This window comes from Acipenser ruthenus, chromosome 5 (assembly GCF_902713425.1).
Source record: "Acipenser ruthenus chromosome 5, fAciRut3.2 maternal haplotype, whole genome shotgun sequence".
Taxonomy (NCBI): domain Eukaryota; kingdom Metazoa; phylum Chordata; class Actinopteri; order Acipenseriformes; family Acipenseridae; genus Acipenser; species Acipenser ruthenus.
Genome location: NC_081193.1, coordinates 29,229,973 through 29,356,503, shown reverse-complemented (window position 1 = coordinate 29,356,503; position 126,531 = coordinate 29,229,973). Strand labels below are relative to the sequence as shown.

The 126,531-nt window shown below is 37.9% G+C and overlaps 2 protein-coding genes across 2 annotated transcripts in view; both read right to left on the bottom strand.

Moving 5' to 3' along the window:
• Positions 1 to 13,835: 13,835 nt before the first annotated feature.
• On the bottom strand, positions 13,836 to 104,105 carry LOC117402494 (collagen alpha-1(XXI) chain-like). Its single transcript, XM_059023966.1, has 29 exons — positions 103,867 to 104,105; positions 93,613 to 93,749; positions 92,056 to 92,616; positions 81,542 to 81,707; positions 81,119 to 81,344; positions 72,238 to 72,411; positions 71,282 to 71,359; positions 69,516 to 69,599; positions 67,392 to 67,454; positions 61,346 to 61,399; positions 61,207 to 61,260; positions 58,920 to 58,973; positions 52,337 to 52,390; positions 51,506 to 51,559; positions 49,034 to 49,087; positions 47,176 to 47,229; positions 34,771 to 34,815; positions 34,340 to 34,393; positions 33,576 to 33,629; positions 31,790 to 31,843; positions 30,654 to 30,725; positions 26,701 to 26,736; positions 25,968 to 26,012; positions 25,562 to 25,594; positions 20,524 to 20,670; positions 19,426 to 19,480; positions 18,569 to 18,760; positions 18,089 to 18,166; positions 13,836 to 17,064 (listed from the first exon to the last, which is right to left on the bottom strand). The coding sequence occupies exons 2-29, from the start codon at positions 93,710 to 93,712 to the stop codon at positions 16,877 to 16,879; spliced, it is 2,883 nt and encodes a 960-aa protein (XP_058879949.1). The 5' UTR covers positions 93,713 to 93,749; positions 103,867 to 104,105; the 3' UTR covers positions 13,836 to 16,876.
• Positions 104,106 to 125,937: 21,832 nt separating this feature from the next.
• LOC117402285 (collagen alpha-1(IX) chain-like) overlaps positions 125,938 to 126,531 on the bottom strand; it is a 21,043-nt gene continuing 20,449 nt past the window's right edge. The window contains exon 27 of the mRNA XM_034003280.3: positions 125,938 to 126,531. This exon is cut by the window's right edge and continues 176 nt beyond it. Within this exon, the coding sequence (XP_033859171.3) occupies positions 126,493 to 126,531 (39 nt within the window). The 3' untranslated portion in view covers positions 125,938 to 126,492.

Here is a 126,531-nt window from a genome sequence, read left to right as displayed (position 1 = left end):
TACATATATATATATATATATATATATATATATATATATATATATATATATATATATATATATATATAGTAACAGAGGATAAAGGAATAAATCCGATTAGGTCAAGTTAGAGGTCATATGCTATTTTTGGCTTGCGACAAGATAAGTAAAATAAAGCTGTTCAAGTCTTTGACCTCGAAATTCTATATTCAAATTATATTTCTGAATGACAAATGTTGTATTTCAATGAGCCTTCTCACTGATAGAATATCTTTTATATTTCCTACCAACTTGGTGTGACACGATGGCTTTAATTGACACTCAGACAGCACTGAATTATGTATGTGCTGCTGCACATTTAATAATAATAAATAAAAGGTTTAAACAAACACAAAACACTTGTACAAACAAAACGGCACAGTGGCCAAAATAAACAGACAAACAGACATGGAATAAAACAAACAAGTATCATGCTGATGTATACCCAGCACGCATAGCATATTGCTTATTTCTCTCAGTTTCTTTCTCTACTCACACCTCCCATTCTGCCTCTGAACACACAAACCTCGATCAGCCAAAGCTGCAGGTTTATATACATGTGACCGTCTCCAAATTAGTAAATCAATCAGTCTGGAGACGGTCACATTCTGCACGAGTTTTAGCATGGATGGAGAATTTTAACCCCACCCATGCTGTAAAATAATGTGTAAAAACACAATGCCTTATTCACTAAACCATACAGTAAAACAATAATAATAATACAAAATACACACAGGGGCGGGGGGTGTACCCCGTCACACTTGGCTAGATGTAGTTTTGCTTTTATGTTATTATCCTTATGTGAAGAATAGAGTTTATTCGCAAAGACTCCTGCCTTCTGTACCACTGGGCAATGTACTACACCCTTGTTCTCCCAAACAGTGCAGGTGTTAAAATAATCAGCCCTTGTAAGGTTGGGTGTGGGTGTACCTGAAATGTAAAATTCACCTGTTATATATTTTTTTATTTTAGGTTCCAGAGGGTCATCACATTTTACAGTATTTAAAAAATGTGGGTCCACCCATACAGTCCCTCTAGGGGACTAACCCTTTTACAATATCTGTGTCCTTCAATAGGATGAGGTCAAAAGGGGGCCATCATGATTAAACATTCTTAGGTGAGCTTCAAACAGAAATACCCATGTGTGAACTAATTTTGCAAGGTTCAGATATATTTAACACAAATTACTTGTCAAAAGTGTGCGTGCAAAGGCTCTACATGAGAATGTTGTGCTTAAGCATACATAACATACACCTGAATGATAACTATAGACCCATATCTTGGAGGTGGTTTGTATTGCTGGGAGACGGATCATTTGTTACCCATTTCACCCCACTCAGTTTACTAAATATGGAGTTGTCAGTGCTTCAAATAATTGTTTTGAGCAAGTCGTCTCAAAAGTGCAGTAATACCTCAAATGTATCACAATTACTACCTAATGGCAGTCAAAGTAGTAGAACAAAAACATATTGCTCATTAAAAAACATCTTTGTTAAAACCCATATACAATAACACATTTTCTTTCACCTTTCATAATATGCGTAAATGTTATTTCAATGTTTAAACTTAACCTTGGAAAGATAACTAAATTAACATTAAAAAGAGGTGGCTAGAGGAAAATAGGTCCTGTCATCATTTTAAAAGTTTTTCATTGTATATCTGCAGTGCATTTTTGCAGTTTACATGATTTCATAATGCTTGCATTATGCTTTACTACACTTTGCTATGCTTTTAGCACAGTATAACACATCACATTTTATAGGGGCAGCATATCAGTGAAAAAATATTAAGAACATTGTTAGTAGAAGACATAAAAATACTACCTGCATATTATGTTACCCTAATGTGAATATTTTGGATTGAGTTATTATTATTATTATTATTATTATTATTATTATTATTATTATTATTATTATTATTATTATTATTATTATTATTCGATTTATTTTAAAACAACTTATTAAATGTACTTTTCTTAAATACAGTCGATGATGTTGTCCCCATCTGTTCATTACATTTCCTGTAGCTAATTTCCGGAATATATATATATATATATATATATATATATATATATATATATATATATATATATATAAGCGCTTTGTGATGGTGGTCCACTATGAAAGATGCTATATAAAAATAAAGACATTATTATTATATTATTATTATATAAATGGTGCCAGGTCTAAAAAATGATGTAATGGCAAGACCAACAATTGCATGTCTACATTTCGTTGGAGCTCATGCTTCTTAGCTTGTCAGTATAGTTTGATTTTTCAGCTAAAATAAACTTGTTTAATACTTTAAAATGTCTCAGTAGCAAATTATTAGAATGCGTATATTGCTGGTTTCACAGACCCCAATTAGCAGTAATCTTGGGGACGCTAAAGTCACATTAGTTATGGTACGGTACAGGACTCCATAATAAGTGCCAGGGGCTCTGAAAACAGTTAACAGAGTGTTTACGCTATGGATGTTATGCTTTGCTAGACTAAAGGGACAGGTTGGTCAAGAATAAAAAATACCCTTGGTAAACTTTGCTTGAAAATACCCTTGGTAAACTTTGCTTGAAAATACCCTTGGTAAACTTTGCTCCCTTTGCTTGAACAAAAGTTATTGTATTTCTTGCTCTTATTGTATTACTTGTATTGTAACACTTGAAATGTATTTGCTTACGATTGTAAGTCGCCCTGGATAAGGGTGTCTTCTAAGAAATAAATAATAATAACTATTCAGCACACACCTCTTCTCAGCTTCAAAGCGTCTTTTTAATTACAAAACCTCACCATGCAAACATCTTGAATGCCAATTCTTCATTTGTGACTAGTTTAAAGTATAGTAATGTTAAATAAAATATATAAATTATTATTATTATTATTATTATTATTATTATTATTATTATTATTATTATTATGTACAATATGCCAAATTGTACTGATGGAGACAAGGGGACCTTTTAGGATATTTATATAGAGTAAATGTTAACTTCTCTGTATCTAGAGAAAACAAAAGAAAATATGAAAAAGTTAAAAAAAAAATGAAAACTGTATGCTCCATTAACTATTAAAACCTTTGATATACACTGTTTCCTATGAGGTCCTTCATAAAGAGTAAATGCATGAATACTCCACTGAGGAGCCAACACTGATGAGAAAGTACAAACTTTCACAAAGGATGTTCTTGGCTAGGCAAGAATGAGAGACAATGTTGCAGCAGGGGGTAGACTTGAATATAATCTCAGAATGTATTGAATTTATGAAATTACTAATTCAGCAATTTAGTGAAGCTAGGCATTCCCTCTAGGTTTTACAAAAACTCATACTAGTGTTCCACTTGAATAGGTACGGTTTGCTTTTTACCAAGTGGAAACACTGGATACACTGAAAAGGCCACAGTGCCATCTAGTAGTGAGTTGATGGTATAACTACTGCTATGTAATTATATTCTGAGTGCTGTTTTTCGTAACACACAATGTGAAGATGACATGTTTTTATATGCAGCTATACCAAATTGCAAAACAGTAAATTCACAGGACCATAGCACCATCTAGTAGTTGATTGTATAACTTATCCTGATTTAATGTATGGAGCTAGTTCTTTATAAGCATGTGTTCATTCTCAGCTTTGTGGTTATTTCTTACACAACACAATTGTTAACAATAATAATAATAATAATAATAATAATAATAATAATAATAATAATAATAATAATAATAATAATAATAATAATAATAATAATAATATTACATAGTTTCCCTGAGCAAAAACAGACCATTAAGGTGTTATCTCAGCCTCCTATACTACATGTAGTAGCAGGGACTTGGATCCCAGAGTGGCATATTGACAAGCAATTTTTTTTACAAGGAGGGTGAAAGCATGTCCTTCTACTACCTTTGGAATGTACGAAATCTGGACTGTCATTCCAAGTGTAGAGAAGGCTTAACTTTAGAGGAATATAATAAACAGACAGGGAAACAGAAGGCCTTATATTTTTGTGGGTCACAGTAGCGTTAAACCTTTTGATAGCTATTTTAGACCCGCATGTCAGATTATATAAGAAAGAGTCAAGGAGTTAAACAACTATTGTCTTACACCCTGTTCACTTTATTAACATTAACACTGTGGTATTGTGTTGAACATCTTTTGGGTCTACACGTGTTATTGTTGTTATTTACATTTGTATTACGCATATGCAAATATTTCAAATACAATGCTAAAGATAAACTCCTGGTACCTGTCCTGTAGGGTTTGAGCTGCAGTACATTAAATTATTAGGTGTCATGCAGTATCGTTCTCCTCCAATGACAAGGTGTCAGTATTTAAATTACAGGTTATTTTCTATTGCAGTGAGCAGGGAAAATCTTGATTCCTGCAGTCTTTTGAAAACAAGTCAGTGTTATTTCAAGTTGCATTTTGAAAGCTAGAATTTTATTTCTGGGATGTAAACCAAAATTGCACCAAGGAATTGCTTGTTTTAAGGCAAGGTAAAATTGTTTATAATTGAAAAATAATCTGTGTACAACACTATGAAGGTTAACCTATTGATACTGGACCTTTAAGCATTTTTTATAACATACCCCCCCCCCCCCCCCCAGTGGCCATATTATTTTAAGTTTGATACTACAGTAGTCTCCGGCTAAGACAACACCCCTAGGGAAGCAAGCAAAGTGTTCTCTAAGATGGAGTTAGCCACCAGACACAATATTATTATTTATTATTATTTATTTCTTAGCAGACACCCTTATCCAGGGCGACTTACAATCGTAAGCAAATACATTTCAAGTGTTACAAGTAATACAATAAGAGCAAGAAATACAATAACTTTTGTTCAAGCAAAGTACAAGTGTGACAAAACACAATTCAATAATACAGCAGATAATAGTGATAGTTACATCAGGATATGATTAAATAGTGATAGTTACATCAGGATATGATTAAATACAAAATACTACAGGTTAAACACTTGGCAGATTACATTCTGAAGTACAGGATTAAATGCAGTAAAATAGGGGGCAGATAAGAGCAAAATAAAGCACATTTAAATGAAGGGTGATAGTGTCCCAGGATACAAACAGAGGAGTTCTACAGGTGCTATTTGAAGAGGTGAGTCTTAAGGAGGCGCCGGAATGTGGTCAGGGACTGGGCAGTCCTGACATCTGTAGGAAGGTCATTCCACCACTGTGGAGCAAGGGTGGAGAAGGAGCGGGCTCTGGAGGCAGGGGAGCGTAGCGGAGGTAGACCCAGTCTTCTAGTTCAGGCGGAGCGGAGAGGTCGAGTGGGGGTGTAGGGAGAGATGAGGGTCTGGAGGTAGCTGGGTGCAGTCTGGTCAAGGCATCTGTAGGCTAGTACAAGAGTCTTGAACTGGATGCGAGCGGTGATCGGGAGCCAGTGGAGTGAGCGGAGTAGTGGAGTAGCGTGGGCAAAGCGAGGCAGAGAGAACACCAGGCGGGCAACAGAGTTCTGGATGAGCTGGAGTAGACGGTGGCGGACGCAGGGAGGCCAGCCAGGAGGGAGTTGCAGTAGTCTAGGCGGGAGAGTACCAGGGCCTGGACCAGGAGCTGGGTAGCGTAGTTGGTGAGGAAGGGTTGGATTCTTCGGCTGTTGCTCAGGAAGAATCAGCAAGTGCGTGCCAGAGTGGAGATGTGCTGGGAATAAGAGAGGCAGGCGTCCAGGGTGACTCCGAGGTTCTTAGCGGAGGAAGAGGGAGAGAGTGTGGTAGATTCCAGAGGAACAGAGATAGAGAGATCAGAGGAGGGGGAGGAGGAGGTCAGATTTAGAGAGGTTGAGTTTGAGGTGATGCGAGTGCATCCAGGAGGAAATAGCAGACAGACAGGTAGAGATACGGGAGGAGATGGTGGAGTCAGAGGTGGAGAAGGAGAGGAAAATCTGAGCATTATCAGCATAGAAATGGTATGAGAAACCATAGGATGTGATGAGGGGGCCCAGGGAACGGGTGTAGAGAGAGAACAGGAGAGGACCCAAGACTGACCCTTGGGGGACTCCAGTTAAGAAAGGGTGAGGTGTGGAGGTTGCTCCACGCCAGGTTACCTGGTAAGTGCGGTTGGAGAGGTAGGAGGAGAACCAGGCCAGACCAGTGCCAGAGATCCCCAGGTCAGCGAGAGATGATAGTAGAATAGAGTGATCAACAGTGTCAAAGGCAGCAGAGAGGTCGAGGAGAATTAGGACAGAGGAGAGAGAGGCAGCTCGGGCACACTTTATTATTATTATTATTATTTATTTCTTAGCAGACGCCCTTATCCAGGGCGACTTACAATTGCTACAAGATATCACATTATACATTATTTCACATTATACAGTTATCACATTATTTTTACATACAATTGCCCATTTATACAGTTGGGTTTTTACTGGAGCAATCTAGGTAAAGTACCTTGCTCAAGGGTACAACAGCAGTGTCCCCCACTGGGGATTGAACCCACAACCCTCCGGTCAAGAGTCCAAAGCCCTAACCACTACTCCACACTGCTGCGTCACTTAAGTGAGTTGGTGACAGACAGGAGGGTGGTTTCTGTGGAGTGAGCAGAGCGGAAGCCAGATTGGAGAGGGTCAAGCAGAGAGTGGTTGGACAGGAAAGCAAAGAGCTGGCTGTGTACAGTCCGGTCGAGGGTTTTGGAGAGGAAGAGTAGGAGGGAGACAGGACAGTAGCTCTGGAGGGAGGTGGGGTCGAGGGTAGGTTTTTTGAGGAGGGGAGTGATAGAGGCTTTTTTGAAGGCAGAGGGAAAGATACCAGAAAGTAGAGAGGTGTTGAAGAGGGAGGAGATGAAGGGGAGTAGAGCAGGAGCAGCAGCTTGAAAGAGGTGAGTGGGGAGGGGGTCCAAGGCACACGTGGTGGGTTTGTGACCCTGGAGCAGGGAAAAGAGGTCAGAGTCTGAGAGGGGCAAGAAGGTGGAGAAGGAGGGCGAGTTAGTAGGGGGTGTAGTGGGTGTAGGGGTTGGAGCAGGAGGGGATGCGGGGGAGGGAGAGGTGTTAAAGAGTTTGCGGATATCTGAGATTTTAGAAGAGAAGAAGGAGGCAAAGTCATCAGGGGAGATAGAGGAGGGAGGAGGAGGGGGGGAGGGTTTAGGAGGGAGGAGAAGGTAGAGAATAGTTTGCGTGGGTTGTTAGTGGAGGCTTTGATTACAGATTGGAAATAAGTACATTTAGCAGAGGAGAGAGTAGAGGAGAAGGAGGAGAGGAGAGTGCGGTAAAGGTCTAGGGCAGCAGGGAGTTTGGTTCTCTTCCATTTCTTTTCAGCAGATCGCAGTGTGATTCTTGCTGAGCGGAGCGCAGAGGATAGCCAGGGTTGGGGAGGGGAGGGGCGAGCAGGTCGGGAAGTGAGGGGACAGAGGGAGTCGAGGGAGGAGGTGAGTGAGGAGAAGAGGGTGGAGGTAGCAGAGTCTACAGAGAGTTGTGAAAAGGAGTCGATAGGAGGGAGGTGAGAGAGAACAGTGGAGGCAAGGACAGAGGGGGAGAGAGATCGGAAGTTACGGCGAGAGGTGACAGTGGGGGTAGGAGGAGCAGGGAGAGGGGGAAGAAACAGAAAAAGAGATGAAATAGTGATCAAAGAGGTCCAGGGGGGTGACAGAGAGGGTGGAGGGGCAGCAGGCCCTGGAGAAGGTGAGGTCCAGTTGACGGCCAGCTTTGTGGGTAGGAGGGGACGGAGAGAGACAGAAGTCGAAGGAGTGAAGGAGATGGAGGAATCCAGCAGAGTGGCTGGGGTTGGAGAGATGGATGTTGAAGTCACCCAACAGGACAGTCGGGGTAGACAGAGAGGGGAGGGAGGAGAGTAGATAGTCGAGTTCATCCAGAAAGTGAGTGAGAGGCCCAGGGGGGCGGTACAGAACAATGAGCAGGAGTTGACAGGGAGAGGTTAGTTGGACTGCATGAAATTCAAAGGTATTGACAGAGAGTGAGGAGAGATCGGAGGGGACAGAAAAGAGTAAGGAGGGAGAGAGGAGAAGACCCGTCCCACCTCCCCGTCCAGTGAGACGCGGGGTATGGGACAGGACGTAGAGAGAGGACAGGGCAGCAGGAGTAACAGTGTTATCAGGGGACAGCCAGGTTTCAGTGAGAGCAAGGAAATCGAGCGAGAGGTGGGAGGCAAAGGCAGAGATGAAATCAGCTTTGTTAGCAGAAGAGTGACAGTTCCAGAGTGCACCAGAGAGTGTGCGGGAGGAGGGGAGAGGCAGAGAAATTAGGTTAGAGGGATTGGAGGAGCAGCAGCGGAGGGAGGGCAGAGGACGAGGATGGGACGACAGAACAGGGATGTGAGAGGCAGTCATAGCAGGACAATATGAATCAATAAATAAATAAATATATATTACTTGTCATGACGCACGTGCATCAACATATGAAATGAACCGAATAAGTAAGAGAAAAGCAATAGGCAACTGTATGTTAATAAACTATGATAATAAAGTAACAGACAAACTAACGTTAATTTATTTATTTATTTATTTATTGCATTTATATAGCGTTTTTATACAAAAGTATCGCTAAGCGTTTTGAATTTAAATCAAGCCTAAAACTTTACAATGCATTAGTAAGACCTCATCTAGAATATTGTGTTCAGTTCTGGTCACCTCGTTACAAAAAGGATATTGCTGCTGTAGAAAGAGTGCAAAGAAGAGTGACCAGAATTATCCCGGGTTTAAAAGGAATGTCATATGCAGACAGGCTAAAATAATTGAATCTATTCAGTCTTGAACAAAGAAGACTACGCAGTGATCTGATTCAAGCATTCAAAATTCTAAAAGGTATTGACAATGTCGACTCAAGGGACTTTTTCGACCTAAAAAAAGAAACAAGGACCAGGGTTCACAAATGGAGATTAGATAAAGCGGCATTCAGAACAGAAAATAGGAACCTGGAACCAACTCCCCAGTAATGTTGTTGAAGCTGACACCCTGGGATCCTTCCAGAAGCTGCTTGATGAGATATCTGGGATCAATAAGCTACGAACAACCAAACGAGCAAGATGGGCCAAATGGCCTCCTCTTGTTTGTAAACATTCTTGTGTTCTTAATACATTAAGCATGTCACACATACAACTGCCACAGTCAGACCATATTAATAACAGATTTAAATAACAGTATACACATAATAATACAAAAGCAGCAATTTTAAATTTACATTAAAACCCACCAAGATAAGAAAGCCATTTTATAAAAGTGCGTTTTTAGTCTTGACTTGAAAACTGTAACGGTCCCAGCTTCCCTGACAAAAGAAGGCAGAGTATTCCACAATTTTAGAGTGCTACAAGAAAAAGCCCTACCTCCTGTGTTGCTTTTGTTGACCCTAGGAATAACCAGCAGCCCTGCATCTTGTGATCTCAGAGTGTGGTTTTGAAGATACAGGGTCAGTAACTCCTGCAAATAACTAGATGCTAATCCATTCAGGGCCTTGTAAGTTTACAGCAAAATCTTAAAATCAATTCTATACTGCACAGGGAGCCAGTGTAAAGAGGCCAAAACAGGGCTAATATGTTCACTTTTCCTGGTTTAAGTCAGAATTCTAACAGTGGTATTCTAAACGAGCTGCAAGCGGGATTCCACACATTTTGGGACACCAGAAAAAAGTTCATTACAATAATCAATTCTACATGCAACAAAGGCATGCATTAGTCTCTCGGCATCAAATACAGAAATAAGTGGTCTAAGTTTGGCTATATTTCTCAAATGGTAAAAATATACTTTAGTAACTTCCCTTTAGTAATAAACGTACTGTCAAACTAAATTAACACAGTACCCCTAAACATGTTAAAAAATGTAGCAGCAATATACAAGACATGCACATTATTTAACAGAATGGTGAAGCAACTCAATACAGCGGCCATTTTGAAAAGAGCTTTGAAACAGACTTTAAAGTTATAAGTGTAAAATGCTGTCATGATGTTAACAATGAAAAGAAAAATTACAAGTATGTTATTTAAACAGTTGTGGCACTAACTACTGGGAGGAAGTCACACTTTTGTGGAGCTCCTCATTTAGTATGTAAAAACCACAAAAAACTTTCTGATTTTCAAATATTTTTATGTCTTTCTTTTTCTATGTTATAAAAAAACACCTTTATATTTTACTTTTGTTCTCTCCCTGCACTTGCCCTGTTTACAAGTGCAGGGGGAACTTTTATTTATGTATTTCACCTTTAAAAAAAAAAAACCTATTTTTGTTTTAAACTTTGATTTGTTTGTGTTTGCGTGTGCCCCTGCACTTTTGCAGTGTAGGTGGTTTTGTCTTGGGTTGTGTGTACCCACATCACTGGTGATTTTTGCAGTGCAGGGGTGTGTCTGTCTTTTTGTTTGTTTATAAAATAAATACATAAATAAAAATATATATATATAATAAAATAAAAACAAAATCATGAGTGGACAAGCTCCACAGCCCTTACAAACCCTGACATGACCATGTTTCACATTGGTACACTGAATGTAAATGAATGTAAGGACCATTTTCTCAGGGCCCAGGTAACCTACTACCTGAAAAAAAGAGGTTACTCTGTGTAAGCACTCCAGAGGCCAAAGCCAACTGGCTACTGGAGTTGGGGGGGAAAGTGTCTTTGAGCCACCTTACTGAAACATTTTGTGGGGTGGCGATGCTCTTCTCCCGTTCCTTTCTTCCCACGGTACTCGATGTGATCTACATCACGCCAGGCTGTGTTTTACACCACCGGTTCCAGGATGGAGATAGTATCGTTCACCTATTGAACTTGTACGCTCTGTCCTTGGGTCTGGGGAGTCCAGTTCTTTCGCCAGATGTTGACCTCCATGAGTACCATCAGCGCCAAGCAGTTTGTGGTCCTCAGGGGTAATTTCAACTGCACTCTGGAGGCCGCAAACAGGGTGGGGCAAGAATCCTACCCGCTCTCATCAGCAGCTCTGAAGGAGCTGACCGCTCAGCAGGGGGCAGGTGTCTCAGCCCTGGATCAACAGGTTCTACATCTTGCGGAACCACGTGTGTTGCGTTCACTCCTCCAACATCAAGCCAACATTGTTCATGGACCACAACCTGGTGGCTGTGACGTGCTTAGCACGCCACTGCCTACTGGCACTTTAACAATGGCTTGTTGGAGGACAAGCACTTTACACAGTCATTCCAGACTTCTGGACAATCTGGCACGGCAGATGATCTTGCTTCCCCACTTGGTGCCAGTGGTGGGACGTGGGGAAGACGCAGATCAAGATCTTCTGTCAGGATTTCACATGGGGCGCGAGCAGGCGGAGGGATTCACAGATTGAGCAGCTGGAAATGGAGCTGCTCAAGCTGGAGAGCAGCCTTTGCGCTAGGAGACCAACTCATGCAGAGTGCGTACGATGAGAAGAGCACCTTGTTGGACCTACAGCTCCAGCGGTCCCAAGGGGTGTTTTTGCGCTTGCAGGTCCAGTTCCTTTGGGAGATGGAGAAAAAGAAGGGAGAACAGAAGAACATCACCTGTCTTCTGGCAGAGGATGGCTCCCTTCTGACAGATCTGGAGGGCATGAACAAGAGGGCTAGGGTCTTCTACTCTGCTCTTTTCTCTCCAGATCCCTTCGAAGGGAGCCATCCTCTGCCAGAAGACAGGTGATGTTCTTCTGGTCTCCCTTGTGTGCAGGGTTCTTTGGGGTGGGCTTCTCATGGTCAGTTGGGGTGTCAGGGACAAGTTCGAAGGCCACCTGTGGTGGGATCCCAGACATCTCCTTGACCCCTTTCCCTGTATGTAACGATGCTCCACACTCTCCATTTCCTCGCTCTCTTCTCCTGCCGAGACACCACATGGTGGGAGCCCCTTCTGACACATAGGGGGAAAGCAATTACATCAACATTCTTTAGGAGGGGAAAACAGCTCTGTTGGTGCTTCCAGTAAAACAATTCCTTTTTCGGTTTGTGATCTATTCTGTCAATGATGACCCATACAAATGTATACCCACTGTTGCAAATATTAGCAACAACGTGTCTATTTAGCTTGCAGAGAAAGTGTCAGAAAGAGAGGATGGGAAATGTAGAGTGGACAAAGGACAACATTTGGAAGAATGGAATAAACAGATTGTGAAAACATGATTGTGGATCACTGCAACTTTAATGTATAAATTGATGTCCCAAGAAAATTTCCAGAAAATTTAAGGTCTGGTTTATAATAGCCTTGAAAACTAAACAGGACTAATAATCCCAGTGGGTTTGCAATGTCAGCAACTGTAATTTACTTACCACATTGCATTAGAGTGTGTGCAAATCACATCTCAGAACAGACCACCAATCTATTTTACAGCTTGTCAGAATTATGGAACAGGATAACCAGATAGCCCTAATTTGTAAATTGGCAGTGTCAAAGTAAAATAATATTTATAATTAATTAAGTCCTCAGACCTTGTGCTAGTTTAAAGCTATAGGATTACATTTTTAGGGTTTCTGAATAGCATCAACACCTTTTAGTAATTTTATTTCGTGTGCTAGGAGTTTCTATAATGTTTCTACATTTACAGTAATATTTAAATAGATATAATATAAAATTCAATTGGACCAAAAAAAAAAAGAAAAACAATGTAAATATCTGCAATATATAGCATTTGATAGAGGGCTGGTTGTAGGCAATTCATTGACAGATTCTTCTGCATCCAGGATGATGATACTGGATGTGCAGAAGTAAACACATTAATGAAAAAAAGTAATGCAGAGAAAAGTGAATAAAATATGTATTTTATGTCTGAAAATGGCATTGCTAGTAAGTAATGTCTTAAACAATATACTTGCAAACACTGGAGGGCACACTTTCTAAGAAATAAGTACAGGACGTATAAACCTCAAACATTTAAATAATATACATGGATAAACACTGAACTGAGATTTGAACACAACAAAGGAGGATTGAAGCATGCTGTTTGAAAAATATAAGGTGTCTAAACAGGTAATTTAATTCAATATAAACTTAGGTTTTGCATAGAAGGAAGAATCAGAATATAGTGCTGTGTTTTACTTGAGGCTATTGAACACCCAGCAACTTTTAGGGAATGGTTTATGGTAACTTTTGAAGCAAAGTATTTAAATTGCTATTTTCAAGCAATTTTCACTAGTGCAAAGCTCAAGGAACATACTCCAAACTTTTTGATTTCAGCAACTTGGTGAATAATCTAAAAAAGTTGCTTAGTTTTCCATGACCTTAACAATGCAGGTAATCCTGGAATGCTTATACTGTTTTCATAAGGTATTTCATTGGCATGCTGTTGAGATGTAATTACTTATAAATGTAGCACTGGCAAGTATAGCTTTAACCCTCATTACCAATAAAGGGCTTAGAGGCACAATACTACACTAACCAGCCAAAATATTACTTGGAGCTACATGTCCGTGTGAACAGGTGTGTCTTTTCCAGTGTTGAAGGTTTCTGTGATTTGGGTCACAGATGCATTTTAGTTGCTTGTCACAATACGTTGCACACATGTGAAGACTCAATCCGTCACGACCCATTTGTGACCAGGGATTTGCTTTCCGGTGTTGGCTTTTGCAAATGTTGCCTTTCCAGAAACACCTGGAAGACTTTTGTGATGGACATGTTGGTCAATACAGCCACTTAGTTGAAGGACGAGCCAGTTGCATGGCCCACTATCGTGACCCTTGTGAAGCCACTGAGATCCTTCTGCTTTGTCATTACTGTTGTTGAATAGTGACTCTCAGACAACTTATATAGGTCTTCAGAGGATTTTCTCGCTTTAATTACATTCTCTTGGCATGTCATGCAAATAATGACAGTTTTTCCAGGATTACAATTAGTCACCACACTCAAAGTAGCTTTCCAGGACGGAGATTAACACCACTACAGATTAAATGTAATGAATAAACACAGAAGTAATTTAAAAAAAAGTATTTATTAATGTTCAAGACAGCAGAGGCCATTACACAAGTTGTAGTATAAAACTTAAACTAGAATTTGCTACCAGAAATGACACTGATAAACATACTAAAAATGATCAGTCGATGAGGTGGTAATTCCCAAACTAACAAAAGCAAGGTTTTAAGCACAATTCCATGCATAGAATGAATCTGTTCAGTAAGCTTACTTCAGAAAGTTATTAACCTACCATTAGTCCAAGAAAAATTAAAATATGCAGCAATGAAACAGAAATGAGTAGAACTGTATCTAATAACACACATCATTATTGACTTATTTTTTGCAATTAAAATACAATGAAACAAACCACTGGATAATGAAAATAAAAGTATTATAAAATATTCATAAAGCAGTCGCATGACAGTAAATGGTAGGACTTAAAAGTATTTACTGGCACACCAATACTTTATGAATACATCCAATTGTAATACTTTAAATGTAAAACCAGAAATCAAGTTACAAAAAGTAGTAGAGATTACAGTAAATTACTTTGAAAATTGTGACATTGTTCCCCAGTTCGATTTTTGTATAAACCTTTGCAGATCCATCATGGGAAACAGTTGTAGATTTTTGGCACCCAGGAATTCCCCATAATTTCTTGGTCATTTTTTTTTGTTTTCTAGGTCATGCATGAAATTCTTTTTCAATCCTGCAAAGTTGCATGTCAATGAAAATGCTTGTATGTGCTGAACAATATATTTAGTTTTACCTTTCACAACGTTTGAGTTTTTACATTTCCATTTCACCAAAACATATCCAAAACTCTAGCTAATGTAATACTTAACAAAATAAGTGTATCATTAAAGTTCAACATGATTATGTAACAAAGCTATGGATGAAGTTGAACAACAATGTGTTTACTAATATTGAACCATATAATATTGTTACAAATATCCTAGAGCTGGTTAATCACACTCTTCTCTCTCAAGCGATTTCATTTTCTGCAATCGTTTTTGCATGAAAACAGAGGAATGCAAAAAGTAACCATGTCAATCCCCAGATGGGTTGAAATGGTCTGTGAGTCAATTTTATTAGCTGTATCACTGCCAAGAGAATCACGTTACTTCCTTAACTATTTACTTGTTGAATTGTTCAGTATCTTGGGATTCATAAAATTAGCTTGATTTTTGCCATTTTGTTTATTAAAAAAGCTAAAAAGACTAATGTATTCTAACAAACTCAATATATGGTGTAGGTTTTTGTTTTTTAAAAAAACATTCACCAAAAGCGACAATCCTGTATGTTCTTATACATAGTATTTCACCATGTATTTGTGGTGCAATTTTGTTGAGCATTTAATTAAGGTAAAATATGGCTATTAAAATATGAAATGTAAAAAGAAATAAAATACAAGAAATATCAGTAAAATGGTAAACATAAATTAAAGTGGTGCTCTAAATTAAATAGTATTTACCAAAACTGAAGAAAAGCAAATCATGAAAAGTGCCAGTAACTTACAATAAGGAATCTTGCTGTATGGGCTTTGAAACTATTTGCTGATTCTACTGTCTCCAAGCTTTATTTAATTAAACATTTAAAAAGATAGGCTGAAGATACAAGATGCACTCGATAATCAGTGCATGATTACAAAGCAACATAAAACAATGGATGTATCAATATAAATATCAATATGTGCTTATTCCTTGGCTGAAAATGAATACTGGGATGAGCTGTATCACATAACCTAATATTATTATTCTTGTGTTCCCAAAGCATGAGCAGTAGCATGTAACCAAGTGCAGTAAAGATCTCAACAGAACACTCATGATCTCACACATTTGCTTTAGATTTTTCTAAAAAGCAACAAAGTGGATGGACAATTGGACATTAGATTTCTATCAATGACTGACTTGTTTCAGAAACATTTACTGAAGTTAAAAAAAAAAAAGAATCTACATATTCAAAACTAAAAAGCCTGGAACAGTGAAAACAGCTTAATAGTTTACTGTTAATGTTAACTATAAAGAGAAGGTAATTTAATTTATTGTTGTTCATCTTGAACAAATAAGAAGACATTTATTTATCTGTGAGCAATGCAATTAACCATTCTATACCAATAAAACAGCAAACATAATTAAATGGGTCATCAACTTTATGAAAATAGCGCCAGTGAATCTGCAATGCTGCACACAATGGACTGCCTTTAGGGTTTAAAATGTGAGAGAAACTTTATAGTAACATCTGGTAAAGCTTAAGCAAAAGTTACTTTATCACCAGTTCACAATATCAGGAAAGCAAGATCAGCACTGTCGATGGTCAGTTCTGTCTGGGTCTCTTAAAAACCAGAAGGCAGGTATTAATCTTATAAAAGTATCACTGAATAAGTTTAAACTGTGGCTTAGCCACGCATATGTAATCATGGCATTTATCATGGAACCTAAGTATAGAAAAAGCAACATTGAGTATAAAAGGCAAGTATAGCTGTCTAAGTTCAACATACATGGGTGTACATGTATATGATTTTTGTACTGAATTATACATTTTTGATATGTTATCTTTACGTTGCCAACTTTAACTGCTCACCTTTGGATACGAGTGCAATTCTAAAGTGTTGAACGCTGATGATGGCAACTATTACCTGTTTCAATCTAATCTAATCTTAATACCAACACCCATTGGTGTTTTCCCCAAGAGGTGATATATTTGCTTCTTGTTACCAACCACTAAATACAAAAAAAACACAATGGTGTTAATAATGGCAGTAGATAGATCATTAGAAACTGTTTTGTGCATAAATCAAAGCCATTGTGTGAATTTCTATTGAGCATTGATTTCAAGCATATTTTCTAGAGGCTACGTAGAACAGGTGTCTAGTATCCTAACCTAATCTTGCTTCATACATGTATGCCCGTGTATGCCATTTCATACATGTGTGTGAAATAGAAGTACTCCTGCCCCCATTACAGGAGAAACTGTTAAAAAGTGATCTTCCTGAGACTTGAAAGATGTGTATTCATTAGTTAAGCACCATCCAGTCTGGCTGGTCAAGTATCAAAAGATCAGTAATTTGGCCCTTTCCTGAAGGGATCCCTTCCCACCATTACGCTATAACACAAAGATGGGTCACACATTCCAGGTTCCCCAGGGGGCCCTGGTATTCCAGGCTTCCCTTGGTCCCCGTTGTGTCCTATGGGACCAGGCTTTCCTGGATAGCCTTCTTTGCTAATTCCAGGTGGACCTATTGGACCTAGGGGTAAAACAAACATTCACTAATTACTGTTAAAAAACACAATGCATCCGCTACCCTATATATTTATTTTTGAGTAGCAACATTTCATTTGATTCCTCTAACTCTCATCAATGATGACTCAGTTCAATCCAAATAGATATAGCTCCGCCCATGACGTACCGTTTTTTCCAAAATGCTAAATCTCCTGTTTCAGCACTTCTGAAATAACTTATGAAATATAATCACAGACCTTGAAACATGACTAAAATACTACATGTCATTATTTTTATTTTTTTACTCTCATTCTGCTGAAACAACAGCGTCTTGCATTCACAGAAAAAAAAATGAATTCTGTGCCGTCTCAACTCCGCCTCCTGGTGGATCTTTTCAATGGCAATGTAAAATTGAACACATCAAAAAAATATATATTTAATTACGTTTGCATGCTTCAATTAAATCAATTTACTCAGCTTAACTTAGTGTGTAGTTCAAAGTTATATATGGGACTACTTTTGTGGTCCCTTTATTGGCATAAGGATATTTAATAAACAATATTTTTTTGCCCTAAAAATTACTTATGCTTTTTTTTCCACTGTTTGACCTGGATTATAAATGCAATAAGGCCCTTCTGGGCGTCCCTATACATGGAATATATGGACTTCGTCTCGTGCCTCACAATGCCCCGAGGCGTCCATATTCGACGTATGAAGGACACCCTGTCGGTCCTTATTGCATACTTATAGACATCTTCAGACACTTCTATGTAACTTGATACCTTATTATGGAAATGTCATTATGGAAGCCAAATTGTTTCTTGGTCATCTTTGGTCTACTTTGGTTCTTCAACTTAATTTGTTTTGTTGTCTTATTGTTTGTGTATTGTTGTGTTGTCTTAATTTGTTTGTGTTGTTTTTTTATGATTACTCGTTGTGATCCATCTTGGCATTTTACAGAATTATTCACATCAAAATCAAGTGCACTCATTCCCTGTGCTGAACATCACTTGGTTTTAGGAAGAGATTGCTCCGATTGAAATATTTACCTGGTAAACCTGGATTGCCTGGATCACCAGGTTTTCCTATGCCTTTGTTTCCTTTTGGCCCGATTTCACCAGCATCTCCTGTAAATAATATCAGAGATGACACAATTCTAAAAAAATAAAATAAATAAATACTTTTTCACATTTTAATGTAGTTCCTGATTGCAATATTTGTTTTTGAGATTTATGAACATAAAAGTAAAATAGTTATATAAGTTATATGTCGTGTGTAGGTTATTATAACTGAAATGTCGTGTGTCTTTTAGTATAACAGAAATCATATCAAACTGTTTGAGCAGGCCCCTCAAACTGCATCAAATGACATTTCATATAATAATAAGAGATACCATACACACTGTGTCAATTTCTAATCCATATTAATCAAGTTTACCATTGGTGTAAACCAATGTTCATATATTTATACAGTATGAAATGTTGTAAAACAACATTTGATTCCATTCTAATGTCAGGCATCAGAGTTACCTTTAAGTCCAGGGATACCAGGAAGGCCATGTGAACCCCTACGCCCCGGTAAGCCATTTGAACCAGGTAAGCCAGGAAATCCTCTGGAACCCTGGGGCCCGATAGGTCCTGGTGGCCCAGCGGAACCTTTTCGTGTTTGACAAACATCACAGTTTCTAGTCCCTCCGTTATGTAAGAAGGAGGGCAACTGAGCTACAGTTGAACAGATAACAAGAAGAAAGACATATATCTGTTAATCTGTGGCAACTACGATATACAGGTAGTGTTTGTTTTGGTGATCCTTCTGAAACTTAAATTAATGCTGAGAAATATAGAGCACTATTTGCATAGCTTTAACTCATGAGTAATAACATTTGCAAATATCTGAGAGGCACTAGAACCAACAAGACAACTGTCTTGATAACCCCCTTTTAAACCTTCAGGATGCAAAGTACTGTTAACCATTATTTTTAATAGAATTGACCTTTTCACAGTTGCCTATAATGACGTCAGAAATCAAAACAAAGAGCAATTATCTCAACATCAGCTATTTTACACACCTCATTTCATTGTAGCCCTGCACATTAGTTGCTGACCTGACTGGTTATTTACACCAGAACCCCATTGCACGCAAGGTATTACAGGCAATGGTGAAATCGTGAATACGTTTTAAGGTTTCCTTTATAAAGTCAAAATATTATCTGTCTAATTATGATTAGGAAAAATTAAACAGGCTCATGTTATAAGGAAAGTTTTACTGCTGCATAATAACCCTATTCCATGTTTAAGAACTATACAGGGAATATGACAGAACGCCTTAGCAGTTGTTGACACAGGTGTACTGTAAATGTTTCCCAAAACCATAAAATACAGCTTACTTCTTAGGACATCCAAGCAAATCTGCCGAATGAAGTCTTCTGAAAGCTCTCTTCCCTGTTAATATAAAGTAAGATGTAGATTCACTTTAGCAATGCATTCCAGAATTACAGAGGAAGAAATACAAAATATAGAAGAGTATCAGCAAGCATGATGTTTGTTTTTATGGTAATTCTTGAGTCATTATTACTACATTACATTTATATGTTTGACTAGTGATAGCTATACGATGTCTGTATATTTTAGTTAGTATGTGGTGTGAAGAGTACCTCTCAAAGTGTGTCATACTGGGCAAATCCTTTTCATCTTTCAGGTCACACGCTAAATACTAAATAAACCCTTGAAAATTAACCCTTATTGAAAATGCGAATCTGTTGACTTACTGTGATTGATTGATTGATTGATTGATTGATTGATTGATTGATTGATTGATTCCTTACCTAACATAGACTGGGTTGAAAATTGTAGGTCACTGGTAAATGATTCCTATTGAGTTGAAACTTCATTCCCTCAGAACAAAGAGCTTTTTTGTTTTTAGCTATACAGGTATTATAATTCATATTGAATACAATCCATTTCTATACTAGCAGCTACGTTTTTTTTTTTTTTATCACTTCCACCTACAGTTAGGTGTTTCATTACTTCTTCGCAGAGTTCATGGTTCCCTCTTGTGGCTACAGCTAATACAGAAATATTTATAAATGTACTATATTTGAAAATGTAGTTTTCAATAATTATATATGTAGGTTAGTTGTTGATATAAATGAGTGCAGTTACAACTAAAGATAAAACTAGTTCAGGGCACTGATGGTAAGGAAGTTACTTTTATGCATGTTATTTGTATACACATATTTGTTTAGTAGCTTGAGTAACATCCCTATTATATGGTGCTATTCAATCAAATCAAAAGATATGGTCACACCCTGAACACAATTCAAAAATCTAAAAAGCCATTGAATGTAAACACATACCGTATATCTCTGCACTTCTAGAAAAGGAGATTGATCATATGGCAAGACTTTTGATTGGCTCTATACCAAAAAAAAACAATTACTTTGGTGTAATTATATGAATTACACAGAAGGAAAGAAAATACTTACAGGTCTCCCTTCTATTCCTGGTGGTCCAGAAGGTCCCATAGCTCCATTTAATCCTCTTGGACCTGAAGGACCCACCATGCCAGGTAGACCATGTTCTCCTCGATGGCCATGTTGGCCTCTTATGCCAGGTTCTCCATGTTCACCTTTCTATTAGGAATGGCGATGGAATACAATGTTTCAGATGAGTAAAAAGAACATCAATATTTTTGTGTTTCCTGTGGTACACTGTTTTTTTATATGGGCAGGGATTCTATAAATCCATTTGATATGAAATAATTTAGAAAAACACAGATTTTCTATCTTGTCAGAGAATTAGCTTTACGTTTACCAGACTTGCAGACAAACCCACCCAAAAAACATTATCCAATCACTGGTTAGCCCTAGCCAACCACAGTAAGAATAAGAAAGCGAGTTAGGTTATAGCGTAAACCACCCCCCCACAAATATCCAACTGCAAACACTTGCATTAAGTTTTATAAGGAATAAATAATGTCACCATGGTAAACAAGTAAGTACTCATTTGGCTTTTAACGAGCCTTTCTCTTTACTACTTTAAACCATGTTCTAAGTTTTTTAAGCACTGTAATACAGGGTTTTCAAATAAGCCGGCTACTTTTATTTAAAAATCTTTTTTTTTTTTTTTATAAATTTAGTCATTGCCAATTATTTTTATTATTTTCTCCCCAATTTGGAAATGGCCAATTATTTTTAGGCTCAGCTCACCGCTACCACCCCCGTGCTGACTCGGGAGAGCGAAGACGAACACACGCTGTCCTCCGAAGCGTGTGCAGTCAGCCGACCACTTCTTTTCACACTGCAGACTCACCATGCAGCCACCCAAGAGCTACAGCGTCAGAGGACAACGCAGCTCTCAGGCAGCTTACAGGCAAGCCCGCAGGCGCCCGGCCAGACTACAGGGGTCGCTGGTGTGTGGTGAGCCGAGGACACCCTGGCCGACCTAACCCTCCCTCCCCCAGGGCGGCGCTCGGCCAATTGAGTGCCGCCCCCTGGAAGCTCCCATCCTCGTTCGGGAAAGGAATAGCCTGGACTCGAACTCGACAATAGAGCGCATCCTGCACTCCACGTGGAGCGCCTTTACTGGATGCGCAACTCGGGAGCCCCATTTTATTTAAAAATCTTAAGATTATTTTCAGGTATTATCATTCAGTACATTTTTTGGTCCTATTATCGCACTGTAAGATATAATACATAAAAGGTCCAATAGGTGCTTGTCATTTTGGGAGTTCATGTATAGAGGCTGTACACCTTTAAGAAAAAAAGGTGGGATATCAGCTGATCCCTTGTCAGCTGATGAGATACAATGCTTGCAAGTGAAATTTAGAACAAGAACAGCGAAAAATAAAAATACACTTAAGGATTATGTGTTGGACACGCGACATTAACAAAATGCTGTGAAAATAACTTTAATGAAGTGCTGTAATACAGCACAAAGCTCAATATTTAAACAAAAAAGGAAGTGAAAAGTTTATCGTATCAAGCTAAAAAAAAAGTTTTCTTATTAAACTCAAATAAACCAACGTTATCTTTCACCAGTCAAGTCGTAGAGTGCCTAAATAAAGTTTTGAGTCAACACAAACTGTTATCTGTTGTATCTGTTGTATCTTGTTAGCAGCCACAACTATTCCAGGTAAAATAGATTCGGTTACATTGTTTACCATCAGGAGTTTAAGGATGATTTAATTGTGCAGCAGATTCCCTAATTAGATAATGAGCTGATAATATCTCAGCCAAAGAAGCATGCATGTCGGTAATTTTAGATGTTACCATAATGAAAACAGTACGTAGCTGGGTTTTGGACTAAAGCAGGGTCAGCTGTTGCAGGGAAAACAACATTTATTTCTCAAACTGACCACTTTAAGATGAAAGCAGAACACATAGAAACAATTGGGACTGTAATTTCTGAAAATAACAAAATAACAAAACATTTAGTGAATTCAAAATTAAATGCACTTACAAAAAAAAAAAAAACATTCACTAAATTTAGCTCTCAGATTGTGCTAACGAAAATATCAAAAATGTATTGAAATATAATTGCTGTGGTGTATTTAATATAGTAAATAGTAGAACGAACTCAATGTAATTTAAACTTTTACTGAAAAATAAACAGTAACATGTTGTCATAAGAGCTGTATGTGTTACATGCTCTCAGATCAGGGCTTCACTAAAACTGAGCATTGGAGATGCAGCATGATGTTTCCCATATTACAAGTGGCCAAAATTAAAGGTGTGGCCACCAATTCCACACACATTGCACTGCATTGCATATTCCATAGTCCATATTCCATAGTCCATGTTTCTTCTTGTTGATCTTGCCTTGCTGTGAGCAGTGCTGAAATAAAGCTCCTTCATTGCACTAATGGAGTACTTTGTCAGACACAAGCAGACCACTACTAGTCTAGCACATGCTTAAACCATACGAAAATTCGGCAGAATGTACCATTATAATCCCTTTTTTGAAAAGCTTCCACTGGAAAACGCCCCTGCCACACACTCCCCCCTACAGCCTCGATGAGATGGGTGTATCCTACTATCTTAGAAGTGCCACGCACTTTAAAACTAATTGAAAATCCTGACTGTAGAAATACATTTCTAAAACTACATTCTTGGAAAATACGTAATTTGATTTTGCTGAACTCCCTGAATCACTAGAATTAGAGCGGCAAACAGGGTGTGATCGGGTTCTGTCCCTATGAGAAGGACAGTGTGCGAATCGTCAATGCAGCAGTTTTGAAATCGATGTAAGATTATCCCAGTAATCATCAATTGCAAAACAAATATATTTTCCAATATAACTTTTTCTCCACTACACGTCTGTCTTAACATATTTAAGTATGTTTGAGTAGTTTTACGTTTACAGAGCTCTAAAGTCACTACATATCTCAAAAGACAATGAAGCCTGCCGTATTAATCGTAATAATTATTTCTCAAAATATTATATAAATCTCACAAAATATCATTCTTTGGACTGTAAAATTAAGCTAGATTACATTCGGCACAAATAAAGTAAAAATGTTCTTGGTAGATTTCAATGCCTAAAAGTTTTTGTAAGGACAAGCAGCACTCTGAGTGAAATGCGTGGCACCGCCATTTCCGGTTGCTGTCTTCCTATTTCGAACCAGCCTCACTGTTCAAATTATTTTACAGCTACAACTTTGTTCTTAATATATTTAATACCTTTTAAACTTTCTGCATATCAGACAGCATGATAATCTGACACTGAACATTTAAAAAAAATCAGATACGTATTTGGGGGCAGTACTGCGAAACTTTACCCACAATGCTGATTGGTTAGTGTTATGTGTCAGGAAAACACACCTCTTTGAATTAGTAACCGTCCGGTGGGGTTTTCAAGATATACAGGTTGGATTAAGCGCATCAGGTTTTTACAAGCGTCCAGTCGAAATTCTCTCCCGCTGAGACAATGACAACAACTGCTGTTGTGAGTGTTCGAAGGCGCCAAACAGTGGTACGGGGAAGCAACATTCCTTTTTGTGCATAATTAGACATGTCATTATTAACACATGGGGTTATGTATGCGATCTATACATTTGGTAGAAGTAACAAGACAGAACGATATGCAAACCTTGCAGTGTATAACATCTTAAATCATAACTTCTGTCTCAATATTAGAAATGTGCAGCGTGAACAGTATTTCAAATGCGCTAAATGCACATATATAAATAACATGATTAGTGCGTGTAAAAACTCTGTTAAGAACACGCGGGACACATTTAAAAGGCACGTTTGCAAGCAGATGAGTGATTGACAGCAGTGACGATGGTAAAAAAACACTCTTCCTGGCTGCTGGTGGCAGAGTAGTCCTGTTCCTTCCCATTCCCGGAAGCTTCAATCCCGTTCTTGCCCGTCCTGAGAGGTTTATTTTTTTTTTTATTTCCCGGTTCTGCCCGTTCCCGTGAGCTTCACTCCTGTACCATCCCATCCCGCAAAATTTAAAACAATTTTTTTCCTGTACTGCGGGAATCCTGTGGGTCCCGCGGGAGTCCTGTCTTCACGTCACTCTCTAGGAGACCCTCACAGGGCTAGTAGCATCGATACAATTCACGGTGGATCTGATTCTACAAATGCTAGACCGTTTAAATACACTGATTGTAATATAGAAAGGAAGTTAAAACATGTGGAAGACATGACTTTGCAATGCACAGATTTAGTTTCAAATGGATTACATTTATAACATTAAAAAAAATGCTTCATATTAATTATTTATATAGATTCACATTAGCTGCTTTTTCAGTGGCACATGCATTAATCCAATGTTGTATAATAACATTCTTTACAAATTATTAATATGAAAAAATGTTGTTATTATGACTTTTGACCCCTAAGAAACACTAGTATTGCATAATAGGTATAATTATAATTTTGTAAGACAAATAAACGCCCTTTAAAACATGCTATAACACGTTACATTTCTGTATATTATAAACATAACCGATGCATTTAAAAATGAGGCAGATGCATTTTTGCAGTAGAGAGCGCTTGTCTCTGTGCCACGCCCTCCTGACAGTCTTAGCAGAGTGACAGATGTGTTTTTAGGGGTAGTCTCTAGTGTAAAAAAAAAAAAAAGATCTTTCAATTTCAAATCACAACCTAGCTTGGAATGAATTTTTCCAATGAAAAGTTTTAATATTTTAATGACACATCTTTTTTTTTTTTTTTCTTTTTCTAAAACCTAAAGTCAGTAGAGTGCAAAACTTAAATCCAAGATTGCCACTGGGCAGCAACTGTATTTGGTGCGTAAAAAAGCATTTAAAAATAGTTTTGTTTAAGTTAAGTAAAAACTATTGATAATAACCTATTGGGGTTTTGTTTGTTGAAATCTAATAAAAACATTGCCCACCCTACTAGAATATAATGCATTTGTTTGCACTGAAAACAATAGAACATTGTTCACCTTAATATATTTAAACACTGGATTTGTGGAATTACAAGTAATTTACAGTAATGAAAACATATATGCTGCTGTGATCCTAATGGAAAGAAAAAAAAACATACTCACCACTCCTTTTAATCCTGGTGTTCCCGCTACACCCTGTAAAATGGCACAGCCAAAAATGTTATTCAGTAGTAGAATAATTCTGAATCTATGACAAAATAAATTAGAGAGCGACTGCATTATAATATTTGTATTATTACATCTAATAAATACATTTAAATGTATTTAAATATTTTAATAACCTTATTTTGCCATTTTTGGATCTTTAATACAGAACTGTAACATTCACATATTTTGAAAAATGTGTAGGCCTATTTCAGTGCAAATCATTGTATGTAAATATCTGCCTTTTGATGTTCAAAAAACAAAACTAAGCAACACGTAATTTGTATTTTTTAGAAATCAATATGTGTATAGATATAGTTATTACTATACTTAATATTTAGTGTTTCTATCCTGTGTCCTTTACCTGGTTTCCTGGTCTTCCTGGCTCTCCCTTTTCTCCCATGAAGCCCTAAAAATAGTAAACACATACTGAATACCCAAGGTAATGGTTTGGAGAGACGATCTTTAACACTAGCGCACCCTCCATTGTTGTTCCATTGGTAGGTTTTTTTTGTTTGTTTGTTTTTTTTTTTTTTTTTTACATGTTTGTCCTTTAGAGTTTTATTTTTTCTGACATTGTGCTGTAGATAGTACACTGAGTTTAAGCGACTTTGTGATTTTTGGATGCAGTCTAACCCCGCTTTCCTGGGTAGTGACAGTCATAGGGTGTACACTTTTAATATTTTTATTGATTTAATGTGACCCTTTGCATGATTAGCATTTTTTTGGAGTGTTTTCGTTTTCTTTGGGAGTATTTTGCACTTCATTTAAGTAGTATTTAAACTTTGCACGATTGCTCTATCACCTCTGACTTTTGGCAGGGGCCTGCCTTCATTAATCCTCTGATTTAAGAAGTTATATAGACATATATGACTAGAATTTTCACAACTGTCTCTATGTTGCCTCAGATTGTATTTCTGTTGCACTTAGGGTTGTTTAATAAACTTTATTTGAACTGTATCAGCTTTTGTTCCTGTTTGTGGGTTAGTAACATGGTCAATTTGGAATATTAGGCTTCCCCCTTCTCTTATCTCTCAATAAGGGGGTTGCATAGTTGAGTAAGGACACTAGGGGGTGCCACATTTAGTAAACAATACCTGGATTCCTCTTTCACCTTGATTGCCCTTGTCACCCTGAAAAATAATAAATAGAGTGTTATTTTTTTCAGTACTACAATTATTATAATCTTATATTGTAATTTAAATGCCCATATGATACTGTTTTAGAACTGATATCATCTAAAACTTATGGCATTATATTACAGTGAATTAATATGTGTGCCTGGGAGCACACAATGCACCAGCAAAAACACAGTGGGGTTCATTTAATTGTCTAAAAAGTGGAAGATCTAAATATCAGCACCTGAACCGTATGCACATTTATGAAAATAAAAAAAAATAGGCACATACAGTTTTTCGATTATATGATAGAGTATCTTACTACTTGGTTAACTAAACATGAAATATGTAATGTAGTGTTGGCCAAGTATAGGGCCAATGGCCGCATGGATTTCTTATGCAGTCAGACTGGTATTTATTCTAGCTTAAAGTATACAGTAGAGCCAAAAGATTTGAATCTGTATTACATTATGTTGTGGGCTTCATGCTACTCAGGACAATGTTCTACATTAGAAAGCAGCAGAATTAATAGCTGGTTTTGCCTTTGGGCCAACAACTCTTCCAGTGCCCAGTGCCTCAATCATTATTGCTTAAATAAGATAATACTGCCGATTACATTTGGCAGTTTGTAATTTAAAGGAACCGTTAAAGAAATTTGGAAATAAATACCTGAAAATCACTCTGTGCAGCACAAAGGCTAATCTATTATTGTTTATTTCATATAGTCTTTTACCTTGTTAGGGCCTGATAAATATAGTAATTGATTTACCAACATGTGTCGGTGTGCGTTGGTCAAAAAAGGGGACTATTTTTTTCTGCTACACCCTGACACTACAGATACGTTCTCATGCATGCTGTTCAGAAAGAAAGGTTGACTACAATGCTTTATTTGTTAATGCATGCACATGATAAATTGAGAATTACTTTATTGGCTTCAGATGCCCCTTTTAAAGGTTCGCTACAGTAGTTTTGCACGATATTTTTGCAGTTTTACAATGCAGTTTGTTATATGCATTTAACATAGTTTATGCTGGTTTGCCATGTTTATGAATATACTTTATCATAACTTGCTATTTTTTTACAATGCTTACTATGTTTACCATATTTTCACTATAGGTACGCTTTATTACCCTTTGCTATGCTTTTACTGTTGTAAACTTTTATGAGGGTCATTCTTTAGCGGAAGTTCCATTCTAATTGGGAGTGGTAGGACATGAGCTGCCACAGTTCCTCAATTGATCTTTAGTTCCCTGAGTTTTATTGTAAATATAAGTATATATTTTATATCGATCTATCTAGTTGTCTTTGAACTACAAATGCTTTGTAGACAACAATATTATTTAAAAGTAATTTTTTTTATTATTAAATTTGAGTCATGTGCATTTCTTTACAGTGACTAATAGTGGGCACAGTTTTTCATTTTGGCAGACAGTATCTGCTTATTTCTTTGTTGTTTTTCCAAGATTGATTTTAGTTTATAAACTACATTAATATGTGAGTTTGCAGCAACATACTGCAGATACACTTTGTATGTTATTTGATGTATACGGTTTTTCTTACACAGTGGTGCAGTAGCTGAAATCAGACTGTGGCATGAATCTGCCAATATTTATAAATGATAGTTCCAAGTCAATAATTGTTAGCAGTGGATTCTGTGCAGAAGTGCACAAATTCGTTTCATGCATCACTAACAGCTATAAGCAAATACAGATTAATGCATTGGTTGATTTTAAATCAGTAAGTTCATGAAGTGAATGCATGCATGTATGTATATAACGATGTTCAACATTTTATATATATATATATATATATATATTTTTATGATTCTATAAAAAAACAAACTAGTACTGCTTTATTATAAAGCGTTTTTTGTGGTTTCACATTTTTCTGTAATTTTCGGTAATTGCTGTTTTTCCCTCCACATAAAACATACAAATGTGTTTTGGAAAAAGAAAATTGTTTTTGGTTTTCATATATTTAACTAGTTTGGGAAACACATTTTATAGCTAAGTTAATATGACTGCATTAACTTAAGCAGAAGGAATTTGATATTTCACAAGTAATTGCCCCTGCTTTTGTTTGGCAACATTCATCATTACCTGTTCAGATGTTTTGAATTTAATTAGCTTTACAGTTGTGAATTCACAGTATTTCATTCAGAACTATATTGTGGGGATTTAGGACTAGCACAGTTAACAGTAATAAATGAGTTCCATTACATGAGAGTAGATGTTAAAACTTTATGCTGATTTGAACTCGGCTCTCGCCAAGATAAGCACCAACTAAGACACAGCTTTACAGTAAACTAATGTGATCCATCTGCATCTCCATCCATTTGAGTTTCTTTCCATCTGATGATGTAGATATCCTTCTGCCTGGTGTTGATGGCTGAAGTGTAATGCTGGCTCCAGGGATCAGCTTATTTTAGCTCCCCAGCGCATCAGCACACACAACGGCTGCGATGCTGGCTCCGGGGATCAACCACAGTGCGGTCTCCCCAGCGCATCAGCATGACAACCACCTGGATTGAGCTAAGTAGGGTACATCTCTGGGGTCTTCAAGTGGGCACCTTCTGTCCTCTGTGTTTCGTCAACTAGCCCACAACACCTCAAGAGCGCTCGACAGCGATTCTGGCGTCCCAGCATCACCCCCCTCTGTCCCCCACTCAACTCAGCCCAGTTTACTTACCCGTACATCAGTGTTGCTTTCTTTCTATTGTGCTTGAGATCCCCAGCCAGAATCTTTCCATCTCAACCACAGCCAGTTGCTGCTCCTTTCTGCTGCTTCAGATAAGTTCTTCACTGTGCCCCATTATATCACCGATTCCACAGCTTTCTTTGCTGCCCACTTTCTCCCTTATGCATCTGTCGCGTGAATCTACTAATGTCATTTCCAGTCGGACCATGGTGCACTTAAACTCCTCGGTTAGAGCAGAGACTGGTAGCTGCAGTATTCCTTTACCATAAAGTCCCACTCTGCTGAGGCAGAGTGGAACTCCCAACCATTTCCTGATGTATGAACTGATTAAAGCTTCCAGCTTCTCAACTGTTGTCAAAGAAACCTTGTACACAGTCAGTGGCCACAGCAGCCTTGGCAGTAGACCAAACTGAAAGCACCAGAGTTTCAGTTTGCCCGGTAAAGCACTGCTGTCTATGCTCTTCAACCCTTCCGCTGCTTGTTGTCTAACTTCTCCCACATGAATGTAGAACCTTTTATCTGCTACTTTACCTTTAATTATAGAGCTGCTCCTTGATTTAGTGGACTTGAATGGCATTCGTGCCAATTCAATGTTATTGGTTAATTTGCCTAATAACCGATTAGTGCAGGCTACTGTTGTAGTCATGGTTGTCATGTCATCCATATATGCTCGAATTGGTGGTAGTCACATTCCAGAAGCCAAGCGCTCTCCTCCCACTACCCATTTTGATGCCCTAATAATTACTTCCATTGTCATGGTAAAAGCCAGTGGAGAAATGGTGCATCCTGCCATTATTCCAACTTCTAGGCATTGTCATGTAGTGCTGAATTATAAAGTTCAAAAACAAAATTGCAAATCACTAAATTTGTTATTGTCATCGGTACACTGAAAAAATGAAATGCTGCCCAAAGAAGTTCATGTGGCACTGAACCATATGCATTAGCCAAATCCAGGAATGTCACATGGAGCTCCTTCCTCTCCTGGAAAATGAGCAGAGCACTTGGCCACTTGCTCACTTATTGCAACACCACATTACCACCTACTATTATAAAGTGCTACTTATCAACTCAGTTTTCATATGCATGTATATTTTGAAGACATGGTAAACAGCTGAATATATTTTATGCATGGATTTCTCTTCATTTGCATGTCTTGCTATTTAATCTGTAAATGGAAATGGTTTATTAAATCCTAACACTGTAACAGGAATATTGTATTATAAGTACATAAATACCTTCTGTCCTTTAATCCCAGGCAAACCCGGATGTCCTGGTTGACCACCCATTCCCGGTTCACCTGGCTTTCCCTGGTTAATAACAACATATTGCAATTTAATGTTGTTTACAAAAATATTGATATACAATATCTAGGGACGAAAACTGTTCATCTTTTATCTGGAACAATACTGAAACTTATATGTAGAAAAATAAGTGATTTAGTAAATAACTGAATGATCCATAAAAGTGTGTGCTATTTAAAGTAGCACTGTATCTTATGTTTATGATTTTGACAAAAAAAAAAAACTGTACACCATTACAGTTCATATTCCAGGAAGCACAGTAATTAGAAAAATGGGTATACAAATTTATATGTCTGGAAGCATTTTAATATTATGGTGTTTGATACTGTTCGAGAAGGCATCTGCTCTTCTCTTTTTAGTGTTCCCCATTGCCCAGCTAGCTTTCCCTGGACAGCCTTCATCTACACCATGTATTCTGAGTGCATTATAAGGGGCTCTAAATCTGATAGCTGTGTTTGAAAGCCTGACTGTACTCCAGATATTAGAAAATATTCAGTAGTACCAAGACATTTGGTACTACTGAATATTTTTGAAAAATGTTATAATACTATGTTTCTTTTTAGTAGTAATATTATTGCACCGAATAAACTGATCCTCAGATCAGATGTATATATGTGTTCTGGGAGCTGAATTTATGTAAAGTCAGCATGGAGTTTTGTCATGCACCCAACCTTACTTATCTTTGTTGGCAGCTGTGTTAGTGACCTTAATGATCCTTATAACTGTATTTTTCATTAAATAACTGGGTTGCCATACTGAATATAAAATAAGAATAAAATGTAAATGATAACATTTACCACAAAACAAACTTACACTAAACACATTGACCATATTGCCGAACACTTAACATGTAATGTGGTACATTGTGCAAAAATGTATAACAGTTTTTGGTGAACTCCAGTAACCCACCAGAGACAAACTTTAAAAAAAAAAAAAAATCAGGGTTTTAGCTGTAGAATATAAGCCACCAATGTTTGGAAAAAATGATTAAAACAAAAAATGTTTTATTATCCTTGATAAGATTATATTTGTCATCATGATGTTACAGTGTTAAGACAGAAACAGCCTACCTCTATCCCCTGAAGTCCGGGCATGCCTGGTAATCCAGTCCCACCTTTACTGCCCTGTAGAATTAGAACGCAAAAACAAGTATTTAAAAAAACTACATATCTGCATGCTGGAAAATGGAATATTCACATACATACAACTGTGACCAAACTGAACAAAAATAATAGACAAAAAAATATATCTATATATCTGATTTATTACAATCTGAATCTTTTCAGCATCTTTCAGCACAATGTCAAACATATTCTGAATCCTTTCCAGCCGTATAAATAATTACACTGTTCCAAGCCATGACAATTGACCTAAAAAAGTTCTGTTGCATTGCTTGGCTTCATCTTTTGGAGTCAATTTTATAATGATTGGTAACATCCAAAAACCTTAAGCTTCTATTCCATAGTCAGTCTGTGACCAGAACTATGATAATTCATAGTAGACCAATGAGCATGCTGTTCTTTAACTAATACGTGTACTTATTTTAGGTTGATATTAGGGTTGTGCAGATGTGCATTACTCACATTAAAAACATTGCAATATCTCTCACACACACACACAAACCGACATACTTGTTACATACAGTATACCTATTTATTATTGGTACTCGGCACACCCCTAGTTAATTACTATGGACCTAATGGTGATTCAATCAGGTCTACATGTATTCCCTATATAGCGCTAACAGTATCAAAAAAAAAAATTTAAAAAAAATGTATTACTGCTTAACTACTTTTGCAACTTCCCCCATGTAGTAATCTGTGAACTTGTGCACTACAGAACTACTACCTTACAGCTGCAGTAAAGGAATCTACTTCGCTTCACCATTTAAATAGTGTATATAGTGTGCCTTAAGTGTAGCCCAGCACATCCAGGGGCACGCTAGTTCCAAAAGGAGGAGTGTTGTTTACAAAAATAGCAGTCGGAGGACTGAATTCTGACAAAGCACTATGTTTTGCAATTACCGTGTATTAAGACCCAAACCTTTATTAACACATTTGCTCATTCATTTCTACCCTTCCAGACATGCTCACTGTTCCTCTGTATTAGCAGACTGGTATAATGTTGAAATTGGAATACAGAATATATATATATATATATATATATATATATATATATATATATATATATATATATATATATATATTTTCATTAAATCTGTTATTTGCTAAATAACCAAATAACGAATAACCAATAACCATTTTGAAAAAAAATATACGATAAAATGACTGTAAAAATTTAAGACTCCCTCGAATTTAAAACGCAGCCTAAATTTACCACCCTCAATTTGAGGAAAAAAAACATCAAATAAATATGCATTTACAAGATACAATCTCAATTATGCAGTGTATCGTACAAAACTGACATAAAACAGTGTTGTTGTTTTAGATTAACCACAGAGCTTGTTAATTGTGCAGCGCACTGTATAGTACTTAAGATAGTGTCTCTGTTGCACACACACCACCACTCACTTTACGGCATCACACATCCTGGCAAAAGCAAGCACGACACAAAACTTCGACACTTCCAAGCTGGTATTGTTTGTTAGAAATGCTGAAATTGTAAATGTTTCTCTTGGAATTCCTCAGGAAGCTTGGTTTGTTTTTTCTCAGCAGTTTTACGTTTGTGCTGCTTGTGTATTTGGGCAGACGCCTTTGTTGTCTTTTCTCGACAGTCAGTCACGTGATGTTTGTGTACTCGGGTAGTCTTTTGTTGGCGATTTTAATACATGCATCGCTATTTTTGAGAAGGAAAAAAAGTGTATTTTAAATTCAAAGGAATACAGTAACTCTTTACCTTAAATCCAGGAATTCCAGATGAACCAGGCATGCCAGGTAACCCCATCTCACCCTAAAGAATTATAGCATGTATTATTCATTGACAATAAGAACAATCACATTTTTAAACTTTTGTAAATGAGAGACAAACTGGAAGTCACATCAATGGCAAAGCAATGGTTTCTGAAGACATCTCGGAGAGATACACCTCAAAGAGATATTTTATTCATATGGAAATGCCAACATAATTTAGTATCATTTAAAGACATTTTGTATTGTTTCATTTGATTTCCCTAAACTTTGTCTCAATCCTACCTTAACATAAAAAGTATTACCAGTTATTATTGTGTAACAGAATCTGTATTAATTACCTCATTAATTACTTTATTATAACTGGTAATTGTTGCCAGATAATATAAAATGTGACTCATAATTCCCGTTCAGATATTAGTCAATTAGTGGAATGCTCTTGAGGAATAAGGGCAGATTTACAATCTCCCACCATGTAGTCATGCATCGATGTTTATTTTACTTTACCTTCCATTCACTTAAATTGGAATTTCAAAACTTGGTGTTATACATTACACAGACCTTCACACTCGGTCATGTTGACTACACAAACACGCACACGCACACACACACACACACACACACACTCGCCTGGCATGCAGACAAACACTGAGGAACTCCTACCAGGTACCGTACAACTCGCTACAATATTAAAAATGGGACATATTGAAGACTAAATATAAAAAGTATTAAAAATAAGAAACTCAAACTCACAGGAATTCCAGTGGAACCCTTTGGCCCCCTTTCACCTTGTAAACCTGTATCACCCTGCATTTTGAAACAGTTCTCAGTTATCATGGTGTTCATAAATGCAATAAAATACATTTGGTGTCATACACATTTTTGCACATTAACAAATACTGAACATTTCAACGTTCTAGCTACAATAAATTGCATACAGTACTCTTTTAAAAATAAAGAGTGTCTGTTGTGTTATAATTCAGTTGCTTACATTATGAACTAAATCAAATAAACAATAGGAATAACCCATTTTCTTTTAAGTACTACAATATATATATTATAATTATGGGATAATTATAGTTTTAATCAAACATATTAATTATAAGAAATAAAGATGTTATTAGAAAAAGAAAAACATATCAAAACACTTGTTATTACAGACACAAACACAATGTTATACTCACCTTTATCCCCGCGGGACCCTCATTTCCTGGATGTCCAGGGAGCCCCTGTAAAAAAAGGGTCACATTGTAATTCACAAAAGAAATATAAACTATAGCATTGGTTCCTTCCTGCCAAACCAGTGACTGCTTTTTATAGGCTTTGGATATAGTAGTGTGGAAAGTTTAGCAATGTTCAGATTGTATGTAAACTGAGATGGTTGGTTTTCATTCCCATTTTTATGACAAACATCTTTTAAAGCATCTGGAATGATTTTATCCTGTATTGCATTAATACATAGTGTTACATTGTACAGACTGCATTATAGTTTATGGACAATTAAATATGTATTTGATATACTCTCTCCAGAACACCCTTAATGATTTCACTGAAAATAAGACTTCCCTGGAAAATGGAACTGCTTGTAAATTAAGTCAGTAGTTTTGCTTGAACATTGCTACTGCTTGTGTCATCCCTGTTATGTAGATCATTAATCATCAAATTAAAACCTCACTAATTGCAGTGCTTCACCCATGATTAGCCTGCAATAAATTTTGAGTATGATTAAATGTTTAAGAAGTGGAAGTCTCATTAGGGATTTGTAAGACTGATTATAAATATACGACTGTGACAGGATGAATGATGTGGTGCAAAAGACTGCAAATGTCCAAACATATTCTCCCAAAACAAGTAATTTAATAATCCAAACAAGAACAGAAATATTCACAAAAATAATCCAACCAGAAAAATAATACACCCCGATACCAGCGATGGTAATCGGGGCATAACAAAACAAGGTCCACGTTCCAAAAATAACAAACAAAAAGACACTCCTTAACCACAATCCTCCGTGCACGAAACTGTGCTCTTTCCAAAGGGGACTGTGGTGTGTGCGCTGTGCTGTGTTGTGCTATGCGATGAGGGGCGTGCTCTGGGGTTAGTGCTGGCTCTGTAGCAACAGCCTCCCGTCCTCCTGCTCCTCTACGAAAACACAAAAACACGTAACAAAAAAAACAAACATACACCAGCTCCGGCCGGTCAATTATTGTCTCAGCGCAAGGGGAGGTACTGACGTAGCTGCTTCCCCTTTGTACCCAGAAAACTCCTCCCTGCAATCAGCGCATCGCCATGGTTTCTCCAATAGAGGGCTGCCCCGCAGCTGACTGCAGTGGAATCGTCCTGAGTACTTGCAGCTACGCGCCCCTCCTAATATGGTTACCTTCTGGTTTCCACCTACCACCGAGGTGGCAGATCTAGGAGGCAGCTTACCTTCCCACTTACACGGCGCCCTTTCTAATCGGGAGGGAGATTTACAGCATCGATCCTTTCTCTCTCTATCACAACGACATATTTGTTTGCAATTGCAAATAAAATGCTCTGACTGCTGTGCTGCAGGTTCCAGTCACGCTGAGATAGAAACCTGAAAGGCTCTATTGAAAAGTCAACAGCAAGATTATTCTTTTACTCATAAAACATGTGTGGACGCTTTAACTGTGATCACATCTTGTTTCATCTTACCCAGGCCTCTTCTCAGTCGGTCTCAAAACCCAAATCAATTTTTTAAATGTTTTTACCAGGTCGTATTAGACTATGGGGCAATCTGTGGTTTTCAGTTCTCACAACTGCAGCTCTGAAATGGTCAAACCAGCTCATTTCACCTTGTTTGATATCTCTCTCGATTTCGGACTGTGACCGGTCCTGGTTTAAGCTACAGATTGTATTATGCACCTATTTAGAGGTGAACTCTCGACCACACTGCATCAACATTTTCCTGTAGGATTCTGGGAAGGAGAAGCACTGGGCACTAACACATGCCAGTGAGCAAGGACTCATTAGGGTCAGTACACACATTTTAAAATAAATAATCAGGGAAGCAATGTTCAGGTGAGATAAATACAATTTGAATGAGACTATATAGGTGGAAACATAAGGGTTATTGGACGATATCTCCAGTTCTGAATCCAATAGAATGTTGCTGGATGGAGTTGAAGAGGGCAAGGAAAAGAATACACTCTTCAAGTATTAAGTAACTGGAAATAGCATTTTATCTGTTGAGAAGACTGGCAAAAGTTATACCGCACTACCACTATGTCATAAGGTTATACAACATTTAGTAAGGATAAGAGTAATTGTCAGTACTTCCAAAAATACTGTAGCGTTTAGCAGGAAAGAAAAGAAAGCGAGGCACTGATTGTCTTCAACACGTTTATTAGGAAGATGCCAGTTTAGCGGTCGACTGCTCTGACAGCTGCACTGCATACAAACAATCTCCAACACACAGCCCCAATTGGTGGGGCCCGCCTTCTTTTATGCCTTCAGCCCTGTCTCTTTACCCAAATGAGCCGGCCAAGCCTGAAAAGCCTCTTGGCTATGTCTCTGCCCTTTAGGATAAATGAACATTGTATAATTGTATGTAAAAATAATGTGTAAAAAAATAATGTAATTATATGTAAAAATAATGTGATATCTTATCAAAATTGTAAGTCGCCCTAGATAAGGGCGTCTGCTAAGAAATAAATAATAATAATAATAATAATATAACCCAGCCAATCAGGAGCAGCGGTCTCACCGGCACTGCTCAAGGCAGTAAACAGAACACATTGCAGGATCTGAGGCTGCTCAGTGGGACCCTTTTTGGCAGTGCAGTTATCGCAGCAGTGACAGTGGGTTTCCACATCCCTGTGGCAGCGTCCCCAGTAGTAGCGGTCACGAAGGCATGCTAGCATTTTGGTAATGCCGAAGTGGCCCACCTCTGGCGCTCCGTGGTTTGCTCGGAGTATCGTCTCCCTGAGAGAGACAGGCCCACCAACTGCCTCCGCTGTTCTCCACTGGCAGGAACCCGACATCACCGGTGCAGGATGCCATCCAGGAGCTCCAAGGATTCCCACTGCGACTCACAGACCTTTGACAGCTTGGGAGAGGGGGGCTACTTCCGTCCAGTCTGACTGGCGAGTCTCCTCTTTCCATCTCAGCAAGGGGGCAAGCTCCGGGTCCTTGTCTTGCTGCTCCCGCCATTCAGTAAGGGATAAGGGCTGTACCTCTCACACTGTCAACGTCGCTCCATCCTCTCCCAGAGCCTCTCTCTCCCTCGCCTCCTGCCACTTTGCTGCAGGGCCGCCTGGACAGGGCATCCACGTTGCCGTGCTTTGCACTTGTCCCTCTGGCTCCCAGAACCTTAGCAACCACTGTAGCGCTGCATGGTCAGTGCAGAGTTCAAACCGGCTGCCGGAGAGGTAGGGGCGAAAGTGCTTGGTAGCTTCCACTACTGCCAATAGCTCCCTTCGTGTCACACAGTGGTTGCGCTCTTCCTTGCTGAGGGCGTGGCTGTAATATGCCATCACTCTCTCTCCGCCATCCAGGGTCTCTTTAGATAGTACAGCACTGATGCCTGCATTACTTGCATGTGTGTCCTAGTTTATCCCTATGCCACATTCGGCACGGGGTTTCTCATATGTGTGGTCAACAGCCAGTTTGTCAATAATCACCCGCTGTTGACCAGGCATTCTCACAATTTTATCAGGATGGGGCATTTTAACTCCATCCAGGCTGTAAACAATAATAACAAAACATTGTGTTTTTAACACACCAAACCATACAGTGAAACAATAATATACAACACAAATACAAAATAACACAAATACACACAGGGGCGGGGTGTACCCTGTCACAGGTATATAATTATTTTGTTGGTCACTTATTTAAGTTTAGCAAATTAAATCGATAGGATGTGTCTGCCTTTCTCCTGCCTTGACAACTTTGTTTAGAAAATATTGTATGGAAAGTATGTTAGTGACGTGGTCTTGAAATCTAAATGCTATATCAATGTTGTATACAGTGCATGTACATGTTGTTTTCTTTGCTCTGTTGGCTAGTGGAGAGAATACATTTAACTGCCAAATTGGGGTAAAACCTGTTTAGACTGCTCTCTTGATCTACCCCTATGCACTGCTGACCTGACCAACCAACACAATACAGGACCCTCAGCTGATGCATTATCCTTGCACTATTGCACTACTAATATGTAATTTGTAGATATAATTTGTTATAATCCTAACTTGTTGCATCCTAGTTCATATTTTGTATTTTAGTAGTTTTATTTGAACTTACTGTAAACTATACTGTATTTAGATATTAATCTTGCATTGTAATCCTGTACAGTACTGCCCTGTAACACCTGTACGTCACCTTGGATAAAGGTGTCTGCCAAATAAATAAATAAATAAATAAAATGAAAAGTGTTGTCAGTCTGCATACAATAATAATATTCTACAGCTTGCTGGGGGCTTAAGGAAACTCCAAGCCCTCTACCTTTTTTCTGCCATCCCATTTTTATTTTGGCCAACAGCTGTCACTGCTATGTAGAATTCAATGTATAACAGCATGCACAATTAATCACAATCACTTTGAAAACCGACATAACATGCATTTAAGTTTGAATAACGTACTGCCATAACATTTGTCCTGTAATTGAAAATTCTGAATTTCAGGTGCATTTATGTAGCTTATTCCCTTTAATACTGTTACTATATTTATTGAGATCTATTATATAATATCATTATGAAGGATTATGTATGTAGTTATACCATGCTATCCAGTCTCTATGAAGGTGTTATGGAAACTTTCCATTTGTGAATCTCTATAAGCACAGTAATCTCTTTTTTTTTCAATGCCACAACATTGACACTTATCCACACGACTTACATATTTTATTTATGCACTGTCTGGCCACTTTATTGGTACTAATATCAGGTTGGGCCACCATTTGCCCTGATCACAGCCTTAGCACCAAGGTTGTATTGGCAGACTGTCAATCAAAACACAAATCCGCAAATCAGAGCCAACAGATTGTCTATCTGGAGGCGGGACGCAAAGTGAGCGCTCTGTCAATAGGTCAGTGTTAAGGTCATGTTTTGGGGGGGGGGGGGGGGGGGGGGTACTTCACAGTGTTGTACCAGGGCCCAGTAAATCCTAGCACCGGGACTAGGCAGAGGATTGTGATGGTGAATGTGCTGTTCAAGTTCATCCCTAACATGCTTAATTGGATTGAGATACAGGGATTGTGGTGGCAGTGGAAGATGCATGAAGTCTCTATCTTGCTGTTCATATTGTTCAAGCACAATTCTGGATAGGTGTGTTATCAAGTAGCCATCATCATCATCATCATACAAGGGCAGCATTGTTGGATGAACTTGATCTGCAAAAATGATTTAGTAAACTACTGCATTGTCAAATCTAACCGGGTAGACAGGTCCTAATAAAAAGTGGCCAGGCTGCGTAGATTTCATGTACGTAATTTGAAACATACACAATATTTATCAAAACCTAAAGTGGATTAAAAACTTAACTGGATTTAAACCTCAAACACTGTAAGCAAAAGCTTTATAATTCCTGCACACTAGAGGGGTATCATGTTAAAAAGGCCTGTTTTAATTAAAATTGTGTTTTAATACAATACCTCTTAGACCAGAACATAATCTAAAACAGATCGAATGTGCATTTTTTTTAACCACTCAGGAAAGCAGAGTTCTGGAACATCACCACAGTTTGGAATATATGCAAGTTCCACCAACGGGAAATGACAACAAAGAAGCTATGGAATATGTAATAGTCTATTGGCTTTGCAGAAGGGGTGATGTCATTTCTTTAGGAAATCCTCTGCCAGATTAACTCAGTTTCTACAGGCCTACAGAACTAGTGCAGGGTTTAAGCTCTGATCAAATATATACAAATCTATAATACCACACCATGATTATAATAGTTCTAGATCAGGCACATGTAACATAATTACAGTCTGCATACACCCAAAAGTTTAGTAGCTTCATTTTGAGTGGTTCTTATTGCAAATACTCAAATACTGTGCTTTTTTATATAAGCCTGTTTATAAGCTTCTTTTTAGTCCTTGATGCCTGCCATTATATTTATATAATATGTATATATTGTAACCGGCTGGCACTCACGGTCGTTCGTTGCCCCTTTAAAAGCAGGACCCAGGACACAAGAAATGGATTTTCAAGCGCTTACGTGCTAATTTTAATATACACAACAATAAATCAACAAAACGAAACAAAACACCTAGCTCCGTTTTGAACACTAACTAAACATTTCATGCAGGTCCCTGACTAGCTCGCAGGATGGCTAAGCTGTTTACCTGTCATAAAAACACTGGAAACCACAGTTTAATTCAACCCTTTGACTGCTCGGAAGCAGAGCACCTCTCTTCTGCTTCCTTCTACTCAGCAGCCATGTGCAGACAAGCTGCACGTATCCAAAACCCCACGCCTGGCATTAATTTACAATAAATATCAGGTGCGGGTGATAATTAAACAATAAAACAATTAGCCAAAATAATAAAACAATTAAACAAAATGTGCATACGCACATGTTTTCTTCAGGGAGGATACTAACCCCCTCCCTGATGCGTTACAATATATACAACATTTATGACTCCAACTCTATGAAAGTCAATGGAGTTAATTCATAAATATTGGTACCCTGTGCCTTAACTCATTTAATTCACCAGATTTTTAACTACCACTTGGTAAGACGAATGAGTGCTCAACGCACTCACAAGAGGTATCATTGCTGTGTTAGTATAGTATATCAGACAATATTTCTAACACTTAGATTGGGAAATAACATTGTTGCAAATGGAGGGTATGTAAACTTTTTGACGACAACTGTACAATATATATATATATATATATATATATATATATATATATATATATATATATATATATATATTGATGCCAGTGATCTGCCACTTTGTGCCAAATTGCCATTTTCTTTGCTGGCAATACACTGCTGTGCACTAGATGGTGTTGGTGCTTACTAAATAAAGGCACTTTTGCTAGTCTAGTCTGCCAACAAGTGACATTTGCCTTGTAAGATTTAAGTATAACTTTAAATTATTCCCAGTCAAAAACATGCAGGCCTACAAAGCAGCCATCCAGAGAAGCAGAAAATCTGGAGGCACTTCTCAGGGATTGAAACATTCATTCCCTACCACAACTGTAAATACAAAATTAGAGCTATCAGTATCATGAAAAAAATGGATCACCATGACAGATTCTTTCAATTATCCCCCTGCTTCTGATACACTTAATAAGTTGTCCTAAAGAACGCACACGTTTATTATAATTTGATAAATAGTTCTCAAGATACAAGTATATGTAATACTGTAACGTGTGACACACACGTGGCCACCTCCACTGTGTTACCCAGTCGCCAGGGAAATAAAACCTGGTAGAGTACTCTCTGGATTTAACGTCTTCTTCATCAGGAAAAGCTAAACAAAATCACATCATATTTATATATAGCTTTTCAAGACAAAGGGGTCTATTCAGTTCATATTAATAGAAGCAGATTAAAACACCAGGTCATTATGAAAACCAACATCTCTGAGAGTATATCTGTAAAAGACAAGGAATTTGATCTGACCAATTCTTTAGACCGATTGAATAACCAGCATCTAATGTATGTCGGGAATCAAACAACCCAAATTATATTATTATTATTATTATCGGATTCTGCCAAGTCAACACACAGGGTGTAAAGTTGTTGTTAAGGCAACAGTTGTGTAAAGGCATTATTAATAATCTAGTGACTGCTATGAATAAAAATCAATCATGTTAATGTTAATGAGAAACAGCGCAACGTGTTTAAAACACTTCAGGATGTGTTCCATGAACACATTCATGAAACTACACATTTTTTTTTTAGATTCCTTTCAGAAATGGAGAAAAAAGATAATAAGCACCAGGTGGTGGAGTTCTAAAGATCTTAAAGCTGTGGCAGATGTAAAGCAGCTAACAATGGAACACCTATACAAGACAGCTACACTTAAATGATCCAAAATAACTACAGAGATAATCTTTAGTAATTTATTGTAGTTTAACATCTGTTTTCCTGTGAAAGTTACTGCTAGCTGTACGACACAGTGCTCATGCCAAACTTTTTTTTTATTATTTCATTAGTTCTTAAGTAGTACCATTGTAAAGAGCTTTTTTTTTTTTTTTGCAGTAAGGAAACCGCTCATCTACAGACGTGCTCAAATTTGTTGGTACACCTCCACAAAAAACGAAGAATGCACAATTTTCTCTGAAATAACTTGAAACTGACAAAAGTAATTGGCATCCACCATTGTTTATTCCATATTTAATCGAAATCAGACTTTGCTTTTGATTTTTTTATTCAACATAATATTGTAAATAATAAAACAAATGAAAATGGCATGGACAAAAATGATGGGACCGCTAACCTAATATTTTGTTGCACAACCTTTAGAGGCAATCACTGCAATCAAACGTTTTCAGGACTCATAGAAGGCCACTTCAGAATAGTCCAATGTTTTGTTCTCATCCATTCTTGGGTGCTTTTAGCTGTGTGTTTTGGGTCATTATCCTGTTGGAGGACCCATGACCTGCGACTGAGACAGAGCTTTCTGACACTGGGCAGTATGTTTCGCTCCAGAATGCCTTGATAGTCTTGAGATTTCATTGTGCCCTGCACAGATTCAAGGCACCCTGTGCCAGGCGCAGCAAAGCAGCCCCAAAACATAACTGAGCCTCCTCCATGTTTCACTGTAGGTATGGTGTTCTTTTCTATGAAAGCTTCATTTTTTCGTCTGTGAACATAGAGCTGATGTGACTTGCCAAAAAGCTCCAGTTTTGACTCATCTGTCCAAAGGACATTCTCCCAGAAGGATTGTGGCTTGTCAATATGCATTTTAGCAAATTCCAGTCTGGCTTTTTTATGTTTTTCTGTCAAAAGTGGAGTCCTCCTGGGTCTTCTTCCATGGAGCCCACTTTCGCTCAAAAAGCGACGGATGGTGCGATCAGAAACTGACGTACATTCACCTTGGAGTTCAGCTTGTATCTCTTTGGCAGTTATCCTTGGTTCTTTTTCTACCATTCGCACTATCCTTCTGTTCAATCTGGGGTCGATTTTCCTCTTGCGGCCGCACCCAGGGAGGTTGGCTACAGTTCCATGGACCTTAAACTTCTTAATAATATTTGCAACTGTTGTCACAGGAACATCAAGCTGCTTGGAGATGGTCTTGTAGCCTTTACCTTTACCATGCTTGTCTATTATTTTCTTTCTGATCTCCTCAGATAACCCTCTCCTTTGCTTTCTCTGGTCCATGTTCAGTGTGGTGCACACAATGATACCAAACAGCACAGTGACTACTTTTCTCCATTTAAATAGGCTGAATGACTGATTACAAGATTGGAGACATGTGTGATACTAATTAAAGAAACTAATTAGTTTGAAATATCACCATAATCCAATTATTTATTATCTTTTCTAAGGGGTACCAACAAATGTGTCCAGGCCATTTTAGAATATCTTTGTAGAATAAGCAATAATTCATCTCTTTTCACAGCTTCTATGACATACCAAAGGCATGCAAGTATACATGATAAAATAGCTTTTAATTTCATCACTTTTCAGGACGAATGAAGCATTATTTCAATGAGCTGTAAGGGTACCAACAAATACTTTAAAATGTACAGCTAGCACAAAATAACCCAGAACTATAATTTAACTTCTTCTTGTAACTAAGTTGTTTATTGCATAGAACATGTTTTATTCCTCTTAGAAAATACTGTTTGCCTTTGCACTTGCTTCAAGGGCCCTTGATGTTTTTTTTTTGTTTTTTTTTTATATTATCTACATTCATAAAATATGACTGCAGCCCTTTTTCAGTTCCATATATGCTGTATATAATGCAAACCATATGGTTTGTTATGGTAAAAGCTAGTTTTATATGTAATCTAATGACACTAGCCAAAGCAACATTTTAAATAACCGACAACTACATAAATCTTAAAGACATTTACTTTTTTTATTACTTTGAAACAAAAGATACATTTGCAAAAATGTAAAAAAAATGTTTCTGTTTAAGTAATTATTACTCATTGCCATCAAATCACTTATATAATACGTCTATATAATGGCTTTTAAACAATATGCTGTAGGCTAAAAAAAGCTTTATGTTGACCCTGATGTCACAGGACATTGCTACCATTTAAACTCCCTGTGGTTTGTTCAGTGTGGCCCTGCTTTCTTTTCTACTTTCTACAGATATTTTTGCTTTTGGCTCTTTTCCATTTCCCAGTGCTAAGGGTAAAATTTATAGTATTTCTTGTATGTCAAAAATATGAGATAAGATATTTAAACTAATCAAATAATTATGAAAATCCATGGGCCTTAAATATCTAATATCTTTACATGCAAACAATAGTACTTAAACCAGTTGATCTGAATAGGAAAGTCATGTGGTTTATCGTTTTATAATGATCTGTCCAGTAATGTAATCCTACTTAACATTTTATCTAAAAGTACAGACTCTCCCAATCAACAATGGACAGTCACAATCTAAAGGCCAAATTCCAATTTCCTGACTCAAAGAAGTGAGTGGTATGTGGAAGTGGTGAGTGTAGATGCCAAGTCACTAAGGAAACCAAAATCATTGTTGAAACAACGTAAGCAAAGAATAACTTGGGAGAGGTCTTTGTTTCAAAATGGGTACAGACTGTTTACTTAACCATTACATTAAAATTAAACTAAATTAAATTTAATTTAATTTAAAAATGTACTTAAATGTACTGTTATGCATTACATAGATATGATAGGTATTGTTTATTCAACATAGACTAACACAAGCAATAAAAAAACATGCCACAGTTATTTTGTTGGAATATATGAAGAAATAAATGACCTTTTTGCGTGCAAAATTTAAGGTTTACAATTTAATTGTAATAAGCACTCATAGTTTTGAATTCTGTAGCCAAATAGAAATCTGTAGTTTGAACTCCCTACAAGCCGTGGGTCCCCAGAGGTTTCAAGTGCTCTTTGGGGATTTTCCTCTGTTCAGTGCTCATGCTGTTATTATAAAAACAATACAAATGTAACAGGTAACATGTCCAAAATATATTGTAGTGTATCTACCTTCCATCTTGGGCTTTTAATGAGAAGAACACAACATGGCTACTGGAGAGGCTGGCATTTTAACCGTGTTTTCTAATAAAGTGTTGAGGTTTAGTGGGGCAATCAATCTGGTTGGTTAAGGCTTACAGGGTTATTCTCCACTTTTAATATTAGGAAAAAGAGCAGTGAATGTCCCAGTGGAAGTTACAGCCTGTGGCTTTTGATGAGCAAGATTATCTTTTTTTCTATAATGTTACTCCGCTCAACTATGAACCAGAGTTGTAATGAGTCGCCAAAATTGGGACTCGAGTCGATTCGAGTCATTGGGGAGTAAAGACTCGAGTCAAGTCGAGTCGTTGACATGCCAAGGTCGAGTCACCAATCTGGCTCGAGTCACTTTGAGTCATTAGTTCTGACCAGTGCTTAATTTGTAAAGAAAGAGGTGCTGGGGCACAAGCAATGACAATAATACCGTCCTTAAGAACCACACATTCAAAATCATAACACGTTTATTTGAAAGCGTATTGTACGTACTAGTGTTAGATGTTTACAATCACGTATTCTACATCATATACAAAGTAGAAGTACGTGAAGAAAAATTAATCTCAGACGGGCGACAGGGCCTTTTGTTGCTATGCCCCCAAATTATGGAACTCTATTCCACAAGAGATCAGGGAGAGTGTTTTTAAAGCTAATTTAAAGACTTACTTGTTTAGAAAGGTGTTTTTATGATTTTTATGATTGTTTTATTTCCTTGTGCTTTTTTTATGTATAATCTTTTTATTTTTTGCTGTACTATTAATTGTGAAGCGCTCTGAGATGATTGCTTTTAAGGGTGCTATACAAAATAAAGTTTATTATTATTATTATTATTATTATTATTATTATTATTATTATTATTATTATTATTATTATTAATTAAAGGCAACCTCAGGACAAGTAATAAATAAAAAAAGCCTGTATACATGTTTTGTTATGATTTTGCATTTAAATGGTTTAAAAAACAAACAAATTCAGAGGACTCCAGAAGGACAACACTGATTAAAAAAAAAAAAATACACACCCCAACATGAATATTGGTTTGACAAAAGCCACTGGTAGATTACAACACATATACAACAGCCTGCCCAACTTTTACTGTGTCAGCAAGAATTCTACCACACCACTCTTAGGATGGAACAGATTTTCTAATGTGAAATTCTATTAGAATCCTCGAAGGGAATCTCCTTTGAAATTCATAAAGCACATACAGTATATAAATTATATATACAGCTATCGCCAAAAGTGTTGTATCACCCTATAGAATCACGGCTTCCGGTAGACTTTTGCGATATCATTTAGTAGTTTCTCTGATTACATGGTGTTAAATAAAATATTTAAATGATGTTCCTATAGTTCTTTTTTGTCTCAATCCTAAAATTATAGGTGAAGCAAAACTTTTGGCCATAGCTGTATGTTCATGATAGTGTTAGCTTTGCAATAAAAGTACTACTTACAGGTTGCCCCTGAATTCCATCTCTGCCTTGAATACCAGGCTGTCCAGCTTCTCCCTTAAAAAATGAAAATTGATAGTTTTCTGTATGCTTTCATATTTCAAGTTGATCAGTAGAATTATACTTTATTTTGTTCCTAATATAATGCTATGCATGTTTCATTTTTATAGTAAACTCTAAACTTATATTGACTCAATTATGATAAACTAAAATGTATGACTAAACATATTTTTGGTGTTGTGCCTTTAGCACAGATAGGGCAATGACTAAGCCTGAATATGACAGGACTCAAGACTTTGCAGACGATGTATGACATCTGACATGTGCAAAAGATTATTGTATTTACCAGAACATCTGATTGTTGCTGCAAAATACTGTTTCTGTCAATTGATAGAATAAATATGTAGTTTTCCACAAAATGCTGTGTACTGTAACTTTTCTTGAATTAATACATTAATCTGTCACCATTAGGGAGGACAGGTTTAACGGGTACATAAGGACCTTGTTATTTTATTGTTATATGTTCCCATGTGTTGTATTCCCTGCCTCAAGATGGCTTCCTGGATGATGGGAAATGTAGTTCTGAGAGGTCCATGCGGGTACATGGGAAGCCATCTTGAGGCAGGGAATGCAATTTAAAGGTTTAAAAAGTGGTAAAAATGTAATAAATAAATAAATAAATAATTAAAACACAAAATAATAAATAAATAATTAATACACACACGTAAACAGTTGTAGCAACACATGGGAACATGTAACACAATAAAATAAAAAAGGTCCTTATGTACCCTTTAAGGTGGTATGATATGTAAGAAAAAACATTCTAACATTAAGATTTTCCTTAAACATGTTATAATAACAGAAATAATACAATAAAGGGCTCACAGACGGAATGCCAAGTACACAATTTACAATGGAGGCAACCACCTAGCAGGAGATACACTGCCAGATAGGTAATTCAAACCAGATGTCTTTGAATGCATGGGGAAATGGAAGAAAAGGAAACTATGGTACTAGTATCTAAGCTGCTTTTAATGGAAACTATTAAGTCAAATATAGACAATGTGAATAGGATCAGACCAAAGCTGCTACTCATAGATGCCACAATATTAAGCTGTGTTGTATAATTAATTTTCACAGCTGCCATTTGAAATCATCCTTATTTGCTAATATTATCTATGATGACAATAAGGAATAATCTGTTGCAAACTGAAGCCTGGATGCTGCATTTACATTATTATAGTTTGTAATGAAATAGTTTTCCTGGAACAGTTGTGTAGTAATTTATGTTCTCTATTTCCACAATTCATGATTAACCGGTTTTGTTAAATAATTAATATGTTATTTGTGTTTTAGTTTTTAATGAATACCGTCAGCATCGTAACCTGAGCTGACATTCTACCAAGATCAAACTGAGGTTTCAAGCTATAGCTGCAGTTTTTATACGACTGCTTGGTATTTACTATTCAACCTCCAAATCCATGTTACACGGCAAACCAACAGAGAAAATTAAGGAGTCTTTTGTACTTTACCAGAATTTTTACATGAGCATCAGCATTGACGATGCAAAAAAACAACAGAGGACATGACCTCAGTGTCCTTGTAGCTAGTTACGGCCATGAATACTGTTTAGATTAGTGTTCTGTTTTTTTATCCTATCAGACAGGGATGTTAGCTGTTGTTGCATTCAAATCTATCAGTCTATGTATCTGGATTATTAAATTCTGTTAATAACTCTTTAAATGTGCCACTGTACAGCTAGAAAGCTACCTACCTAACATACAGTTCCAGTTAAGCTCCATGGTAATAGTTGTTTACTGTTAGATTTAGATACATAGGAGTAAAGGGAAGCACTACCAACCTTTTGACCATCAATTCCATCAATACCATTTTGTCCATTACGACCTGGATATCCCTGTAATAGAAACCATAATTATATCCACTGGCAGATGTATAGACTTGTGTGTAATATATATATATATATATATATATATATATATATATATATATATATATATATATATATATATATACAGACGTGCTCAAATATGTTGGTACCCTTACAGCTCATTGAAATAATGCTTCATTCCTCCTGAAAAGTGATGAAATTAAAAGCTATTTTATCATGTATACTTGCATGCCTTTGGTATGTCATAGAATAAAGCAAAGAAGCTGTGAAAAGAGATGAATTATTGCTTATTCTACAAAGATATTCTAAAATGGCCTGGACACATTTGTTGGTACCCCTTAGAAAAGATAATAAATAATTGGATTATAGTGATATTTCAAACTAATTAGTTTCTTCAATTAGTATCACACATGTCTCCAATCTTGTAATCAGTCATTCAGCCTATTTAAATGGAGAAAAGTAGTCACTGTGCTGTTTGGTATCATTGTGTGCACCACACTGAACATGGACCAGAGAAAGCAAAGGAGAGGGTTATCTGAGGAGATCAGAAAGAAAATAATAGACAAGCATGGTAAAGGTAAAGGCTACAAGACCATCTTCAAGCAGCTTGATGTTCCTGTGACAACAGTTGCAAATATTATTAAGAAGTTTAAGGTCCATGGAACTGTAGCCAACCTCCCTGGGCGCGGCCGCAGGAGGAAAATCGACCCCAGATTGAACAGAAGGATAGTGCGAATGGTAGAAAAAGAACCAAGGATAACTGCCAAAGAGATACAAGCAGAACTCTAAGGTGAAGGTACGTCAGTTTCTGATCGCACCATCTGTCGCTTTTTGAGCGAAAGTGGGCTCCATGGAAGAAGACCCAGGAGGACTCCACTTTTGACAGAAAAACATAAAAAAGCCAGACTGGAATTTGCTAAAATGCATATTGACAAGCCGCAATCCTTCTGGGAGAATGTCCTTTGGACAGATGAGTCAAAACTGGAGCTTTTTGGCAAGTCACATCAGCTCTATGTTCACAGACGAAAAAATGAAGCTTTCAAAGAAAAGAACACCATACCTACAGTGAAACATGGAGGAGGCTCAGTTATGTTTTGGGGCTGCTTTGCTGCGCCTGGCACAGGGTGCCTTGAATCTGTGCAGGGCACAATGAAATCTCAAGACTATCAAGGCATTCTGAAGCGAAACGTACTGCCCAGTGTCAGAAAGCTCTGTCTCAGTCGCAGGTCATGGGTCCTCCAACAGGATAATGACCCAAAACACACAGCTAAAAGCACCCAAGAATGGATGAGAACAAAACATTGGACTATTCTGAAGTGGCCTTCTATGAGTCCTGATCTGAATCCTATCGAACATCTATGGAAAGAGCTGAAACTTGCAGTCTGGAGAAGGCACCCATCAAACCTGAGACAGCTGGAGTAGTTTGCTCAGGAAGAGTGGGCCAAACTACCTGTTAACAGGTGCAGAAGTCTCATTGAGAGCTACAGAAACCGTTTGATTGCAGTGATTGCCTCTAAAGGTTGTGCAACAAAATATTAGGTTAGCGGTCCCATCATTTTTGTCCATGCCATTTTCATTTGTTTTATTATTTACAATATTATGTTGAATAAAAAAATCAAAAGCAAAGTCTGATTTCGATTAAATATGGAATAAACAATGGTGGGATGTGTCACAAAGACGGCCGGAGTGGGTGGCGTCAGACCAGACAGGAATACACAGACAGAGACGGTGGTTGTGATGAGCTGAGTGCAATGGCTGCACTCAGCGTTTAATAACAAATAAAAGGTTTTAAACAGTACACAAAACAGGACACGGCACTTGCGCCAAAATAAACAGACATACAAAACGACTAAACACTAAACAGACGGTGCAGGACAGACGAACAAACACGGTGAGTACAAACAAAACACTTATTATATTTCACTTTTACGATTTTACTCCTTCTCTCTCACCCGTTCTCCACTCTCTGAACACCTAACCCTGACAATGAAATGTGCGTCTATATATACTATTGTGCTGGGATTCAATTACTAATTAATTATTCACTTGAATCCCAGCACGTGAATTAATTCTGTGCAACCCCGTGCTCACATATTACATTTAACCAGCAAGTGAAGTGATTTGTGCTCTCCTCGTGCCTAAATACAAATCTACACTTTTTAAATACACGTGAAACACAGACCCGTTTATATCCTGTGTACCAATGACTATACACCAACATTAACACACGCAACAGACAACATACAACACAGAACACACAAACGCACACAGGGGCGGGGCGCATTGCCACAGGATGCCAATTACTTTTGTCAGTTTCAAGTTATTTCAGAGAAAATTGTGCATTCTTTGTTTTTTGTGGAGGGGTACCAACAAATTTGAGCACGTCTGTATATATGTTCTGAAACGTATCCAGGAGAAACATACACGAGGTCCAGATGGTCCAGGCAATCCTGCAGATCCTTTGTCTCCTTTTTCACCCTGTAATAATAATTTTAAAAATCAAATACTACACATACTGTTTTTCAAAAAAATCTAAACTGCTAGTTTATGTTTAGCCTGTTCAACAAAATTGAGGTGTTAGAGCAAGTCAATGGGCCTCATTTACGAAACGGCACTAAACTTTGTGGTGCACGATAATTGCACATTAATGATTTCCGTGTTTACTTTTGTAATTGTATTCGTTATCGCGCATATTATGGTGCACGCTCATTTTATTGTGCCACACTATAGTAATCAGAATGAATATGTAATTTGTATGGTAATGCATGATAATATATTTAAATGAGACACCCTGCTCTGAATAATGAGATGAGCTTAATTCACACCGTATTTACTAAAGAGTGATAACTGTATTGTGCACATTTAAATTTGTTTGAACGGAAAAATCTGACAGCAAGAGCCATTTAACTTAGGACTGTTCACTTGGTGGGCTGCACCGTAAAAATAAATATGCACATATATATATATATATGAAATAGACATGTGCTGCTAACTCAGGCTTTGTCAACACAGCAGATAGTCCCAGAGACACAGTGACAACCAACATATCAAGACAGACTTTACATTTTCTCTGTTCCTTTCTTGTATTAGTTGTTGCTTTCCTACTTATGTCTCCGCTACCTTTGCTCCTTGGGTTCATAACTGAATAGATTACTGTATATTCTCCTCTATAACATACAAAGCCATTCAATACATTACATCCACTATGTCGGCTTTTAACTATGATTTAAACATTTTAAATTAAATGGAACTTACAATTTTCCCATCAATCCCGGGTATTCCATGTTCTCCTTTAGGACCTTGAGAGCCCTGAAAACACAAATTCCCACAAATGCTGTAAGCTTCCTGAAGAAACTCAGAGCAGTCTTCAATTAAGCAAGTTATCTCAGAATAGCACAGAAAGAACAGATATAAGATACAAAAGGATACAACACCACATAGAAATCACAGGATTTCATTTTTTTAAAAAAATTTGGAAAGAAAGTTGACAAAAAGGAAATAAACATAAATTCACAGAGAAATAAAACTAACCAACGTTAATACAGCTATAACAATCATGGGGTTTCCATGCAGGACAATTTACACGTGAAATGGCGATGCACGTGCACAATTCAGGTTTGTGGCCGAAAAAACGGCCAAAGAGCGGGATAGGGTAAATCTCATTTACTCGTGTAAATGACGACACACACGGGAAAATCCACGCCCAGTTTCGCATGGAAACCTGCATTTCACGTGTAAATGTTAATGAGCGTGTTTATTTTTTTAATTATTGTTTTTTGCTGTGTCTGGTCTGTCATGTTGTATATCTCTTGTGGGTTTACAGTTCTGTATAAAACCACTTACCATGAACTGCATTATGCCCTTGTTATAGTATGAATACAGCTGTTTGAGAATACACTTGCTGCTTAAATGTCTAACTGAATTAATTCCCGTCCCTTTTTTGATCCGAGCTAAGTCCAAAGACAACGCGTGTCTGCCCTCCACGTTAGTAAATATAGCTGGTGAACTGGATGTCATGAGCCTGCTCGATCACCCAAAACAGCACAACAACATCCAACAAGTTGTTGATGCCCTCTCATAACTGACCAAATAAAATTGCAAATGAACGTTAATATTTAACATAACAGTAAATCCAACACAACTTAAAAGAAAGGAAACCACATTTTCACAAAATGTCACTAGTAATCTTCAAAAAAAGCACGAGTACTTTACGTATAGCTAATTTACATATCAACCCCCACCTTTCCCATTCATTTGCATGACGTCGGGTGAAAAGCCTGGTTTACTCGAGTAAAATAAACTGAGCGAATGGAAACCCAAAAAAGTATTTAGACGAGACATTTCTCATGTAAATGTCTCGAGTTAAAAAAAAAAAAAAACTTGCATGGAAACCCCATGAATGAGTATCAAAGGGAGAACAAACATTGGCCTCCCAGTGGACAGTGAAGCACTGAAGTAACTTCAAGCATTATCACAATACAAAGAACTCAGTAGAGAGCAGACAAAACAACTTTAAGCTCAACATTGCACCCTTACAAGAAGCAGACATATTGTAGAGTTTCACATCCAGATGAAAAAGTAATAACATTTCTTATAGTACTGCCAAGAATGATGAGGACATTACTTTTCAAATAGAGTAATTAGAGTATTTTGTCAGTATAAATTATGCCTTTATTATTATTATTATTGTTGCATTTAGGAACACATAGCTATATATATATACTGTTTCATAATACCATTATAAAGTTATAGTACTGTGCATACTGAAGCTCGTGATTTACATTATTATTATTATTTATTTCTTAGCAGACACCCTTATCCAGAGCGACTTACAATTGTTACAAGGTATCACATTATTTCACATTATACAGATATCACATTATTTTTACATACAATTACCCATTTATACAGTTGGGTTTTTACTGGAGCAATCTAGGCAAAGTACCTTACTCAAGGGTACAACAGCAGTGTCCCCCACTGGGGATTGAACCCACAACCCTCCGGTCAAGAGTCCAGAGCCCTAACCACTAGTCCACACTGCTGCCCTTGATAACATTGATAGTTAACAACTTTTCTTGGTGGTTGCTCTCCTGGAAGGAGTAATATTGTTTTTTGTGTGCAATGCTTTGATGGAACTGGTGGCAACTTATCGGTCATGTTACGCTTGTCTTCCAATGCTAAGGCCAAACATCACAGCACCTAGTCATGGCGCCAAGTAAACCATCTTTGGCTAAGACCCACATTACATCCTGTCAAAATGTGCCTTAATGTTGCAGGTGATGAACACAAAGGACATGAGGGAACCTCACCCACCCAGAGGTTTAGGTTCTGTGGTGATGGGAGAACATCATATGTTGATCTGATGAGGAAACTGATCCTGCTCTGTTCCATTGTCCATAGGTCTTGCCAACTGATCTTGCGTTGTTCCACACTCTCCCATCTCATCCATTCTCCCTGCTTGGCCTGGGAAACGGCCTTTACACACCCCATCCTCTCTTCTTGTTTTTGCACCTCGTTGACTACCAGCTTCCTCCTTTGAGCTGGGGCTGCCTTGTGCCATGTAGGAGGATCTGAACTGAGACCAAGACACCCTCTTCCATGCTGAACTTGCCCCTTAATATCACAACTTCGAAGGTCAGTCTTTGCATCTTCCATGGCTTTCTTTGCCGCCCACTTTCTTCCAGTTTTCAACACAGGTGCTGCCTCCCTTACGCATTTGTCATGTGAATCTACTAATGTAATTTCCAGTCGGACCTTGGCACACTTAAACTCGTCATTTAGAGCAGAGACTGGTAGCTGCAGTATTCCTTTACCATAAAGTCCCACTCTGTTGAGGCAGCGTGGAACTCCCAACCATTTCCTGACGTATGAACTGAGTAAAGCTTCCAGCTTCTCAACTGTTGTCAAAGAAACCTCATACACAGTCAGTGGCCACAGCAGCCTTGGCAGTAGACCAAACTGAAAGCACCAGAGTTTCAGTTTGCCCGGTAAAGTGCTGCTGTCTATGCTCTTCAACCCTTCCACTGCTTGTTGTCTAACTTCTCCCACATGAACTGTGTCCTTTAGATCTCAGTCGTACCATCTCCCAAGACATTTTTTGCCCAAATTTGCCCAATAACCAATTAGTGCAGGCTGTTGTTGTAGTAATGGTTGTAGTCAGATTTGCTGTGTCAGTCACTTAAAACATTGTATGCTTCAGTTCCTTTAAATACCGTATATCACTTAATGTCAGTCATCTGCTCGACATTCCTGAAGCCCCTGGGTTTTACATACTGCTGCAGTGTTGCCAATAGGAACCCCATACACTTGTGTTCAGTAACAGGAAACAACTCAATTGTCTGAATGCTCAGGCTATACAGTATGTGATGCTCAATGTGCCGTTGCCAATGACTTAGTAACTTACTTGGCAACTAACCTAGTGGTGATTTTTTAAATGATTCATATTATAATAGCAGTTAGAAAGGAGTTGTAAATAAAGCATTTGGATAATATTTTATAATTACATTTCTCTAACATGTTAGGCCAACAATACAATAGGGTTACCCCCGATGCTGTTTACAGGCAAATGTTTCCACTGGCCATGCCACAAGGCCCAGGGGAAGTACAGGGAAGCCAGCTTGCTCTAGAGTGTGAGGAAGCTCTGAACTGATATTGTAAAGATGTCCCATAAAAATATCAATCTGGGACTTAAACTGTTTTTTTTTTACTATTTAAAAAAAAACTGTCAATATCGCAAAACTATACTGATGCACAAAAGAAACACAACACTCAAGTCTAATGGATTTAATCAAATATTTTAAGCATAGATATCAAACAAAATCACACAAAATGTGAACAAAAATACAGATCAAAGAATCATGATAAGTTTTCAGTATGAAATGTGACACACTGTCAAAATGAAAACATTACAAAGTTAGTATCGGGTTTGATCTCCCTGAGCATTAATATAATCCTGGCAGTGGTGATGCATAGACCTGATCAGCCTCTGGATAGACTGCTGTGGGATCTTCCGCCACTCTTCCTGTGCAGTTGCAGCCAGCTAGCGAAGGTTGGCTGGTCGCGGTTGTCTCCTGTGGATGACACTGGCGATTTGGTCCCACAGATGTTCTATTGGACTCAGGTCAGGAGAAAAAGCTGGCCACAGCAAGACCTTGACATTGTTTTCTTGAAGTCATGTAATTGTAATCCTAGCACTGTGTGGTCTTGCATTGTCCTGCTTTAAAATCGACACTTCCGGATTGGCTTGCAGGAACGGAAAAACTGTTGCCTCAAGGACTTCGTCAATGTATCACTGAGCAGTAAGGCTGCCCTCAATCTGCACCAAAGGAGGTCTTGTGTTAAAGGAGATTCCACCCTACATCATCACACTTCCACCACCCCACCGGATGGCATGAACAATGCGACAGTCAGCATAACGCTCACCACAACTTCTCCACGCACGTTGTCTTCTGTCAGGTCTGTCAAGGGCAAAACGGCATTCATCAGTGAATAAAACACACCATCACTCTCTCTGCCGTCACCTCAGATGTTCTCTGGCCCACAGGAGACGGCAATTTTGTCTGTCAGCTGTGAACATGTTACCCCTGAACGGCCTCTGAGTATGCAATTCATTGTCATGCAGACGGCAAGCTACAGTCATTCTGCTGATGCACAGGTTATTTCTTCCTGGAATTTCTTGTGCTGTAGCCACTGCAGTCGGACGTCTGCTGATTGTTGAAGCAGAACATCTCATTCTCCGGGCAACTTCTCTCACAGACAGGCCGCCTTCAATCATGCCGATAGCAACCAGGCGATCTTCATTACTCAAGCAGGGCATGGTTGTATCTTTTGCTGTTCTTGCACTAATTAAAAACATTTATTTTCAAATGGCTATTTACAGCTTCCTAATCAACTCATTTTGGCAATTTTAATGCAACTCAAATACCAAACACTGAGCACCTGGCATTTTTATGAAATCACATGACTTGAGCTCAGTATTTTGTTATCCCAAGGAACAATACTACTCAAACAATCAACAAACCTATCTGCTCAGTATTTAAAATGTAAATAACATTATGTATGTGCCCAATGAGCTATTGATGTAAAACTTAGACTGTTGCGTTTTCATTGTGCATCAGTATATTATTAGTTAAGCATATAATTAATCATATGGTACCATTGAAATAGGAAGCTTTAAAAAATAGTCCTGTAAACTGCACGTTACATAGGTATGTGCAAAAATATTTTCAAGTAATGGGTGAAATAACTCACAATATATTCTTTTGTTGTGCATTCTTTGAGAATACAGAACCTTTTACTACCAATCACAGTGATAATATGCTGGTAACAGTGTTTTTAATAGTCTTTATTTATTTGTGCCTACATCATTCCTGTAAATACTTGCATTTTCCAGGTAAAGCACCTCAAGACATGATTTACAGCATTCAATTCAACACAGACATCTCATTCATTCTTGTTCAAGGACACTGAAGAAAGGGAGCTTTGGCTAGGCTTCTATGAAATGCTGGAATAGAATTAAACAAAAGACAAGTACAGATTTGTACGACAGTAGCTGGATAGGATTTTCAAGATCAAAGTTGGCAATTTTATCAGACCTCTGTGACCTCTATCAGCAACAGGTTTGCAGAACATGGAGAGCCGTGGGCCTTTTCACAGTTTGCATCCCTTAATATATTTACAGTGCCTCACTTGGGGATTTATTATTTCTGTATATGCTTCTGGCATCTCCCATTTTGCACTGGATAGTTTAAGAGGCTGCATATTTCTTCACATAAATCAGTAAACCATTGCTTTGAGGTCATAAGTGTTAGATTGGGCTATGCAGCAGTGTACAATGAGAAACGGTCTTCAGACAATTTACTTTACTTTTTTCTATTTTTTTCTATTTCTGTGAAATAAGAAAATATAAAATATAGCATTTTACCTGCATCTTTTGTTTAATGATATAATTTAATACTATAGGTATTGTGAGGTACTGGCCACCATTTTGTTTTTGTTGCTAGAGAATAGCTCCTCATAATTCAATGGCTGTCCCATTGGTAACTGAACTCTCACCCTCAACTAAATCTACAAATGTCCATGTGACCTAATGGTATTCAATGGGGGCAAGCAAAAAAAATAAAGAAAAAGTCTCAAATAAATATACAGTTCAGTAGCCCCCCCCCCCCCCCCCCCCCCCCGCCCCATTAATCTGTGCAGATTGGGACCGATTTGAGCCTGACTGAGTGAAAAACACAGATTAGCCAAAATTAAGTTCCTGTTTGGGAAATCCCTGCGCTATTAATTGAAAGATCAAAAAATGCAATAATACAAATAAAATATAACATGCCAACAATGGTCAAAATATATACTGTGCATAATCAGCATTGTTCAGAGCTGGTTTAAAAAAAATAAATGGTCTTGCTCTGAGTCTTTGTCATAACTGCGCTTCATATTCAGACTGCCAGGTTAAGAGAGTCTTAAATCTGCTTTCTGCTCTCTTGTCACTGGTTTCAGTAACTACAATGCAATAATGTCCATTTGCTTGCACTATGCTGTACTCAATTAAATTAAAATAAATGATAACTGTCCAATTCTGCACAGATACGCTGATGTACACACTAATAAAGCACGTGAATGCCTGCATCCACATAGATCAGATGATTTCTGCACTAATGCATTTTGATAATGTACTGTATTAAACCGCACGGATTATCGAAACACGAATTATTGAAACACAGATTAATGGGAGTTTACTGTATATGCTGATGAGAAAAATCCAAAGTATTTTTCTAAGTCCATTTCTCAAAATATGTTGTCTTTGATAATGGCATATGTAACACATAGGCCTGCCATTTACCTTTTCTCCTTGTGGCGCAGGTGAACCAGGTAATCCAGGAACTCCTCGTTCACCCTGAAATCATAAAGATTTAACAATCATTAAATAATTCTTCTCATTGGGAAACATACAGTAATCAATTGTCTTTGTAACAGGTATTTGTTGGAAATCTGGTAGAAATTGGGACTACAACAAGTTGCCTGCCAGTTACTGTTGAACTTTGAAAATAATGCTTTATCAACCACTAAAACAAAAGAAGAAATGTGAATTGATCAGCAAAATTACAGCCCAAATGATTGCTCTTCACAAACAAAACTGTAGTCAAAGGAATACTGCAGAATGAAGTGTTGTTCTTAACGTGGGGGTTTGAGAGGGGTAAAACAGACAGCAAATGACCCATCCTGTTTTTTTTCTGCATGTACTCATCTGTCCTTATAGTTGTTGGAGGGTACTGCATATTTTGTAACATTACTACAACGGATGAATCCAACGTCTTAAGATTTGGCAGAAAACGAAAACCTGGCGAAAAAAAGGAATTTTGAAAACCCCAAATGTTCATAATAATGTTATTCCTCACAGTCAGATAGTTTAATACCAGCAACCCCTGAAGCAGAATGACTCATGTTATCTTTCAAACCTGCAGTCAATTTCACAAACGAAAAAATAAAAATGGAATGCATAAACCAATTCTGGGCAGAAATTCCTGCTGTATCATGTAGAGTCAGGTCATTTTCCTGCTTCAGGGTTTATCATGATGCATTTCCAAAAGATAGCTTATTTATTAGCTGAAATAAAACTATAGTTTATTTGAATTTAATTAAAATGATTTATCATTGATCAGCTATCATTCACTGTAAATTATAATGTTCAGTCAAGAACATTTTCCTGGACTTCAAATAACAATGTTAAGTGGTGAAATATAAAGCAAAAATATTCAATGCCTGGAAGCTAATTTGCTTTTCTTTTTCTTTAGGTGATAGCTTTGAATGGGGAATATACCGTATATTTCACTGTTTATTTGTTTTTCCGTACACATAAATCTGTAATTATTAATTCCGATTTGTATTTATGGTCTAACTATTCCATAGGATTAAGGAAAAAAAACAGAAGATAGAAAATCCCCCTTTTTCATTTCTGTACAATACAAACTAGGAGACATATTTAATAACTAGATTCATATATTTCAATCATTTTATGACCAATCAACATTTCTTGAATAACTATCAATGCCAAATGTTCTTAATTTAGAGATCTGCAGATATTGTTCCAGTGCTGAAAAACATGCTGAGTAATTGGCTTCCAATGATAACAGTGGTGGAATGACCTTCCTACAGATGTCAGGACTGCCCAGTCCCTGACCACCTTCCGGCACCTCCTCAAGTCTCACCTCTTCAGACAGCACCTATTTAACTCCTCTTTTCCCTCTGGACACTTTATCACTCTTCCTTAATGCTCTTTACTTGCTCTTATCTGCTCCCTATTTTACTGCATTTAATCCTGTACTTTACAGAGAACTGTACTGTAATCTGCCACAAGTGTTATTCAATCTGTAGTATTTTGCATTTAATCGTATCCTGATGTAACTATCACTGACACGGTTATCTGCTCCGATATTGATTCGTATTTTGTAACATACTTGTACTTACTAGAACTGAAGTCATTGTATTTATCTTGCTCTTAATTGGATTAATACTTGTACTGTGATTCTTGAAATGTATTTTTTGTTTACAACTGTAAATCGCCCTGGATAAGGGCGTCTGCTAAGAAATAAATAAATAAATAATAATAATAATAATAATAATAATAATAATAATAATAATAACAAACACATGACAACACAAGATGTATTATTAGAAAGTAACCAGTTGCTTCTGAATTTATCAGCACTGATATTATAAAATCACTGTCAAGGACCAATAGTGTATTGCTGTACCTAATTTGGATAAATCTTATCTTAGTCACATTGCATTGGATGTTATCTCACCCAATGAATTTAACCAAATCAATTGCTAAACTCTTTAATACATCCCTCTTCAGACATGTACAGGAGCCAGTTAAGACAACAGATGCAAACCATATATTAAAACACCATACATGTAATTACTTTATTTTGTGTGTCTTTATTCACACTGTAATTCAATGTGTAACTTTTGTAACTGCACACAACTACATAAAGCACTACCAAAAAAAAGGCAGTTACATGTGGTCATACAGTAAATACACATTAACATGTCTAACTACAGTGTGAATGACACTTAAATAAAGATTTTATCACAGCACAAATACATTTACTTTTCGACCTTCCTACCGAATCACCAGGACTTCCGGGCTCTCCTTTGTATCCCATCATCCCACGTGGTCCCTAGAAGGAAAACACATTTGGATGAGATTTTTGTTAAGTATGAACGAGTTCTATGAAGATTTAATCGATGCAGATTTGGTGTTACCTGAATACCTGGTGAGCCTTGCAGTCCCGGATTTCCAGGAAATCCCGGCATACCCTAAGATGTAATAATAAATGCATTAAAATAAAGGTTTTTAAAGTGATTAAAGATTAATTGATTAAGTTTGTTTAAATCATTTAAAAGTACATTTTTTTATTAATCAGATCTGTAACAGGTAGAGGCTGGGCATAAACCAGCAACTTCACATTCCCCAGGCAATCTTATATAAAAAAAAAAAATATATATATATATATATATATATATATATAGATAGATAGATAGATAGATAGATAGATAGATAGATATATTTCGACCTTCCTACCGAATCACCAGGATTTCCATGCTCTAGTCCCTTGAGGGATAAACTGGTCAAGATTTAAACTACAGTATAATCCATTACATTTCTATGTTATCTATCAACCAGTTCCAAATGTTTTCAATGTTGCAAGACACACAGTTTCCAGACTTCCAGATTCACAGAACCATATGTTAAATGTTGTGATTAACTGTCCTGTTTACAAGTAAACCGACATGGTGGGGCATCCTTGTCACTTAAAGACTGTTTAGGATATTTTGGACAAGGCATTATGCTGGACCCCACACCTCAATGGTTATGTATCTGGCTGCATTTATCTCCCTGGTGTTGAAAATAAACATTATTCTACAATTATGTATGCAGTATCAATCCTAAACTGGCTGTTCTGTAAGGGATGATTTTGACAGGAAACTATCGTAGAAGTTCAAGGGTGTTCTGCTGGACAGCTGGTTAGGTGGGATTCAGATCTTCACTGATTCTATGTCAAGGCGACTTCAAGCAAAAAAGGACACTGGCAGAGGGTCAGCTCATAACAGCAGTGGATAGGTTTTTATTTTCTAGTATGGCTAGTACTCTGGCAGGGAATGTAGAAAGGGGTTAAAATGAGATGATTCTATAAAACAAAGAACAACAGTGCACAATCTGCTAAAATAATCTGTTTAAAGATGTGGCCTTCATCTGAACCTTGCAGTCAACATAGTCATCTTTAAATCCCCTGCTCTTTTTAAAACAATGATAGACTTCACTTTAAAAAGGCATATCTTTTGTTAAAATATCATGAAACAAACAGCTTCTTTAATACGCTTCTGGTGTGTAAATGTCAAGTAGCATGTGCAAGGAATATTTCTGTATGTGTACAAAGACTCTCTCAGTAGCACTTGACCTTAGGCATTAAAAATCAAATACATTTAGCTTTCATAGCTACACGCCCACATTGTTAACTGACAATTACAGTCTCAGATCTTTAATGTAAATCTGGAAAAACCATAAATCTGAAGATCAAAAGTGAATTTCAATACAGCCATCCTCGAAACTGCTGCTATTTCAAAATGTTTGGCACTGAAGTGGGTGAGGAATGACTATTAGCATGAAAATCAACAGTATATTTTTATATCATTTTAATATGGAGAAAAAAATAGATTAACTCCACAAGATACTCTAGATGTCTGTTTAAAAATAGCAATATATGTTTGATAAAACATAGATTTCTTTCACAACAAAACATTTGAGACCTATATAGTGAACTGAAGTGTACAGCATGGAAAATGTATGGAATAAGTTTGTTGTTAGCTACAGCACAATCACTTAAAACTCAATATAAGGGGGGCTGTCATGGAGTGTTCAACTTTACAGACACCACTGACCTCTGCATGAGGGGGTGCTGTTTTAACAGGGCTGGATGTGAATCAGCGAATGTGAGCATCTTAACAACCGACAAGAGACAAGAGAATTTGTAACAGCAGTGCATCACACAACACTTCCTGTTACACCGTCATGATGTTTACAGTTGTTCAAAGGGATCACTGTTTGTTCCCACAGCATATAAGGGCTTAAAGCTGCTGATACTTTTGATCAAACTTTTTAAAGGAAATAATCTTAGCTTGTTCAGATTACATATGTACTTCCACTTTGGTGCAAATAGTCAGAATCTTGATAAAATCACCTCTTTACATTACACACAACCTTGTGATTTGTCCATTAACTGGTTTGCAGTATTTCATTAACCTCTTTGTGTACATTTACCAAAAAAAACTTTTCCACATTCATAATCTAAAAGTCTATCATTCTGAGATGTAACTCTTTCATCGGAAAATATTAAAGACTGCCAAAATGTAATACCATAAATGTGTACAGAATCAATGTATTTTTCCTTTGTGATTCAGGAACGTATGATCCTCTAGGGAAGATGTATAGCACTTAAATGGAAACAATGAACACCAACCCCCATGCAAATATTGATATTTCCATTCCATATGTGGTTTTATTTCAACTAGGCTAAGGGTTAGAGAATCACAATTTCCTCTTCATTAGTTTGTGTTTGCTAGGTAGAATAAGAAACATCTGCAATCAGCAATCTTTTCACAGGCATTATAGCCAAGTTATATGTCTTCTTTTATCTTGTAAGGCAACCTAAAAACTGATGATCCTTTATGAGCAGGTACCATCCCATAGATCTTTGAGTTTCTGGTAGACAACAATAAAATCTTCCCTTTGAAAGTGCATTTATTTCAAGAGAATTAAAAATAGGATCTGACAAAATTGGCTTACTGCAGATGTTTCTTATTTAGACATTTTAACTATCAGTACCATAACAGAGAAAAGGAAAATATTATCCCTATCTATATTAGCTTTGATTCTATATATAGCATGCTGCACATGGAACCTTATATATAGGGCTTCTGATTTTTTCATTGTTTTACCCTGACTTTTCTACACACCTTTAAGAATTCAACTAATATCTGTTAAGCCATTTGTGTATCTCAATCACAACTGAGAAACATGTTACTAGTAAAATTGATTAAATGTAAAAAACAAGTCTGTGGGCTCCTGAGTGGTACATCCTATAAAGGCAATCCGCGTGGAGTGCAGGATGCGCCCTATAGCCTGGAGATCGGCGGTTTGAGTCCAGGCTATTACACTGCCAACCGTGGATGGGAATTCCCAGGGGGTGACGCACAATTGACCGAGCACCGCCCGAGTGGGGAGGGCTTAGGTCGGCCAAGGTGTCCTCGGCTCATCGCGCACCAGCGACCCCTGTAGATTGGCCAGGCACCTACAGGCCTGCCTGTAGGTTGCCCAGACCTGCATGGTCCTCCGCCGCTGTAGCTCTGTGATGGCTGCATGGCGGATTTGCAGAGTGAAAAAGAAGCGGACAGATGACAGCACACGTCTTCGTCTCTCCCGAGTCAGTGCAGCGCAGGGGTTATTTATTTATGTATACGTAAATAAATAAATAAATAAATAAATAATAAAAAAATCTATGAAACAACTATATTGGCTTACCTTTACATTTAAAAGCAGAAGTAACTCATCTTTATTAATGTAAATACTGTTAAAATCCAGCATAAAATACTTTAGTTTTCACTATAGCTTTAAGAAAGATTAATAACTTGAAAAATTAAGGTTTGGCCAATTTAAAAGCCCATTTAGTTGTTTCACAGAAAAATAAATAAATAAATACCTGCATGGTCTGGTACCGATTAGCTATATTTCTTACAAGAATACTTAGGCGTCAAAATAACTGCATCTGGCTCCTCACAATTAAATCCCTTAGTGAGCAAGAGCTCAGACATCCTAATTACCCTTTCCCACATGTGGTCTAACAGCTAGATGCAGTTCTTAGTACTATGATACACATACTTCTATTCAACATGCAATTTCAAAAGTAAATACAGAGAAGCACACAAATGTAATTTTAACTGCCGTCTAGAAGATTGTACATAAATATGACAACTATAGTTTGCACATGCCAACTGACTGGCCAGTTATTGAGGCTATAAATGAATAGCAAATTATTTCAACATGTTTAATGCCCTTCTAAACATAAATTAGTTGCACAATGTGAATCACTTGAATGGCAGTATGAAAATGTAGGGCTAGTATTTAACTATGCCTTGTAATATTTCATTACGTCATCTTAAAGTAAACACTACCTGTGCCAATACAAGCTCCAAACTAGAAATATATTTTCAATGTCCAACTGACATTACATACTCTACACACCTGTGCAGTTTGCTACCAAACTATGATGTTTTAAGTCTTGTAACAAACACTTACTTACTGTTTGTGTCTGTTTATTTTAACATTAACATTGTTGTGGGAAGAAATTACAAATGTTACATTGATGGCAAACATTACAATATGTCCAATATGCGAACTGAGATAGTCCCATAAGAATAAAAATCTTTACATTAAATGTATTTTAATTACAGTGTTCTTCCACAGATACCATTGAACATAATAATGCAACTACATGTTTAGATATATAGGCAGCGGCAAAATTACAGGCATTATTACCATTAGGTAGTGTGACCGAGTGGTTGCCATGCGCAGGTGTGGTGACGTCAGACCAGAACAGAAACCAAAACAAGTAATGGCGGGGCAAACTGAAACGCTACGGCGATCAGCGCTTTATTAAATAATAACAAAAACAAAAGATTTCAACAAAACAAACACCACAAAACAAAAAGGCGCGGTGGCCAAACAAACAGAAACTAACAAGTATCGTGCTGGTTTTTAGCCAGCACGTCTAGCAATTGTTATCTCTATTTTAATAATTCTATCTCCTAACTGCTCACTCCACTCTCGAACACCCTCACCCTGAGCGCAGACAGCTGCAGGCTTTTATATTCTGGCCAAGGGGTTAACTAGCTATTAATTAATGATCTTATTACCCCTCGGCCGTAGTCTGCATGAGTTTAATAAGGATGCTTGACTGTCAGCTAGTTAAATAATCAGTAGCTGATCAGTCACGCATCCTCACAAGGTTTTTAAAATATATATATAAAACAATAACAAATAATATCGGCTTTCGCCGTCGCATAAACACATAAATCATAATATAAATAAATAATAAACAAAGGTGCGGGACACTCCGCCACACGTAGATAGATTACATTTACAATTAGGCATGCTTGAAATTCAAAGTTAGAGCACAGCACACAGTCACGATAAAGACTCAAGAAGTATAGTTAACATATGTATTGACTGGTGAAATACAATTCAAAGTTGCTGCAGTATGTCCACTGTTTTGTCATTTCAAATACAGATGAATTCGCTTTATATTATAACATCCGCGGGAACAAAAGGGAGCCAGACGACCACAGCAAGATCACATTCTTTATTCACGAGGTCAGGACACCACAACACAGCCTCCAGCAGCGTGCAAGCTGTGATTTTATATCCCAAAACCCCATGAAAACATATAACATTTAGACAGAACAAGACATGCTATTGGACAACATTCACAAGCACACTGGAGCCCCCTCCAAAACCGGCACTAATGAATATTATTTATTATAAGTTAAACTGTTATTTAAATACGTAATTAAACATGTACTAAGTAATTCACAGGCATTATCATGGATGCAATATTGGGCAGCTGGTTATTACATTTGTGGGTGAGATTATTACATTACACTGTGTTTTAAAATAAATAGGCTTCCATTTAGATATACTGTAGTTGGTGTTGTTTGTACAGTACTATATTTTCAACAGAAGAAGTATTTTAATTCAGAACGATCTGATTCTGAAAATATCATTTGCGCTGTGTAACTGCACAATAAAGACAGACTGATTTGCGCATGCAAGAAAAAATAAAATAAAACACGGGTTGTGACGTTTAATCAAATACATTGTAGCATTGAAGAGATGGGCTTTGTATCAGAGAGTCGGAAATCGCATGTGTGATGGGTAAGCACATTCATTTATTACATATATATATATAACGGGGGTTGATTTTATTCTTAATACAAGGGTGTTAAAACTTGACTGACGTGTATCTGAGTGTCGTATGTCTGAGTGCTGTATATAATTAAATTGAATTACCCATGTGGTTATGTACAGTAGGTACATTGTAATAAATAAGCAGAATAATAAACACTTAGAAAACACATTGTAAAGTTTTACCAAACTCACATTTTGAATGAAACCACATTTTTTCAAGTACATTGATTTAAAAAATCAAACCACATGTATGTATTGATGTTTTATATTAAACTATATAGTACTCACAGGCTTACCATCTGTACCAGGTCTTCCAGAATCCCCTGGACCCCCAGGCTGCCCACGCTCTCCCTGTAAAAAAGCAGTTCAGCATTAGCATACAACTGGCTTTAACTGGGCCTTTTTTCTGTACACCTTAAGCAGATATGATTAAAATACAGTTTTCCATATAAAATTGGCAGCGAGCCGAGCTAGGGTTTAAAACACAAAACATATTGTAATAATGAACAATATCAGAAAGTAACAGCATGTTCATGCTAGAATGCTTATTCCTAAAATGGTTTGTTTGAATCAGGATTGTTACGCGTCTAAAGACTTTGAAACTTTACTCAAACATTTAATTATTTTTTTCAGTGAAATGTGCTGAAAATATTAGTATATAACAAGCATTGTTATTGGAAAAATATGTTTCATATTTAATCTTTGCCAGAACTTAAAACCACGAATTTAACTTCTTCCAAAAATATTTTTATAAGGTTACATTATTTATCACCATTGTATGCATGGATGCATCACCAGAGAAGTTAAGAATATTAAAAAAGTTACACACAATGGATTTGGAAAGTATTGCCTGGTCTTGACAAGGTAACATATGGGTCAGGTAATGATATGATACTGTAAATAAACACACACTGCTAGTATTGATACAATGCAAAAATATGAAAATATTATGTCTGTTGTATTATTCCACCAATGACTCATCCCCATTAGTGCCCTTGAATTGGCATTCAGATTCCTTCCAACATTTTGTGTATGATGTAGTAGGCATTGATCAAACCATCATTTCAAGAATGGTTTGCCTGTTTTTCCATTATGAACATGTAGCCATTACAAAATCTAAAAAAACTGTTTTTTAAAACAGAGTAATAGATTACATTCATGTAGCTTCTAAACTTAGCTAAATACATTTTTTATTATTATCATTTGTTTATTTAGCAGACGCCTTTATCTAAGGGTGTGTGAACTATGAGATGACCTCAAGCATAATGACTTGACACACATTTTTATAATAATAACTAACAATTAATAATAACAACTTAACTTAGACCAAAGGTGCGACTACCTTGATTAAGGAAGCAGCAAATGGTAAACAGAGCAATAGTTCAAAGAGCATGTGACAGGATGGTTCCTATTGTGATGTCAGACAAGGAACTGTATGGACACAGCCTGCTTAGTAAATCGCTGTTGCGCCGGTTTATTGTCAATTAACAAATAAAAAGGTTTAACAAAACAGTAACACAGAACAAACAAAATGGCAAGGTGGCCAAAACAAACAGACAAACAAAACACTAACAAACAACAAGTACTTGGCACAGACTGCACATGAACTAATTGTGCACTTCCAATGCCCCAATACAAATACCCGTTTGAATCTGCATGTGAAGTGATTGTGCATGTCCCCATACCTAAATACAAATACAATATATTTTCCATCACATGTGCTACATAAACCACACTCTGTGCACCACTAACCCTGCCACAGAGCAATACAAACCTTTGAACTATAGCGGGAACTGAAAACACCCTAAGAATACAAATCCTTGAGGCATGAAGATATGCTAATTACTAGAGAATGAAGCATACACAGTATGACGTGTAATTACATTGTCTGTATCAGTAAAGGGCCAGATAGAGCTTTAGAGTCATCCTAAACCCCAGGGCTGTTGGGCAGAACCTGCGGAATCCACAACATGGCTCCCAATGGAGAGGTGAATATTCATATTTAATCATTGTTTAAAAGCTAGTTAACTACTTTAATTTGTCTATAATTAAAGTTTACAAAGTGTATGTTAATCTGTAGTATCTGGACAATGAATTATGTATAAATGCTGTTACATATTCTGTCTAAATTCTGTTCAATAAAATGTATATATATTTTATTTCAAGGTATCGCTAAATGACTTCCTGTTCATTTTATGCTATCTCAGAATGAACAGGACGTCATTTAGAGATATCACAAAATGAACAGGAAGACATTTAAAGATATCTCTAAATAAATAACAGATATCACAATGTACAGGAAGCCATTGGGTTCCATAACTCATTGGTCCATTTATCAACAAGTACCCTTCATTGGGCCCCTTTTTTAAAGCAGGCGCAAACGGAAAGGCAATTTGTAATTTATAAACTGACCCTCAAACCTGGTTGTCCAGGTGGTCCTTGAGGGCATGTGCAAGGAGCGGGACTTGGCTCAGTATCACCATGACCATTTAGACACTAGAACAGAAACAGAAATATATGCATATGTTTAACATACTGTAGCAAATCTTAACTCATCACATTATTAACAATAAGAAAAACGGGTTATAAAAAACAACACTATACTATCATAAAATAGTTATTTATTAACATACATTGTATTTTCTTAAATTCCTGAAAGTAATTTACCCTTTTGTATTCCTGTTCCTATTCCTATAACTAGAATAAAATAGGCTGGCCTCATTTGGCAGGAGAAAAAGGTAGGAATAAACTTAAACTGCCAAAACTCACCTAGTCTGTTTATCGAGGTCCAAAATGAAAATACAAGGGGCATTTACCTTGTCAATTAGTAGGATCACAAGCCGAAATACATACCTCACCATCCTGAAAACACAGATTATTAGATTATATTTACATTAAAAACATGCTAGTTTTTAAAATATTTTTTAAAGTACAATTATGTTTTTAAAATAGATATAGCTAACAAAATGTTTTAATGAATCTTACCTATCATGTACTTTTATTCACTTTATAGTTTTCAAATAGGTAAGAACTTAAGAACATAAGAAAGTTTACAAACGAGAGGAGGCCATTCAGCCCATCTTGCTCGTTTGGTTGTTAGTAGCTTATTGATCCCAGAATCTCATCAAGCAGCTTCTTGAAGGATCCCAGGGTGTCAGCTTCAACAACATTACTGGGGAGTTGGTTCCAGACCCTCACAATTCTCTGTGTAAAAAAGTGCCTCCTATTTTCTGTTCTGAATGCCCCTTTATCTAATCTCCATTTATGACCCCTGGTCCTTTTTTCTTTTTTCAAGTCAAAGAAGTCCCCCGGGTTGACATTGTCTATACCTTTTAGGATTTTGAATGTTTGAATCAGAGTTTTGAATGTTTGAATCAGAATTTTGAATGTTTGAATCAGAATTTTGAATGTTTGAATCAGAAGTTTGAATGTTTGAATCAGATTTTTGAATGTTTGAATCAGTAACATGACATCTGGCATTATTAAGTACGGTACAAGGAAAGTTCGCAATTTTCTTGCCTTGCTTTCTATGGAGTCTGTTACTTCTAGACTTCCTAGATCATTTCACCCCAGCAGGATCAAAGCATCTTACTGGCTCCAAAGCATGCTAGTCATTGGAGGAAGCAGCTGGTTGGTTATTGACAAGAATGAATGCCCTTAAGGGGTGGGGACAATTTCACCCAGGAAATGTAAGCCAACCTGAAAGCATTTCTTGCAAACAGTAGTTTCTTTAACCTGATGTAGTACTAGATATTGTGTTTGCTAAAACATGTATTTCTTCTCAAAAAAGCACATTTGAGATGTTTATCGTGAATGGGCATGCCTGACAGGGAAACTTTATGGAACTATTTTGTTAGCTACAATTACTTAAGTCAAAAAATACATTACATACTAGAGAACAAGTTGCAAATCATATCTGATTGTGAGTACATTGGGTCTTGTTTAAATTACTAAAATTTCATTTTAAAAAGTACTGTGATTTGCAATCAGTGTTGCCTCTTAACCCAAGATTATACCTTTAATGTACACATGGCATCTGCCATGGTTTTTGTCCAGAGTACTATGCTAGGAATGAGGCATGTTTAATAATCGAAATGTATTATCATCTATGTACTAGAAACATTTTTGCTATCAAAGACATTATAGTAATTTAACAGTCATTTGTAATTTCTACTTACCATTCCAGGGATTTCACATGCAGTTTCACGATTATTTTGCTCTGGGTCACAGTAGATTCTTAACTTCTGCAACTCAAACTGGAAACACATCATAACACAATCACTGTAAATGGCAATATTAGGTACTGGGATTTATAAGAGTTTATGAGATCTAAGAAAAGCTCATCTGGACAGAGTTAGACAGCAGCATTTAGATCTGCTACATTTGGACATTAAGATAGACTTCCTAATATTCAGTGGTCTGCAAATGGAAGTAACTGTGAAATGGAAGCTACAAATTTGGATGGTTCTTTTTTTTCTTTTTTTTTTTTTTTATAAATTTAGTTGTCGCCAATGGTTTTTACCCCAATATGGAATGCCCAATTATTATTTTTATCATGGTTCACCGCTGCAACCCCCTGGCGACGGAGGCTGAACACGCGTCCTCCAAAACATGTTCCTGTCAATCTGTTATTTTTCACACTGCAGATCCACAGTGACGCTCGGCCAATTGTGCGCCGCCCCCCAGGAACCCCCAGTCAAGGTCGGCAATGACATAGCCTGGATTTGAACCTGCGATCTCCAGGCTATAAGACGCATCCTGCACTCCATGTGGAGCGCCTTTACTGGATGCGCCACTCGGGAAAATCTGGATGGTTTGTGTTAAGAATTCACACAAAATCCTCTGGGGTTTTTTTTTCGCCATCATATTATGATATCCGGTTGGATGTAAGCATGTGACAACCTAAAAAATTCAGCCTTGTGCTGCTTAACCTCTGTTTTTTATAAATCTTTGATTAAGTGTTTCACACAACATGATGTTTCCTTTCCACTGTTTAGGGTCTATATAAGAAATAAATAATGTGTATCTTTGGAAGCGATAAACGTACATTAAAAATGACACAAAAAACTTGTCTTCTATGGACTTCTATGTTTTTTAAAATCAGTTTATGAAATGTTTTCCTAGAGAAACTTACCGGTACAGTTTCTTCTTTGTTGAAGTATTTTCCTATTTGTGTTTTTCCATTGATGTAGATACCAAGAACAGGATTCAGTTCCAGATTTTCAATCTGCTGGTCATCAACATACAATGTAGCCTCCTCCTCTGTTACAAGGAGGCGCAGCTGATGCCAGTTTTCATCAAACAGTTTCTAGTAGAAAAAAAAGTTACATTTTGCAATAGGATAGAAAGAAAAAACATGACAAACAGCAATGCTCCAAACAGTGAGCTAGTCACTGTAAAGGGAGATCTTTAGATGCAACACTATATACGTTCCATTCCATATGCACATATCAATAACATATACAAATATAGTATACAAAAGCACAGTTGCAATTAGCATACCAAACAACAGATTCTACAGAACTAAAATTACTTTTAGCTAGCAGACCTGTCAACTCTCCCTTATTCACCAGGACTCCCATTTTTTGGACACTTCTCCCTGACAACTCCTGGAACAGATTTTCTACCATACTTTATGTCAGCAAACCTTTAATTAATGCAAAAGTCATGGCTGGTGTGTGGTTACTGCAATCCCTGTCTGTACTTAGCAGGGTTTAGGACCCAAGGGAGCTCTGTGGCAGGTAAGCTCACATACTTCTTGATTATCTACGATGGCTTCACGTGCGATAAGCCCTCACGGATTAAAAAAAAAAAGCAAAAATATTGATGCAAATTTCAAGCTCCTTGGACGACAACATATTCTCACATACTCCTAATCAATGTTGGAAAAAGGCATATTTTCTGTAAACTATGCAGGACTGATTTTGATGGTGGGATATGGGAACGAAAATGATGTTTGTGGTAAGCACAAGATCACAAAAACACCAAAAAGCCAGTGACGCTCAGAAAACCAGCGCTTCAATGACATCAATCATTGCTAAAGGAAAGACAGAGATCAAGAAAGTTACATGTGCAGAGACCTTTATATGTTGTGACTAGTTCAGCAAACCTGTATTAGACATGTTCCCAGACTCACACATTGCAAAGTATTCTACAGGAAAGTCTAAAAGTCACACAAATAGTGAAAGATAAGCGTTTCTATTACAATTTCAGCATCAACATTGCTTTAGAAATGCAGATTGATTGATAATATGTGTTTATATATATATAGCAATAGTGTGTTTATTTAAAATAGAAGATAGTTGACAATTAAATGTTACGGACAGTGGTATTAATGATCCGCCACATATGTGCAGTGTAATGACTAAAGTGTAAGGACCAAGACAGAATTTGATTGAAAGCATGTCATGGTTGTTTTTCTGTTTGATATCTTTTCCTTTCAAAAACCAATTAAAAGGAGACCGTATCACAGTCTATGGTTCTACCAAATAATAAAGTGGAATAGTTGTATGCCTTTGTCTTATGTAGGTATTCACTTCCAATTCAGGCCACTAAGATTTCAGTTTCCGAAAACTCCCTTATTTTGAAAACTCAATGTTGATAGGTATGAGCATGGATAGAATATTTGAAAGAGGTGTTTCTTCTTAAGTTGTTCAAATGACACGTGTCAGTTCACACTTTTCTGTCCAGGTACACGAATTGTTCAAGAACTCCTGAGGTAACAGTTTAAAATAAAGTGAATTCCGGCTGAATACGACAGAAATAATACCTTCATATCGTATGCACTTCCTTTGAATTCAACCCTGTTAATTCATCATTAGGTACCCCTTTCCCCTCCATCTAATAAATCCTAATAAATTCACTCTTTATTCTTTACTAATTCATACCCTCTTACTCACCCACCAGGGGATTGTGAGAAGTGTTAATTCATGCATGAATCCATGCTTATACATGTAACCAACATCATTTGTTACAAAGGAACATGGAATGAATACGGGTAATTAAAACCACATGAATTAACAGGGCTGAATTGAAAATGAATTACTTCAGAACTCAGATGAAGTGCATAAGGTATTCAGGCGTTATTCCTATGGTATGCAGTCGGAATTCATTATGAATTTGTGGCCAATATTTTAAAGTGAATCCAAAAAGTATAGGCATTAACCTCAGAAGGCCTAGAAATGCTGCAGACCTTGATAAGGCTGCCATCTGATTATTTCATTAAATCAGAATCTATTTTGTATCTTTAATGTCCTATACATTAGGTTCTTCAGCTTTGATCAGAAGAATATATGTTGGTATACATTGGATTTTTCCATAGTTTAAATACATGACTAGTAGCTGTACATAGTTATCATATGAGAGTTCCACTTAATTGTGGTATTCTCACTTTACCACATTTCATGTTCTTGATTTTGTTAAAATAAATTATTTAAATAGGAGTATAATGTATTTCTTGTGTATTTTTAGAAACTGTAGCAGACAACTAATTAGCAGAAAAAAAACATGTAGAGACTGAAAACAGTTTCGCTTGGAAAAACATTCCAAGGTGGGCATTCTTTTACCAAAGTATGGCATGGGACCATTTAAAGCAAACAGCCCTTGCAGCCATATTTATACAAATGATGTCATATCTTGGCTCAGAACCTGAAAACTAGTTAGCGTCAAAGGAGATTCCTTTATGTTATTAAAATATATTTCTGTTCTTTGTGGAGTAAAAACTTGTTAAGTAGGAAATGCTAATTATATTTTTTGATCACTGTAACAAGGTAAAGAAAGATGGAGGCTGGAAAAACTGGCCTCCCGACAGACGGAGACACTAGGATGACTGACGGACGTGACCTCGACAATATGGTGGATACAGTAGGTATAGAGCCCGGTTGCTGTGGCCATCTTAGGAAGGTCGGCTATACAGGTATACTGAGTTTCTTACCAGTTAAGACCGAGATTTCAGCGGCAGTTACATCGAGTAGCAATTGGCTGCAGCGGATTAACGGGGCAGGTCTTGGTACATATAAGAGAACTGTGTAGCTGAGTGTGTTGGTTCAGTGAGGGTACAGGAGCGAGACGGAGCAGAGCTGCAAAATCAAAACAAACACGGAGTTTACTTTTGACCCTTGCCTTCACTGGAGGATTAAGTGCCGACGCGGACCTGAGAACCAAGGGGATTCAGAGTACTGAGGAGCGGCAGATCCAGGAACATCTTGTGTTGCATTAAACTCAAAGACTCTGTTAAATTCCTACCACACCCCTTCACAATCACCAATGAACAATTAAATGGCTAGCGGGTAAACACATAAACTTGTCCAATTATGACAACACACGATGCTCAAAGAGTAAGTAGTGGTGTTCTGAGCGGCCATTTTGAAAAGATCTTTGAAATAGATTTTAAAGTGTAAAAAGTTGTCAACATGTTAACGATGAAAAGAAAAATTATAGGTACATTAGTTAAACAATTGTAGCAAAACGTGGCGACGTATAATGCTAGATTTTTTGGAACCCAGCTACTTACTCTTTAAGTTAGAGAACAAATTATTTGTATACTGCGTCAGTATAGCCCAAGCAAAACATTTAGGACCCAGTATAGGATTTACATTTTAATGATATAATCTGTTTATTTATTTGTTAAGCATCACTTTTGCTTACAGTCTGTGAGTAAATATAACTGCCCCTGAAGCTACTGATTTCACTTCTCATTATTTGTTATATTTAAATTATGTGCACGCGATTGTAGAGTGGTGAGGTGACTCAGTCCCTGCTATCTATACAGTATGAAGGAGGAAGAGAAGAATGTGATCTTACAGGCAGTACTGGACACGATGGGACAGTCACTGATTAATGTTAGTTTACAATACCTCTCATTTCATGTCTTTCAAATAAAAAACATATACATTATACAGTATATCAAAGATTCAAAGTTATTACTTGTTCTTGATACACCGTTATTTGATTAAGAAAAGCATTGACATTGACCATCAATTTTCACATGACTTTCAATGCAGTACTTCATATTTTGCTGCTGCAAAGCCCCTTCAAATGCTCTATGTCTATACCTAGCATTTGACTTACAGCTAAATTAAATGCACATTTGAACATGGCTTGAATCGGAAATTGAAAGTGAACACCTGGCAAGTAATGCATGCAAAATAAGGCTCACAACACGAAACAAAACATCTGCACATTCGCTCTGCAGATCAAATTACCACCTACTGTAATTCGAGACAGCCTTGATGAATTGGGAAAATTGAGTGCTCAATTTACTTAAACTGGTTTCTATACAATGATATTTTTAGCTATTTAAGCATACTAAAGAAAATTATTACTTGACTTTCAAAGGAAATCCAGTAAAAAAAAACATCCTACCCTACTATTAATAATGAAATAAAATGAAAACCATTGCCCCTGGTCATAAAACGTTGAGTCTCATTCTGTATTAAAGGTAGTAAAAGGAGCATTAGAAAACAGCAGTGAAATTATGATACCAAGTGGCATGTAAGCCAGCAGCATGTGTAAATATAGGGAAGAAAATGAATGTCTTTCAAACTGGATTAAAAGGCTCATGGATACAGAATGGGGATACACACAGCTATTTGGATATCTACAGTACTGGGGTAAACCTGGCTTCTAGTAAGAGTACAGTCACATTAAAACAAGGAAATCAGTGGCAGCAGCTCAGATTTAAGTCAAAGGAGAGCAAATGGTGGTTTTGAATCTATTGAATCCAAGTTCATGGGTAGACAGAGCACAGTGTTAAAGAGGAAAGTTATGTGCAACTGAAAAGGAATGTAGAGAAAGTGGCTGGAAGGTATTGTGTTTTCCAGCAGAGGTAGGTTTTTGAGGATTTCCAACACATATGGTACGTAGAATGCTGCAGGTCCCAAAAAAGCTACCAGAAGCTGTAAAAAAAAAGTACTGATAAAATGGTCTTGGCTCGTGACCACTTTATGAGAATAATCAAAGATAGAAAGAGCTTACACCCCATTTTAACTAGCATACACTTCATATGTCTTTACTGCCAAACTAGTCAAGATATTTGAGAATGTGATAAAAATGTCTTAAAGAGTAAGTAGCGGGGTTCTGAAAAATATAGTGTTAAGTGTCTTCACTTGTTGCTACAACTGTTTAAATAATTAACCTGCATTTTTGCTTTCCATTGGCATTTTTCCTTTCCGTTGTTAACATCCTGACAACTTTAAAATCTTTTTCAAAGCTCTTTTCAAAATGGCCGCTCTAGTGCACTAGATCTGTCTTCTAAATCATTGCAGTAAGAGCAATTAAAAAATAAATAAATAAATAAAAAACATAACAAGTTCTCTGGCTTTTCTGTTCCGTACCACAGCATGAATAATTATTGCTGTGTTACCTGTTTGACAACGTGGGCAATAATCCTTACACTAGGGGGGCTCCCAAGTGGCGCCACCATTAAAGACGCTCCGCATGGCCTTGACATCGCCGGTTCGAGTCCAGGCTATTCCACTGCCGACCATGGACGGGAGTTCCCAGGGGGCGGCGCACAATTGGCCAAGCACCACCCGGGGGGACGGAGGGTTAGGGTGGCCAGGGCGCTCACCGCGCACCAGCGACCCCTGTGGTCTGGCTGGGCGCCTGTGGGCTTGCCTGTAGGCTGCCCAGAGCTGCATTGTCCTCTGACTCTGTAGCTCTGAGGTGGCTGCATGGTGGGCCTGCAGTGTGAAAAAGAAGCGGTCAGCCAATGGCAATTGCTTCGGAGGACAGCGTGTGTTCGTCTTCGCCACTCCCGAGTCAGCCCGGGGGTGGTAGCGGTGAGCTAAGCCTAAAAATAATTGGCTATTCTAAATTGGGAGAAAAAATAATAAAAACAATTGGCGACTACTAAATATATAAAAAAGCGGTGTATCACATTAAATAACTATTGAAATAAGTGACAGTAAATATAGTCTGTTAATTGCTTGTTATTAATGACTAAAGACAAAAACATTTCAGTATAAACAAGATAGTCTGTGTCAACTATCATGGGGTTTCCATGTTGAAATTTGCATAACCACCCATACTCTAACATGGGTTGCGCTTGTTTTGTGCTTGTTCTAAAAGGCAGTGCTGCTTTTTTTTTCTCGTGAGACTTGGCAGCACTGGTATCCTTCCCCGTGTGTCTCACAGGGAGCCTGATTCCTGAACACCTCATTTTGTTGTTGACAAGAGTTTGTGCAGGATACGGCAGACAGTGGCAATTTTGGGAACAAACTCATGCCGCACTTCAGTCCATTTCAGCAGTATCCGCCAGCTCCCTTTCAAGTGCCCAAACGCCTCTTCAACCACTACCTGTATTTGCCCAAGCGTGGTGTTGAATGCTTCATCAGCAGCTGTCAACCATCTGGACGGGTGGGGTTTCTAAGCCAGGGTACTATACGCAGCATCACCTGATTCCCTATAATGCCTGATGCCTCAATGAAAGGGAAATATATATAACATCTCTGCCAGTTTCCAGCCATGGTGATCTGCAATACCTGTTGGTCCGTTTCAGTTTATACCTCCAAGTTCATTTTTAATGAATGAGTTGTAAGATAAATTAGTTGAAACAGTATTCACTACTAACGACATGACAAACCACATTTTCACAAAATTTCACTAGTAATCTTCAAAAACAGCACGAGTACTTTACACATAGCTAATATACATATCACCCCCCACCTTTCCTATTCATTTGCATGACGTCAGGTGAAAATCCCAGTTTACTCAAGTAAAATAAACTGAGCTAATGGAAACCCAAAAAAGCATTTTACACAAGACATTTTTCTCGAGCAAATGTCTCAAGCTAAAAAAACACATGCATGGAAACTCCACCAATGAGTTAATACCCTTACATTCAGAGTCCCATGTATGAAGATGAAGACCATCTTGGTTTGGTATTTAAAATGTACAATTCCTAATAATTAGTATGTGAACATTTTTTACTGTTTTCGTTAATAAGGTATGTATGCTGAAGTATATGCCTTTATTTACCTTAAGATATAAACAGCAACATTAATGAGCATTCTGCAAGTGATATCTGATTATCAGAGCAGTTTGACAATGGGTCATTTGAATCTGATTTGTTAACCAAATGAAGATGTTTGTGCCTATCTCTGCAAAATGGTATCTCCATAGCCAGTCACTTTGATATGATATGTCTTTTAAGCTCATTTGAAAATCTGTTAAAGTTCTCCATAATGAATTACTTTTGTATGTATACTGTACCACAGATTTGCTTAAATATAATAACATTTCTAATGGATGAAAGTTAATGGATCATAATATCCATTGTATATTGTATATCACAGTCTAGCAACAAAAATCTCAAAACAAGGTTTTTATTCAGACAAGCCGTAAACACAGCAAACCACTGGAGCTCTGTGCAAGAGGCCCAGTTCCTTATATTTACCATGGCAGATGTTCAGCTCTGAAAGCATGATGCCTTTAATGCTTTTAAGCAGCCTGAATCGCTCACCCATGTGTGTGTGTCCAATGCACAGGGTATTATGCAGTCCAATGATACCTCTGGCTGAACGTTTTTCCCCCAAGGGAGCACTTGTCCCTGTCTACACATACTAGGCCAACCAAACCACCCCACCCATTTAGTAGCTGGCATTAAAGGAGACACACCTTCCTGGCTTAGAACAGTCAAAATCAGTAGATACCTGCCCGCAACATAATTGTTATTTAAACATCACATTTTTAAATGTACCAATGTTCTCTTTCAAAATGCTATCTATTCATATGTATACTAGGCTGGACAATAATACATTCATGTTTGATGTTTTTTGGTGTACATTTATGTTGAATTGAGGTTTGTGATTTGACTATAGGGTCTTTTCGGGGAAATCTTGTGACCTTGCAGGAGAAGGAGTTTGTAAAACTGGTATGGTTGGCAAGCAGGGCTCTAGTTCTAGAGATGCTTCAGTAGTTTCCAAGCTCCAGATTGTCTCCATGAAACAGCCACACAAGCATTTTTTCACAGAATCCAGGCTCTGAAGCCAGTAAGAAAGTTCTTCCTACTGGCTGAGGTTGATAGACTGTCCTAGTTACGTTAATTCATGTTAATTTGTTATGTTGGATAAGAAGGTCCTTTCACAAATTCACTGTCCTTAATATTAAAAGTTTTTTTTACATGACTGAGCATCAAAAGAAACTCATCACTTATATATGATCATCAAAAGAAATGTATCACTTATATTTGGATAAAATTCACTAGATGTGATCGAAAATTATTTTGATGCTAGGTATATATATATATATATATAAATATATATATATATATATATATATGGAGAGGAGGGCTATAGTGGAAAATTATTGACCCGAGGGAAGACTATTGTTACTGACAGGGGGTTATAATGCCTGAAGCCGCAGGCATTGCACCCTGGAGGTAACAATAGTCTTCCCGAGGGGCCTTTAATTTTCCACTATTGTTGAGTCTGCCGTACATATTTAATATATGAATCAGTCAAGAAAATAAGCAAGGCACGGTTGAATAGTAAATACGACTTTATATATTTTGTTTAAAAATAGCTGATACAGCATATTTAAATAAATAACAGAAATAATAACAGAAAATGTTTTTGAAGTTCTTACTATAGTTATATAAGTTTTTTGGCATCCAACCCTCAGTGTGGCTTCCTGACTGCTGCATAATTTAGTTTATAACCCAACCATATTTGTTTACATTGTCGAGTCAGAAAACCATGACAGCAGACGTTTTAATCACCATTTTAGTGTGGAGCATCTTTCTTTTGTAGTATGTTTTGTAATTTATTTTCTGTTATTATCGCATTGTTTCTTTTCTGTTTGGGTCATGTCAACTTGATTATATTGTATGTACCTCAGAATTGTCATTGAATTATATGAGCAAGATTTGATATGGGTGCTTTCATTGAACACAATATTACAACCACTTCTACTAGTAGAAAATAAATAAAATGAAAAGAGGGGGCTCCATTTGAAAGCTTCTTATTCAGCAGTATGTTTCTTATTATGCATGCAGAGGATATTTGATGGAGTACCTTTAATCCAGCCGATGTAAAGGTCACTTTCTGTGTGCCATTCCCCATGCTTGTTGTAGTAAATGTTACTGTCTTATCTTGTCCACTAAATGTAACAGCAATTTGGGAAGTCCCATCAAGAGCTTGAATCCTCCAGAGGTCCCACTTCTCCCGAGTTATTGATCCTTTAAACCTCATTGTGGAGACGAAGACATAAGATGGAGGTAGACCATCAGGGAATATATTCCTACAATTAAGAAAAAAAACACTTTTGAATTCTCAAATAAAACCCATATGATCTTAAACATCATTTATATATATATATATATATATATATATATATATATATATATATATATATATATATATATATTTTAAAGGCTCAAGTTAATGAATCACAAACAAAAATAAATAAATTAAAACCCGACTCTTAGAAGGCAATACCTTGTGCTTTCAGTTAAGTCAACCTGTGATGTCACCAGATAGGCTTTCCTACCGAAGTAAGATCCTTGAGTTATTTTCGCTTTTTTGGCAATGTCTACACCAAGTAGAATATCAAAGCCCTTTTCATCACGAGCTGCTACTGGGATTCTTGTTGGACAAACCGTTTCTGGAGAGAAATAAAATGTGTGATGAATTAAATTTAATGACTCATTTAGCAGCTACAACAGACAGAAAATTATTACAATTCTCAATCAACATTGTTTGTCAGATTGTATAACAGAGGGAGAAGAAAATTAACAAAAAAGGCATACCTCTGGGTAAACTCCAGCACTCTGCATTTTAAGAGTACCATTTTGACACAAGTGTCTCTCTATTTGGTCGTTCATGTGCTTTAAACTACATTTACAGTATAGTTTCCAATATAAATGTTTTGTAATCTTTGGATCCAGAGTAATAAAACCTTGTCAATAAAAGATCATTTAAACATGTTTATGGGGAAATTAGATGACCTTATAAGGCAACTACATTGTTATTCAATATCACATTTTTTCTTCAATATTAAAATAATAATCTCTTTCAAATATATGTGACCCTAACATTAAATATATATATATATATATATATATATATATATATATATATATATATATATATATATATATATATATATATATATATATATGGAAATTTCTATGTATGATGGGTTTAGACTATTCTGGAGATGATTTTACTATCAATATAATATATTTTGAAACGAAATGACGAAATAGTTATCTAAGAGGATGAAGAATTTTCTTTTGTATTCTATGTTGCTTGCTCTCCAATTAATATAGTTTTGTTATCTTTATACGAATCACATTGAATTCATTATCAAATATATTTTGTTTAAGGAAATGTAGTTTGAAGTACAATCTGGGTATCATACAGAGCTTTTACTATAACCAGCAAAAGATGTTATTTATTAGAGCAATATGTCATACTGACAGAGAAACTGTATATATAAGTAAGAAATAATAACATTGTATAAACAAAAAAATATCCAACCAGGAAAATTAAAAAAAAAATAATAATAATAATTGTTCACTTTTCAACATTCAATGGATTTACTTTAAGCAGTGCTTTAAGAAATGTTTTGTTAAGGAGTTTTTTTTTTTTTTTAACTTGTTTTGGTTAAATAAATATCCCATTCACATTTCTCAACCAAATATGATCTTAAAACTGAATAACTGATAAATTATAGATAAGATGAGGAAGGATACTGAAACCATACATTTTCGCTATCACTGTAAAACTGAAATTAAACACTGTGGCGGAGTGTCTCGCCTCTATGTATTATTATTTGTATTTTTGTTTGCGGCACGGGTAAAAGCGCCGCGTCTTTTATTATTATATTTTAAAACCCCGTGAGGATGCATGGCTGATCAGCTACTGATTATTTAACTAGCTGACAGTCATGCATCCTTACCAAACGCGTGCAGACTCTGGCCGAGGGATAATAAGATAATTAACTACTAGTTAATCCCTCGGCCAGAGTATATAAACCTGCAGCTCTCTGCACTCTGGGTTGGGTGTACAGAGGAGAGTACGTGGAGCGGAGAGAGCGAGCAACATTCGAAAAACAATTGCTAAAACGTGCTGGATTGTCCAGCACGACACTTACTTGTTTGTTTGTTTATTCGTTTGGCCCTCGTGCCCTTTTGTTTTGTGTTTTGTTGGTTTGTTTAAATATTTTGTTTGTTAATAAATACGCTGAGTGCTACTGCACTCAGCTTCACCCGCCCTTCCACTGTTTTGGTTTGAGTTACTTCCTGGTCCGTGACGTCATCAACATCACCACAGCGAGCCAGACTGTCACAAACACTTAATTAAAATGCAATTAATTACCATTTCACTTTATCAGTGTTATTTAATAAGTTAATAATAATAATAATAATAATAATAATAATAATAATAATATTTTTTTTATAGAGCGCTTTTCTCTGACCCAAAGCACTGTACAAGAACAACAATACAAACATACAATATACAAAGTCATGTATAAAATATCAGTTCAGTAAAACAAATCAAAAGTTAAAAGAAATCAGCAAACGCTATCTTAAAAAATGTATTAATATACAAATATATATTACAAACCAAAAAAAATGGCTAATCAAAAAATGAAATGACTTGTGGTAAAGGGTTATTATTCACAAAAAAATACTATTTTATGGAATATCTTACACTGTTTAACCTAAGAGAAGGACTATAAGCAGTTCTTTGAACTTTATGGAAAGGAGTCTGTGAGTTAAATACTGTAAGAGAGGAGTACAGCATTCATGGTCAATTCTGGGTTAAAATAATTGAACTAGGGATTTTGTTTCTTTTGGCTTAAAGCTGAACTAATAGAGCCTGTAGTGAAAAACCCTGGCACATAATACTGGACCTTTAGCCAGTATGCATTCCTTCAAAATCTCTTCCGTGTGAAAGCCAGAAAATGTGACCTTTTCCCCAAAAATGGCATCTCTTTTTGACCTATCAAAGCCAACGTCAAGACACTATCATTTGAGCAGTTTTGGTAGATTTCCCCATGCACCCTGAGGGTTCATTATAATGTGTGTTTAGGGAGGAACAGTGTGTTCAAATAACCCACAACTTTGGTCCCTTTTATTCAGCATTTTATTCTAATCCTCTAATATCTTGCACGTATGATCTCAAGAGTTTATGAAACCTCAAACATGCCCCTAGTGGGCAGATTCTTACATCCCTCCCACCCTGAACATTTGGCACATAGCTGTTTTGGCATTGTACAAGCATGGACAGCTAAATGTTTTCAGCAAAGGAAAATCCCTTCAGAAAAACATTTTTAAAACAAGTTATTTAGGACCAACGGGAAATTCTGAGTCTGCTTGGCACAACATTTGGTTATTCTTAGAACTGTATAATTAAAAGCAAAGCTATACAAAATCTTGGGACATAAGACCTGTGAACATTAAAATTACATACAAACAAAATCAATGGAACAGGATATTTTACCCAGCATAATATGGTTCTGATTTATATTTATATTGTAAAGATTCCATTAATACGAATAACATTAATTCTTAAAAATAAATGGGTGATAGAACGCGCCATCATGATGTCATGATAGATTGGCAGATATAATAATGTGCATCTGGCAATTATTTGTAGTGATGTTCTATGTTGTCCATAATGTTTATGGACAGTTGTTCCGGTACTTTTTTTCAGGCACTTTTATTTTTTACAGGCAGAACCTTGACTTAAGAATTGACCTATTTGTTATGAAAATGCTTATATAGCACCTGACCACTCTAATTTCGGTGCATGGGCACCAATGAAGCGATCGCATTTCCGTAGGGAAAATCAAATTAGTCTTTCTGCACCATGCCATTGAATAGGCACTAGGAACAAAAAATCAGTGTTCGATTCCCTATGTGCCACTTTTGATGGTACACGAATTGGAGTCTCCAATTTATATTTTAAATGTTTGCAGAGTCAGGAGTCACACACTGTGACACACATTTCCCGGTTAAATTCATCTTCAATTACAAACTACAGTACTAAAGTTTAAGAAGGGTAACAATGCTTAAAATGCTTACGAACAAGACAGCAAAAGTGCATCCTACGAATGTGGCCATAAACACAGGTTTAAAGCTGCTTTGTATATCGGTCAGTGCAGAGAGCTGGGGATTGGAATGAACTGCCCTTGCAACTGGCTTAGTATGGCACTTTGTGCCCTGGGAGTAGCATTGTAAATTTGCAGGCCAAAAAAAAAATGTATTCACAGTGTGGTGTCAAATTAAATTGTCCAGATCTGTCAGTGGATACAGTCTTTAAAAATACATTTAAAAACAATTCAAATTGAACTGATAAAGTTCTTAAATTGGTATCAATAAAAGATAAGTGGGTGTTTGTGTGATTCGTAATTGATTTTGTTTTAGGATGGCCCTCCCTGATTGTCCTTCCTTTTCCATCCTCCAATCAGATCTGTTGATTTGGTTCACCTGCATCTTTTTAAAGGCAGCACTGGAACAGAATGTAGAGAATGAGAGGTTGTCGGGGCAGAGGCATCTGTGTTGTGTGGATGTGTCGTGTCACCGGCACTAGTGTTGTGTAACTTCACAAAAGAATCGGACAGCTGTTATATTTTTGCGAGTGTACGATTGTAAACCTGCCTTTGAGAGATCTATGAGTAGCGGGCAAAGTATTCTTGGAATTATGAGAGGGCGTGAGTAAACCAATTTGGATGCATCTTTAGTAATTGGTTATTTAGCTACAGCTGAAGCTGGCTGTTGGGAGTAAATCCCTAAGGGAAGCGACTAGTGATATGTACTGTTCAAAACTAAGCAAGTTTACATTTACTGTGGCCGGCTGCTGGTAAAATGACACACAGGCTTGCTATACAGTGTAATCCTCAACAGCCTGTCATTGTGTAGAGTAAAGGTTTGTTTGTTTATTTTAGTTTCTGTTCCTCATTGTAGAGAAACGCCCTTAATTTTAGCATATTATGCATTGTGTTTAGTGAGAGGGTTTTTAACGATAATATCCTGTGAAGCACTCGGCTTGGATTGTAATTGCTGTAAATATAATTACAACGGGCTTGGTAATTAAATATACCTGTATTGTGTTACCAGGTGATAATTTAACCAGTAAACTACTTGTCTTGCTTTTTAGGTAAAACTAGTTGTATGATGGTACTGCTTTGTGTGTGCTGTAATGAGATAGCTATATGTGGTTAAATATTGCAAGTGTTTGCAGTTTGCACATTTGTGGTTTTGTTGGTTTGATACATTTTGGTTTGCTATTACAATTATGAGTTGTGTTCTTTTGTATTTATTAATAAGTAATATTTGCACTTGTTATTTGCACATGTGTTCTATATTAGTACTAACCAGTACATCACAAAACTGTTGAATTTCTTGAAGCTGCGGATTGTGTGTAGTAATTAGTCAATTTGGTAACACTTTATATTAAGGTGATGCTTAGAACATAAGAAAGAACATAAGAAAGTTTACAAACGAGAGGATGCCATTCGGCCTATCTTGCTCGTTTTGGTTGTTAGTAGCTTATTGATCCCAGAATCTCATCAAGCAGCTTCTTGAAGGATCCCAGGGTGTCAGCTTCAACAATATTACTGGGGAGTTGGTTCCAGACCCTCACAAGTCTCTGTGTAAAAAAGTGCCTCTTATTTTCTGTTCTGAATGCCCCTTTATCTAATCTCCATTTGTGACCCCTGGTCCTTGTTTCTTTTTTTAATATAAATATATAATATATGCATAATAACTATGTTATAGACTGTTAATAAAGCATTATAGATGGTTTATAACCATGCAATAGCCACAGACGGAATTATGTTAAAACATCCCAAAGTACAATAGGTAGCTAAAAACTGTCCCCTTTATAAAAATCTAATTTTGTTTATGTCTATTGCATGGTTAAACATCCCAAAGTAGAATAGTTGGCTAAAAACTGTCCCATTTATAAAACTGTAATTCTGTCTATGGTTATTGCATGGTTATAAACCATCTACAATGCTTTATTAACACTCTACAACATAGTTATTAAGCATCTATTATAAATGTATAAAACAGTTATAAAACATTAATAAGCACTGCCTTAATATAAAGCGTTACTCTTGATTTTATATAAAATGTGCTATCCTACTTGGATTGACCCTCCTACTTGTAATGCCTTTGTCCCAAATAAATATTGTATGACTTTTTATTCTCGTCTGTGTGCATTTTCTTCTCTGGTTACATCCCAGTTATTATCCTACTGCCCTATAAAACGAACCTATAAGAAACTCTGAATTATAAGGAAATTAATTAGATGTGTTAATTATTCAAATTCTGAGGGCGCAATTCCCTCAGTGATGTAGTCATACTACTGATTTTGATCCACTGCTATTTACTGTAGGCTCTTTCTCCTGTCTCGGTGAGGAGGTGCTTCAGAAAAAAGATGGGGGGAAGATATGGAACAGTTAACTATTCTAAAATGTCAACTGCATGGATCCTATGTTCTGTTCAAAGGGTATGGGTTGTTGTGTACATGGGCAGAAATTGATTAGCCTTTCAATTTAAGGCCCTTCGTATATAACAGTTAACACAATGTTGGCAGTAAACAATATTTGACAACATCTATCTAGTCATTCTTTTTGTTACACCTTACAAATGGCATTCTCTGAATTTCTTTGCTTAACTTCTTCTTCTGCATTTTGGACCATCTTACTTCCAGTATAATAAGCCAAAGCTAAGTGTCAAGAGATATTAGTGATGACTAATCCCAACAATTCAATGATTGAAGAGAACTATACACAACATGGCAATCTCAACTCTTTTACTGTATTTTATTGGTGATATTTTCCAAGTTATACATTGGCGTTTACATGATCATAAACCCACAGACCCTGTATCATACATTCTAAAAGGAAATTGCTGTAGGGTTTATTTAGTGCACTTAATCAAACGATACAACAAAGGGACTTCTGAGGGGGGTCTGTATTATGTTCTTTTTTCCCTTTTTTTTTGGATGCAGACAGCATTGGCCTAAACTGATACCAAATAATACACATTGACGAAAATTATCCACAACCTTTAGAATAGTATATTATAAAACGCTGTCTGTGTTTAAATCTGTTAAAGCTGCCTCTTTCTTCTTATCGAACCACTAACACCAGTGCAGCGCTTGACTGGAGAAGTTACCCACACCTCCCCTAGAGGTGTGAATAACTGCCATGTCAATCTCCCTGTAGTCTCTGACGGACACAAAGCAAACCAATAACAAATTAATTGTAAGGAGAGTCAGTTTATCAGGGGCCTCTCCCAGATTTCACTAATGCCAGATGAAAAGAATCACAAGTTGTTAAAAAAAATGCATACATAAAACCTGTTCAGCACGGGCAATGAAACAGATGCTAACCTTGCTGTGCTGTGCTTGTAGGTCCCTCCCCACCTGTTATAAGGTAAACCTCTTCTTTTAAATGTTCACTTTTAACATATAAATTGTTTGGGTATTTTGTAGGGCGAGTTCAGGAGTGTTGCGGCTGTTCTCGTATCCTGGACTTCCTGATAACCTTTTAATTGATTTTATGGATTCGTTTTAATGTGTGATGGCTTTGTTTTTAACTTAAACTTTGACTATGATGACGGTTTTGTTTGTATTTTCAGAGACACGAACGTCAGCCAGCCACTGTTCTCTTACCTTGCTTTTTTATGTTTGGTGTTTGGTTTTAGTATTATCACCCTGGGTTTTTGTTTATAGTTTGTGACTTTTAGCTATAAAACGATTTTGCTCTGTATCTGTTTTACAGCACATGTGTTTTTAGCAGACAGTTTTCATTTATTGTTGGTACTTTTTGTTTCCTATCCCTTTATAAATTTGTAGCGAACGTGATATATATATACATACTGTATGTATATACAAGCCAGGTTGCTGCCTCTGGGGGTGGAGTCATCCGCCTGCCTGTTCTGTTCCTGGGGTTCTTTTTGGACTTGGTCAAGCACATGGGTTTGTTTTCTTTGGATATTTGGCATACTTTTGAGCTGCACATTAAGTCATTAATTAATTGAGCACGGTTGTAGCTTCGTCTTGGTATTTCTTTTATGTTTTGTTGTTTGAGTACTTAGTATAATTTATCACATGGTGGTGCTATTGGTCTGGACTGGTGCATTTAATGGGAAAAGCGCTCCAGGGCATTAAGTGGCGCTTTCTATTGAACAACCCGCATGCCAATAGCGTACGTAACAGTAGAGAGTCAAGCTCAAAGCTGCCTCGCTGGAGGTTCAAAATGGCCGACCTGCATTATCAATGTGGTGGCTGCAAATTGATTTTTTTTTTTCAAATATGGATTTCTATGACCAACATGTGTGAGAAGTAATATTTGTTGTCCTTTTAGCTTTTTAAAACTGATTATGGTATTTTAAGTGATGATTGAATTAGAAAAGGAAACGTGCACTATTTATAACTTGACAAATCTGATTCGCGCATGAGATGTTAAACCAAAACAAGTGTCAGTAACTTTAGTACAACAAATACAGTAGTAGTAATTACATTAAATATATTAAAAAATTGCAAAACTCACTTAAAGCAACTGTTTTAATGCACATCGATATATTGCCTGCTATTGTGAAACTGCTCGCTCTTAACAGACCGTTCAATAACTGCTAATGTCTGTTACATGGCACCACAAGAGAGCGTTCTGCTATTGAACGCAGGACTGCTAAACATGGACGGCAGGCTTAACCCTATGCTGCCGGAGAGCTTTAAAATCGATCGTATAGTATTGATGACCTTTCATGTCATATCGCGGCCATCCAATCACCAATCTTGTGGTTTCTTTTTTTTTTTTTGGGGGGGGGGGGGGCATGTCTCCATATAATTTTTTTTTGGGGGGGGGGCATGTCTCCATATAATTGGTTTAGGGCTAGGGTGGGTGGGACATATAATTACAAGGACGCATCACAGACGCTGCCACTTTAGCAGAGTTCACTGCAGATTCATCTAGACACTTATTTATTTAAAACGTCTGTCTCTAGTTCTACAAGTCCAGAAGTGCTGATCTACAACCCATTTGAAAGGTTAGCACTTGGACTAACTAGCCATTTTGTTTGTTTTAGTTTTCTTAAACCTTATATCTGCTTTAAAAAAAAAAAACCCTTTGGAATGATTTTTTTGGTTTGTTTGTTTTATCTGTGTGTGTGTGTGCAGGGCTTTGCTGGGCTGGGTCTAAATTTAGATAAATAGGCAAGACTAACTACTGTACCAGCATCTGATCGTTTATTTTTGCTGTTATTTTTAATTATATATATATTTTCCTTTTTTGAAAACATTTCTCCTCAAGAAATGAACAGAGGCAAAACTAAATACCTGCATCTGATGCCTAACTAGCTGTCGCGCCATTTATTATTATAAGCTATGTATTATTAGTTTACTTTTTCTATGTTTTCTGTGTGTGTGTAAAAGGATGGAGTCATTGTTTAGCTGTAATCATTATTATTACACTATGTATTTTATTAGTTTACTTTTTGTTTCTGTGTGAAAGGATGGCATGTAATTATTTAGCTGTAGTTATTATTTCGGTATGTGTTTTATTATAATCTTACTTTCTTTGTTTATGTGTGATTTTTATTTATTCTAGTTTTGAAAATAATATCTTGCTATCAAAGTTGTCAAGTTGTCATCTGCTTCTTTTTTAAATAAAAATGGCATTGCTCGACATCTTGTGTGGTTTTCTTTATTTTTGTGACGTCTATACTATAAACAAATATACTTTTTATCACAAACAGGGTAATACTGTTTCCAGTATCAGTTTTTGGAAAGTCTTAGTGCTGGTATACATTTGCCATTTCGGAGGTTGTTTTTGTAAAATACCATACATCATAAAACCTTGTGTATCTCTGCAACTGTACATGGTATTTCATTTCTGATTTGAAATCCTTAAATTGCACAGCTCCTATATCTTTTTTCCCTTAATATAACTTGGCATTTTTTTAAAATATTATTCTTACATTTTTCAAAATTTGGGAGGCGTGGCTTATATGAAATATAATGCATTCCACAACAAAATACATTATCATTGGAAACCGCTACTTGATGCCTTTGTATTGCTACATTGGGTTTTCTGATGTAAGGGTGCCAAACTACAAGCGCTAAAACAAAGTGCTCATATTCATGCCCATATATGGCCCTTCTGCTTAGGCAGCAAAGGGTTAAGGGTCCTGGTTACTTTGGGTGTCCCATCCTTTGGTGCTTCAGGCTTGTTTTTGTTTCTGCTTGTTTTTCCAGTAAGTGAACTTTTAAGGGCTACAACAATTATTTGTTTTAATGTTTTTTTGCTCTCCTCATCCTGCAGCCATCATTTTATTGTGTGTTATTAATAAAGAATCCTGCTTGGAAAAGAGTGATAATTGTACTCTTTTGTCTCTGATTCAAAAGGCTTGCGCATGGGGGTGGGTGAAATAAGTCATTCTATAGGTTCCTTTTTCATGTGGCGTAGTCAACTATTTAGCATTCTGCCCTTTTATGGGCGTACACCCCACGCTACACATGCATGTCCACTAATGTATATCCCAGTGACTGGTGATATTCATCTCCCAAGATGACGGAAACAGGGTGCATATGGTGGTAGTAAATTATTGTGCTAAGCAAGTTGTAGGAAGCTGCATCTAGTTCACTGGTCAGCGCAGAGCCAATTGAGTCCAAATAGAACACAAATCACATATTGCAGAACTTTAATGTGACGAATCATTTTGGAGTAAAAAGGTTTTTAGGGAGTAAAACAGTAGATTAATTAATTACCACAGCAATGATATAGTATCCAAATAGCGCAAAGTCATGCCATATTCCAATGATGGGAAAAGGACAGCCTGGTGATTGAATAGACATGTGTTTTCACTCTTGGATGCCAAAAGAAAGACACTAATCATTAAACAGCAGGGAGCATAAGAAGACTAACACAAACAATATACAAATACAGTACATGTGTAAAACATGCAGATGTATATTAAAATTTGCTATACCTTCACAGAGCTTCTGCCTCATCAGTTCTCTGATTTTGGAAATTACTAAGTAGTCGTCGACATAAAACACATACGTGGACGAGGGCTTGTTGGCAATTGCTTTAAGTTCAGCTTCCTCTGTTTCTGATCCAATTCCAATTGCAAACAAAGTGATTCTGTTCTTCCTTGCTTCCTCTGCAGCATGTTTGACTTCATCCTGGGATTTTCCATCAGTCAGTACGACTGCTATTTTTGTTACACCATTAGCAGCTCTGGTAGAGGGAGTAAACATATTTTCCCGGGCAAATTTTATTGCTATACCCGTCCGGGTATTGCCCCCCATGTATTGTATTGATTCCATGGCTTTTATAAGTTCTTCACTTGAAACATATTTTCCAAATGGGATTTCCAAGAGAGGGTTATCACTGTATTGAACAACCCCAACTTGTGTAAATGTTTCGCCAATATTAAAGTTAGTAGTAATATTGACAAGCCATCTTTTAATTATTTCAAAATTTGTATCCCCAACACTCCAAGAACCATCTAATATAAAAACTAGATCACTAGGAGCTGTTCTGCAGCCTAGGAGAAGAGAAAAAAATACATAAGGCAAACAATTTAAATAGCATGTCACACTTTATCTCCAAAATTGAAATTGGAAATGTTAATAAAAATATTAATTTAAAACAATATGTTTTAATTGTAACTGTATAATATTAGAATTCATATGAAGTAGATATTAATTGTGAATTGCACACATTAAACTCCAATCCTACATTACAAAACACAAAGTCAATGACAAACGATGCGACTAAAAGTCTATTTATGTCATTAAAGACATTGAAAAAGGATAAACATTTGTCATTGAATTGATTCAGTTTGTTTTAGTGTTTCTAAATGTACCACTGTTGAGTGTTGTACATTATAGGTGCTACATTAACCCTTTGCGGTCCTATGTCAGACCAGGTCCGACAATACAATTTTTCCTTTCCGGTCCGATGTAAGAACCTGGCAGAACAAGGAGTGGGGCGGGGCTGGAGATGCAGTTTTACTGTGGATAAAATTACCTTTAAACAGTGCGTGTAAAATAAACAGCTTGTGTGAAAATAAATTGGACCCGACGCGCCTGACAGGCGCTGAATAAATGGACCACAAAGGGTTAATTCATTATGAACAGTTCAGCACTGTTATCATAAAAACAATATAAAATAAAAATGTAGTTGTAAATATTCTGGTAGTTCATATGTAATTACATTGTTATTTATGAAACGTACAATAAAACAGAATTGAATATGTTTTCCCATTTAAACATTCAAAATAATGAATTAAACCACAAAGAACAAAATTGGAGAAATATATCAGCTAATATATATATATATATATATATATATATATATATATATATATATATATATATATATAATATATATATATATATATATATATATATATATATATATATATATATATATATATATATATATATATAGTAGTATTTTTCTTTCTATTGTGTTTATACTGGTGGGTCTCAGTAATTAAGCCAGAAATCCATTTCATTGGCACAGTAAACATTCTTACTGGATCTCATATCTTCATGCTGTGCTCCAGTAAAATGATGAAGGGCCAGAACCAGGAAGGACTGAAGAAAAAACTTCAAGGACTTTGTTTTTTGTTCCATGCTGCATATATTCTAAAACGTCAAGCTCCACTTCAACCTTTAAAGATAAAGAGTGAAAGAAAGCATAAAAAATGAAACCTGCAGTTTACCCGAATCTTGTACATCTACATGGGAAGGATAACAAAAAATGAAGCAGGTATCACCCAGTTGTATGTAAATACATGTTACACAAGTGGCATCCCTGACCAGAGATAAAAGCAGCATCTCCTGTTACAAGTACTGTGTGTTTCACTCACATGTCTAAGGCAGCAGTTCAGTAAGACTTTAATAGAGGGCCATACTGAAGAACAGATTTCATACCCCCAGATTCCCTGATAATAGGAAACATTAATCCTCAATAGTCAACCCTTTGTAGACATTGCTGGTAGTTGCCCAATAACAACAGTAGCTGATCCTTCAAGATATTGGTAACACTTTACAATGCGTCTCTAACTACTATTATTATGCACGGTTACAATGTACTTAATGTGTAAATCTTTTTGCACAATCTAACCCTAACCCTTTGCTGATACAGTTGTGTACTTATATATATATATATATATATATATATATATATATATATATATATATATATATATATATATATACAGTGCCTTGCGAAAGTATTCGGCCCCCTTGAACTTTGCGACCTTTTGCCACATTTCAGGCTTCAAACATAAAGATATGAAACTGTAATTTTTTGTGAAGAATCAACAACAAGTGGGACACAATCATGAGTGGAACGAAATTTATTGGATATTTCAAACTTTTTTAACAAATAAAAAACTGAAAAATTGGGCGTGCAAAATTATTCAGCCCCCTTAAGTTAATACTTTGTAGCGCCACCTTTTGCTGCGATTACAGCTGTAAGTCGCTTGGGGTATGTCTCTATCAGTTTTGCACATCGAGAGACTGAAATTTTTGCCCATTCCTCCTTGCAAAACAGCTCGAGCTCAGTGAGGTTGGATGGAGAGCATTTGTGAACAGCAGTTTTCAGTTCTTTCCACAGATTCTCGATTGGATTCAGGTCTGGACTTTGACTTGGCCATTCTAACACCTGGATATGTTTATTTGTGAACCATTCCATTGTAGATTTTGCTTTATGTTTTGGATCATTGTCTTGTTGGAAGACAAATCTCCGTCCCAGTCTCAGGTCTTTTGCAGACTCCATCAGGTTTTCTTCCAGAATGGTCCTGTATTTGGCTCCATCCATCTTCCCATCAATTTTAACCATCTTCCCTGTCCCTGCTGAAGAAAAGCAGGCCCAAACCATGATGCTGCCACCACCATGTTTGACAGTGGGGATGGTGTGTTCAGGGTGATGAGCTGTGTTGCTTTTACGCCAAACATAACGTTTTGCATTGTTGCCAAAAAGTTCGATTTTGGTTTCATCTGACCAGAGCACCTTCTTCCACATGTTTGGTGTGTCTCCCAGGTGGCTTGTGGCAAACTGTAAACGACACTTTTTATGGATATCTTTAAGAAATGGCTTTCTTCTTGCCACTCTTCCATAAAGGCCAGATTTGTGCAGTATACGACTGATTGTTGTCCTATGGACAGAGTCTCCCACCTCAGCTGTAGATCTCTGCAGTTCATCCAGAGTGATCATGGGCCTCTTGGCTGCATCTCTGATCAGTCTTCTCCTTGTATGAGCTGAAAGTTTAGAGGGACGGCCAGGTCTTGGTAGATTTGCAGTGGTCTGATACTCCTTCCATTTCAATATTATCGATTGCACAGTGCTCCTTGGGATGTTTAAAGCTTGGGAAATCTTTTTGTATCCAAATCCGGCTTTAAACTTCTCCACAACAGTATCTCGGACCTGCCTGATGTGTTCCTTGTTCTTCATGATGCTCTCTGTGCTTTAAACGGACCTCTGAGACTATCACAGTGCAGGTGCATTTATACGGAGACTTGATTACACACAGGTGGATTCTATTTATCATCATTAGTCATTTAGGTCAACATTGGATCATTCAGAGATCCTCACTGAACTTCTGGAGAGAGTTTGCTGCACTGAAAGTAAAGGGGCTGAATAATTTTGCACGCCCAATTTTTCAGTTTTTTATTTGTTAAAAAAGTTTGAAATATCCAATAAATTTCGTTCCACTTCATGATTGTGTCCCACTTGTTGTTGATTCTTCACAAAAAATTACAGTTTCATATCTTTATGTTTGAAGCCTGAAATGTGGCAAAAGGTCGCAAAGTTCAAGGGGGCCGAATACTTTCGCAAGGCACTGTATATATATATATATATATATATATATATATATATATATATATATATATACCGTGCAAAAGATTTACACATAAAGTACATTGCAGCCATGCATACTTATATGTAAGTACACATGTATTTACAAAGTAACGACTATGTAAATACAGAGTAATTAGAGATAATTAACGTAAAGTGTTACGCAGAAATATTTTGCAAAAGGTGCAACAACAACCTGGTGATTCTTGACGTGTGCTTTCCAAAAACCCTTGTGAGAATTGAACTTGTTTGACAAGCAGTTCTCCACTATCTTTCCGACTGCTGATGACATACACATCATCACCAGTAGGGGATCACGTAAATAATGCATTGTTTGTTTGTTTTTCTAAATATTGGGGTTTGTTGTGTGGGGTTTTTGTTCTTGTGTGTGTGTGTGTGTGTGTATGGTGTATATTGGGTGTGTTTTGTGTTGGTGATTGGCAGGGATAGGGTTAATTCCTATCCCTGCCAAATACACGTGACAATGTGGCCAGGTGTTGATTGAATGATTAATTGTCAATCAACCCTGGCCACATGGTATATAAGAGAGCTAAACAGCTCCATTGTCTGGAGATCCTGGGCGAGAGAGACATGCTCTCATGTTTATGTTCCTCACCGCTTGGGTGAGGGTTCTTTTAGTTTTATGATTGTGTATTGTGTAAGACTGTTTTTATTTAACTTTTTATTTTTGCGCTACTAGAGTTGCCAGCAACTTTACAGCTTCCAGTACCAGTACCAGTAACACTACCAGTACTAAACACTTTAGCAAATAGTGCAGAATGTCAGTACCAGTAACAAACACTTTAGCAAATAGTGCAGAATGCCATTTTTACATAGTAACCATATGTGCACTCTCTGAGGAGTTATAAGCCAGTTTTACATTTGGCCTTTAGGAAAGGTCAGAGATCACAGGCAATTACATTTTTTGATAGAGCATATATGGGTTACTATATGTGTTCCATAGTAACCATGGCCCTATCTGCACTCTATATGCTATACTCTACCATCATATGTGCCATTGGGTTTGTTTAAACCGTCTAGCGGTTTGGGAGAAGATCTTTGTAGTTTGTGATTATGACGTCATGCAGCATGGCCGCCATACCACATAACCTATCAGCTTCTTACGAACACCAGTTAATCTTGGACTATCCCTCAACAACTATACCAACTTTTAGCACTTTGCAATAAGTGGTTTTTGAAAGACGGATTTTTACATTTAGGCAAAATGTTTTTTTTTTCAATACAATATGGCGACCAAACCATGTGACTTACAACATAAGTTCTTTAGCATTTTCCATCTTTCCATAAGCATCTACCAACCTACCGAATGGTGAGTTTGCAAGCAAGTTTTGGCAGGAAAATAATAATAATAATCCCAGCCTAATAATCCCAGCAATAAAAATAGGTTTCCCAGCCCTATGGGCCTGGAAGCCTAATAATAATAAACACAGCAATAACAATACGCTTCCCAGCCCTATGGGTCTGGAAGCCTAATAATCTGTTGAAGAGATCTGGATCGGTTGAGACCAGTCTATGAGAGCATTATCCAATGCTAGACAGGATGCTGCTTTTGGCTGAGAATGCTTTGTGGAATTGATTGGTGAATGAATTGCCTGGTCGAGGGCCGCAGAATGCATGGGGAGCATTATGGAACAAGATGACATGAACGCCAAATATTGGCAGCTGTGAAAAATGTGTGAGTTACAGTGCCAGCAGCCAATCATCTAGGCTGCCTGAGCTACACATTTGCGGATTTTTTTGAGCATGAAACAATTGTCAAAATTCGAGAGCGAGCAGAGACAAAAGGGATTCGAGCACGCGCAGAATAGAACTGTAAACGTAAAAAGGGATTCGAGCACGCACAGAATAGAACTGTAAACGTAAAAAGGGATTCGAGCACGCGCAGAATAGAACTGTAAATGTAAAAAGGGATTCGAGCACGCGCAGAATAGAACTGTAAACGTAAAAAGGGATTCGAGCACGCGCAGAATAGAACTGTAAACGTAAAAAGGGATTCGAGCACGCGCAGAATAGAACTGTAAACGTAAAAAGGGATTCGAGCACGCGCAGAATAGAACTGTAAACGTAAAAAGGGATTCGAGCACGCGCAGAATAGAACTGTAAACGTAAAAAGGGATTCGAGCACGCGCAGAATAGAACTGTAAACGTAAAAAGGGATTCGAGCACGCGCAGAATAGAACTGTAAACGTAAAAAGAGATTCGAGCACGCGCAGAATAGAACTGTAAACGTAAAAAGGGATTCGAGCACGCGCAGAATAGAACTGTAAGGGTAAAATAAAACTGAAAGCGAATTTTTTTTGAGAGGATGTATTTTTTGCATTTTACATTTTAAAATTATGTTTCTGCAGTCTCATATTTCTGACAGTAATCTCACTCCATACTTCAGAAGCTATATGCCTGGGAGGCGGGATTGTGCTGCGGCGGCAGCGCGTGGAGTGTGCGGCGGCGGATTTATTGCCAGATTGTCCAGGAAGAGAATGCAATCACCATTCGAGAATTCAGTTCTGCAGAGAAACAAAAGTAAGGTGAGTACCGATTTCAAATCTAAATTGATAATCAAATTTACATGATTAAATCGGATTCTTGCAGGGCTGTGTAGTGATACATGACCAAACAGACGGCTTTGTCCAGGGGTATCGAGGGTAGAAGGGTCAGCGGCGTTTGTCAGCTGTGCTGCGACAAGCAATAACAAAACCAAAAATAAACAAAAAAAAAACGTAAATCAGAAAGCAAACTCAAGGCTTGGGGTTTAAATAGGGGATTAACAGATGTTATTGGTAGGAGGGAAGTCGGGGGAGGAGCCCTCGTTCATGCCTCCTGAATAACACACAAGTTTACAAAAGCACACTGCAGTATATGCAATAGTTTATTATAGGAAACTGTGTTTTGGAAGTGGATGTGGAGAAACACTGGATTTTGGAATTGTTGTTTATTTTAGTTAATTTGGGTAAAGAAAAAAAAATGGAAAACGGGCCTCATTTTTAATTATAAGAACGCAATCTCCCGCTTGGAATCACTTTGAAACCTTCTTCACTCCGGGAGTGTAGGAATGGTCTTGCTGCTAAAGTACTTGTAGTAGGAGGGGTTATACATGACAGCTTCAAGTTCTGTTAAAGCTAGCTCAAGAAGCAAAATGGAATTTAAAAAAAAAATGTTTTTCATGAAATACCTATTTTCAACATCGGTTTGTGGATAAAAAAAACCATCTTAAATGACACTACACTTTTAAAGTGTGCCGTTAATTGAGAATGGAAAGGAACAGATTGCTGCAGCTCTTGGAAGAATTTTGCTTTAGGTATGCTGAGACTATTGGAATAAAATGTATTGCAGATGTTGCAGCTTTAAATACAACACATATCGCTAAGTGCTATAATTTATTAATTTGAAAAGCTAATTAGATGTGTTATAGATGTGTGGGACACAGAAAACACGAAGAAAATCCAAGAATTAGAATTACAAAATGTCAGCAAAAATATTTGCATAAGGATGCATCTGTGCAGCATTTTCTAGATAATTGCATCAATATGATTCTTTCAATTAAATTAAATTAAATTAAATTAAATCCAGGCTTTAAAAAAAAAAAAAAAAAACATTAAAGCCATACAGTTCCCACTTTGAAAACATATTTATAATATACCTCATAATAAATGTTATGAAATGGTCTCATGTATGTTGTTTTTTTCTTGCACAACACAACACAATGTTCTATTGTTAAATTGTTACTATGAGCCTGTGTAACAGGCAGGGGTCATGCATAAACTGACAACCTCAGTTTCGAAGTTGGCTACACTTTAAAATAAGTGACAGTAATTCAAACATCATTATACTCAAACTAGCATATTCCCTATTGAATACATTTGAAGCCAATCCAAAATACGTGTACATTTTGGTGGTAGTTTAAACTGTGTGCTTATTTATGATTAAATGATGTTCAAGTATGTGAATGTAATAGTAAATCATATGCTTGTTTGTATGTAATTACATGTGGATTTCAGACACTCATTAAAAAGTGTTAACCCCAAGATACAAAATGGTCTGAGTAACGGATGAGTACTGTATATCCCATTACCTTGTCTGGCCTGTAGGGCTCAGCAGTATTGATGACAGCAGTCACAGTCGGCTATAACCAATATGAAATAATTTGAGTCGCAGCAGGACCTATGTAATAGGTGGAGACTGGACACAAACCAGCTACCTCACAATACCCAAGCAATTATACACAATTCACAGTCTTTCATTGAACCGGCGACCAGACAACTGTGAGTGTCTTTATCACTCTGCAAAAGAGCCAGGCTTGGTTGCTTTCTCAAATTATATAGTTGCCCTTCATCTATTGTGGTCAGAATCTGTAATGGTAGTGCATCACACAACACTACCATCATAACCACTGTACAAAAGGACAAATCTTCCAGGAGGAGATGTTTTTTCAAGCTTGTATCTTTTTACCTTGGCTCCCCTTCAGGAATACGTGTAAAAGCAATCCAAGTTAAATATGCACTATCAGTTATTTTTGTTGTTTGCTTTAGATTTCACACCTAGGGTGTACAACTAACTTTAATTTTGACCACTGCAGGCACTCATGACTTTAAAATGCAGCTGACGTTAACAATTGAATCAGTATTTAAATATATAAGAACTGAAAGGTAAAAGTATGAGCCAGGTATTAATGAAAAACCTTGCTTCATTCCTGCTGTTTTCAATTGCAGTTTTCACTATAAGGTAATAAAATTGATTAATACTTCTGAAAAGATACACCCTGCACAGCATTTTTAATCAATAAAATGTACTACTAAACGCTATCTATGACAACTATGTAATGTCTTGAAATTTCTGCATGTAATCTTTTAACAGCGTATACCATAATGAGACCATGTTTATTCTATACTGTCTGACCTCAGGTTAGGCTATTACTCAATGGGCACTCATCTAACAGTTTCTTGGGCTGCGGCTGTGAGGTAGCTGGAATACACTGCACCTGCAGAGGCACCCACCATAGCTTCCCCTTTGTCTTCTCAAGCTGGATATTTTTACGTCATTGCATATTCCACATGGAACCCATTTGTAGAGTCAGACAGTTAAATCCCAACTTGGAAGTGTACCAGACACATGTACCTTTACCTTTCCGACTGCAACAAAGTTACTATGCATCACCACAATAATAGATTAAAATGCAAAATGAATTTGTATTAAAAAAATCCTGTTATATCTACATTACAGCACCAGACCAGGCATATCCAGATTACAACACACTGCACTGCAAAATATAGATACACATATGCATTATGTTAAAGCTTACAAGTCATAGTTTAATAAACGCCAGTCAAGATACCTGTATCCTTGTGGGGACTGGTATCTGGCTAACAGCTTGATAAAACAAAATATAGGTAACACATATTCTCCATAATAAGGCTTCTGTCTAGCAATCCAAATGATTATTTGCCAGATCAAAATAAGTGCACTTGGAAAAAATCAGATACGATGCAGCAGTACAGGTAACCAGTTATCCCATTGCACTCCACTGTAAGCCATCCAACCTGCATCCCTATGCGGAATAATAGGCCACATTTAAATAACTAATTACCATATTATTTATTATTGGACATTTACACCACAAACCCACCACACAGCTATCCATTTTATCCTAACTGCTACTGTTAAAGTGCACACTGAACACTGGATCTGTTTGAGTCAACGTCCCAGGGCTCAGATTGGGAGAGGTGGTATCAAAATAACAAAACAGTTTCTCGCAGACTTGTCATTTTGATAGTAAAATCCTGTTTCATCTATAGGTTTACTCTGGTATTTCTTGTGTGCCAACATGATACAATGTTGATCTTTTACTAGACGTGTGGAGCGGGCAACATCAAACATTTTACAATAAGCCTTATGCATTATACAAAAATATGTTTTAGACATCAGTATAACACATGGAAACCTTCAAGGAGTTATAAGTCAGACCTGGGGAAGTATTTGAATGGGAACTGCTCATTTGTGAATTTAGTCCTACAGATATCAGTTTAGACTCAATCAAGGCTATATAAATAGCAATTATTAAAATTCTGAACCCAGATTGCAAACTGACATCTATGACATGATAATTTCACACACAATATTTGTTCAAAATATATTCTATTGTTATTTCTAATACCATAATGGTTTGTTCTGCTTATGGTTCTGGGGTATTTTTCAAACTTTTCTGAGTTTTAAAACATTTTTTTTATCAATGTGTTGTTCTTTAAGGTGTTAAACAGAACTGTCTTGCATTCTGATTGGATAACCAGTGGACTTAAGTCTTTTTTACATTAGCCTTACTTTATTGTGAAGTTTGCAATCAATGGGAGAAGTTCTGGGTGCTGCGTCTCTAATAGCGAATATTGCCTAACGATTCTGCCATTAAATAGACCTCCTCATTCCATTCAAATCATGTGACAAGGTGACTTTTTAATTCTGATAGAGGAGTAGTTGATTTGTATATAATGAGGATATCTATTAAATGCCAGGCAGTTAGAATTGTCAAGTGTGCTCAAAGCAAGTTCAAAGACCGATATAGAAAAAAACGATAAATCAATATTGTATCACCAGAACGTTTTAGTTTTATAAACAGCTTTTCTTTTAAAAGTATTGTTTAAGGCATACACCAGCAACAATCCTGCCAGTCCAGGCTAGTGCTTATTTCATTTGTCCTTGTCATTTGCCTCAGGTATTATAACTGCCATGGTGGTAATGCTTCATAGGCTAGGTATTACTGGTATTACATTTTTTTAACTTTCTTTTGTTTTTTTCATATTTACTGTATATCAGCAGCTGCTGTTTAAACATGCTCTGTTATTTTGCCAGGACAACAGGATAACTAACTGCAGCCAAGTTTCAAAGGCTCCACAATGGAGGCCAAAGTATTATATCAGCCCGCTGTTAAATTTGATGTAAAATAACTGACAAAGAGACGCAATGATGTTACATATATTATCTCTTATTATTTTTTAGTAAAATTCCAGTGCATCTAAAATGGGTATTATATTAAATATTGGTAAATTAACTTAAGTTGAATATGTGAATGTCACATTCTTATAGTTTAATATAAAAGACAACCACTTGGTAATGTTCCAATGTAAACAGTATTCTATTTTAATTTCTACCAGTGTTCCTAACACGAACATTGAACTACACATTGTCTCTAAGAATATTTAACCCAAAGCAAAAAAAAAAAGTTTTCTCCATTCATTTCATGCATGCCTAAGGCATATAGGCACATGTATGAGAGATTAAGTAGACATTGCCTAATATCTTCAATATGCTTTTGATCAAGCACACATTCCCAGTTTTGCATTCTTTATAATCTCAAAATAATAAATGCAAAACAATCTTTTTTTTATTGAGGAGAAGTTATTATTATTATTATTTATTTCTTAGCAGACGCCCTTATCCAGGGCGACTTACAATTGTTACAAGATATCACATTGTTTTTACATACAATTACCCATTTATACAGTTGGGTTTTTACTGGAGCAATCTAGGTAAAGTACCTTGCTCAAGGGTACAGCAGCAGTGTCCCCCACTGGGGTTTGAACCCACGACCCTCCAGTCAAGAGTCCAGAGCCCTAACCACTACTCCACACTTAGCATACCAAATATAGTCAACATCTAGATTTGCTTTTTTGGATACGTTTCACATGTTTTTCAAACAATATAGCACAAAGCATGATAATAAATTAAATACATTAATGAATAAGTTACTCAAATTTATGTTTACAGTATATAAACCTTAGATTTTCTTGCTGACCAGTAAGACCTGTTACTTTAGCATGACCTACAAAAAACAAAGATTTTTTGCGAATTTCATTCAACTCAATATCCATTGAATATATGATCCTACAAACTATGCAGTTCCCAGTGTTACACTTACCAGAATCCAAGTTAGTGGCTCATCGGCTCCTTGCACTTAATATCTCACCTCTTCATTGACTTGTAATTGGTGTTGCTGAGCAGATGTGATCCGGGCTGCTGTACGAGAGCTGTGCTGCTGCAGTTCTTCTTAGAATAACGCCTGCCCTTTCTGCCTGATCTCTCCTTCACAGTGACTCTTTCTGGTGCACTGCCATTTGCAATTACCATGGGGGAGAGGCTCAGATAAGGATAAGTTTAACACCAGCAAATTCTGACTTTGTTCTTTGTAACATTAGCAACAGTTCCCAGGCTGGGTTTTAACTCCTACCAGCTTTAAAATTATAATTAAGAAACAGGAGTTGAGTTTCTGGAAAAGCAGCAAGACCAGAAAGCCAAGCATACTTATAAGGCAAATAAAAATAGGTGTACATGCAGCACTTTTCATTTTCTTGGTGTTTCAAAGCCACCATCAAATTTGTACCTGTTTTATGATGTGTCTTTCTCAGGTTTTGCCCAGTTTCTTATTTCACTGACCTCACATAAGCTTTCCCCTGTTTAGCTACTCATATTGAATTTTCAGTATTTGTGAATGGCAATCTGAACCAAAACTATATATTCTGTATTAATTCTGTATTGTCCTAAAACTTGTATTTGAGTAAAATTCTGGGTTATGTTTATTACAAAGTGAAGCTGAGCAAATTATTGTTCAATGTCTGTGTGGCGGAGTGTCCCGCCCCTATTTATTATTATTTGTATTTTTGTTTGCGGCGCGGGTAAAAGCGCCGCGTCTTTTATTGTTATATTTAAAAACCTCGTGAGGATGCATGGCTGATCAGCTACTGATTATTTAACTAGCTGACAGTCATGCATCCTTACCAAACGCGTGCAGACTCTGGCCGGGGGATAATAAGATAATTACCAACTAGTTAAATCCCTCGGCCAGAGTATATAAACCAGCAGCACTATGCACTCGGGGTGTGGAGTGTTCGAGAGTGGAGAACGGGAGAGAGAGAGAGAGAGAGGAAGAAAACAATTGCTAAAACGTGCTGGAGTATCCAGCACGAAACTTACTTGTTTGTTTATTCGTTCGGCCCTCGTGCCCTTTTGTTTGGTGTTTTGTTAAATCTTTTGTTTTTGTTTTGTTTATTAAATACGCTGAGTGCACCAGCACTCAGCTTCAACCGCCCATCCACTGTTTTGGTTTGAGTTACTTCCTGGTCCGTGACGTCATCCACATCACCACTGCGAGCCAGACTGCCACATATGGTGTCCTGCGTGGGACAAACAACGCCTCCAACAGCCGGACCAGGAACAGCAAAGGAAGGTTTTTTCGTGTTCGTTTTTTCAAATAGTGTTTTTTGTGTTTGAAAAAAAAAAAAAAAAAAAAAATGGATGAAGTGGACGCCTATATGGAGAGGTGGCATGCGCATCAGAGGGAGTTGAAGGAAGGAGGGGCTACATGGTGCCTCGCCTGCCTGGAGTATGGGCACCTCCCTGAGGTGTGCCCATATGAAGACCCCCTCTTTGTGCAGGCCTTTGATCGAGGTGAGGTGGAGACTGCGGAGGAGTGGATCCACCTGAAGGCCATACCATCGCCGCAGGTGGATCAGGAAACCTGCCTCACCTGCCTCAAAGGGGAGGAGTGGTGCTTTGCCGTCGGCAAGGTCGGGCACAAAGCACCCGACCAACCCCCTCCATGGCAGGAGGTGGAACTGCTGGTCCCGAAGAAGGGAAGGAGGGGCGGTGCTAAGAAGGCAAAGAAGCCCGCACGTCCTGCGGCTGAGTGGGAGGAGCCCGAACGTCCTGCGCCTGAGTGGGAGGAGCCCGAACGTCCTGCGCCTGAGTGGGAGGAGCCCGAACGTCCTAAGCCCAAGAGGGGGGAGTCGGTGCATCCACAGCCCAAAAGGGAGGAGTCGGTGCGTCCACAGCCCAAAAGGGAGGAGTCGGTGTGTCCACGGCCCGAAGAGAGGGAAGTCGGGGCTTCCACAGCCCTAGGACCCAAGCTGCAGTCCCAAGAGCCAGAAGGGGAGGAGTTACAGGCTCAACCCCCTGAATTTTTCTGGGGGGGAGAAGGGCAGGATGCTGGTGTTCCCCAGCAGCCTCTATTTATGCTGCTGAAGGGAGCACGGCACACACCAGCCCAGCCGCCACAGCAGAGGGAGCCAGCACCGCCACAGCCTCCCTCTGAGTGGCCAGCATCCGCCCCATCGCCTCTGCCTCCACCACCACCAGGAGCAGAGCAGCAGGAGCTGCCTCTGTCTCCACCACCACCAGGAGCAGAGCAGCAGGAGCTGCTTCTGTCTCCACCATCACCAGGAGCAGAGCAGCAAGAGCTGCCTCTGCCTCCGCCACCTCCACCAGCAGAGGGTGAATGCCTGCTGGTTCCGCCTCCACCGTCGTGGGAGGACTGCTTGCCCCTCCCACCTCCACCAGCAGAGGGTGAATGCCTGCTGGTTCTGCCTCAACCGCCGTGGGAGGACTGCTTGCCCCTCCCACCTCCACCAGCAGAGGGTGAATGCCTGCTGGTTCCGCCTCCACCGTCGTGGGAGGACTGCTTGCCCCTCCCACCTCCACCAGCAGAGGATGAATGCCTGCTGGTTCTGCCTCAACCGTCGTGGGAGGACTGCTTGCCCCTCCCACCTCCACCAGCAGAGGATGAATACCTGCTGGTTCCGCCTCAGCCGCCGTGGGAGGACTGCTTGCCACTCCCAGCTCCACCAGCAGAGGGTGAATACCTGCTGGTTCCGTCTCAGCCGCTGTGGGAGGACTGCTTTCCCCTCCCACCTCCACCAGCAGAGGGTGAATACCTGCTGGTTCCACATCCACCGTCATGGGAAGGACTGCTCCTGCCCTGCCTCGCACCACCCAGGGATGCCTGCCTCGCATCGCCTGGGGCTGCCTGTTCCACATCGCCTGGGGTCGCCAGGGATCCTGCTTCGCCTGGGGTCGCCAGGGATCCTGCTTCGCCTGGGGTCGCCAGGGATCCTGCTTTGCCTGGGGTCGCCAGGGATCCTGCTTCGCCTGGGGTCACTACACTGTGGTCGGAGCCCCACGGAGGGGAGCTGCCGGCCATGAAGAAAGGGGGGGAGGTCAGGAGGCCAGCTTCCCCAGCCGCACTTTCGCGGCCGGAGATCATGTGGTCAGAGCCCCACGGAGGGGAACTGCTGGCCGTGAAGAGGAGGGGGGAGGTCAGGAGACCAGCTCCCCCAGCCGCACTTTCGCGGCAGGAGTTTGGGTGGTCAGAGCCCCACGGAGGGGAACTGCTGGCCATGAAGAGGAAGGGGAAGGTCAGGAGACCAGCTCCCCCAGCCGCACTTTCGCGGCCGGAGATCATGTGGTCAGAGCCCCACGGAGGGGAACTGCTGGCCGTGAAGAGGAGGGGGGAGGTCAGGAGACCAGCTCCCCCAGCCGCACTTTCGCGGCAGGAAATACTGTGGCTGGAGCCCCATGAAGGGCAGCTGCCAGCCATGAAGAAGGGGGGGGAGGTCAGGAGACCAGCTTCCCCCGCAGCAATTTCGCTGCAGGAGAAAGGGTGGCCAGAGCCCCACGGAGGGGAGCTGTCGGCCATGAAGAAGGGGGGGCAGGTCTGGAGACCACCCCCAAAATTTTTTTGGCCAGAGGAGCCGGCCGGTGCGCGGGCCATTGGAACGCTACGGCTGTTTGGGTGGGAGGAGGACATCCCACCGTGGCCGCCACCTTTGGTCCGCTGCTGCCCCTGTTCCTGCGCCGGGACTGCTAACCGGGACTTTGGGGACTAAGGGGGGAGGTGGCCGAAAAGGCCATGTGTGCTGCGCACAAGGGGGGGCATGTGTGGCGGAGTGTCCCGCCCCTATTTATTATTATTTGTATTTTTGTTTGCGGCGCGGGTAAAAGCGCCGCGTCTTTTATTGTTATATTTAAAAACCTCGTGAGGATGCATGGCTGATCAGCTACTGATTATTTAACTAGCTGACAGTCATGCATCCTTACCAAACGCGTGCAGACTCTGGCCGGGGGATAATAAGATAATTACCAACTAGTTAAATCCCTCGGCCAGAGTATATAAACCAGCAGCACTATGCACTCGGGGTGTGGAGTGTTCGAGAGTGGAGAACGGGAGAGAGAGAGGAAGAAAACAATTGCTAAAACGTGCTGGAGTATCCAGCACGAAACTTACTTGTTTGTTTATTCGTTCGGCCCTCGTGCCCTTTTGTTTGGTGTTTTGTTAAATCTTTTGTTTTTGTTTTGTTTATTAAATACGCTGAGTGCACCAGCACTCAGCTTCAACCGCCCATCCACTGTTTTGGTTTGAGTTACTTCCTGGTCCGTGACGTCATCCACATCACCACTGCGAACCAGACTGCCACAGTCTGTCACATCCAGTACCGCCCACAGAGGGGAGAGGGGAGAGGGGAGAGGGGAGAGGGGGGGGGGGGGGGGGGGGTGTGCTAAGGCTGATAACTGTGCAGACATGGAAGACTGTGCTGTGCACTGGGTTTTTATGTATGCACTGACCACAAACATTTCATATATTTTTTTTTACTTTTGACTTAAGCAACCACGAACTAAAAAATCTCCATATGTGCTAAAAGCGATGAAGGACAATTGTAAGCGACTGCCTGTATGGGCAAGCCCAATTCCATCCGTTTTAAGTGGAAATGGCAACCCTAAACATTATGTATATTAGAGATGTGGCAATATGGAACACCTTCTATTGCGCCAAATGTCAGTGCTTTATGACTAGGGGTCTACCTGAATCGCGATTTCACGGAAATCGTGAAATTGAGGGGTCACCACGAAATTCACGTCTTTTAGGGGCCAATGCATACCGAACAAGTACGGAGAGGAAAAAAAAAAGAAAACTTGTTTAAACGAACTACTGCACAATGCAAGCGACGCAAACTACGTATCGTCCTTCTTCAGATAGCCCTTTTTTATTCCTTCAGCGTCCTGTGTGCATTGCACTTAAGCAAACAACAAACAACCAAAAAAAGTCCACAAATAACATTTACAAAAAAAATTATCCAAATTAATAACTATAATAATTATAACTTTACAAAACCACCACTAAACAACTTCCTGCAACTAATTGTGTGTTTTTGTGAGATACACAGACCTGGATGTTTCCACTTGTTCCATATAGAATAGGAACAGGTTTTTGTATCTACTCATTTAAAAAAAAGGCAGGTGGAACGGTTCCCCAAATCAGATTGTCCAGGTTTGTCCCATCAGTTCAGTCTCAAAAAAATCACACCTTAAATATTTTCTTACTAGTTTTAAACTGTAACAATTATTTTATACCTCTCATAAAAATGATATGTGCCTTTTCTTCAAATTATACATCAGTATCTTAAAACACATAGCAGACTATTCACTCCACATTAAAAAAATAACCTTTAGTATGGGTTATCTAAAAAAAAACCCCACTGGATTACAGATTCAAACCATGGGTGGCAAGTCAAACACACAGTTGTGATTGTAATGGCATTCCATCATCTCAAAGCTGTGCCAAAAGAAACAGTAACCAAAGCACCCTGTGGCGATATCTCAGACCAGGTGTCGTATGATAACAGAGTAGAACACAGTGAGTAAAATCCTTGTAAAAGTAAAACAGGGTGGCTCCAGAGTGGCGCTTCCAGTAAAGGCACTCCTCCCACCCTATAGCTTAGAGTTCACCAGTTCGAATCCAGCCACTGCCGACCGTGGCCAGGAGTTCCCAGGGGGCGGGGAGGGTTAGGTTGGCTAGGAAGTCCTTGACTCACCACACATGAGCGACCCCTGTGGCTGGCCGGGCATCACATTTCGGATGACACGAGTGCTCATCATCTTCTCTGTAAAATAACTGCCTATTCCAAATTTAAAAAAGAAAAAAAGTAAAACAGGACCACATGGTACTTATGTAAGAGTGGGTCGACTTGGAGGCGCATGTAAAATGACCCCCAGATTCAGACACAAGGCAATCTCAATCTAGTACTGTAACCTGACTTTAGAAGTACAAGTAAAGGAACTGTAAATTATCTGAAAAGGGATGAGCTGCCTCCCAAAATTTTTAAGAATATGATAGGCCTAATCTGTTCACGTGGGCTGTCTTCTTGCTTTGCTGGTCAACACATGCAATGCTCCAAGTTGCATCACGTTGCCTATGCAACCAGACGCAGCATGCAGCTGACCTCCTGATGGGCTGTGCGTTGGAAAAAGCAGACAAGGTATGCAATTACAGTACTGAATTGTCCTTGATGGAACAGTGAGTGGCGTAAAACTCTTGCCGTCACAATGAAAAGTGTGGTGCAAAACTCAATTGGGACGCTCAGTCATTTCCCTCAGCCGATGGTTTTCTCACCATGCTTAAACACAGGTTTCACATATTTTATTTGCAATTGCAACGAGATACATACAATTATAATTGATCTTAAAAAGCCCAAATGAGACTCTGCATGTGTGAATCGAGCGATATTTTTAACAGGACTAATCAAAACTGTCATGCGTTTGGGCGGGGTTCTGTATAAAAACACATTTGTATATTTTTATTTTCTCCTCATTCTTCTAAAAAATATTGAATTGTCTTGTGAGTATCCAATAGTTGTTTGGGGCAACATTTTAATTCATAAACAAAAAGATGATTTATTAATGTATGTATTTATTTCACTAATATACTCCCACCTGCCAGCCCCAGGTTGCTGATCTACCCTTACACTCCCAGCTCGAGAACTGGCACCCTCACTCCAGCTACTCCTCCTGTCCATTGGCTGTAGCCTAAGTCATGTTTCCCAAATTACACCTTAACACCCGAGGGGGGCTCACATTCATAATGTGCTCATATTAACCTGTGTCCACCATAATGCTGTCCTTAACTTTAAGCACATTCTTGGAAAGAGCAAGAATTGTGCTATATCACTATACTATTATAACTCGCAGTCTACAGTTTAGGCAATACAAATGTGTATTGTAACTAATGGGGCCCTATATTAATCAATCATTTGAATTAATATATTTATAAATAATAAAAAAAACACTTGGTTATTGTCACAGACCGTTTTAGCAAGTCCCTTTTGTGCTATAAATCATTAGATCCTTTTGCATGGAAGGCCTTGGTTGCAAGGGTGTGCGGTTCTTTGATGGACCCAGATTCAGTTAAAATGTGTTGCCCACTGACAATGGGAATGAAAATGCAGAGATGGGAGCCCAGCTAACAAGATTTAAGTTTTTGCAGGTATCAGACTTTTAAAGACTGTGAGCAGAAACTGACTCACTGAGAGCAGAAACTGACCCAAGACTGTCACAGCTACTGGAAGCAGGCCGATTTTTGGGAAACAAATTGAACATTTGTGAAACTGCAACAAATACTGAATGACTGTAATGTGTTTTAGAAAAACATTTTAGCAGGCCTGTCGTGGTGTTCACAGAACCAGTCCGAGCTGAGCCTGGCGCAGAGTTCGAATCCTGTTGGGAACGAGTTATTGGATGATTTAAACTAACCTGTATTGATTGAAATAATATGATATACTCTTTGTCAATAATTATAATAATACTGTATATGTTCTTTTCAAAAAGATCTGTATACTCACTAGAAATCAATGGATAGCTGTTGTGTGCAGTCTGTGAAAGCACCTGCTAGAAGGAGTCAAACTGGGCAGGCTCTTATCATAAGGCCTTGTTGACGCATTCCATTTTTATGAGAAAAAGTAGCATCTTTCGATACTTTACTTTCTTTGCTTCATGTCTCGTATTAATCAACACCAAAAAATTGGTAAAAAGCAAAGGTTGTCTTAAAACCTGCTTCAACTGGATTTTGTATGAACAGAGAAAGGGGTCAGACTTAATTAATTAATTCAGTAAAATAATATTAGCAACTGTTATACTGAAGTAACTGAATTAGAAATGCATGTTATAAAATCATTTAAAGTTAAACTGTTATACAAATAACAGCATTATTGTTGAAATAACATATTAGTTAAAAATGAAAGAAGTTCAGTACTAACTGACTCAGAATATTGTAATAATTGTACTGTTTTAAGAATATAAAAACAGCATAAATAATATTGCAGATTAGTAAAAACAAAAGGTTAACCCTTTTTAGGCAACACGATATTTCAAACTAAAAAGACCTATTTGATTTTATTTGATTGTGTTGTTACTAAGCATGGAGGTTTTAAAAAAAGTATTCTGATCTAATAATGTGACAAAGTGACAAAACTATCTGAAGAGAAATAATATGTTTTAAGTATTTTGATCTAATAAGAAACATAGTATTTAAACTAACAAGTGTTTTTGCTTGTTATGGCTCTACTGTAACTTTAATGTTAGCTTGCGAGGTTCAGGGGGCGTGGAGCTGGGGGCCTCTAATCTTCTAATCTTTTAATTTTCTAATCTCCCGTTAATTAGCATCTATTTACTATTTAAGACCTGATCACCTGCACCTTTTCTGTCTAGTGTTTCGTTTTTAGTAGCAAACGCTCAGACGCCGTTGTTTCGTGCTTCACCGCTAATATCTAAACTTCGTTGTCTGGCTCACTGCAGGTCATTTCTCTGCACATCGCTGCCAAGATATTATCAATAATTTTCCTACCTGCTCAGGTGATCTTTCTTTTCATTCAGCTTCTCTTTTCGGCTTCAAGAGCTCCAACATTACTCTTTCCTGTTCCACCCTGTCTCCACAGAGCCGTCCGGGGCACAGCTTCATTACTCAACTTGTCTGCAACTCTATCAGAAAGTCTGGTCCTCCGTTAAACTTTCAAGCTCCTTCGACATGACATCGACATTTCCGTTGTCTGCGATTGCCTTCCTTTAGCTCTATTTAATTTCCACCACGAGGCCTTGTCTGCGGAATCTTTCTTTACTCCTCGCCCGCAATCAGACGCCCCTCCCCCGCTCCCACAGAGCCAGCACAATTACCGTTCCATCGGAAGATCCTGCCCTGGACCTCCATCAGCTACGTTCAACCTTTTAAAAACATATGTAGCCCATTATAAGCTCCATTTCAACCAGTGGCGGCTCGTGACTTGACTGGTCACAATATGCTCCAACAACACTATTGTACTGTAACTTTTCCACCGGCGCCTCACAGACCATGGTTACCACGGCAACACCCTCATTGAGTGACTGCGGGGAGTGGTAAGTTGCTATGGTGACCAGGCAGCTTCATCAGGCTCTGCGTGCTCTGTGCCTCAGTACTGCAATCTTCCGGCTTCCTGTTGCTGCTCTTTCACAACTGGCGGAGACGAATTCAACGTGCCGAACCATGACATCTAAATACTGCGTTAACTTATTTATATGCATGACTAACTGTCATAAAACATGTCTAGAATATTTATTATTCAAATCTAAAGCAATAAGCAAATGTTGTTCTACATAGACAAGAATTTAATCATAATAACTTCATAGATTCTACCCTGCTTCACTCAAGTCAATGGTTTAATTCCAATCATAACCTCTGGATGGCAGTATAATACCATAAGTTCTCTCTCTATTTGTATTAAACCAGTTTGGTATCGCTGCAAAGCTCGGACACTACAGCTTTTCTATCTATTCTCGCAGTTATCACTGTGAGGGATTCTCGGGAATTCGCCTCCTGCCTCATCCTTTGTCTATCTATATCAACTGACATTCTTCAATTTCAACTCTACCTGCCCCCCCCCACCGCACCTTTGAGGACATGGTCATGAAGCCACGCACTTGTCGGCTTTCTGAGATGCTCCGAATCTACCGTCACATTAACTTCCAGCTTCCCTGCACCAGGCTTCCATCCCAGCGACCTCTTCCTGTGCCCGGATTCGTGCTTCCTCATCCGGCTCCTCTCCTTCAAACCGACAAATTTCACCAAGGCACTTTATTCAACCTTCAAGTTACCATTTCAGCAACGTGAGCTGCCAGTCAGGAACGGAAACCATGTCCTACAACTATCATCATTTCAGTCAAGTGTCCTCCTACCCTGCGATTAGACAATACACTCAGACTGCTCCCGACCAAATCAATAAATTTTGCAATAGCCTCAGAGCAACGCATTCTTCATCCTCTCAGGTTCTACAGCAGCCTCAGCTCTATGCATTCTTCATCTCTGGCTTCATCTAAATCACTTTTCACTCAAAGACCAATATCCACCGCATTCAGCAGATCTCCTTGCTCTACAGCAGACCACCACACTACCGATGGCAGTCCACCGTTCACTATTACAGATCACTGCTTCAGCAGATCTCTGCGCTCTGTAGCAGACCACCACACTCTACCAATGGCAGTCCACCACTCACAATAACAGATCACTGCTTCAGCAGATCTCTCTTTCTACAGCAGACCACTGCTCATTATTGACAGCGCTTCATCGTTAGTTCTTCAGATCTCTGCACCATTCAGCAGATCCCGTCCTCTCTGTTAATTGCTCCTCAATGCAGCAGATCTCTGCTCCCTCTTCAGATCTACTTACTATTATAGCATGCAAAGTTACTTTAGTTTACAGTTTAAATCTGTACCTGCACTACTCCAGAGCTTCCAACGCTTCCGCTTTCCTCCAATATGCAGATCACGGCATTTCACAATCAAGGCTAATGCTAATCCCCATTTAACCCTTTGCGGTCCATTTATTAATCGCACGTCAGGTCTAATTAATTTTGACACGCACAGTTAATTTTAGACGCGCTGTTTAAAAGTATTTTTTTCCACAGTCAAACGGGTTTAAATGGCCCTGCATATCAACAAAGCACTCACTAGGCATCTCCAGCCCCGCCCCATCCTTTCGTTTGCTATAGCGTTCACCTATGTAAGAAATAAAAAATAATAATAATAATAGTCGTATATACCGATCGATCATCTCCGGATCACTCGTTTTATCACCAAACTCCTCAATAATGCGATCCAAGTCATTATTTTATTACTATAACATCTCAAAAAAGCTCTGCAAATGTCCGTGTTTTCTGTGCGCTGATTCAGTCAGCCAACTTGTTTACTTACGTCCCGCCCCGTTATCTGATACCAGATACCATGTATGACTATTCATGAGATACGCCTTTTTTTTTTTTTTTTTTTCGACTTGTCTCGGCTCCTGTCGCTCCCACTCGGCAATTGAATGGTTTTCTCGGCTTTTTCCGGAGATTAAACGACTAGAAACCTGTTTTTTGCATTGCTATAATGATGTTGGACCCAGTCCGACAAAGGACCTGTGAGGAATAATTGCAATGTCGGACCCAGTCCGACAATGGACCGCAAAGGGCTAATCAAAATACGAGGTGCGTGACCTTCTCAGCAATCTATTCGGATGTCCTCACATCTTCTCAAATATTACAGCATTAATGCATGGTGAGAGACGTGGTATGAGACTGGAAATCCGTCTTGATTATGAGTTAAGGAGTTCCACTACTAGGAGAATGACACGAGTTGTGAAACCCAATCTCTGAATGTGAGTTCACCTTTTCCATTTCAAGCAGACAGGATGGTAGCAGACCGCTGATCGATCCTGTATTAACTAACACATAGCATGGTCGACATCTCCTCTCTTCCCTTGTTTCCAGAAAATGGAGCACAAAGGGTGCTGAGCTTTCCCAGCAGTCAATTTACACGTTTGTTCAGTTCCAGCCGCCACCTCAACCCTCAGTTCCAGCTCCCCTTCGGCCTCTACTTTCGGTATCCGTCAGCTGGTCCCGTCTGCTGCCCCCCCCCCCCTCTCCAGACTCCCCAGCTTCATCAGCTGCTATTTGACTGAATCCTACTCTCAGTAATCTGCTTCAATCTTCTCCGCATTTCATGTCTGCAGCCCTCGCCCTTCTTCGAGAGCTTCATATTCTACAGCTTGGTCAGTGTTTTCAGCCTTCTGTGCCCAGAATCGGATTCATCCTATTCCTTCAAACAAAACCAGATCCTGGCTTTCATCGTCCATGGTAGGGATTCTCTCTCTCTCTCCTCCATTGTCTCCATACGAGCAGTTCGCCTGACCCTCCGTGGGATTCTTAAGAGCCTTCCCTTCTGCCTCACCTTCCTGCCTGTCTACATCAATGAACATTCTCTGTTTGCTCATTCTACTCTTGGAAACGCCACTTCGCCCCATACAAGGATCTACCTATGGAGATCATCTGCATCCGAGCCCTCTTCGGTCTTCTCAGGAGCTCAGAATCCACAGTTTCTTCTACTTCTAATTTTACTCCATCGTTCAGTTGTGTACCTCCACGACGGATCCATTTCAGCGTGGTCACTTCATTCAGCATCAAGCAGAGTCCCCTATCTGCCCATTCTTTTCAACGTCAAGGTATCTGCATCTCAGCCTTCTTCAGTCTCCTCAGAACTCGCAGTTTCTGCTTCTAATTTACTTCAGCATTCGCCCGTACCTCCAAGATGGATCAATTTCAGCATGGTTAGTTCATTCAGCTGTCAAGTAGAGTCCCCTATCTCCCCTTCTTTTCAACATCAAGGTATCTCCCCAGCAAAGAAACCTTAACCCCGCCCCCTAGACCCTCGGTTCATTGATTCATCTCGCTCCTATCATCTCTCATCGCTGGTTCTCAACCCACCTCTCCACCCTCCAGAGCAAGCCCCCTTCCCCTACTCTACCCCCCCCCCCCCCAAGGACTCTCAGTTAATTGATTCCTCTCGCTCCTATCATCACTCATCACTGGTTCTCAACCCACCTCTCCACCCTCCAGAGCAAGCCTCCCTCCTCTACTCTACCCCACTCCTCGGATCACTCGTCACTGGATCTCAACCTACCTCGCCTCCAGAGCACGCCCCCCCACCTCCCAAATCATTCTGTAGGCACAGCCCCCTCTGCTGCAAGGGCCAACATCAACCAAAGCCTGATCAAGACCATGGGGCGCTGGTCCTCTTCCGCAGTAGATTCTTACGTTCATTCATCTCCCTCCGATATAGTTGCAGCCCATTTTTAAATCTCTAGCATGCCCAGAGTGGGGGCTACCTGTCCGCCGGGGCCACCAGAGGTTTTCCCCTAATCGGCCTTGAGGGTTTTTTTCCTCTCCACCGAGCGGCAGGTATACACATAGTCACATCCTACTAACAATTACTAATCTCCCTCTGTTCGTCCTTCTAGTCTTTTGTTTATGTTATGCGTTGGCATGTGCTGTCTTTTGTTTGTCTCACGATGTGGGAGTTTTCGTGAGGTGCCGGGGGTCCATCCTTTGGGGGGCAAGTGAGTCTCACTTCCCCGACCTCAGGGCTAGGCATCCGCCTCCCTTACCTTCAGGGGGGTTCTCACCACGTGAGTCAGAGCGGACCCCCGGCCAAACTCTGTCCTGTCGCAGCTCCTGCGCTCATCTTAACTCACTCGAGGCTGTTCTATTCTGCCTCTCTTCAGGACATGGTCACTCGTGCTGAGTCTTATACTAACCTCAATGCTTTGTCCTTATTTTCAGGTCCCAGGCAGCGTGACATCTCGGCCAATCAGGGGTTTTACAAGCGCCCCTTACAGAAGCCTCAGATGCTGGGTACCTCTCTCATCTCCTCTCGAGGGGCGGCTTTCCGAGTCATAACCCTCATATGTGTTTTCGGTTGCTGGGTCCTCCGCCCCTGGGATGTGCGGCATCGTCGCCCTCAGTCAGCGACCTCTTTTCTATCCTGTCTTCGGTCGCTGGGTCCTTCGCCCCGGAGATGTGTCGGCATCGCCGCCCTCAGTCAGTGACCATCTTTTCTATCCCGTTTCGGTTGCTGGGTCCTCTGCCCCTGGGATGTGCGGCATCGTCGCCCTCAGTCAGTGACCACATTTTGTCCTACTAACTGCTCCTTGCTGCTTCTTCTGCCTTATCCTTCACCCCAGCTCACGCCCAGTGAATTATAGTTTAAAATTTAAATGAAACTAATTGAACTGACCACTGTATGCTTATGCAAAGGCAGTCTTTGTCAAATACTTTGTTAACACACATTTGTATATTAAGTTAAACTGACCCATTGATAACACACTGAAAAGGTAATGTAATATGCAGCTAAAAGGAACATATCATTTTTGACTAAATAATAATATAATTTTAGCTAAATATAATCAAATAGAGCTAGTGTTACATATTAAAAATAACTCTCATATATACACATATACTTACAGTGCCTTGCATAAGTATTCACCCCCCTTGGACTCCACATTTTGTAGTGTTACAACCTGGAATTAAAATTGATTTAATTATGATTTGTCACTGATCTCCACAAAATAGTCCATAATGTCGAAGTGGGGAAAAAAAATCTACATATTTTTCAAAATGATTTACAAACAAAAAACTGAAAAGTCTTGATTGCATAAGTATTCACCCCCTTTGCTGTGACACCCCTAAATAAGCTCTGGTGCAACCAATTGCCTTTAGAAGTCACATAATTAGTTGAATGGAGTCCACCTGTGTGCAGTTTAAGTGTCACATGATCTCAGATTAAATACACCTGTTTCTGGAAGGCTCCAGAGTTTGTTTGAGAGCGTAGCTAAACAAACAGCATCATGAAGACCAAGGAGCTATCAAAACAAGTCCGGGAGAAAGTTCTGGAGAAGCACCAATCAGGGTTGGGTTATAAAAAAATATCCCAAACTTTGAACATCCCCCGGAGCACCATTAAATCCATTATTAAAAAATGGAAAAAATATGGCACAACCGCGACTCTGCCTAGAGAAGGCCGTCCACCAAAACTCAGTGACCAGGTAAGGAGGGCATTAGTCAGAGAAGCAACCAAGAGGCCAATGGTAACTCTGAAAAAGCAGGAGAGATCCACAGCTGAGATGGGAGAAACCGTCCATGGGACAACTATAACCCGGACGCTCCACAAAGCTGGGCTTTATGGAAGAGTGTCGAGAAGAAAGCCATTGCTGAAAAAAACCCATATCAAATCCCATTTGGATTTTGCCAAAAGGCATGTAGGAGACACAGCAAACATGTGGAAAAAGGTTCTCTGGTCTGATGAGACCAAAATTGAACTTTTTGGCCTTTTGTGCAAAATGCTATGTGTGGCGCAAAGCCAACACTGCTCATCACCCTGAGAACACCATCACCACGGTGAAGCATGGTGGTGGCAGCATCACGTTATGGGGATGCTTTTCATTGGCAGGGACTGGGAAACTGGTCAGGATTGAGGGCAAGATGGATGGAGCAAAATACAGGGAAATTCTAGAGGAAAACCTGTTTCAGTCTGCAAGAGACCTGGGACTGGGGCGGAGGTTCACCTTCCAGCAGGACAATGACCCTAAACACACAGCCAAAGCTACACTGGAGTGGTTTAAAAACAAGAACCTGAATGTCTTAGAATGGCCCAGTCAAAGCCCAGACCTCAATCAGTTGTCCTTTAAACTATATTAGAAAACGATTCAGTCCATCAGCCAATCAGCTTCCAGCTCGAGCAGGCTTCTATCAGACAGAAGATGCCCAAGTCTGGCTATTTGATTTTGACGTGCCGTAATGAGAGCTCTGCTCACATCTACTGGACAGCAAATACTAAACAAAAGACACAATTGGTGCAAATTAATTTTATTATCCACCAAAACAAGCCAATCAATATTTTGCACCGATAAACGCAACCGATCCTGTACCCGCCAATCACAGTGTCAGCTTGACTGAAGCTTAGCATCTTTTAACAACAACAAACCAACAAAATCATGGGAAGAAATCATTTTTAATAGTGATAGTGTCATCTTTTATTAAACAGCTGGTGATTAAAATCTTTCTTTATTGTTTAATTTCCACTGCAAGAAGGTCAATCTTGTAAATGCATTAGCATCCCCTTCCATGAGCTGTTCTGGTTGGACCACCTGCTGTAGCAAGTCTCTGGCACTGTTCTTGCACTAGAGAACCCTTAGTCTTAGCTCAAGTTCGTACCACTGTGACTAATAAGTTTTAACAGAAGGACTGTCTTGGAAAATGAATGTTGCATTTGTTTGTTTGTTTTTATGCTGTATTTCCAACATCCACTTCTAACAGCTGTATCTGTTATAGAAAATGTTCTATTTATTTGGGGCCCATTGACTGAATTAATTGTCCTTTTGACTAAATCAATTTGATGTGCTGCAGTGCATGTTGAACCCAGTCTGCAGTGACTGGCATTCACTTTTTATTGAGTAGTGTCTGTTACAAATGATCATTGACCCATGTTATGTAGGCATCAAGGAGTTTATCTCTCTACAGCTGAAAATGTATCCTTAAAGCAGGGGTGGGCAATTCCGGTCCTGGAGGGCCAGTGTCCCTCCTGGCTTTTGTCCCAACTTTGCCCTAAATGACTTACTTGGACCAATTATTACCAATTATTGGTCTGATAAAGTAATTTAGAGCACAGTTGGAACAAAAGCCAGAAGGGACACCGGCCCCCCAGGACCAGAATTGCGCACCCCTGCCCTAAAGCCATACTCCTGTATACACTGTGCCCCAATAGCATCCTGACATTGTTAAAATTAATCTCCTTTGATTTCACTGTTCCAGTTTGATTTGTCATCAACAACAATTTACTTCTTGCTCATCAGATATTTTTTTAACATATTCAATCGATAGGACAATTGGTGATGTTAATCCAGTCGTCAGAGACATTTGATTATGTGGAGCTTTAAAAGTATTCTGAATTGAAACTGTCCTTCAGACCCCTTCCTGGCAGTTTTGTTGGTTCAGATGGACAAAGGTAAGCTGGATTTGTGCTGTTGTCAGGAACCAGCCAATCAGATTCACAAACATGCCCATAAAATGCTTTGCAAGAACACACCCTTTGACAATGTAATGTCATGGAGTGTGCTATAAAATGGGGAAAAACAGTTAAAAGAAATTAAAACTAGTCAAAAGTATAAATAATTAATAAGTGGATGTGGGACACCTGAATAAAGATAATTTTCATATATCAGCAAGGTGTTGTAAAAAGCATATCTTAGTTAAATTAATCTAAACCTAGAACAGATGCTAGATTCTAGCTTTTTATATGGAATTTTTCTTTATGTTTTGTTGGGTTGAGCAGAAGTGAAACTAAACAAATCTTAAAATAAACAACCTGCAGTGTATTAATGAGTTTGAGAACTGGTAGTTGCTAGTTGATCGTAGCTATTGTTGGGATAATACAGTACTGCAGGCTTTGCTGTATATTGGTGTACTGTAATTTTTGCAATTATGTACATCTGACCATTTCATGAAACTGGATCACATAATCTGGCTGTTTTAGTTTACCATACTGTTTAATGAAGATATTCAGTAGTCCAGCATATTTTACAATACTGAGATTCAAACAAGTAGAGGTGATCTTAATGTAGAAAATAATCTTGTGTCTGCTTAATAAACTATTAGCCAAATAAAAAAGAAATGACGATCTCTGGCTGGGGCATTTTCCTGCTTGTCTTGTAACCTGGATGTGTGGTTCAGGGGGCAGGAGCTAGGGCTCCTCATCCTCTGTTCTGCCCCTCCAAAATATCTGTCAAACTCCCTATTTAACCCTTTAAGGACTGTGTGTCATTCTGGGCCCGTGATTGGGCATAATAAAAAAAGCACTTTGTTTCTTTGACTAACTGAGACACCATACTTTGTAGTACAGCTTGTTAACACAAATCATTGGATAGGGGAGGGATTGAATTTCACTGCCTGGTTGTTTGTTTTTTCGTGTGACATCACTGAGACAGGCATTTAATTTTTAAATTCGGAGACATTTTTCAGCAGCACACAGAAACAAAACATGACATAGGAACTTGTTTACAGCTAAGAACAAAACAGGAAAACACTATACAGCCTATGTATTTTACTTATAGTTATATATTATATATTCTGTCTCATGTGTTTTAATATATATGTTTTTACAACATAAATATCAAGAAACGAGTGGCTATAAGCAGATAATGTTTCATTGACTACATTTATCAGGTAGTTGCATCTATTATTTTTTATTCCTTATCACTGATAATAATAAATGAATTTTATTATTTTATTATTTATTATTTTATTTATAAATATTTATATTGAGAAAATAATCAAGATTAGTGTCCATTATTGCTTATAAAGACCCTGCAAATAAATGTTTATTATGTTATTGCAATCACTTGAAACAATGTCTTGTAATATGCCCAAATATCAATATATTCTTCAACGTAACTTTCAGGAAGTATTGTAAGTTCCCTCAGGTCATAGAATAACACATTTATATACATATTTCTCTATGCAGAATACATAATAAAAAAAAATAATTAAAGTTTACAAAAAAAAAAAAATATTGTGTTGAAAAAAAAGCAAAAAGTTTGTACGTTATAATGTTCCCCAGAGTGTTCTGAAAAATAAGGACACCAATTGCAAGTTGCTACTGTAAAAAATTGATTTTTAGTGAATTTTTATAGAAAGAGTCAACTACAGCCAAAAAAACATGTACACATACACTAAACAGCCCTGTTAATATCAGAAAACAAGTTTGTATTTTACTTACTTTCAGGACGCTCAAAAAAGCTTTACAACTGGTTTTAAAATGAATAACGTCATAAAAAAACCTGAATGGATTACGTGTACCTTTTAAAATAAATAAAATGTTCTTATCATTCATCCTTAGCCTCTGGGTCTCTTCATTGCTGTTGAAAAACAAATTGGTAAGCTCGCTGTACAGCCCTGTGTGTTTATTGGCTGGAACATTCAGTATGACGCACATTACATTATTCTTCATAACCCGACGTTTAAAAGAGACCAGGCATCTATTTACTATATTTCCCAGCAGCCTTGGCATTTATTAGAGACCTGGCGTTAAATTAATACAGGGACTGAGGAGGATATAACCCAAGTATTGTATTTTTTCATCTGTGTGCATACGGTTAAATGATTTGAGAGGTGAACTGCATTTATTCCACGGAAAGTATAACAAAGCTTTCCATGGAATAAATGGTGGATGTGCTCTGGGAGGAGAGAGGAAACTGCTGAGGGCTTATTTTCTTGAGTGCAAGGCCTGGATCATTTGTGTGAATCTGTTTTAAATCAAAAAAAAAAAGAAGAGCATGAAGACTTATTTGGTATCTCTACACTGCCAATTGCTCAGAAAACAGACTTCATTATTTTTATTTCACACTCAGATATCTTTTTTTTTTATCTCTAAACATCTGAATTGCTTTTGCTTTTACAGTAAGGCATTGCAACTCCTCCATGCATTGACTGTTCTTCTCGGTAACCAGTTGTTTTGGAAATATCAAATGTACTTCTACCACAATTATTACTTTTTTTTAAAATAATAATTCCCAATTTTACATCCCTGATTTTCTCTTCAAATTTATAAAGGTCAATTACACTCCCTCACCACAGCAATTTCCCGCAAGAGCTCAGGAGAACTGAAGGTTAGTGTCTGTTCTTGACTGTCACAACCAAGCCAATTGCCTCTTCAGACCCAGCACCTTGAGAGCGGACGCCCATGAGCTACTAGCCTCAGAAGGACAAAGCCAGTCCAGCAGGTGTCCCTTTGAGCTCACTGGTTCCCTTTGGACCTACAAAGTGATGGTAATACACAGCCGGTAAGATTTACAAACGTGTTTTGCAGAAACGACTATTTTATTGTTTTGTTTATAATTATTCTAATGGGACAAACATATACAGTCTTTAATGACTGTACTGTATATGTTTGTTCCATCGTTCCTCAATTCTGATTCTTGTTATAATCCTATCGGCTTTGGTTTGCTCATCTGGAATTATTTTCTATAGCTGACTGTGCTGTTTGTCAGTGTTTTCTTAGGGTAATAACGTATAAGTAAACTGAGAATATGGGCCAACATATTAATAATTTATCTTCAGATACATAAACAGTAGAGATGTACTGATACTCGTGTCAGTTTATGGCCTTGGTATGGCAGTAAAAATGTCAGCTTCCCAGATGAGAAGAAAATTCTCTACCAATCGGCTTTTAAAACACATTTAACTATAAAAATGGGGAGAATACTGATATAATAAAAAAATGAATTACTCTATAAAGACATGACAGACAGGGATTCCCTATGAATCGTGACACTGATAAAAAAGAGAGCAAAGTGGAGGAACAAAGTTTGTGTGAGTTGGCAGGTCTGGATTTGCATGGTTTTTACATTTGGTACCTATCAGCAATGCTTACAATCACTCAGGGTGTTTTTTTTTGTAGTCCATAACTCCTGAAGACCTGAACAAAGACTACATTTAAAACTGTAGCTTTTACAACTTACAGACAAGACAGCTAGGACACAAGTTAATTCAAAGATCATATGTTCATTATGTTTCTTTGGCACTGACTCGTTTCAAACCCCTTCAGGTAATGCTGTTGACAACAGATGTCCAGCTTCTCAAGACTTTCTTTCCAGATGATTACTGCTTTAAAAACGAAAACACGTTGGTATTTGTTCCACTGTTTTCAATACAAACACACACTGTAGAACATATCATTGCTGTGTTTCCAGGATAGACCTACTGTATGAACTGGCAGTATGAGAGAAGAAAATAAGCTGTTTTGGCCCAGATCAAATTCTAGTGAAATTGTGTTTGCATTAATTTATATCTCCACCTTTCAGATCAATAAAATAGGACTTTGTGTCATAGCTGAATGACTTAACAAAATGGATATATATATATATATATATATATATATATATATATACTCCACACTGTTTAGATTAATTGAATACCATTTCATATATGTTTACCCTACATTTTGACAGTAAATATTAAGTGCACATTTTCAGAAAGGAAAATATCTCTGCTGTATAAAACTAGCAAGAAAGTACTCAGAACAATCAGTTGGCTTCACTGGAGCAATGTCAAAATGAAGCCTGCAAAACAAGATATCAAGAGTAGAACAATAAGGAACTTTGAGTCTGTTGTTATGCAAATTAGCAGATATGAAGTATATCAGCATCTGTCTGAATAGCAAAAGGAGCCAGCTCTTTGCTCTACTGTTATGGAGATCACTACGCCCCTGCTTTCAATTTGGCCCCCACAAACAATAAATCTCTTGTAATTCAAATTCTTGTAAATTCTGAATGATACAGTATGTGGCATATGACGGATTTTAGGAAACAAAGGTATACCAGTAAATGACATCATGTTATGTTGTACAGAATTTTCCAAATAATCAATTAACATATTAATATATGCAGTATGAATATATTATTATTATTATTATTATTATTATTATTATTTATCTTATTTGTTTAGGTTATTACAAATTTGTATGCAACTGTAGAGTAAAATTTAAATTGTAAAAGTACAGTAAAGAGTTACTGTTCATTAGTAGTTTGGACTAATGTACTTATTAATGTAATGAGTCAGTGAATGAAGTAATTCTCAAAGCATTCTAGTTAGTTGTCTAAACATAAATCATATTTAACTGAAATAAAAACATGAAATCCTCTCAAAGGGCCAGATTTTTCACCAAAAGGCAAGTACTACCATTTTTTTTTTTTTTCGTAAAAGGAAATACAACTTTGGTGGCCTTAAATTATCCATCTGTATCGTTTGTAACTGGTTTTGTAATATTACCATTTTATTTTAATTTCACAAAGACCTTGATTAATATGGCCTCAAGTGTCAGAAACAATATATATATATATATATATATATATATATATATATATATATATATATATACACACACACACAACTGAAAGCTGCAGTAATTAATAATTCACTAAGCTTTTACAATAATTTAGTTTTTTAGTAGAACTTGACAAATGGGTATTAATACTGTAAATGTATAGCATGTTTCTTATGCAAGTGCGCCATCTAGTTGCATCTATTATCTCAATGTTCCACCTGTTTCAAAATCCCTGAATGTAGTATCTCTGAGATACATGTATATGTTTCTATTCAAATATTTACCCTCACAAGTTATTTAAAGATTTGTTTATGTCTGTTTTTTACTTTATCAGGGTCTTACTATTGTTTTTGCCCTATGGTATACTTAACTTTAAATGCCATAGTAACATTTGTAAGGGTAGCGCAAATAATACTTTCAGAGTTATTGTAAATCATTATTGTATTTCCTTTTGAAGGATGATCCAAAATTACTGCAGTTTTCATTAAAACACAAATAACATCAAACTATGGTACATTCACTCAGGCAAACTAGTGACTTTTCACCTGTCTGGATTCATTAGTTAGGTATTTCCTCACATTGTTTTTAATTAACAACGTGTGTGTTGTCCCAAAAAAACATAGAAACAATAAAGAAACTGCTTCACAGCTGGTGCAGTAAAACAAAGGTGTTAAGTTTTAACATTTTATTATAAAGAACATTGATATGTGTAAGACATTTTCTAAATTATGCCTTAGATTTAAACACAACAAGGAGTCAAGTTGCATAGAAGTCAGAAAATTAAAACTTTATATTTAACATTTCTGCATTTGATGTTTATTTTTTAGCTCGATAACTTCAATCAATGGCACAGGCTTAACAGCAAACAAAATATGAAAACTGGCCGTGGACTGACTGCAGTTACATTTTTAACAATATTCTATGGATAGCATTTTAAAAAACTATTGATATTGGGGGGAGCGGTTGGGGAGCTGTTGCTTTTGGCAATTGATTTAACAGAAAAAAAAAAATCATGAATTAAAAACTGAGCACAAAATAGCACCAACATGCTATATTTCATTTGTTAAAATCTGTCTGCTTATTTACATTGATATGATGTTGCTGGTTCATTATATGACAGTTGACACTTCATGAAAAATCAACATTTGACAGTGTTCAGCTTGGTTACTAAAACAGCACTGTTTATATTAAATAATTTCAATATGTGTTCAATTTTATTTTGTCGCTAAGTGCGTGGTGAGGATGGTCTTTCGGCCCTCTGAGC

Excerpts from the sequence above, each read along its gene's own strand:
- LOC117402494 (XM_059023966.1), bottom strand. The coding sequence starts at position 93,712 with ATGGAACAAAAAACAAAGTCCTTGAAGTTTTTTCTTCAGTCCTTCCTG. Across the intron at positions 61,261-61,345 it reads AAGGCTCACCAGGTATTCAG|GGACCACGTGGGATGATGGG; the intron begins GTAACACCAAAT and ends TTTTCCTTCTAG. Across the intron at positions 47,230-49,033 it reads ATGGAATTGATGGTCAAAAG|GGAGAAGCTGGACAGCCTGG; the intron begins GTTGGTAGTGCT and ends TCATTTTTTAAG.